The sequence below is a fragment of the Hippopotamus amphibius genome, chromosome 9 (assembly GCF_030028045.1).
Source record: "Hippopotamus amphibius kiboko isolate mHipAmp2 chromosome 9, mHipAmp2.hap2, whole genome shotgun sequence".
Taxonomy (NCBI): Eukaryota; Metazoa; Chordata; class Mammalia; order Artiodactyla; family Hippopotamidae; genus Hippopotamus; species Hippopotamus amphibius.
In genome coordinates this window covers 123,267,635-123,389,530 of record NC_080194.1, presented here as the reverse complement: position 1 = coordinate 123,389,530, position 121,896 = coordinate 123,267,635, and the positions used below count along the sequence as shown (strand labels likewise).

The 121,896-nt window shown below is 52.8% G+C and overlaps 8 protein-coding genes and 1 long non-coding RNA gene across 30 annotated transcripts; 2 read left to right on the top strand and 7 right to left on the bottom strand.

Annotated features, from left to right (window-relative positions):
* Positions 1–785: 785 nt before the first annotated feature.
* On the top strand, positions 786–10,808 carry PKMYT1 (protein kinase, membrane associated tyrosine/threonine 1). 6 transcript variants are annotated; one of them, XM_057695222.1, is made up of 10 exons: positions 786–953; positions 1,286–1,462; positions 6,373–6,881; positions 7,798–8,291; positions 8,927–9,033; positions 9,182–9,354; positions 9,440–9,597; positions 9,815–9,924; positions 10,485–10,583; positions 10,668–10,808. In XM_057695222.1, the coding sequence occupies exons 3-10, from the start codon at positions 6,522–6,524 to the stop codon at positions 10,682–10,684; spliced, it is 1,518 nt and encodes a 505-aa protein (XP_057551205.1). In that variant the 5' UTR covers positions 786–953; positions 1,286–1,462; positions 6,373–6,521; the 3' UTR covers positions 10,685–10,808. The 6 variants fall into 6 exon arrangements, with proteins under 6 accessions (XP_057551205.1, XP_057551206.1, XP_057551204.1 ...); XM_057695223.1 differs by lacking the exon at positions 9,815–9,924 and having other exon boundaries at positions 10,668–10,779; XM_057695221.1 differs by lacking the exon at positions 10,668–10,808 and having other exon boundaries at positions 1,323–1,422; positions 10,485–10,639.
* Positions 10,809–10,858: 50 nt separating this feature from the next.
* PAQR4 (progestin and adipoQ receptor family member 4) lies at positions 10,859–14,839 on the bottom strand. The gene is made up of 3 exons (XM_057695224.1): positions 13,900–14,839; positions 12,351–12,572; positions 10,859–12,164 (listed from the first exon to the last, which is right to left on the bottom strand). The coding sequence occupies exons 1-3, from the start codon at positions 14,063–14,065 to the stop codon at positions 11,731–11,733; spliced, it is 822 nt and encodes a 273-aa protein (XP_057551207.1). The 5' UTR covers positions 14,066–14,839; the 3' UTR covers positions 10,859–11,730.
* A 409-nt stretch (positions 14,840–15,248) lies between these two features.
* On the bottom strand, positions 15,249–19,289 carry KREMEN2 (kringle containing transmembrane protein 2). 5 transcript variants are annotated; one of them, XM_057750348.1, is made up of 9 exons: positions 19,161–19,289; positions 18,747–18,921; positions 17,900–17,991; positions 17,677–17,801; positions 17,315–17,468; positions 16,532–16,864; positions 16,339–16,464; positions 16,177–16,255; positions 15,249–15,699 (listed from the first exon to the last, which is right to left on the bottom strand). In XM_057750348.1, the coding sequence occupies exons 1-9, from the start codon at positions 19,252–19,254 to the stop codon at positions 15,534–15,536; spliced, it is 1,344 nt and encodes a 447-aa protein (XP_057606331.1). In that variant the 5' UTR covers positions 19,255–19,289; the 3' UTR covers positions 15,249–15,533. The 5 variants fall into 5 exon arrangements, with proteins under 5 accessions (XP_057606331.1, XP_057606330.1, XP_057606332.1 ...); XM_057750347.1 differs by having other exon boundaries at positions 15,567–15,924; XM_057750349.1 differs by having other exon boundaries at positions 15,567–15,924; positions 17,315–17,351.
* A 6,899-nt stretch (positions 19,290–26,188) lies between these two features.
* On the bottom strand, positions 26,189–52,390 carry FLYWCH1 (FLYWCH-type zinc finger 1). Of its 3 annotated transcripts, none has more exons than XM_057750678.1 (10): positions 52,142–52,390; positions 50,246–50,360; positions 40,843–41,277; positions 40,112–40,573; positions 38,414–38,857; positions 38,002–38,265; positions 34,613–34,876; positions 33,428–33,700; positions 32,463–32,535; positions 26,189–27,337 (listed from the first exon to the last, which is right to left on the bottom strand). In XM_057750678.1, exons 3-10 carry the CDS (start codon positions 41,174–41,176, stop codon positions 27,298–27,300), a joined length of 2,154 nt encoding a protein of 717 aa, XP_057606661.1. In that variant the 5' UTR covers positions 41,177–41,277; positions 50,246–50,360; positions 52,142–52,390; the 3' UTR covers positions 26,189–27,297. The 3 variants fall into 3 exon arrangements, with proteins under 3 accessions (XP_057606661.1, XP_057606662.1, XP_057606663.1); XM_057750679.1 differs by having other exon boundaries at positions 32,467–32,535; XM_057750680.1 differs by having other exon boundaries at positions 40,307–40,573.
* An 8,133-nt stretch (positions 52,391–60,523) lies between these two features.
* On the bottom strand, positions 60,524–66,413 carry FLYWCH2 (FLYWCH family member 2). The gene is made up of 3 exons (XM_057750928.1): positions 66,249–66,413; positions 62,052–62,472; positions 60,524–60,836 (listed from the first exon to the last, which is right to left on the bottom strand). Exons 2-3 carry the CDS (start codon positions 62,380–62,382, stop codon positions 60,727–60,729), a joined length of 441 nt encoding a protein of 146 aa, XP_057606911.1. The 5' UTR covers positions 62,383–62,472; positions 66,249–66,413; the 3' UTR covers positions 60,524–60,726.
* A 7,583-nt stretch (positions 66,414–73,996) lies between these two features.
* Positions 73,997–79,731, bottom strand: LOC130861558 (uncharacterized). Its single transcript, XR_009055592.1, has 4 exons — positions 79,648–79,731; positions 78,382–78,440; positions 77,635–77,771; positions 73,997–74,269 (listed from the first exon to the last, which is right to left on the bottom strand). It is a non-coding gene; the product is annotated as an uncharacterized LOC130861558 (long non-coding RNA).
* Positions 79,732–86,289: 6,558 nt separating this feature from the next.
* Positions 86,290–104,726, top strand: SRRM2 (serine/arginine repetitive matrix 2). Of its 11 annotated transcripts, none has more exons than XM_057747425.1 (15): positions 86,319–86,508; positions 89,712–89,983; positions 90,872–90,979; positions 91,162–91,326; positions 91,503–91,580; positions 92,044–92,106; positions 92,198–92,230; positions 92,439–92,489; positions 92,653–92,745; positions 93,403–93,595; positions 94,900–101,579; positions 102,325–102,609; positions 103,690–103,803; positions 103,946–104,053; positions 104,146–104,726. In XM_057747425.1, the coding sequence occupies exons 2-15, from the start codon at positions 89,742–89,744 to the stop codon at positions 104,153–104,155; spliced, it is 8,223 nt and encodes a 2,740-aa protein (XP_057603408.1). In that variant the 5' UTR covers positions 86,319–86,508; positions 89,712–89,741; the 3' UTR covers positions 104,156–104,726. The 11 variants fall into 11 exon arrangements, 4 of the variants coding, with proteins under 4 accessions (XP_057603408.1, XP_057603407.1, XP_057603409.1 ...); XM_057747424.1 differs by having other exon boundaries at positions 103,943–104,053; XR_009055347.1 differs by lacking the exon at positions 104,146–104,726 and having other exon boundaries at positions 86,290–86,508; positions 102,933–103,803; positions 103,943–103,977.
* A 464-nt stretch (positions 104,727–105,190) lies between these two features.
* ELOB (elongin B) lies at positions 105,191–109,486 on the bottom strand. Its single transcript, XM_057747428.1, has 4 exons — positions 109,383–109,486; positions 109,133–109,267; positions 107,796–107,901; positions 105,191–105,352 (listed from the first exon to the last, which is right to left on the bottom strand). Exons 1-4 carry the CDS (start codon positions 109,383–109,385, stop codon positions 105,240–105,242), a joined length of 357 nt encoding a protein of 118 aa, XP_057603411.1. The 5' UTR covers positions 109,386–109,486; the 3' UTR covers positions 105,191–105,239.
* A 6,866-nt stretch (positions 109,487–116,352) lies between these two features.
* Positions 116,353–118,933, bottom strand: PRSS33 (serine protease 33). Its single transcript, XM_057749539.1, has 6 exons — positions 118,888–118,933; positions 118,500–118,526; positions 118,208–118,370; positions 117,079–117,350; positions 116,710–116,879; positions 116,353–116,511 (listed from the first exon to the last, which is right to left on the bottom strand). The coding sequence occupies exons 1-6, from the start codon at positions 118,931–118,933 to the stop codon at positions 116,353–116,355; spliced, it is 837 nt and encodes a 278-aa protein (XP_057605522.1).
* Between the last annotated feature and the right edge of the window lie 2,963 nt (positions 118,934–121,896).

The following is a 121,896-nucleotide window of genomic DNA, read 5'->3' as shown; positions in this document are numbered from 1 at the left end:
TAAATTCAGAAAGGCCCAGTGCGTTCCCAAGGTCGTTCATCTGGGAAGGGGCTGAAGAAGGTTTGAGCTGTGCTTAAGTCTCAAATACAAAGAATGGGAAGGACTGCCTCTGAGGCCTGGAGGCAGGGAGGCTTCCTGGAAGAGGCAGAATTTTCTGGTTCACGAAGCCGCGCGTTCTGTGGGTGGAGGGGGTGTGTGTGTGTGTGTGTGTGTGTGTGTGTGTGTGTGTGTGTGTGTGTGTGTCTGTGCGGCATCCCCACCGCATCCCCAGTGCGGTGCACGGCAGGCACGAGGAGGGAGCAGCGAGCCCAGGGCACTCCACCGCAGGGACTTCCTGTCCATCCTCAAGTGATCGCCTCTTGGGGCTACACCTCCAGAGCGAAACGCAGTGACCACTCCTTTTATAGATGCGAAAACTAAGTCAGACCAGCGAGGGCAGTGGGTGCCAGCACCGGGGTCTGGAGGTCCATCCGCATCCTGGGAACTAGGCGAGAGGGACCCAAGAGCAGGCTCAGACCCCGCGTGCCGTCTCAGCCTCTAAGCTGCATCGCATACCCACCCCCGCCCCCGCCCCCGGCCAGCGCAGGGAGAGCTTCACGCCTGCGCAGTGAGAACGCTCGGCCGCCGAGTCTGCGGGGCCGGGTCGGGGACGCGCACGCAGAGACGTTGGGGCGGAGCCCAGCAAGCTGGGCGCCTCTGGTAGGCTGCGTCGGGGAGGCGGCGGGGTAAGAGGCGTTCTTGGGCGGGGCCTCGAGGCCGGTTTGGAATTTTTGGCGCGAGCCAGGTCCGCGCGCGTTCACGGGCCGTTCCCCCTGCAGAGAGTCCTCCCGTCCGGGTGTGGGGAACGGTGGACCGAAGACCCCGGCCCGCCTAACCGCCCCGAGGGCTCCCGCGCCCTCCACCGACCCGGAATCTGGGACCTCGCTGAGCTGCACCCCGCTCTCCCGCCCCAGGTGAGCCCATACCTGGCCCTGACGGTTCTCAGGCGGACCGCCCTCTCCGCCCTTCTACCTCCCTCGCGATCAACTCCCTGCCCCCAACAGTCCTTCCCCGGAGCTGCCTCACCCCCAACCCGCTCCAGCCTCCTTCCTCACCCCTCCGACAGCCCCACCCCTCCCTGGGCCAGCCCTGCCCTTCTGCTAACCCCTCCCTGGACCAGCCCAGCTCTAAGGGGCTCGTGCCCTTAGACTGTCCTTGCCCTCCTCTTTCCCCGGCCTCCCTATCCCCCTTCTTCTGGGAGCCCCTTACCCCAGCGCTTGCTCCGCCTTTACTCGTCCCTCCCCAGGAAAAGCCCCACCGACCTTCCATCTACCCTTCCCCAGTGACAGCTGGTCTGCTCAACTCTGTTCGCCTGGGTTTCCCCACGCCCACGGAGGTGAATCGGCTGTGGCCCTGCCCAGGAGGAACTCACAGTCTAGTGCGGTAGGCCGTGGTCAGCAGATGTGTCCTGCCCAGTGAGCGGGTGAGGCCCCTGAAAGCTACAGAGCTCATCCCGGCCTGGCCTCTGCTCAGGGCCACCCTGGATTCACCAGGAACCCCTGCTTCTCCATACCTCCCCTGTCCCACCCCCAAAGCTGTTTGGCCATGCCAGTGGTGCCAGAACGTAAGTGACATTGGGATGGTCTGAAAATTGGTTTAAGATGCAGGTGCCCAGTGTCCCTGGATGTGCTATGGCTCTGGAGGCTGTACTTCTAACCAGCACCCTAGGGGGTCCTGACACCTTGGTCCCTCACTGTGAGAAACTCTGGGATGGGATTCCTGAGATGGATAGAGGCAGAGAGAGGGTCCCCACAGGCTGTAGGGTGAGTCTTCAATGCAGGCCCCTGTGGGGTCCCTCCCCTCACTCCTCACTCTCTCAGGCACTGGAGGGCACCCTTCGGATGACTGCTCCCTTTAGTTTCAGTTACTGATTCACCCCTTGCTGAGTATGGAACCTTTTGATACACTGTGGCTCCTCTCAAAATTGGACTCTTGTCCCTTTTTTTCCCTCTTGTTTTTCTTTCAATTATAACACTATAGCAACACAGTAGCCCTCGCTGCTCCAACACAGAAGTCACTTATACCCATGGGACCACTATATTTTGTGTGTTCTTTCAATTACTACTCAGAGCATTATTTATTATATATTATTTATTATCTAACAGTTACTGAGGGATCTGCATGCCAGATGCTAGACGAAGCTTTCTATGAAGTCAGCATTACAGGTCCACAGACCCCTGAGGACAGATATGTCTCGGAATTCAAAATGTCTCCAATTTTAGAAAGCTAATAGGGTGCATGTAACATTTATATGTAATACCACCCATTCATGGATCTGGGACTTCATCTCATAGTCAAACACATTAACATTTCTCTCAAGAAATATATGCATATTTTACACTTAAGAGGGAAGATTTTTTTTTTAGAAGTAGTGTAAGAGCTTTTATTTGTTTATTAATTTTTATAAATTTATTTATTTATTTTATTGGCTATGTTGGGTCTTCATTGCTGCACATGGGCTTTCTCTAGTTGCAGCGAGTGGGGGCTACTCTTCGTTGTAGTGCGTGGGTTCCTTATTGTGGTGGCCTCTCTTGTTGCAGAGCACGGGCTCTAGGCACGTGGGCTTCAGTATTTGTGGCACATGGGCCCAATAGTTGTGACTCATGGGCTCTAGAGCTCAGGCTCAGTAGTTGTGGTGCACGAGTTTAGTTGCTCCATGGCATGTGGTATCTTCCTGAGACAGGGATCGAACCTGTGTCCCCTGCATTGACAGGCGGATTCTTAACCACTGCACTACCAGGTAAGTCCTAGAGGGAAGTTTTTTCTGCTGAATTTTGCATGTAGATATGCAATTGTCCCAGCACCATTTGTTGAGAAGACTGTTTTTATCCTGCTGAATTGTTTTGGCACCCTTGTCAACATCAATTGACTATAAATGTAAGGGTTTATTTCTGAACTCTCAATTCTATTTCATTGATCTACATGTCTATCTTCGTGTGGTACTTATGGAGTACCACATTGTTTTGATTACTGTAACTTTGTAGTAAGTTTTGAAATAGGGAAGTGTGAGTCCTCCAACTTTCTTTTGATTGTTTTGACTCTTGGGTCCTGTGAATTTCCATATGATTTTTAGGATCAGCATGTCAAGTTCTGCAAAGAAGCTAGGTGGGATTCTGATAGGGATTGTGCTGAATCTGTAGATCAGTTTGGAGAGTATTGCCATTTTATTTATATTAAGTCTTTGGATCTATGAACATATAATGTTTTTCCATTTACTTAGGTCATCTTTAATTTCTTATGAAGCTAGGGGAAGAAAGAAAAGCAAGTGTATGTGTATAATGTTTGTTACATTGACCTTCCTATTTACCACTTCTGGTTCTCTTCATTTGTTCCTGTGGGTTTGAGTTACCATCTGGTGTTATTTTCTAGTCCAATATAGTTTTGTTCCCACACACTTTCTTTGTGCTGTTATTTGCAAGTATATTACATTTCTATATATTATATGCCCAACAATACAATTACATACATAGATTTTATACAGTTGCTTTTTAAATCAGTTAAAAAAAAAGAGAGGAGAAAAAAATACACATTCATACTGTCTTTTATATTACATAATTACCTTTACTTGTTATTTACCTTTGTTCTTTCTTTTTTCATGTAGATTTGAATTTTTGAATTACTGTTTGAGATCACATGCTTTCAGCCTGAAGAATTCCCTTTAGTTTCCCTTGTAAAGTGGGTCTGCTAGCAATGAATTCTTTCTATTTTTGTTTATCTGGGAATATCTCTTTCTTGCTTTTATTTTTGAAAGATAGTTTCATTGGATACAGGCTTCTAGGTTGACAAATTCTCCTGCTAGTGCTGGAATATGTCATCCCACTTCCTTCTGGCCTCCATTGCTTCTCTTGAGAAGTTAGCAGTTAATCTTATGGGGGGGTTGTTAGTGATGAGTCATTTTTCTCTTGCTGCTCTCAAGATTTTCCCCTTGTTTTTGGCTTTCAGCACTTTTGATATGGTGTGTCTGAGTGTGGATCTCTGCATTTATCCTATTTGAAGTTCATTGAGCTTCTTGGCTATGTTATTATTTTTAAAATCACATTTGGGAAGTTTTAATCCATATTTTTCCAGCTCCTTGTTTTCTCTCCTCTGGTGTACCCATCATGCATATGTTTGTTCACTTAATGGTGCCCCACATTTCTCTGAGGCTTGGTTCCCTTTTCTTCATCTCTTCTTCAGATTGCATAATCTCTATCAATCTATTTTCAAGTCCACAATTTCTTTTGCCAATTCAAATCTACTGTTGAACCCCTCCAGTGAATTTTTTCATTTCAGTTGCATTGCACTTTTCAACTCTGCATTTTGTTCTTTTACAATTTCTATCACATTATTGATATTATCTATTTAGTGAGATGTTGTCATCGTGTTTCCTTTACTTCATCAAGTGTGGTTTCCTTTAGCTCTTTGTACATATTTATAGTGGCTACTGTGAAGTCTGTCTGTTAAATCTGACATCTGGTCTCTCTTGCAGGCAGTTTCTGCTGTATGTTTTTTTCCTGTGTATGGGTCACACTCTCCTGTGTGTTTGCATATCTTTTAATTTTGTTGTTGTTGTTGAAAACTGGACATTACATAATATGTTGTGGCAACTGTGAATATTGGTTCCTCACTTTGCCCCTGGGAACTTGGGATTGTTGTTTTCTTGTTTGTTTAGTGACTGGCTGGACCACTGTAGTGATGTTTTTCTTCTCTGCAATGTGAAGCCTTTGACTTTCCTTCTCAGAGGACCCAGCCTTGGGCATGTGCACACCCTGGGACACTGGTGGTTTTAGGGGGGTTTTCTCTGTCTTTTCCCTGATCATACCCATCTGTCGGAACACACCAGTTGCTGGCTGATTGCTCTTTTTTTTTTTTTTTTTTTTTTTTGGCCTGAGTTGGGTTTTCGTTGCTGCCCATGGGCTTTCTCTAATTGTGGTAAGCGGGGGCTACCCTTCATTGTGGTGTGCAGGCTTCTCATTGAGGTGGCGTCTTCTCTTGTTGTGGAACACGGGCTCTAAGCTCACGGGCTTCAGTAGCTGCAGCACGTGGGCTCAGTAGTTTCGGCACATGGGCCCTAGAGCACGCAGGCTCAGTAGTTGTGGCGCACGGGCTTAGTTGATCCGCAGCATGTGGGATCCTCCCAGACCAGGGATTGAACCTGTGTTCCCTGCATGGGCAAGCAGACTCCAACCACTGCACCACCAGGGAAGTCCCTGCTCTGTTGTTTTTGACAATGGCTGGGAGCGTCAGTTCCTCCACAGACTGAGCCAATCAAATTTGGGCTTTAAAGGGGTAGCTTTTGAGTACAGTGTTTAAGGTTTGTTCTGACCTCAGGAAGCCTCTTCTTAGCTCTTCCTTTCCCCAGTTACCTCTGGTGACCTAGCTGGTCTGTGGTTCACTTGTAGTGCTAATGGAGGTACCAGCCTCCTCCTAATTGCTTACTATCAAAACTCTGCTGATTGTGAGCGTGCCTTTAGGCTTGAAGTTCTCACACTCTGCTTCTAATCAAGTCAGTTTTTTGCAGGGAGAGCTTTGGAGCACTCTGTTTTCATGTCCTGCCTCTCCCCTGGGCAGAATCTTGGAGTCACAGCTCTGGAGCTGGAGGCAGGGGCAGTGGTGCCTGTCTGTCTGAGTGTCACTGCTGCCTAGCCCCTGGCCTTCTTGGCTGGCCTTTGCTAGTGTGGAATCTTCTCCCCAGGAATGAGCTTGGATTTGAGCAACTGTAGCTCAGTTAGAGCTTCTGCCCTATGGGTTGGGGCTGGTGAAAGGAGGGAGCTCCCAGCCTCTCTGCTACACTCAGCTGAAATTTAGCCTCCGCCACATGGAGCTGGAAGTGAAACCCTATCTGAGTTTTAACACCACAACTATGGAAAAGGAAGCAAGAAAGAAATTTGGAATTCAGACTTTCTTTTTTCCTTTGGAATTGGAGATAAGGGATAGCAGACCTCTGTTAATATTTCTACCTTACAGTCTTAGAAGAGGTTGGATTTTTTTTTTAAGTTTTAATTTTTATTTGTTTAGTTTTTAGGCCATGTTTTAATTAATTAATTAATTAATTAACTGGCTGCGCTGCCCTGCTTGCAGGATGTTAGTTCCCTGACCAGGGATTGAACCCTGGGCCACAGCAGTGAAACCCTAACCACAGGACCGCCAGGGAGTTCCCCAAGGTGGGATATTTTAGGGCCAAACAAGGCGGGGATGTGCATCCAGGTGGTCTGGCTCCAGAACCTGCCTTGGTTTAACCTCTGCTGAACTGTTGGAGCCTCCGGGACATGACCCTATGGTTTTCAATTTATATGTGTCTAACCTCCAAGGTGTGTGCAGGCGTGCACACGTTTGTATATCTTTTCCTGGCAGGTGCTTGTTGTGCCCATGGCCTCCATACCTAAAGCGGAGTGTGTGTGTGTGGTGTAGACGCGGCTCTCTTCTGCAGTTTCTTTGGGGCCACAGGACCAGGCGCCGTTTGAGTGACACACTGTTCTGAACTCTGCCCCTTGGGGGCTCCTATGCTGGACATGCCTTTGCCCGCAGAGGGCACCCCGCCACCCCTGAGTGGCACCCCCATCCCAGTCCCAGCCTACTTCCGCCACGCAGAACCTGGCTTCTCCCTTAAGAGGCCTGGAAGGCTCAGTCGGAGCCTCCCACCCCGGCCCCCTGCCAAGGGCAGCATCCCCATTAGCCGCCTCTTCCCTCCTCGGACCCCAGGCTGGCACCAGCCCCAGCCCCGGCGGGTGTCGTTCCGAGGCCGAGCCTCCGAGCCCCTACAGAGCCCTGGGTACGACCCGAGCCGGCCAGAGTCCTTCTTCCAGCAGAGTTTCCACAGGCTCGGCCGCCTGGGCCACGGCTCTTATGGAGAGGTCTTCAAGGTGAGTCAGCGACAGCTCCCCAGGCCTGTCTGGGCCCCTCCCACCCCCCACCCTGCCACCCCCAACCCCTAGCCAGGATGGGACAGTGTCCTGGGCAGCCTGTGCCCCTCCTCTCCCCTGATGGCCCACTTCTCAGGCTGGCAGACTCCCCTCAGTGCTGGACTTGGCCGCCTTCTCATAACCCCCCACACAGGCCCCTCTGAGGCCCCCTCAGTATACACTCTCCCCTTGTCCAGAGTCTGGCACGCCTTGCGGTGGCTCCTGCCTGCCACCTCCTCCTGCCTGGTGCCAGCCATGTGGGGGTCTTGGCGAGCTCCGTCCAGCCCCAGAGCCAGGCCTCCCCCACCCCTACCACGGATCGCAGTGCCCACCCGCCTCCCTCCAGCTTCAAGCACTCAGGTGCCACCTCCATGCCACCTTTTGTTTCTTAAAATATATTTTCCAATCATGAGTATTTCCTTTAAAGTGTAGTTTTCCTTATACAAGTACTACACAAAGACAATTTTGTTAAAAAGTACGGAGGCCCCTAGGTCAGCTCTCCTTCCTGAAGGAAACCATGGTGATTCTCAGGTGGGCATTCTTCCTTCCAGACTTTTCTCTGTATATCTCTGGAGTTGACCAGACAGAGACAAACCCACCTCACATGCTGCACGGCAGACCATACTGCCTGTGCTGTTCTGTGGGCTGCTTTTTTACTTAACGCATCCTCCTGGGCCAGTACATAGAGGTCTGCTCTGTCTCTTCTGTCGCTGGGTCTCCAGCAAACCAGCACCTGGGGTGGAGGTTTGTCCAGCTTTGCTCTTGCACACGTGGGGGTCCCTCAAGATAGCTGCTGTGCTGTACCTTCCCCACACGTGAAATCTTAACAGAATCTGCCAGGTTGTCCTCCTGAGTGGTCGTGCCCCCTCGCTTCCAGGTGCGCTCCAAGGAAGACGGCCGGCTCTATGCCGTGAAGCGCTCCATGTCACCTTTCCGGGGCCCCAAGGACCGGGCCCGAAAGCTGGCCGAGGTCGGCGGCCACGAGAAGGTGGGGCAGCACCCACGCTGTGTGCGGCTGGAGCAAGCCTGGGAGGAGGGCGGCATCCTGTACCTGCAGACGGAGCTGTGCGGGCCCAGCCTGCAGCAGCACTGTGAGGCCTGGGGTGCCAGTCTGCCCGAGGCCCAGGTCTGGGGCTACCTGCGGGACACCCTGCTGGCCTTGGCCCACCTGCATGGCCAAGGCCTGGTCCACCTTGACGTCAAGCCCGCCAACATCTTCCTGGGGCCCCGGGGCCGCTGCAAGCTGGGTGACTTTGGGCTGCTGGTGGAGCTGGGTGCATCCGGAGCTGGTGAAGCCCAGGAGGGAGACCCCCGATACATGGCCCCCGAGCTGCTTCAAGGCGCTTACGGGACAGCAGCAGATGTGTTCAGGTGAGGGCTGGGACATGAGAGGCTCTTCCTGGTGGGTGGGGGGGTGGTCAGCAGAGGGAAACCATCCCAGCCCATAGTCAGGAAGACTTGGTCTCAGGCCGGGAGATGCTGCCCCAAGGGGATGGAGGTCCTGCCCTCTAGTCCAGGGGGCTCTGGAGAGTTAACCTGTCTAATCAGAGAACCCTCTGGAGCCACTTTACATGATTCACTCATCTCCTCACCACACCTCCACGGGAGGGACTATTATTACTCCATTTAAAGGGGAATCGGGCACAGCAGGTTAAGGGACTTTCCCCAAGTCCGCAGTGAGCAGGTGGTGAAGCTGGGCCTGGACCAGGTGCTGAGTTCCAAGGCCCATGCCAGTTACCACTGCACTGCCTCTGGTGGTAGCGTCCAGTCACATCAACAGCGACCAGAGTGTCACTCCGGTAGGTGCTGTGTGGGCTGTGCGGGGCCTGGGATCCGTCCTTCACGACGTGGTCCCTGTCATTAGCCCTGCCGAGGCCTTTTCAGGGCCCCCAGCCCCTCCTTCCCCACCTCCCTGGCTCCTACCCCTCTTCTTGGGGGTAGCCTGGGGCTCTTGGTTCTGTGTCTCGAGGCCAGCCATGCCCCTCTTCTGTCTCTGTCCCTCCCAGTCTGGGTCTCACCATCCTGGAGGTGGCGTGCAACATGGAGCTGCCCCATGGTGGGGAGGGCTGGCAGCAGCTGCGCCAGGGCTACCTGCCCCCTGAGTTCACTGCTGGTGAGTGTGTGTGGGGGGGGGTGGGGATCGGAGGGGATGCACTGCCCCAGGGAGGGCAGGCTCTGATGCGGGGGGGGGGGGGGGGGGTAGCCACTGGGGGCGGACTGCAGGGCTCAAGGCCCCTGATGCGGCCCTGCCCTGGGGACAGGCCTGTCTTCTGAGCTGCGTTCTGTCCTCACCGTGATGCTGGAACCTGACCCGAAGCTGCGGGCCACAGCTGAGGCCCTGCTGGCCCTGCCCATGCTCAGGCAGCTGCGGCCCTGGAGCGTCCTGTGGTACATGGCTGCCGAGGCCCTCAGTCGAGGGTGGGCCCTGTGGCAGGTAAGCCGGAGAAGGTGACGGGCTGCCTCGTTCTGATTCCTGGCCCACGGTCCACCCAGCTTCCCTCGGTGTCCTGTCCCCACAGGCCCTGCTTTCCTTGCTGTGCTGGCTCTGGCATGGGCTGGCTCGCCCCGCCAGCTGGCTGCAGCCCCCGGGTCCACCGGCCACCCCGCCTGGCTCGCCACCCTGCAGCCTCCTCCTGGATAGCAGCCTCTCCAGCAACTGGGATGATGACAGCATAGGGTGGGTGAGGGCTCCGGGAGGGCGGCTGGGGCTGTAGGGGAGGCGGGCTGTCAGCATGGCCAAATCCCACGTCTGAGGCCCAGGCCCCAGCCCCATGGGGGTTAGTGGTGAACCGGGACGCCTCCCACAAACTTGGCCCCCATCAAACCCCGGGAAGGAAACCGAGGCTGGTGGGGGTGCAGCCTGGCCTAGTTTGAATGCAGTTGTTTCTTCTAAGCTTGGCGCATGGAGCCTGGGCATACAGAGTGGAGCAGAACTGGCAGCCGTGCACTGAGGGCGCTGCCATGCTGGGGAGCAGTGCAGGGGCCATGGCACCTGCTGGGAAAGGTGGGCGGCGCCGCCCCCACCCCTCAGGGGCTGCCAGCACCCAAGGACAAGGCATCATCCTTCCTCTCGGGGGACAAAACTCCCAGAGCCTGGCGAGCCCCGCCCTGGGAGGAATTTCTTAATCCCAGGTGCCTGGTGGCCAAGTAAGAGGTTGTAATTAAGAAACTACTGCAAAGGAAACCACATGCTTGGGGCAGACAGTTCTCAGGAGGAATCACGCTATTAACTCCTTCCTCATGAAAATGTCATCCCATCGCCACGGGGATGCTTTATAGCAGAGAGTGCCAGATGAGCTTCAGTTACCACAGGGTCGGCTCAGGCAGAGTCCATGTTTTCTGAAAAGGGAGAGAGGTGGCCTTTGAATGCAGTCAGGTGGACTTTAGAAATTGTCAAAGCGCTTCTTTCAACGTCCACCACTGCCCATTGCATGAGCTTGGCCCTGCCTGCCTTAGGCGGGAGCCGGGAGCCCGCACAGGGACAGGGGTGGTGCCGCTGCTGCGGCCCAGCTGTGGCCTCCTCCCCCGCCCCGACACCCTGCCTGTCTTGTCCACCCTGCACAGGCCCTCGCTCTCTCCAGAGGCCCTCCTGGCCAGGGCTGCTGGGAGCACCTCCACCCCCCACCGTGGCTCCCCTGCCCCCCGAAGCAGGTACACGCGGAGGTGAGCAGGCCCAGGGTCCCGGCGGGGGTGGGGTGGGAGGAGCTTTCAGATCCTGAGAGTCATTTTTCTCTTCCCTCCACCTAGGGATTCTCTGGACCTAAGTGACATTGACGCAGAGCCCCCACGGGGCACCTTCCCCTCCTTTGAGCCTCGGAACCTCCTCAGCCTGTTTGAGGACTCACTGGGCCCAGCCTGAGCCCACGGGCCCAGGCTTGGCACTTTTAACCTTTTAGCCCCTCCCCTCCATCCTCCTGAAGGCTGGGGTCCCTCTGGGAACTCCAGTGGTCCCTTCTGCCCGGCTGTATCTAATAAAAGGTATTTGAATCTTGGGAGCACCCAAGCGCCCTTGCGTGGCAACACAGTACTTCTGCCCCTTTTGTTGACGCCGCCTAGGGTCTGAGGCCCCCAGGACGGGCCAAGGTTGAGCTTTGCTGCAAGGCCCCAAGCCCCAGGCCCGCAGACTGGAGCTGGGAGCCACCTGCTGTGTGGAGCAGAGATTTCCTGAGCAGGCACGTCCCTGCTGGGCAGGTCGAGCTGCCAGAGCACTCAAGGTGGAGGGTGGCCCAGTGGGGCCTGGGTCCAAGACCATTCATCTCTTTATGTATCTGTGCCAGTTGCCTAGAAAAAGCAGCAGCCGCTGCCCTCCTACCCCTAGGTCCTGGGATAAGCAGGCTAGTCCTGTTGTCCAGACCTCTCATACCAATCTCTGGGCAGTAGGGAGAACGGGATGCCCGGAGGGCCAGCATGCAGGGTGGACAGACGGCAGGAGGCTGGGCTAGGCAACTGTGAGGTGCCTTATGGGCAGGTCCGAGGAGGGGCAGGGTGGGGGATGGCTCTGGGCTGGCAGGATCCCAACCGTCCCTTTGGCCCACCCCTCACAGGTCACTGAGGGTAAACTGAGGCCCAGAGAAGGGAAGGTTTCCTTCCAACCTACGTAGTAAGATAGTAAGTCCCCTGGAAGAAGGCAGGAAGGGGCAGTAGAGCTCCAAGGTGTGAGTAAAAGAGGCTAGTTCCCAGCGAAAAATGGATGAACAGATGCAGGCTCCCTGCTGGGAAGTCCCATTTGTCAGAAGCATCCAGGGAGCCAGCATGGTGCTGTTCGCCCCAGAAGACTGTGGGCAGGCTGGCATGGTGGGTGGGAGGTGGCTCAGTCCGGGAGGCAGGTGTGCCGGGCGGCCCAGAGCAGGTCAGGCACGACGCCAGCATGCAGCTGGAGGATGGAGCCCACGCTGAGCAGGTGCATGATCTGGTGAGAGTTACCCCAGTAGTCGAAGCGGCCCGGTCCCCAGCGCTCCGGCAGGCGGGCCACGTTCACCAGCCCCCCAAGCAGCGCCAGTGCATCCATGCGCAGGTAGCAGCGCAGGGAGCCTGGAGCCCCAGAGCCCAGCCCCACTCCCCGGGCCCCAAACACCAGGAGGCGGGCGCCAGCCTGCCAGCCAAAGGCGCGGAGCCGGGCACTGGTGGAGGGGGCGGTGAGGGCCCGCCAGCCAGCCACACCCGACAACACGGTGTAGCCCACCAGGGCAGCTGGGCGCAGCCAGGGCCTGCAGGCCAGGGTGCAGTGGATGATGGGCAGGGCCCCTGCACAGAGGAGAGAGGCAGGAGAGGGCACATCAGTCCAGGGGTCCACCTGCCCTTTTTTTTTTTTTTTTTTTTTTTTCAGTTTTCCTGATACCTGCCCTTTGTATCTAGGGCTACTGTGAGTGTACCCAACCCCCAGCTCCCATCCTGCAAGCCCTCCACCCACCACCCCATCCCGTGGCTCACCGAGAGTGTTGACGAGGCAGACCCCACACATATCCAAGGCAAGGAGCCGGGTGTACACAGGGCTGCCCCCTTTGTGGCACATGAAGAGGTGATAGAGCACAGAGCCAGCAGGGGGTGCCAGGCAGGCCACACAGTGTGTGCCCCACAGCCAGCCATCCTTGCCCAGCTGACCCCAGGGCATGGTCATGGGCAGCAGCACCAGGAAGCCCAGCAGGGCCAGCCCTGGGGGAGGGAGACAGTTTTCCATCAGACAGTTTCAGCATCGAGGACAAGTCATGTCCTCAATGAGGCCACAGGCTAGAGGGATGAAAGCAAGACAGGTCCTGACAAGGCTGTTGGCCAACTCTTGGCCGGCCCTGGACAGAGGCAGGCCCTGGGCTTTCAGTAACTTTATTTAGCAGCGCTCACAGTAGTTATGGGAAGGAGAGACCATTATCCCCACTTTACAGGTGAGGAAACTGAGTAACCTGCCCCAGGTGACCCCAGCAAGTAAGCAATGAAGCAGCACAGAGCCCAGGCAGTCCGACTCCCAAGCTGCTCTCACCCTTGCAGTCACCACACCACTTCCTGGGGCACCCACACCCCAACTTGGCCTGGGTGTATCAGTAGAAGCCAGAAGGAAGCGTGACCTAAAGCTGAGTTCTGAATCGGACATGTGGGCAATGACAACAGATCCCAGGGCCACTTAGCTTGCTCCTCCCAACCCCTATGTCCTCTCCTCTCCAGAAGGGACCAGACAGATGGAGGTCATGGGCCTTTTTGTCACCCAGAGCAGGTGAGGCCAGGCAGGGGAGGGAGCTGAAAGAACCCTGTTCCATCTCCTACCCAGGCACCTTTTCAGGGAGCTCCATTCCTGCCTTCAGGGCCATTCCTACCACTTCCTGCAGGTACTTAGGCATTGCCCTCATAGGGGTCAAAAGTCGGCACTGGTAGGCTTGGAGCCGCTCACTGTCCCACTCTTGGCAGGGTCTGGCCAGGCCACAGCCCCCGAGGGGGCAGGTACCAAGGCTGGGCCCAGCGCACTCCGGGCCCCTCTCTCCGCAGGGCAGACCAAGGACGGGCAGGGCTGTGTCAGCACAACTTGGCGGGCAGCGGAGGAGGGGCCCTGCGCCTGCAGGGGGAGGAAAGAGCCACCACCAGGCGGAGCCCCGCGGCTGGGCTGCTCCTGGCGGGGGCGGCAGGGCGACTGGGGCCTAGCTTCTTCTCCTGGGCCCCTGCTTGCCAAAGTCAACACCCACCTCCCGGACGCGTGCTGCCGGCAGAGGATGCCAGGGCTCAGGGATTAAAAGCGGCCGGACACCAAGCTCCTTCTTCCCAGGGCTCAGAGGGATTAAGCCAACTCGGTCCCCTCGCCTGCCCTGGGGGCCCCACAGGGAGAGCAGAAGCAGGCAGCGACATTCGGGACAATAGCAGCTTTGTCACAGGGGCCCTTGCCGTGCCAGGGCCGGGACAGCCCAGCACCTGGGCGCTGGGACTCTCCTCGGCCTTCGGGCCCCCGGCCCGGCGCGGGCAAGGCTGCCGCAGATGGGGGATGCGGGGCGCGGCTCACCGTGCGTGTAGATGTTTCCCAGCTCGTTGTGCATGTAGAAGAGGCTACGCAGGCAGCCCGAGCCGCTGCTGGCCGGCCGGTAGCCGGTGAGCACGAACTTGTTGAACTGCAGGTGCGGCGGCGAGCTGGCCCAGTCCAGCAGGCGCGGCCCGGTCAGGAACGCCATGGCCCGGCCCGGCAAAGTCGGTCCGCGCTCCTCTTGTCGCCGGGTCTCCTCAGCTGGCCCACAGCACCGGGAAGCTCATCCCTGTGCCCGCCCACCTCCCGGTGCTCGGTCCGCGCACGCGCTGGCCCGGGGGTCCCTGCTCGCGCCCCTCCCGCGCTGCGCACGCGCGGGCTCCGCGACCCCACGGCGGGGCGGAGGCCGGGGACGCGCCAGGCGCCGGAGCGCAGTGCGGCCAGCAGGCGCTCTGCAGGGACAGCTGGCGGCGGCGGCAGCGGCCAGTCTTCTCTCGCCGGCTCGGAGGACGGGCGCGGCCGGACGCGGGAGGGGACGTCAGGCTCCGCCCCAGCTGCTCGCCCCCGCCATCCCGCCAGCGTTTCGCGCTCTGGGCTCCTGACGTAGCAGCTGCGAAGGCCAATTGGCGCGGCCGGCGGGGAGGTTCCTCCCGGCAGCTGCCCAGGCCATCACCGTCTTAGCATAATATTTGCGGTCCCAGTTTCATTGCATGGGGTACCTGTTGGATTGGGACCCGACGTTCTGGCTCCCGGTGGCTCCGCCAGAGTGACCGCGGCGCCTCGCGTTCCCTTGCAGTTCGCGCCCGGGCTTTCCGCGAGACCCCCAGGTCGACTCGTCCTTGGGCATTCACCCTCCCGGGCACAGCCCCTGCCCTGCCACACACAGCAGCCCGGGCTCTGTCCAAGGTGCTGCCGACCCGGTACTTTCGGACGGGTCAGGTCTACAGCCGGCGCACCCCTACTCCACGGGTGATCTCTCCACTCGCCCGACTTCCCCGGAGCGCAGCAAGGCGCGCCGAGCTGCCCGGGCCTCTAGGGGTGTGCCTGACGTGCCCAGAGCCCTCCAGTGAGGCCCTGCCCTTCGGGCCAGGATTCTTCGAGCTTGGGCTGGGCCAAACTCGCTCACTGTTACAGCCAAGGCGCATCTTCGGCCCCGCCCAGGACAGGCAGGAACTGGAGAGGGAGAGAGAGCAGGAGGCCAGGGAAGAAAGTTTAGTCTCCACCAGGATTCATCCTAAACCAGGTCCACGAAGGCATCCCTTCTGCTTAACCCTGCTGACAATCGGCCTCCAACCTCCTCCCCTTCTCCAGGACCCCGCCCACTCATCCTTCCACCTCCACGGTTCCTCAGTCCTCTGCATTCCAGGCGGCTACACGAAGCTCTTTGCGTGGAAAGCCTTTAATTTGCATGTACACAACCAACCTTGGCACAGTACCCTTATTGATATAGCTCCTCCCACACGTAAGAATTTCCGGAGCCCTGTACCAAAATAGGTCCTTTATTCAAAGTCTATGAGTTTTGGTCTTTTGACCACTTTTGTTGACCTCTCACATTTCACTTAGGGCAGCAGTCCAGAACCACCCCAGGAGGGCTTAAAGACCCGGGTATCGAGGTCTATGAGGAGGGGAACCGAATTCCTCTTGCCCTTTGGCCTCGACCATCTGGACTCCGAGGGTCAGGTCAAGTTCCCAATATTAGCACCATATGCTTCCCGTTCGACGTCTGGCCTCCTCGAGATGACTAGAGGCCGAGCTTCCCTCAATGGGGCAGAAGGCCATGGTAGACAGAGTGTGACGTAGGGTCTCAGGAGTCCATCTGGCTGCAGGAGGGTCCACTGGACCCTAGGGGTCCAGAGTCAGAGAGCAGAGATGAGTGAGCGCAGGGAACTCTGGCTGGAGGCGCTCAAGGGCCGGTAACTTGCAGTTAGACCCTCAACCTGGGGGTCCCCGGGAGGACAGGGTAGGGCCACCCCTCGAGGCCGGCGGTACCAAATGGCCCAGCTTCTCGCAGGGTTCCGAGAAGGCCCCAACGCTGGGGGCCCTTTACCTGGAGCCAGCAGGCAGCTCCTAGAGAGGGAGCAGACGTCAGCCGAAACCCCCAACCAATCTCACCTCCAGCACCCTACTTCGCCTGTGATCCCACGCGCGACTCCCTGTGTGGACCCAAGGCCTCGTTCCTCGAACCCAGGCGTTGCTTCCAGCCCCGTCCCCGGAGTGGGCCCTAGCTCCCCACCAGGGCCCCCCACGCCCGGGGGCACCGGGGCAGGGAGTCAGGCTCCCCGCAGGGTCCGCCCTCAGGCCCCGCCCCAGAGCGCGCACCGTCCGCGCAGCAGGCGCAGCAGCGACAGCAGCAGCAGCAGCAGCACTGAGACGGCCGTCACCGTGGAGAAGACCTGGGCTGCGGGCACACGAGTGTGGTGAGGACAGGGCTTGGAAGGGGCTGTTCGGCAAACTCTCTCCCGCCTCCCAAGTCTGTCTCACCCCCCATCGCGGCCTCTGGAGACCCAGGCCGGGGGCTGCAGCTCACGTTGGTCCCGTCGGGGGGCGCTGCGGGGGTCTGGGCCGAGCCTTTGGAGGGAGCTGGGTCGTCGTCGGCGTCCTGCAGCCCTGCGGAGAGGGGTGTGAGGCAAGCTGGCTGGGGAGCCGGCCGACGGGCGACGGGGCGGGGTCTCACCGCGGTAGGTGAGCGCGAAGCCCTGCGCGTGGCCGCGTGCATCGCTGAGGAAGGTGAGCAGCAGCGCGGCTGCTCGCAGGCGCAACGGCCCGGGCGGCGGCGGGCGGGCGCCGTCGAAGGCGCGGAGCAGGCTGCCCGAGGCGGCGTCGCGCAGCTCCAGCCGGTCGCGTGGGTCGGCCAGCTCGAAGAGGCGGAAGGTGAGCTCCAGCGCGGCGCCCGGAGGGCCCAGCGCCCAGCTACAGTTCCGGTCCGGCCCGTACTCGTCCGGGAAGTCCGGGGAGTAGATGACTCCCTGAGGTGCGGTCCAGTTCCCCTGGCAGGAGCCCACGGACACTGTGGGAGGGGCCGGCGGTCAGAAACCGGGGACCTGAGGGTTCCTTCTTCTACATAGAGCCCCGCCCCCTTCTCAGCTAGGCCCCGCCCCAGCCAGGCCAGCCGCATCTTCGGACCCCGCCCCACCCCAGGTTCGGCCAACTCCCTTCTCCGACCCCGTCCAACCCTGTCCAACCCTTTCCATAGGCCCCGCTGTAAAACCATTAATCCCCTCCTTAAGTCTTGCCCTCAAACAATTCCTTTCTCAGGTCCCGTCCTCAGTCCCAGACCCCTGACCCTCAGGTTCAGCCCTGTCCCCTCTTCAGGCCCCATCCTCAATCTAATCTCTTAATTAGGCCCCACCCCCAACCTATCTCTTTCCTCCCCCCCAGATCCGCCCCGGCATCGCACTCTGAGTCTCACTCAGACTCTTTCGGTCACCTTGGTCCCTTGTGCCCGTCCACTCCTCACCTTCGTAGATGCCCAGGCGCCCATCGCCGCCGCACAGCTGGCCCGGGTGGCCGAAGCAGATCTGGTCACAGTCGGTGGCCGAAGCCGGACGCCCCCTGGCCAGGTCGCTTTCAGAGCCACAGAAACAGGCATAGCCAGCCTCCACGCCCGCCAACTGGGAGCACAGACTGGGTGACCCCCAAGACAGGGGCTGGGGGTGGGATGGGGTGGGGTGGGGTGGTGGGAGCCAGGGATCGGGATCGGAAGTGGGAATTGGGCTGGAGATTCAGAAGTCAATGTCAAGGATTGGCCTCAGAGTTGGAAGTTGATTTGGGCCCTGAGGTCAAGGTCAGAGGTCACTGGTCTGGGCAGGTGGGCAGTACCTGGTAGCCCTTCATGCGGCAGAAGCGAAGGCACACCTGGACCGTGAGCTTTGTTGAGGTGCCGCTGGGGCCACTGAGGGCCGGGGGTGCCCCTGAGTCCATGAAGCAGCCCAGATACCCCGGCACTGAGAGGGCAGCAGAGTCAGGCTCAGTGCAGCATCTCCAAAAGCAAACTCCACCCAGGCAGCACGGCCTCCACCCTTGTCCAGCCTGGCCCACTCACTATGACACGTGGGGATATCGCAGTAGCGCCAGTAGATGCCTTCCTCCGTCTCGGCCACGTAGCACCATGGCTGCACATCACCGTCTGGGTTACTGCGGGTAAGGGAGAAATAGTTGGGATCCTACTTTCCCAAGCACCGCAAATTCCGACCCTGATCCACGGCTTATTCTCAAAATGGCCACAGTGTGTGTTAGAACAAATTCTGGTTTGCCCACCAGAATGGATGTAATCTGAGTGGACGGTGGGAAGTCATCAAAGAGGCCCTGGGGGCTGATTTTAGGTCTTCAGCTGTTGTGAGGACGTGACCTCATATATGAGGACTTCGAGGCCATTTGTAGTGTTCACCCTTCACCCAGCCATGTGCCTCAGCCAAGTCCCTTGTCTTGGAATCCTGCTTTAAAGCAGACATGAGCCCTAAGCTTTGCGGTTCAGCAGGGAAGTGTCCTCCCGCTCAGCTCGGTCCCTGCCGCTTCAGGCCACAACTGTGGCTCTGAACCCCTAATTCCTCCATCACCGCTAGTAGATGTCTCTCAAAGAAGGTGTATGCCAGGGGCCCGGCTGCTCACTCCAGGGCTTGCCCTCTGAGTCGGCCCCGCACTCATAGGTGCCTTGAGCGCCCAGGCCCGACCTAACTTCCGACAGGCTCTGCAGAAGTTAGGCAGCTAAGGCGGGACCCAGGTCAGAAAAGGTTCTACCTCTCGCTTAGGCTCCAGCCCCTAGGCCCGCGAGGTGGCCTCCAGTGCCTACCTAGCGGAGACGTCCGCTCCGCCCACGCCGAGGCACAGCCCCAAGCCGACGCCAGCAATAGTGCACCCAGCCCCGCCCCAGCGAAGGCCCCGCCCCTCACCGGCAGAAGTTGTGCGCGCCCAGCCCCCAGCGGCCCTGGGGGTCGCTGGCGCTGCTGTAGCTGTGCTGCTGCGTCTGGTCCCAGTAGAGGCACGGGCGGCCGGCCCCGCGCGGGCCCGTGCGGTTCTGATGGCCGCGGTAGTCGGCGCCATTCACCTGGAAGCACTCGGACAGGCCTACAGGGCGACGGTGGGCCTGGGGAGGTCCTGACCCTTGCCAGGCATCCTCACCCCACCCTCTGACGCCAACTCCCGCCCGGCTCCAGCCAGCGACCCCGGCGCCCACGGGGCCGTCGGGCTGCTCAGCTGCTGCCACCACCTGCTCTGCCCCCTCGCCAGCCGTGAGACTCGGGTTCTAGTCGCAGAGGCCGAGGAGGGAGCGGTGACCTCGGCTCAGTCGCCAGGCCGGGACTCACCTGGGTTATGCAGGCTCCCCGCTGAGGCCCCGCGTGGCGGCAGCAGCCGGAGCAAGAGAAGGAGGAGGAGGCCCTGAGGGGCCCGTGTCCCCATCGCCCCTAATCAAGGAGAGGTCGCTCCGGCTCGCACAAGGCCCTAGTCGCCCCGGGGATCTCTCTGGGGTCTCCCAGGCGGCCTGGGGGGCGTTGTCCTCTGACAGTCTGTCCTCGTCCCGCTCTGAACAGCTCTCTGCTTCTGGAGCGGGTTGTGGGGGGGCAGAATATCTCCCAGGGGTATTTGCCTCCTAGGGTTTCTGGCCCTGAAGGCGTCTCTCTGACCCGGCCCTACTGGCAGTCTACTCGGGGGGCGGTCTCTGGCCAGGGACGTACTCCGTCTCTGCCTCTCTGGGCCCGGGGTCCTACCTCAGCTTCCGCACCCGCCCCCTCCCGCTGAGCCTCGCTCTCTGAGTCTCCCTCGCCCAGGTCTCCAACGCGCTGGCTCCTGCCCCCCTCGCGTCCCTCCCCCCTGGATCCCTCCCTCCCCCCCCCACCCCCCGAGGCAGGGAAGCCCCGCCCGAGACTGAAGCGGAGGCAGCAGGTCCAGACGCCTCCCACGCCCGCCCCCCATCTCCCCGACCCTCCGTGTCCGGGCGCGCGGCTCCCCGCCCCTCCCCCTCTCAGGGTAGTTGAAGGTTCTGGCGGGAGCGTGTGGAGGAGAACCGGCCAGGCTGGTGGATAGAAGGACCCTAATTGGGGAGATGCACGACCCTCTCCCGAGGCCATACGTCCCCGGGACACTCCGGAGTCCCCAGCTCACAGACACCCTTGAATGAAGTGTACGCACACTCTTCCACTCAGTCACCCATTCATTCCAAGACGCTCACACGCACACCCCCTTTTGGATCTTCACGCCTCTCCCTTCCTAGGTCCCGACGCCTCTGGCCTGAGGAAGCGCAACTCCCTGCCCCCGCACCCGCCCTACAGGCTGGAATGGTGGCCGCTCAGTCTGGGACAGGCAGGGGCAGCTGGTGTCTGGGGAAGAAGGCAGCTGCGCCCCTGGTCCCAGCCTGTCCCTTCTTCGCCGCCTCCTTCTCTCCCAAGGACCCCCAGCCCAAGCTCGCCGGAGCCATGGCAGCGCGGTGGAATTCCCCCAGCGGTGCCCCCCCCCCCCCCCAGCCTGGCGGGGGAGGGGGAGGGGAGCAGGCCCAGGCAGGCGTGGGGGGAAATTCCCCGCCCCCTCCCCCTGGGCCCGACTTCTCTGAGTCCTCTGATCTCCCAGCAGCGCCCGCCGGCTGCCCCGAGGGCTTGGGGGGAGGCCAGCGCAGGTGCGTGGGAGGGCGGGGGCGGGGGCCGGGGCAGGAAGGAGATGGGTGGTGGCCGGGGGCCTAGAGCGCCCCGTCTGGCCCAGATGTTTTGCGTCTTAGACCAGTCTCCCCACCCCTCACCAGGCCCCCACCAGGCTGTTCACCCTGGAAGGACCTGTCTCTGCCCTGTCAGTACCCACACTCCCTGACCCCTGCCCCAGATTGGGGGGTCGCAGAGATTCTAGAAAAGCTAAAGTGCTAGTAGTGGTGGTGGTGATGGGACCCGGAAAAACCTGGCTTTGAAGTTAGTGCCTCATACACAGGCTGGGGAGGTGGGGCGTGCATTATTCTAAGGAGTTGGCTGGCTGAGACTGGAGGCTAGTGCCCAGGTTGCCTTCTAGGGGAGCCCTCTCAGCTGCCAGGCTGGCCCTGGGTTACCTCCCAGTTTCCTGGTCCTGCTGAGCACTGGACTGGGAGTCTCACTTGCACAGGCTAGACCAGCTTGGGAAATCCCCTAAGGAAGGAGCAGTGAGACCCATCGACCTGGCCCCCTTCTCCCTTCTGCTTGTGAGCTTGGGGGCTGCCGTGGCTCCATGGAGTCGTCCTAGGCTCTGGCCCAGGGAGAGCATCCTTGGGAAGCAGACCTGGGCCATGGCCCGGGCAGTGGGGGTGCATGGGGAGCCTCACTTCCAGGGGTCACCTGAGAAAAGGGCAGGGTGGAGGACAAAGACCACCAGGACCCCTCACGCAGAAAGAGGGTCAGTGGGGGAATGGAAGAAGTGACCCCTTCCCTGACAGGAGGGTGGACCAAAAAGGGCTGTACATCTGGTCCACTGTACTTTGGGCCCCCACCGCCAGGCTGATCTGCAAAAGGGGTATCGGATGAGAGAAAGGGGGTGCTCAGTTCTAGGACTCAGGCACCAAGATGAGAGGCAGTATCCCTACTGCAAGCTCCAGTCCCAGGTGGCTCACTGAACCTTGAACTAAGGTAGGCTCGGGCTCATAACCCCACTGCTTCTGGGGAGTTCAGAAAGGCCGCCTACCGAGGCACCCATGGTCCCAGTCAGGACCTCCTCCTGGCCTTTGCACAGCAATGGTACCACTGTCTCAGGAGGGCTGGGTCCCTACTACCTGGCCTCTGCCTGCCCCCTGCCTGTTTACTGACCCCAGCGCCTTCAGCTCCTGCACAAACAGGTGAACTTCATTTCCCTGCTTCCCTTGCATGTAGTGTAGCCACAGAAGCAAGTTCTGGCCATGGGGCATGGGCAGGAGTGATGCCTCTCACTTCTCAATACTTAAAGCAAGGGCCTGGATCAACAGCATTGACATCACGGTGAGCTTGTTAGAAATGCAGATTCTCATGCCCCACCCCATGCCTCATTCCTCAGAACCTGCATTAACAAGATCCCAAGGTGTTAAAGTTTGGAAAGCACTTATGTAGGCCCCTGCTGGGTCTGGCCTACAACAGCCTCAGTTTCTGTCTCCTTCATTCACCAACTGGATGGAGGGGATACCTAGGGCCTAGGGGAGGGTGGAAGGTGCCAGATCCCCAAGTGACCTTGTAGAAGGAGCCCGCCAACCAGAAGTATCAGCATGGGACTCTGCATGAGTGGGGAGATAAAGATCTATGTGTTAAGGCACTGCTTGTTACAGCAGCTGGCACAAACTACCTCGACTAATACATCCTCCCACCCTCATCCAGTTCTTGTCTCCAAGGCTGGTTCCTTCTAAAAGCTGGGAGGGAAAATGTTCCATGCCTCTCATTTAGCTTCTAGTGCCTTGTTGGCCATCACTGGCACTCCTTGGCTCGTAGAAGCCACAATCACTCCAATCTCTGCCTTTATCTTCACGTGGCGTCTCCCTGTGTGTCTGTGTCCAAATTTCCCCTTTTTATAAGGATACCAATCATGTTGGCTTAGGGGCCCAACCTACGGCAGTAGGACCTTGTCTAAACTAATCACTCTGCAATGGTCTGTTTCCAAATAAGGTCACATTCGGAGGCATTAGGGGTGAGGACTTCAATACCTGAATTTGGGGGGAACACAGTTCAATTCATAACATCTCTTATTTCTTGTCCCTTTTCCATCCTTGCTGCCACTCCCCTAGTCCGAGCCACCACCATCTCCTACTTGGACTAATAGCTCTCTTAACTGAGGTCCAACTCCCACAATGAACCACCCATCCAGGAACAAGAGTCTTTTTTTTTTTAATGGGAGAAGGCTGAGGGATCATTCTAGTGCCCTTGGAGCCCTCAGGGAGGGGACAGTAGGGTGAGCAGCCAGCAGAGGCTGGGCTCTGCAGCGCTATGGTGAGGATGCAGCCTGAGGCTGGCAGCTGTCCCGCCCTCCATCTCCAGAGACTCCCTTGGGTACCTCTGGCTTCTGGTCATTGAACCAAGTAGTCATGCCTGCTATGGACACCAGGTAGAGAACACCTGGGGCAGGTGTTGTGTGATGGGATTGCATTTTAGAAAAGCCCTTGGCTATCATGGGGACAGGTTGCCGAGAGGGGACAATGGAGGCTTTGGTGGTCACAAAGGTGAGGGGTTGGGGCTCTAGGTGACTAAGGGGCCTAGGGATGGGGATGTTTATTAATACAAGGATTGACTAAAGTTCTTCTTTACTATACGTGTGACTTAGTGCTATGGACTGAATGTTTGTGTCCCCCCAAATTCACACATTGAAACCCTAACCCCAATACGGTAGCATGAAGAGCTGGAGCCTTTGGAAGGTGTTCTGGTCAGGGTAGAACCCTCACGATGTATTAGTGCCTTATACGAAGAAGCCAGAAAGTTAGCTAGGCCTACCCCACTTCTGCTCCCCACGTGAGGACACAGAAAGAAGGCGGCCGACTGTAAACCAGGAAGAAAGCTCTCACCAGAACTCGACCATGCTTGCACTCTGATCTCAGACTTCCAGTCTCCAGAATTGTGAGAAATAAATGTCTGTTGTTTAAGATCCTCCCTTCCCCTGAACCCCGGGGCCTGTGGTATATTATGGCAACCTGAGTGAACTAAGACACTTGGATCCCCAACATTCTCCCAGCACCAGAGGACAGAACGCCATCAGCCTTAACACATAGGGAAAGAAACCACAGAGGCAGTGACTCCTAATGAGGTTTCTTTTCAGGGTGATGAACTGTTCTGGAATTAGAGGTGACAGAGGCACTACTATGTGAATGTACTAACAGCCATTGACTCATACACTTGAGCGTGTGAACTGTATGGTATGTGGATTGTATCTCAATAAAGCTGTTATTAAAGAAAGAACTAGGCAGGGTGGCACTGGTGACACTGACAGCTGATGGGAGCTAGAGACAAGCAAGGAGGTGTCAAGGACAGCTCTGGGTTTCTGCTTATGTGGTGGAGCCATCAGAGGAGGGGACGACAGGAGGACATTCCCCTTCTCCACCTGCGTTGCTGGTGACCACGGGATACCCAGGGCCAAGGTCCTGGAGGCAGGTGGACACACAAGTTTGGTTGCAGAAGGGAGGGCGGGGCTGGGACTGCAGAGTGACAAACCATGAACCCTGAAAGTGGCTGGGCAGAAAAGGGGTGAGGACCAGTTCCCAGAACACCAACCACCTTGCTTATTGGTTGTGTGGGGGGCCAAGGAAGTGGGTGGAGAACGTGAGAGCCACCTTCAGGTAAGGTCTGCAGGGATCAAAGAGGGGAGGTCGGTGCAGGAGGTGAGCTCTGAGATGCATCCACTGACTTTAGTGACAAGGAGGTCTTTGGTGCCACCCTCCAAGAGCCATCTCAGTGGAGGACATGGGGGACAAGAAGCTGGATGGGCAGGGGGAGCTGGGCCAGGAGAAGCATTTCAGTGATGCTTACCTCACAACCCTGGGGACAGGACTGGAGGCTGGAGCCCGTAGCGCCAGCTGCTGCTTCCGTATTTATTATTTATTTATTTATAGATTTATTTTATTATTTATTTATTTATTTTTGGCTGTGTTGGGTCTTCCTTTCTCTAGTTGCTGTGAGCAGGGGCTACTCTTCGTTGTGGTGTGCAGACTCTAGGTGCGTTCAGGCTTCAGTAGTTGTGGCATACCAGCTCAATAGTTGTGGCTCACGGGCTCTAGAGCACAGGCTCAGTAGCTGTGGTGCACAGGCTTAGTTGCTCCGTGACATGTGGGATCTTCCCGGACCAGGGGTTGAAACTGTGTCCCCTGCATTGGCAGGCGGATTCTTAACCATTGCACCACCAGGGAAGTCCCGTTATGGACTTTTTATTTCAAATTTCGTAATTGAGATGTTGCGCCATCACCCAAAGGGGCACAGAGATACACTAGTGGCTCTGCGTGGTGCAGACATAACGAAGAAAGGTTTATGGGGGAACTAGCGGCACAGTGGAAATAAGGAAGGAGGAGGGCAGGACCACGCCTAGATGTTGCCATCCACCAGGGGCCAGCTTCCGAGAGGGACCCATCCCTGTGTGCTTTGCTCTGTGACAGGGACAGGGCAGGGGACATCTCTCTGGCTCTGGAACTGTGGAGGAAGGGGCCGTATGAGGGGGAGCCTCTGGGGCTCAGTGGTGAGTGGCCATGGGGCCACCCAAAGTGGCAGCAGCATCCAAATTCAGGTCCACCAGGGAGTCCTTGGTCCAAGCAACAAGGACCATCCACCTGTGCTCTAAGGTCAAAGCAGGTGCAGAGACAAGGATAAGAGGCTGGACCCTCGTCAATATGAGCATCGGGGTGGGGGAAACAAGCCTGAGTCCTTCCTCTGACCCTGGGTGCCTGGAGCCAGCCGAGGTGATGGGCATGGGACTCAGGATTAGGAGTCACCCGCCTTGCTCCCCCTGGAGGCCCGACTGTGGAGGCTGGAAAACTGGTGACCCTGCAGGCGTTCGGGTGACACTGGCTGCTGGGACTCGGTTCTTCTCGCTGGGCACCTCGGGCCTGTGTGAGGTTCCCCTTCGTGTGGGACTGAGTGGAGACCCAGCTGGTGGTGGCACAGACTTGACTGCCCTTTTAAGTCCAGGTGCCTTTCTGGACGTGTGGCTGCCTCCCGTGGGCATGCACAGCAGTGGTTCTGGGATTGGGGTGCATCTGTTCCCACAGGGCTGTCTTTGGCTTTGGCCACGGGCAGCTCACTGTCTCGGGGCAACGTGCTTCATAGCCAAGAGCACTGCCTGAAACGTAGGCCCTGTGTCCCATGTCCACTGCGGGGGCCCAGCAGCTCAGTGAGTCTCCTGGCAGGTGCCTGCCTCCTACCTGGGACGTGGGCTGTCACATTGCTGGGCCATCCTCATGACTGCTGGCCAGGCCAGTGGGCGAGGGCCCCATGGAGCTGGCAGTTGGGTCAAGAGATGGGCCAGTTACCTGCCTGGGAAGATAGCTAGGGTCTCAGGGGTCAAGGTTACCCTGGCTAAGGGGTTCCAGTTCCACTTCAAGCTCACCCCAGCTTATGAAAACAAGTCAGGGAGGACTTGGGATGAGTCAGCAGAAGATCAAGGCCTCTCAGCTCTATGAGGGCTGGGGAATGGTCGGCAGAAGCTGCACGGTCCCCCGTGGGCTGGGAGTAGACCCCTCAGCAACCTTTTCGAGGACTCACACCCAATCCTAGTCCAGTGGACACCTGGGCCAGGTGACCAGACGCTGCCCCATGTGTGGAGGCCTCCCTCCCAGGCAAACTCCGTCACTTTCCACCAGGTGGCACTGAGACATATGGAGTGTGTGGCTTCCTGGTGGCCATCTGTTGCTGCAAAGGACATGTGGACACACAGCAGCTCTACACGGTGAGATATAAAATCAGGTTTATTGCGGGAAATGTAGAGGCAGAGAGACAGTGGGGGGTGTCCAGGCTGTAACTGTCCCATGGTTGGACGGCAGACTGCATGGCCAGCTTGGCGGGAGAGGGGGAGCTTGCGCCGTGTGCTTCCCCTGCAATTACAGGGTGAGGGCAAGGACCCCACTGGGGAGCCCTGTTAGCAAGCAGCAACCTCTGGATTTCGTGGGGGATGTGGGCCCGCTGCTCCTGGCCCCGCAGGCCAGCTCCCTGCTGTGCCACCAGACAGGAGAAGGGGATGCACCTGCTGCCATCTGGGTCTGCCTCTCCTCCTGCATCAGGCGAACGTGGGCTGCCCGGGTGGAGCCTGCCCAGTGCTGGCTTCCTGCAGCCATGGGGCTGGCTGCCACAGCCAGAACAACACCTGCCCTGGAGATCGTGGACACTGGGTTTAATTTAAGTTGGAAAACAGCAAAGGGAAAGCCAACAGAGGGTGTAGCAAGGCCTCTGGTTTCGGCCTGCTCTGTTAACAGGACAGCCACACCCCAGCAGCAGATGGCCAAGCTCAAAGGCCCCCCTGGCACCTTCCTGGCAAACACCTGGGGTGGCTGGAACCACAGGGGCGGCTCAGCCTGAAGACTCAGGAACTTCCCCAAACGTGCCCCGCCTTCTTGAAGTGGCTGCGCGATGACTTTCCACTTTATGGAGCCTAAGCGGGACCACACCTAACAGGAAAGTCCTTGGCAAAGCCGTGGGCTCTGAGAACGGGTGGGTGTTTGTGGCTGGGAGCGCCAGGGCAGAGGGAGGTGTCTCTGTGAATGATGCTTTCTTCCTCAGAGTTTTCAGAGGCTGCGGCCTTCCCCACGTCACTCCACATCACACAGAGCTGTGGGCCCCAACTCCCGGGGCTCTTCTTTGCCAGTAGGGAGACACCATCAAAGCGTTCCTCCTGGAAGGCCTCTTGAGGAAACGTGAAGGCCGTGGATGCTTTGGAAGAGTGAAAGAGGTTTTGTCGAGCAAAATCTAATCGGGTGGGAAGTGCTGGGGTCCCGTGTGGATCTGGAGCATCCTTGACGCTGGCGACACGTGAGGTTCCTCTGCTGAGTCAGGGAGGAGGCTGGCCTCACTGGGACTCGCTGTTGAGTTGTGTATCTTCCACCTTCCTGATGACAAAGAAACGCACATTCATCATACAAATCCAAACATGGCGGAAAGAGATAATCAAGAAAGTGAAGGATTCCTGTAATCCGTTTCCCCTAGAGATCACCATCAACCAGATCATTTTTTTAAATGAATTTATTTATTTATTGGCTGCATTGGGTCTTTGTTGCTGCACACGGGCTTTCTCTAGTTGCGGCGAGTGGGGGCTACTTTTCGTTGTGGTACACAGGCTTCTCATTGCAGTGGCTTCTCTTGTTGTGGAGCATGGGCTCTAGATATGCGGGCTTCAGTAGTTGCAGCACGTGGCTCGCAGGCCCTAGAGCACAGGCTCAGTAGTTGTGGAGCATGGGCTTAGTTGCTCCGTGGAATATGGGATCTTTCCAGACCAGGGCTCGAACCTGTGTCCCCTGCATTGGCAGGAGGATTCTCAACCACCGTACTACCAGGGAAGCCCCAACCAGATCATTTTTATACACAAACATATACATGCCTCACAGCAGTTCCTTTAAAGCATGAGATTGGGAATTCCCTGGCGGTCCAGTGGTTAGGACTTGGCACTTCCACTGTGGCACCTGGCTTCAATCCCTGGTCAGGGAACTAAGATCCCATAAGCAGGGCAGCTCAGCCAATATATAAACAAACAAACAAACAAACAAATAAATGAATAAAATGTGAGATTGCCCCATAACATATCATTTGGGAATTCCTGGCTTTCTACACTGGCAGGTCCTGGCAAGAAACACCCAACACACTGAGAAGGCCCATCTCCTGCCCTGAAGTCACCAGGATTCCCACCCTGGCCTTTTCAACATTCTTTGTTAAGAAATGCAAAATTCAGACTTTCCTGGCGGCTCAGTGGTTAAGAATCTGCCTGCCAACGCAGGGGACATGGGTTCCAGCCCTGGTCTGGGAAGATCCCATGTGCCACAGAGCAGCTAAGCCCGTGCACCGCAGCTACTAAGCCTCCGCTCTAGGGCGCACGAGCCACAACTACTGAGTGCGCGTGCTGCAACTACTGAAACCCACACGTCTAGAGCCCGTGCTCCACAACAAGAGAAGCCACCACAATGAGAAGCCCATGCACTGCAACAAAGAGTAGCCCCTGCTTGCTGCAATTAGAGAAAGCCCGCATGCAGCAATGAAGACCCAATGCAGCCAAAAATAAACAAATTAATAAATTAATTTAAAAAAAATGCAAAGTTCTCCTTTATCACTGTGATGGATTTAGAAGATGTTAGCAAATTCTTTGGTATTCCTCACTTCAAGTGGAGGAGTCTAATTCTTCTCCTCTCGAGTGTAGGCTGGAGACTACACTGGAGTGTAGTGTGGTGACTGGCTTCCACCGGACAGAGTGAAGGCAGATGTGCTGCGGTGTGACACTGGCCATGAAGGGCACTGTGGTTTTCTTCCCCTCCTTTTTTTTCCAAACAGCTTTATTGAGCTATAATTCACACACTAGATAGTTCACCCATGTAAAGTGTAGAATTCGATGGTTTGTGATATACTCGCAGATCTGTGCACCCATCACCACAATCACTTTTACAACATTTTCATCACCCCTAAAAGAAACTCCAGGGAATCCCCTGGTTGTCCAGTGGTTAGGACACTGAGCTTTTGCTGCTGAGGGTTCGGGTTCAATCCCTGGTTGGAGAACTAAGATCGCACAAGCTGTGCAGTGTGGCCAAAAAAAAGTTTTAAAACTCCATATCCTTTAGCTACACCCCCCAACATTCCTCATCCTAGGCAGTCTCTAATCTGCTTTCTATCTCCATAGATTTGCCTGTTCTGGATATTTCGTAGAGATGGAATCATACAAGGTGTAGTCTTTTGTGTCTGGCTTCTTTCACTTATCACCATGTTTTGAGGTTCATCCGTGTTATAGCCTGTGTCAGTGCTTCATTCATTTTTATGGCCAAATAATATTTCATTGTATGAATGAACCATGTTTTATTTATTCATTCAACCATTGATGGACATCTTGGGTTTTCACTTTTTTGGCTATTATGAAAAATGTTGACATGAACGCTGGTATACAGTTTTTTTATGGACGTGTTTTCAATTATCGTGGGTGTACACCTAGGAGTGGAATTACTGGGTGAACAAACACTTTATGTTTAACATTTTAAGGAACTTCCAGACTGTTGTCCAAAGTGCCTGTGTCATTTTACATTCCCACCAAGAGAGTATGAAGGTTCCAGTTTCTCCACATCCTTGCCAACCTTTGTTTTTGCCTGTCTTTTTGATTTAGCCATCCTAGTGAGTGTGCAGTTTTGATTTGTATTTCCTAAGGCTAATGATGTTGAACATCTTTAGTTATGTTTATTGGCCATTTGTATATCTTGAACTTCATAAAAGAAATTAAATCTTTGAAATAAAAACTGTCTATTCACATCCTTTGCCCACTTATTAATTGGGTATTTGTCTTTTTTAAAAAATTTATTTATTTATTATTTTTGGCTGTGTCAGGTCTTAGTTGCGGCATGCAGGATTTTTTGTTGTTGTTGAAGCATGCAGGCTCTATGTTGCGGCACATGGGCTTCTCTCTAATTGCGGTGTGCGGGTTTTTTCTCTCTAGTTGTGGCAGGGGCTTAGTTGCCCCGAGGCATGTGGGATCTTAGTTCCCTGATCAGGGATTGAACCCACATCCCCTGCAATGCAAGGTGGATTCTTCACCACTGGACTGCCAAGGAAGTCGCTATTTGTCATTTTATTGTTTCGGCCAGCGGGATCTTACTTCCCCAACCAGAGATTGAACCCGGGCCCTGTTAGTGAAAGCTCTGAATCCTAACTGCTGGACCCCCAGGGAATTCCCTAAGAATTCTTTATATATTCTGGATACAAGTCCTCTATCAGATATATCATTTGCAAATATTTTCTCTCATTCTTTGGATTGTCTTTTCATTTTTTGATGGTATTGTTTGAAGCACTAAAGTTTTTTAACTTCAATGAAATCCAATATATCTATTCTTTGGTTGTTGTGACAAGTGTGAAGTGTTGTCGACCAGGGAAGCATGCCTGACACTAGGGATTCAGGGTTTTTATTGGGGGTTGATCACATAGGCAGAGGGTACCTTGGTGACTAGCTGCAGTCACTGAAATTCCAGAATCTCAGAAGAAAAGCAAATGTTTAGCAAAAAAATTGCATTCTTTGTATAAACATGTAAGAGTGAACAACTGTTATCACTTAGGGACAGTATTAGTCAAGTCCTGGAAGCATCCTTGACTTTGACCCTGGAAGCTAAGGGCTGGCCTTGCAAGCAGGCTACAGCAGATGCAGGCCTGCTTGTTAAGTCTGTTCTGTACACAAGCTGCATGATATTGAGTAACAGATGGGGAAGCAATCTTGCATTCCTGGCAAAAATCTCACTTGGTCATGGTGTATGATCCTTTTTTATGTTGCTGGACTCAGTTTACTGGCATTTTGTTGAGAATTTTTGCATCAATGTTCCTAAGAGATTTCTATAATTTCTTCTTCTTTTTTAAATTAATTAATTAATTAATGGTGGTTGTGCTGAGTCATAGTTGCAGCATGTGTGTGGGATCCGGGCCCTCTGCACTGGGAGCACAGTCTTACCCACTGCACCACGAGAGAAGTCTCTAGTTTTCTTTTCTTGTGATGTCTTTGCTTGGTTTTGGTAACAGGGTACTACTGGCCTTATAGGATGAGCTGGGAAGTGTTCCCTCCTCTTCTATGTTTGGGAAGATTATCTGAAGGATCTTCTTTAAACATATGGTAGACCTTGGGACTTCCCTGGTGGTCCAGTGGTTAAGAATTTACCTTCCAATACAGGCGGCCTGGGTTCAATCCCTAGTCAGGGAACTAGGATCCCACATGCTGCATGGCCAAAAAAGAAAAAAAATATGTGTGTGTGTGTGTATAGTAGAATTCATCAATTAAGTCATCTAGGACTAAACTTTTCTTTGTGGGGATTTTTTTTTTTCTTTTGGCTGTGCCACGTGGCATGCAGGAATCTTAGTTCCCTGACTAGGGACTGAAACTGTACCCACGGTAGTGAAAGCTTGGAGCCTTAACCACTGGACTGCCAGGGAAGTCCTGAGATCTTTCTTTTTTAAAGTAAGTATTTATGTTTCCCTCTAAGCACTGTGTCGCTGCATCCCATAAATTTTGGTATGCTGTATCTCCATTTTGTTCATTTCAAAGTATTTTTTTTTAATATTTATTTGGCTGTGCTGGGTCTTTGTTGCGGCCTATGGGATCTAGTTCCCTGACCAGGGATTGAACCCAGACCCCTGTATTGGGAGCTCAGAGTTTTAACCACTGGATCACCAGGGGAGCCCCTCAAAGTATTTTCTAATTTCCCCTGTAATTTCTTGGAGTCACTGGTAATATTTACAAGTATGCTGTTTAACTTTCGCGTATTTGTGAGTTTCCCGAATTTCTTTGTTATTGACTTCTAATTTCATTCCACTGTGGTCAGACAGCATATTTTGTATGATTTCAATCCTTTTAAATTTGTGGGCTCTAGGGACTTCCCTGGGGGTCCAGTGGTTAAGACTCTGTGCTCCCAATGCAGGGGGGCCAGTTTCCATCCCTGGTCAGGGAACTAGATCCCTCATGCCACAACGAAGATCCCCTGTGCCTCAACTAAAGACCTGGCGCAGCCAAATAAATAAATACTAAAAATAAAATAAATAAATTTGTGGGGTCTGGTTTCATGGCCTAGATGTAGTCAGTCCTGGGGAATGTCCCACGTGTGCTTGAGAAGGACATGAATTCTGCTGCAGGTGGTGGCCTCCTTCTTGCTCTGCACTCTCCCTTGGATCACTCGTTTTGCAGGGAGATAGCTGTCATGTATGAGGACACTCGAGCAGCCCTCAGGAAGGGTCTACATGGTGAGGAATTGAGGCCTCCAGCCCATAGCCATGTGAGCAAATGGGTCATTTGGAAGCACTTCCTCCAACCCCCCTCAAGCTTTCAGATGGCTGTACCCCCACCGACACCTTTCCTTCAACCACACGAAGAGACCCTGAGCCAGAACCACCCTGCCCAACCACTCCTGAAATCTCAACCCACAGACACTGTGAGAGACAGTAAATGTTTGTTGTTCTCGGTCATGAAGTTTTAGGGTAGTTTGTGATGCAGCATTAGATAACTAATACAGTTACCCACAGCTCTGTTGGCTTTCAGGAGCACAAGTCTTAAAGCACAGTTGAACTTCAGGCAGAAGTTTCATCTTTTCTGAGGAAAAAACATTGAAAACAAGGATTAATAATTCTTTTCTTGTTGAAGCTGCCAGAGGCAAAGGCACACCCCTTGGAACGATGACCTCAAGGCCTTGAGGATGGAGAAAACAAGGTGGAATGACTCTGATTGGGGGAGTCATTGGGGGAAATCTGATTTTCTGATGCCCCAAACTACCTATGCCTGTTGAAATAAGCTACTGGAGCTCCTGAGTCAGTCTTCACCTTGTCACCAAAAAGATTGGGAAGCAAGGATCTCAAAGATGCCATGCCCTCCACCCCAACAGAGGTAAGCTGCAGCCTCCTCCTCGGTTAAGCCAAATAGTGGCTTTCTCATGCATAAAAATTTTTTTTAAAACAGACATCAAGTTTCTTTTGGTTATTTGATACAACTTGGATTCATTCCTGTATTTTATAAGATATAGCCCTTAATATTTCCATGAATTAATATGAGACAGATAACACTTTCTAAAGACTGGTTTTACATTCTGTTTATCTGAAGGAAACCCATTTTCAGGCCGATACAGTTATTTGCAAAACTATGTGTGTGTGTGCGCGCACACTAGTACATTCTTCTAGGGCGGTCTATATTTTTTCATCAGATTTTCAAAAGATACTACCATCCATAAAAAGTTAAGACCTCTTAGTATAAAAGAGAGGAGAAAAATGGCAGTTAGAAGTGGAGTTTGTTTTAAGGATGGGACACATTTAGGTGTGTTTCTAGGTCCAGGAGAAGGAGCCAGTAGAGAGGAGGGGTAGAAGATTCTGGAAAGGCAGGAAAGCCAGGGAACAAAGCTCCCCAGGTGGTGCCTGTCCCTTGAGGTGTCTGAACCTCGGGCTGCCAGAGACGAAGATACCTGCAGCTCCCCCGTCCTCACCCCTGTCTGTACCTGGGTCCTCCTGCTGGGCCGGGCTGGGGAGCTGCTCCCGCTGCCGCAGGGCCTCCAGGCCCCCCAGGTCGGGCAGGTGGCAGTGGCTGCGCATGACGGTCACGCGCTGGCCCTGGGTGATGGCCCGGCTGCGGCAGCCCATGCGGGCCTGGTCCCGGCACATCCAGTACACCTTCTCCCCGGCCGCCTTCTCCTTCCTGTAGAGGAAGGACTCGTACACCAGGAACCTGCCCCCGAGGGAAGTCCTCAGGAACTCCAGGGGCTGGAGGGTTTCTGGAAGGAAGGTGACATGTGAGTGGGGTGCCTGGGCCAGGCCTTGGAAGCAGGGGACAGAGCTTGGGTGTCAGGGACAGAGACTGCTTCCTTTGTCCTACCAGCCAGCTCCAGCCAGGAAACTGCAAACACCCCCAACCCCTGCAGGTCCCACTCTGGTCCCTGCCCTCCACCCCAGCCTGTGCTGCAGGGCCCTGGGGACTGAAACGCAGGCCACCATGGCCCTGACACCCTGGAGTGCAGACTGGCTGTCTGTCTGGGGGCTCTGGTGCTACCGGGGAGGCTGGCCCTGTAGCCTCCCAAAGCCTGAGCTTTCCCACAGGCCTCCTCTGACCCTGCTCCGCCCCCATGCTGGCTGGCAAGTGCCCAGGGCAGGGGCTGGGCTGGAACACTCCGGGACGCCCATGGTTGGTCTGGACGGAGCCGTAGGGGCCTCCCGGCTCCCTGTCCACCCTCTCCGCAGCCAGCTGGCAACCAATCAAATTCTCCCTTTGAAGACTTTTAAGAATCGGAACTGAAAGCCCCTGACATGTTGGGGTTGAAATGGCCCAGAGGCACCGGCGGGGGTTGCGGAGGGAGAGGGGAGACAGAGGGTCCCCCAGGTCAGCAGTGCTGCCCACAGATGGGCGCCGAGCACTTCCTACAGCTGACAGTAACGCTGCTGCGGCCCCGGGCCCCTTTCCTCCAGCGCTCTGAGTGGGTTTCTCCGGCTGACCGCCCATCCCAGACGAGGGCCAGCGCCATGAGCAGGAAGCCCAGGTGTGCCCCTGCCCTCAGGGAGCTCACGGCCCAGGGCCACAGGAGGCATGTTCCAGCAGGTGGCCTCCAGCCTGCGTTCAGGCCATCCCCAGGGGCTGCTGGGCCAGCAGGGAGCCCAGGGCCCGGCCCCTGCCCACCCCCTCTCACCCGCACCTGAGCCTTCCCTCTGGGCCGGGCTGGGGAGCTGCTCCCGCTGCCGCAGGGCCTCCAGGCCCCCCAGGTCGGGCGGGTGGCAGTGCCTGCGCATCACCATGACCCGTGGGCCCTGGGTGATGGCCCGGCTGCGGCAGCCCATGCGGGCCTGGTCCCGGCACGTCCAGTACACCTTCTCCCCGGCCGCCTTCTCCCGCCTGTACAGGAAGGACTCGTACACCAGGAAGCTGCCCCCAAGAGGGGTCCTCAGGAACTCAGGGCCTCCTGGGGAGACATGGGACAGGGGGTCAAGGTAGGGAGAGCCTGGAGCCAGGCCTGGAGCAGAGGAGCGAGGGGGCCGGGGCCTCATTCTCAGAACCAAGAGCAGCGCAGCATGGCTCCCAGCGTGAGGCCCACGGACCCCACCCCACGCTGCATCCACCTCTGCGCAGCCCAGGACGTGGGCCCCCCGTCCCCCAGATCCAGCCTAGCCCGAGCTCCCAGGGCTCCTGTGCTGAGCCTGGGAGAGAGGGGAGGCGGGAGACGGGTGAGGTGGAGGCCGCTGAAGGCAGGGTCTGCCTCCCCTACCTCGTGGTGCCAGCAGGAAGGCGGCATCTTATCTGAGGTGCCAGCAATGGGATGGCACAAGGGCCTCTTGTCCCTGCTAAGTTGGAGGAATGAGTGGACAGGCTCCTTTGGAGGATAAGGAAACAGAAGCGAAACGGGAGTTGTGTGCAGCCCCTTGTGCGTGGTGGGCGGTGGGGAGGTAGAAGGGTTCACTCCCCCAGAGGGCCAGGCTGGGTGGGCTTTGACCTGAGGGTGGGAGGGGAGGCAGGGAGCAGCCTGGGCCACTGTCCTGATGCATTGAGATGGGGGACCTGGGAGGTGGCTGTGCCCTCCTGCTCCAAGGACACCCTTCCCACCGTCCAGGCTCCAGGACCACACAGGGGAAATGGAGGGGGACTGGGGGTGGTGGTGTCCGTCAGCACAGCAGTGGGGCAGCAGCCGTGGGGATGGCGAGAATGCCCTGGAGAAGTGGGGGCCGGTGGGCAAGTGGCCAGAGGGGAGGTATGTGATGTGGGGCATGTTTTTGCTGCCCCTGCACCCCATGAAAACATCCACCGTGGAACAAAAAAGGCACAGGGCATGAGGCCAGAGATTTAGAGAGGAGAGGAGAGGGCAGAGATGCGGACCCAGGTTAGAGGCCGGGCAGAGGGGGACACCTGGCCACAGACCTGGCTACGCGAGAGCTCACCCAAGGAGCTCTTGGGGGTGAGGGGACACTCTCAGAACAAGCAGAGTCCAGTGGCTGAGCCCAGGGAGGCCAAGGTCCCTCCGCAGGAGGGGTCCAGAGCAGGCCCCAAACAGGGGGACTGGCGAAGGCTGTCTGCGTGAAGGGCAAAGAGACAGGTGCCCGCCTTGGGGAGGAAGAGTTTGGGGGTTGGGGCAGGAGGAGGAAGTCGGCATCAGACATGACACGTCCCTCCCTGTTTCCCCACCCTGGAGCCAGCAGCCAGGCTGAGACCCCTGCAGGAGGTTCGTCCTGGGGCACTGAGGCCTGGGGTCTCGAGGGTCGCCGGGTCGGTGCCCACATACAAAGCATGTTGGTCTCCCCTTCAACCTGGCAGACGGCCAAGGACCACGGGACACGTGCGTCAAAGATTCTTACACCATCTTACATGATCAAAAAGTCAAGATTCTTAACAACGTATCTCAAATGAGACCATGCAAAGCATTTAAAGTATACACAACAATCATTTCCCCTTTAGTTTTGCTGCTGTACACAGCTGTGTGATTGACAGAAAATTGAATTGAATGGCATGTAACTGCTTGGAAAATTTCACCTGTCGACAAAAAAAATAAAAATAGAGAAGCTTCACCTTGAAAGGCAGAGACCAAACAAACCCACAGAGAAAAGGCATTTGGAGAAAACAAGGCCACTGCCAGAGACTGGACAGCAGGGTCGCTGCGCTCCCGGGACAATGGAACGCAAAGGAGTTCAAATACAAGAGTGAAAGTTAAAAATTAAATAGAAGGACCGGAAAGCAAAATCAAGGAAATGTCAGAAAAACGGGGACTGGAAAATCATTGAACATGAGGAAACTTCCATGAGTGAAGGACATGAGTTTCCAGCCTGAAAAGGCCCCGAGCGCCCCCAGCACAGCCACGTACCCCAGGGATGGAGACACAACCCTACACCTTTAAGCAAAGACTCCCCGCGTGCACCTTGGGAAGCTGTGGTCATTTGAGCACAGAGACCAAACCACCACGGAAAAGGAGCCACAAACAGCCACGCCTCCACTGCAGTGTATTTCTGCTTGGCTGCAGACAGATTTAGAGAACAAAAGTGCAACAGCTGCGCTGAGAGGAGGGGGCGGTGAGTAACTGCTGCAACGAGGAGATAAGAAACCAGTTGACAGAGGGGAAAGGAAGCAGGCTTTAGGGAAGAGGGCGGCAGATGCCCTAAGGAACAACGGAAAGGGGACGTCCCTGGAGGTCCAGTGGTTAAGACTCCACGCTTCCACTGCAGGGGGCATGGGTTTGATCCCTGGTCAGGGAACTAAGGCCCTATGCTGTGCTGTGCGGCCAAAAAATTTAAAAAGGAAGGAAAGAAGGGAGGAAGAAAACAAAAAAAGAAACAATGGAAGGAGCTGAGTGGTTATCGGGGTGGGAGTTGGCGGTGAGGACGAGGCGGGGCCAGATCATCCCCAGGTACACAGAAGTTACAAGGAAATGGGATAAAAAGAGAGTCAGAAGGGAAAAGAAAGCAGAGATCTGGAGTTTGAGAGAATTTTAGGGCCAAAAAGGCTCTAAAGGACACTCAGAAAAGTATGGGAATGGGAACCCCTGAGGGAGAGGCAGGTGTGCGGAGGAGAGGGCTGGGCTGAGGCTGCTGTTAGCAAGATGAGCAGGAACATGCCCGTTACTGTGGCCGCGGGACTCACACACAGGCCCTGTGGGGCGGAGGAGAGCAGAAGCCTATCACAGGAACGTGTCACCTTCAGCCCTTAGAAATGTCTGTAGGACGTGCTTGTTTCTGGGAACAGTGTCCGCCACTCACACAGGAAAAATGAGAACCTGGCTTGTGCAATTAGCTTCCTCTATAAATCCTATACATTCTTAAGGAAAATGAAAGGACAAGGAGGAGAGGAAGCCTGGGTTGACCAAGTGCTGCGGAGATTCCAGGCTGGTCTGGGCAGGAGGGTGAGGACATCACCCCATCGACTTGGGGATGAGGTGAGGTGGGCCAGGAGCGGGGTGGGGGGAGGGAGAGGAGAGAGGAGGGAGCTGTAACCTTCCAGAGGGTCCCCAGTGAGGACGGGGATGACACTTGCTGGAGGTGAAGAGGGAAGGGCGGGCCGTCCGGGTCTCCTGCCTGTCCCCCAAGGCTGCTCCCTGGTCTGACCCACCTGGGCTCCCTCGCTGGGCTGTGCCAGGGTGTTTCTCCCGCTGCCGCAGGGCCTCCAGGCCCCCCAGGTCGGGCGGGTGGCAGTGGCCTCGCATCACAGTCACCCGCTGGCCCTGGGTGATGGCCCGGCTGCGGCAGCCCATGCGGGCCTGGTCCCGGCACGTCCAGTACACCTTCTCCCCGGCCGCCTTCTCCCGCCTGTACAGGAAGGACTCGTACACCAGGAAGCTGCCCCCAAGAGGGGTCCTCAGGAACTCAGGGCCTCCTGGGGAGACATGGGAACGTGGGTGGGGGGAGGGCGGGAGGAACCTGGGGCCTGGGTGGAAGCAGGGCCTGGGGCTGGGTCGGGCCTGGAGCCTGGGGGAGCAAGGCTGGAGGAGGGCAGAGCTCTGGGAAAGCGGGTGTGGACTCACCCAGGTCTCCATCCTGGTCCTCCTCGCCTTGGGGCTGGGCCAGGAGGTCCTGATCTTTGACCTTTGAGCGCCTTCTGGGCTGGGGCCTGGTAAGAGTCAGGGGGCCGGGCCCCCTGCGGTAGAACAGGCTGTCCACGCCTTGGAGCAGCTTGTCCGCTTGGCCCCCAGGGCCGCCTGGCCTGGCCCGCAGCGACTCCATAGCCTTTTCCTGCTGCCGCCGGGCCTCCAGGCCCTCCACGTCGGGTCGGTGGCAGTGGCCGCGCATGACAGTCACCCGCTGGCCCTGGGTGATGGCCCGGCTGCGGCAGCCGTGCAGCGCGTGGTCCCGGCACGTCCAGTACACCTTGTCCCCCACGGCCTTCTCCCGCTTGTAGAGGAAGGACTCATGTACCAGGAAGCTGCCCCCGTAGCAGGTCCTCAGGAACTCCAGGGCTGGGGGTCCTCCTGGAGGAGGAAGTGGGGAGGGGGCTGGGCAGGTGAGGGCTGGTGGAGTTCACCGTGTGGGCCTGGGTGCATCCCCACTGACTGCCCGCCCAGCGAGCCAAGGAGGTCTTACAGCTCCTCTCCTGATGGCCGGTGAGGAGCCCACGGCTCCGGGTGGTCAAGCACCACGTCCGAGGTCACACACTGGGGAGGACCAAGCCGGCTCTGACGCCACAGCCTGAATGCTCAGTCACTCCCGATCATACTTTTTCTTAGGGTTTGTTTGAAAATTATATCTAATTAAAAAAAAAATGTTTATTTGGCCATGCTGGGATTTAGTCACAGCGTGTGGGATCTACTTCCCTGACCAGGGATTGAACCCGGGCCCCCTGCATTGGGAGCGTGAAGTCTTAACCACTGGACCACCAGAGAAGTCCCTTGTATCTAATTTTTGAATAACACATGCACACACCATAAAATGAAATGGGACCAAAAGATACACAGTGAAAGACAAGTCTCCCACTTCCTCACCCCACCCCTGGCACCCAGCACGGCAGCCGCCTTCAATCCCTAAACCCTTCAATGCTTCCCAGGTCAGGAGGAAGCCAGCATTTGGGACCAAGCCCACCTCCCAGTTACTGGTAATAAAAACCGCCACAAAAACCAAACCAAACCAAACCAAACCAAACCAAACCAAACCAAACCAAACCAAACCAAACCAAACCAAACCAAACCAAACCAAACCAAACCAAACCAAACCCAACCCAACCCAACAAAGAATAAAAACCTCTGCAAAGACTCCACCTACCAGTTACTCAGCAACAACACATGCTGGACCAGGGCTGACACTTCCCACACATCAGCACCAGATCCCCTAACCGGGCGAGGCTATCACCTCTCTTAGGAACCATCTCCTGAATCTGCAGAGCTTCAGCAAGGCTGCCCAGCTATATCAGACGGGGCTGGACCTTGAACCTCTGGTACAAAGCTCAAGTCTCCCACCAGGCCAAACATCCCAAACTTCAAAGTTTACCAGAATCACGTGGGGACCCATAAACCTCAGGTTTTTGCATCAGGAAGCTCCAGAAGGACCTGGTTCACGAACACTAGTGCTACCCCATGGGCTTAATGATTACTGGGATGTGTTTATGTTTTCAAAATCGTTTTGACTTTGAGCACATTAATAAGACAATGGGACCCACACTCGTCTTTGGGCAGAGGAAAGGGCTGTGGTTCCTGCCTGCCCGAGAGTAGAGCTGGGTGGGGGGCACTCACCAGTCCCCAGTGTCGGGCGTTTCTTGGGAGGCAAGCTCAGCAGTGACAGGGCTCGGAGCCCCTCATCCTCCTCGGAGGCAGGCTTGCTCAGTACAGGCCCTGGGGCTGGCTCCGGCTCCTCGGGGCAGAGCCACGGGCCCACCCCCTCCAGGGGCTCCTCCACTCGGTCACCAGGGCACTGGGGACCCCCCAAACCTTCCAGCAGGGCCGGGCTGGGCAGCTTCTGTCTCTGGCGCCGGGCCTCCAGGCCCTCCTCGTCGGGTGGGTGGCAGTGGCCCCGCATCACTGTGGCCCTCGGGCCTCGGGTGATGGCCCGGCCCCGGCAGCCCAGCTCAGTGTGCTCTCGGCACTTCCAGTACACCTTGTCCCCCACGGCCTTCTCCTGCTTGTACAGGAAGGACTCCAGCACCAGCAGGCGGCCCCCGAACGGGGTCCTCAGGAACTCCAGGGGCTGGGGGGCTGCTGAAGGCAAGTGGAGGGGCAGGTCAGCTGACACGGAGCAAGGCTTGAGCCAGGGGCACAGATGGGAACATAGGGATTGGGGTGCCCAGGGATGACATCCTGCAATCGTTACAGCAGCCTGGGTCAGGGTCAAGGTCAAGGAGGCCCTCCTCAGAGGAGGGAAGGGATGGCCAAGGTCACCTTGCTGGAAAGGGAGGTGTGCAAGGCCCAACTCCAAGCACCCAGGGCCACAAAAGTGGCCAGACAAGGGCAGCTGGCCCAGAACTCACCTGTGTCTGGCTTGCTGTGTTTGAGCTCCTGGGCCTGGGGGTTTGGCTTGACTGCCCCCCCCTGTTCCTCTACTGGCAGGATCTGGGGGGTCCCAGCCAGGGTGTCAGGGCCAGACATCTCCAGGGACAGGACACAGTGCACCATCTTGGGCTGGGAGTCCACTCCATCCCCATTCTCAGTGGAGGCTGCCAGTAGGACCAGTTCGGAGAACTCTGTGGGCTTCGTGGGGGCTGCAGGGACGACATCTGTGCCCGGCTCAGGGGACTCGGGGGAGGGCTCCTGGCCGGCCTTCACACTCTCGCCCTCCTGCTCGCTGGGCTCGGGCAGGGGCATTCCGGGACCAATGGCCTGGCCCCCAGGCCACACTCAGGCCCCAGCAGATGGGTTTCTCCTCCACCTGCCTGGAAGGAACCTGGCAGTCCAGGGACTCCGTCCTAAGGGAGGAGGCAAAATCCCATCAGTGGAGGTGCCCTTGGGCCTGGGTTCAGGAAGAAGAATCTGGGCTGGAGGTGGGGGCAGATGGGGCTGCCTTGGTGCCCCCGGGGAAGGACCTGAATGGAACCAGAGAACCCTGGGCCGGCGTGCCTGCTCTCTTGGCAGCCTTGGGCCCGTCACCTCCCCCAGACAAACCTCAGTGTCCCTGTCTGTAAAATGTGCCAAATACAGGGCTCTCAAAGGGCTGTTGGGGTGACCAGGGTACTGACAGCGGTGAGTTACTAGGAGTCCAGGCCCACAGGTGCTGAGCACAGGGTGAAGTGCTTCCACAGGTTTTTCCATTTAACCTTCAGCCCATGTTATGAAAGTTGATCTTTCTCACTGACCCAGGATACGGATGAGGACCCTGAGGCATGAGCCATGAATGCAGAGCTGGGCATCCAGTCGAGGTGGGTCCAGAGCCCGCCCCACACAGCACCTGGGGTACCTTGTCCAGGATAACAGAAACGGGTCTTCCTGAGCACCAGGCTTCAGGAAAAAGCACTCTGGGGACATGAGCTCAGGTCACCGACCCTCCCAGAATGCCCAATGCCCTTCACCCTAGGGGCTCTGCTGGCACTCTGCAGACCCCAGAGGAGAAGCCTGGACCTGGGAACCAGGACTCTCCAGATTCACAACTAAATCCAGCCCCCATCCCAGGCTAGAGGCCCCTGGGGGAACCAAGTGCTATGGGATGCCAGAGCCCCATGACGGCAGTGACCTTGTGTCTGAGCTGGTGCTGGCTCTGCCTCAGCTGAGTGGGGACAGAGCTGTGGAGGTGTCCAGAGAATCCGTGGTCACTGAGGGCTCTCCGGCTTCTGGTCTGGAGAAGCAGAAGGGATGGATGACAGGGGCCGGGCTGGCCTGAAGACTGGGGCCCCGGGGCATCAGTGTGGGGGCATAAGTGGCTGTTTTGTCTTCTTGGGGGACTAGGTGGGGGGGCATGTCAGGGTCTTCCCCACCTCTCAGTAATAGCCCAGAAACAGACTGCGGGCTCCCAGCAGGTTTCAGCTTCCCCACATGTGAGCTGTCACCCCCATCCCAAGTTCTATGGTTCCAGTACCAGGGTCCCCCATTCCTGCTCCCATGTTTCCTGGACTGGGGCCCACATTCATCTCCCCAAGGCCTGTCAGCCAAAGTGCGTGGCTCCTGGGTCCCCGTGGAGACAGAACCAAGGCCTAAGGCTCGGGGCGGGGGGAGGGGGGGTGCAGTGTCCCCTACCACCACTCCAAACTCCTTGCACTGCACGCCCTCCTGCCCAGCCCCGGGCAGCAGCACAGCCCTGTCCTGAGGGGCAAGACTCAAGGAAATCCAGGTAACAGGGAGTCCCAGGCCAGGTCTGTCCTCCAGTATCATCTTCCTCCGGCCTCAGGACAAGCTAACCTCTGCTGCTCCTGTGCGGTCCTTCCCGGCCCTGCCCATCCCGCTCCGCAGGGTGACGTGGCGGTACTGGGGACTTAGGGGCACATGGCGACGTGCCGCAGCAAGACAGCGCCGCCACCTCGCGGGCAGAGCCGCTCGAGCGGGAAAGGGTTACGAGGGAAGCCCCGCCCTGGGGCGCCCCGCCCCGCCCCCCCCCCGCGCTGATTGGCCCTGGCGTACGTCCCTCCGCCTGCAGCAGCCTCCCTGGCTTGCGCGCTTGGGTTTGCTGCGCGAAAGAACTCGGTTTCTACTCCGCGTCCTCCCCACGACGGGGCAAAAGGGCCCAGAGAAGCTGGCCCTCCCTTCCGCAGGCCTGTCAGACAACTCAGGCCACAAAAAGGTTGCGGTCATCGTCCACCCAGCATGCATGTTCCTACAGGACCGGGCGGTCGGTCCCCGCCGTGCAGCGGGACAGGGGTGGAGGCTGCAAGGTCCCTAACACACCAATGGCTTCAGTCTCAGGCGATCAGACGCCGAAGCCCGGCCTCCTCTAGGCCAGCGGGGGTTGGCATGACCGACCAAGACCCGCGGGGGTTGGCATGACAAAGAACCCCACATTCCCGTGGAACTGTACCAAGTCATGGGTACCGCGAGTCAGTGTAATTCTCTCAACTAAAGTTTCTGTACTTCAAACGATATGGACCGAGTTCCAGTGCAACAAAAGACCTTGAACTGCGGCTGACTACAGACTGTGGAAAGGCTTGGGTCCTTGCTGTGGGCTTGAATTTAGATTCAATTGATGGTTCCTATTCTCAACCATTATAGGGCCTTAAAGTGTAGATTGTTTTAACACAAACCCTCCCATAAAGTATGCAGGCCCCTTTGCAATGTGGTCTTTAATCTGGACTGGTCTCCAGCCCAGACTGGTCACTTGCTGTAGCCAATAGAGTGTGGCAGAAATGCACTGTGGGGATTTCGATGCCCTAATCCTCATGGACAGGGGCCCTGAGACTGCCAGGGAAGGAAGCTGTATGAAGGGCCACACACAGGGGATGGAGGCACTGCCAGGTGTGGAGGGAGGCCATTTCCACTGTTCAGTCCAGTTAGGCCCTCTAGCTGTCTGTAGCCACAAGAAGGAGCCTCAGGAAACCAGCCCAGGCACCCCATGGAACCCTGATCAATAATAAACTACTGTTGTTTTAAGCCAGTAAAATCAGGGCTCATTTGTTACGCAGCAGTAACTGATCTTCTTGGCAAGTGACTGAACTTAGTTGGTTTTGGCTTTTTGACAGATGGAATAATACTAATGGTTTTGAAATATCCGATATCAAAGTACTTTTGAACTCCAGGAGCCATGCTGCACCAATCTTAAATCCCTCAGATGATCACATTTAAAGGGCTGGTAACCCAGTGAAAGAAACCAAAATATTAAGTATAAAGGGTAGAAAGGAGAATTACATATTAAAAAAGCCTGTAACATGAAATAAGCCAGACACAAAAGGACAAATGCTGTATGATTCCAGGTATAAGATGTAGCTAGAGCAGTCAAATTCACATAAACAGAAAGTCAAATGGTAGTTGCCTGGGGCTGGGGGGAGGGGGAATGGGGAGTTAGTGTTTAACTGGGAGCGTTTCAGTTTGGGAAGATGAAAAAGTTCTGGAGATGGATGGTGGTGATGGTTGCACAACAATGTGAATGTACTTAATGCCACTGAACTTACACTTAAAAATGATTAAAGTAGTAAATTTTTGTTATGTATATTTTACCACACATGCAAAAAAAATGAAACACAAAAAAACTGTAACAAACTGCACATAGTAATACTCCATCTACCATATTGGTGAATGAGGTTCTCCACACAGCGAAGATTTCTGATTAACTAAAGTTATCCCTCTATGATTCTGAATTTTACAGTCTCTCTCTTTCACAATTTATCCATTGAGGATGGATGCTTCCTAAGCTCTATGTGGTCTATCCATGCAGTGGAATTTATTCAGCCATAAAAAGGAATGAAGTTCTGATACATGTTACCATGTGGATGAACCTTGAAGACAGTATGCTCAGTGAAGGATGCCAGACACTAAAGTCAGCATGTGGTATGATTCCATTTTTGTGAGATGTCCAGTAGAGGGAAATCAATAGAGACAGAAAGCAGATTAGTGGTTGTCAGGGGCCAGAGGGGAGTAACACTAAGATTAGGGAGTGATGCTAAGGAATGTGGGGTTTCTTCTTGGGATAATGAAAATGTTATAAAATTGGCTGTAAATACACTAAAAACATTGAATTACACACTTTAGGTGGGGCAATTGTATGCTATATGAATCACATCTCAATAAAGTTGTTTAAAAAAATCCTTATAAGGAATTCTCTGGTGGTCCAGTGGTTAGGATTCAGTGCTTTCACTGCCTGGGCCAGGGTTCAATCCCTGGTGAGAGAACTGAGATCCCTCAAGCCACACAGTATGGCCAAAAAACCACAAAAAACAGACAAACAAAAATCCTCATAGGTATGACTCATGTCGCCAGAGTCATCTGGATAAAAAACAATTTTCCCTACCATAAACAGGCTTCTCACTCCTGGGCTTGGTTTCCTCACCAAAGGAGAGGGGTGGCATGGACGATATATTGAGATATTTTGAAGTTGCTAAGATCATATTGTAAAAACTATATAGAAAACATTTTAAAATGTTGAGAATGTAACACGTAAATCACCCACAAGCCTGCCACTCAAATGCACAGCTGTTTCCACTCTTGTATTAGTGCCTTTAATATACACTTAATTTTCTGTTGCACACACATGTGTTCAACATGCGTGCTATCTTCTTCCTCTTTAGAGTGGGAAGCCCCCACCTGCAGACCAGAAGGAGCCCTTCTAAAGGGCCAAAGCCTTAAGTAATGCACGCCCCTAATGCGAACACAAATCTAAATCCCCAGCAGCAATACCAAAAGAAGGCCACAAGATGGTGATGTTGCTCATTGAATGCACATACAGCATCCTTGGTAGAATTACATGTACCACCATGTTTCCAAAACTAGAATTTGGGAGTTCTTCCATGTAAGAAAATTATTCAGAAAGACTCCCAAAAATGCTTGCATTTACAAAATATATTAGGTAGAAAGCAAAATCCAATTAACAAATTCGGCAAAGACTATTATTTTCCAAGCTAAGGGTTTAAAAACAAAAATCAAAAAACCCCAAATATTCCTTGGATGCTGCCACTGCCTCTAGATCTCAATCCACTTCATTTCTTCTGTCTCATCTCAAGTCTGATCACATTTGTTTTTTATTGACTAATTTTATTTTACATATTTGTGACTTAAAAAAACCTTAAATAACCAGGAGAAAATATCTCAAAATGTTAAAATTAGTAAGAAAAGTGATATATTTTTTCCCTTACATTTCTTTTGTTTCCTCCAAGTTGTTTACAATGTGCATGAACTCTTTACAGTGGGAAAATATTAAACACTTTAAAGATAAGCTGCATCTCCTTGCTTGGTAATTTTTTTCTTTAACTCCATAACTCTCAGGAAAAGCAGGGATTCCATTCCTATGGAAGATGTGTCATACAAGAAAATAAAAGTAATATAGACAGGGGACTTCCCTGGTGGTCCAGTGGTTAAGACTCTGCACTTCCAATGCAGGGAGCATGGGTTTCATCCCTGGTTAAGGAACTAAGATCCCACATGCTGCATGGTGCAGCCAAAATATAAAATAATAAAATCCTAAGAAATTTTAAAAAAGAGTAATATAGACAATGGGACAGAGAAAGTGAAAATCAAGTACCTTGCAGTCTGTGTTGTGGGCCTTGCATAGCCGCAAAGACATTTCCCCCAAGATATTTATTAACCACAAAGGGAAAGATAATGACTTGACAGTGGAGAAATCCCACAGACACAGCCTTAAGTGCTCAAGGTCAACTTCACCAGTAATAAGACACATCAACACCATGACCTCCTTAATAAGATGCACCGAGGAGGACACAGCATCGCCTCTGTGATATTACTGCCCAGAACGCACACCCCCAGACAAGCCACATGGAGGGACAGTCTACAAAACAACTGATCAGGACACTTCAAAAGTGTCAAGGTCATCTTGGACAAGGAAAGGCTGAGGACCTGTCACAGACTGGAGGAGACACAAGGACAAAATGCAACATGGGATTTTGGAACGGAAAAGGGACATTGGGGGAAAAGTTGGCGACATTTGCATAAGGTCAATCGTTTAAGTTAATGGTCTTGTACCAATGTGGATTTCCCAGATTTGATCACTGCACAACATTAGGTAAGATGCTGACATTACGGGAGGCTGGGTGATGAGAATAGGGGAATTCCTTGTACTTTTTTTGTAATTTTTTTAAAAAAGTCTAAAATTAACTCAAAATAAAAGGATTTTGAAAACTCAGGTTTCAAACTTATAGACACAATGCAAGTTGACAGAGAAAATAAGTGACCCATAGGCCTCCAGGGTGGAAGAGGGGGGAGAAAAGGGGACACCGAGGGGACACCAACGGGACACTTTCCAACCCACAGCCACGTGGTTGGTCCTCGAGCTGGGACCTGAGCCAGGAACAAAAACCCTATGGCACCAGCCCATACCTCAAGTACGGGGACCCAATAATCTCCCTTCAGCATCATCCCGCTCTGCTTCTGGGAAAACTGAGGCTCAGGCCTGAAGTGAGTGGCCCAGGACCACATGGGTGGTGAGAGTCAGGCCTTCAGAGCTACATTGATCAGCCCTACACAGCAGCTATGTTAAGGTTTAGCTCAGTGGCTTCCAGCTGATCTGGCCAATGGGGAGGCACCGTGGGAGACTAGAGGGTGGTGTCCCCAGAGCGACCTGACTGGCAAGGCTGCTCCAGCTCTGCTGGGTCCCACCTGCCATCCTGGCTGCTCTGCCGGGCCTGGCTGTCGGGGCAGCGACCCGCCACTGCTAATCCCTGGGCTGCTCACCATTTCCGGTGTGGCTTCTCAGCTCTTCCACCACCAGGGAGAGCAATGTGATTCCCTGTGGAAAGTTATGGTAGTTTCTGTTTTCCCAGATGGATTCCGACCACACATGCTTCCAAAGGACTGTGATTACGATGCTTCATATTCACCAAATACCACTAGGCAAGGACTTTGCATGCATTATTCCATTTTATCTCCCAAATATCCTCATCCATTAGGCCTGCTGTTGTTTCATTCACAGAGGAGGAAACAAAGGCTCACTCTTAGGTTCCTGTGATCAAGAGCCAGGCCACTAAAGGACAGAGTCGGCATTTAAACTTCCTGTGTCTGTTTTCATGGCCTAAACTCTTAAAATAAGTTAAAATGGTTCTTTTCAATTTGAGGATTCCAACCCATAGGTATCAACAGGTATCAATGTATGTAGTAGGTTAAAACTGGTGGGTCTTAGTCAGGGTGATCTGCCCCCCCAGGTGACATTTGGCAAGGTCAGGAGATAGTTCTGGTTGTCAAAACTAGGGGGCAGGGCAGGCTACTGGCATCTGGGGGGTTGGGGCCAAGGAGCTGCTCAACATCCCAGAGTGCCCAGGGCAACCCCCACCGCCCCCAAGAGGAAGGATCTGATCTAAAACAGCAGCAGAGTCAAGGTTGAGAAACCCTGCTTAAGAGCAGCGTTTGAAAAATAGAACAGGACGAGTGCACCCACATAGTGAGATTAAGTACAGTTCTCACGAAACTTTTATTTCAATTATTTGTATATGTAATTTTGGTCTCCAAAAGAATTACTTGTGGCACTTGATAAAAATATACATGCTTAGAGCACAAGGTTCCTGGAGCTCCGCCCTGTTACCTCCCCACCAACCAATCAGAAGAAAGTCACCCATCCTGCAGCCCTCACCCCAAATTTGCCTATAAAAACTTTTCTCCAAAAATCATTGGCAGTTTGGGTTTTTTTTGCTCATGAGCCACCCATTCTCCTTGCTTGGGCCTGCAATAAACCTTTCTCTGATTAAAAAAAAAAAAAATTCAGATGCCTGGATATCCCATCCAAAATTCTAATGGTGAGTCTGAAGCAAAATTCAAGAATCTGGATTTTTAACAAGCGCCCCTTGAGGCTCTGGTTCTGGTGGATCATGGACTCAGCTCTGAGATACACTGGAATAGATGCCCTTGAGGTTAGGTGGCCCAAAGCTAACTGATCAATCTAAGAAGGATTTGAGGTTTTCTTTGTACAAGGCACCACACGAAGTGTTTCACATACATTATCTCATTTAATCTGTCACATCATACAGGTTCCCTCATTAATGTGTTCAACAAAATCACTAACATTTATTTTACATCTGTGGGAGAGTCATGATTGCATCTTTTTAAAATGATCCTTTAATAACAACTTAACAAGTTTCAGATACCTTAAGGTATTTGGGGGAACCTCAAGAAGAGTGGAATTTGCCCAAATTTTTAAGTAGTGCAGGTGAAATCTGGGGAAGACAGCTTGTTGGGCACGGCTTTAGTACCTCAGGATAACAAATATCAGACTTTTAAAAATCCAGTCAGAGGTTTCTCACAGAGACTTCCAGCAAAGCAAACTCAAGAAGGCCTACAAGGTGCCTTCTGCACCTGTGTAAATAAGCAGACTTATTTCATGCAAAAAATACCTTTCATTGAGATTATGAAGCTGTAGGGAAAATTTGTGCTTCAGTGGAAAGCTGGGCATTGTCTAGAACACAGCCTTTCAGGTTATACCATTCTAGTCTGTTGTTGCTTTTGAGCTATTCTACCTATCTGCACAGATAACAAAAGGCAAAATAATTCTAGTCTGTAGACACATTTTCTCCTTCTTGCCATGTAAATAAATATAGATAAGTAAGTAATTTCTCTGGTTTTGCCTCTATTTGCACATTCATGTCAATACTCCTGATCTACAGTTTTCTAGAATCTTCTTTGGATTCTCTTGCAAACTGGTTGTAAGATCTTACTGGTTCCTTGATTGATGACTTAAGTAAAAGCTTGCACACGTGTTCATTTAATATCTGTATGGAAGAGTTTCATTTCCTTTGTTTTGGTCTAATCCTCTGCTTTTCACATCTCCCTGATCATTGGTCTTATAATCCTTTGGGTTCCAGGCAGCAATTTTTAAAATTACATAGAAAATAATCAATTTGCAGCGCATGTAAAAAAAATGAGCCTTATTTTTATGAAGCTTCTATTTGATATACATTTGTGTATTTGTTTTAGGTGGATTTAAATGTATTTTTTAATTTTGGATGATCATTGTTTGGAGGTAAATACTTGGGCCCTAATGTGTTTGTTTTATAATATTCAATTTTTACTCAGTAAAGAGTGGCTAGAGTATTTTTATGTTAGGCAGATGTAAATGGAAAGTACGAGAGCCTCACAGTTTAAGATTGGTCAGTCTCTTATGCTCTTTCCCCTCCCTCCAAAATTGAGATATAGAACATCTGTACAGATACAGAGAAACTGCCTGTTCTGATAAACCCAACACCGAAGAGACATACAATACTACAAACTGTTAGGTGCCTGTCAGACACCAGTGCGTCCAAGCCCTAAGATCCTGAAGGGCAGAGCCTTGCTCAGCAGCTGATGGCGGATCAACAGAATTACCTTCATACACAAGAGTGAGAACCACCATCACCGTCCACTAACACTCGTCATTAGTGCTGGCTTTCTCGGTGGGAGACCTGGGGCAAATCCCATCACTTCTCTGGGCTGATTTCACCTGTGAAACAGGAAGAGTGGCAAATGAGACACTGTATGTGAAATTCTTCCATAAACTGTGAATCATCACACAAGAACAAGGAGTACATTGCCCAGGCCCAACAGGGGTTATAAATAGTGAAAGGGGGAGGAGCGAAGGTCCTGATGTTTGAAAAAGCTCCTGGATGATTCCAAAAGCTGCCTCCCCAACCCCAGCAGGCTATGAAGTTTAGAGGTATACACTAATTGGCTCATGGACCCTCCTGTGATTATGTGCATAGTCTCCGAATGTGCATACAGGCATTAGTCCTGGGAGAGGTGAAGGCACAGTGATCCCCCCAAAGATTAAGAATTCTACTCCAAAGCAGGGCTTCTCAACATCAGCTCTGCTGACATTTTGCACCAGATAATTCTTTGTTGTGGGGGGGTTGTCCTGTGAAATGAAGGATGTTTAGCAGCATCCCTGGGCTCTGCCTGCGAGATGCCAGTAGCACCCACCAAATTCTGACAACCAACACTGTGGAATGTCCCCTGAGAACCACTGCTCCAAAGCAATTTAGAGGCAGAGGGCACAGAAAGGGAGATTCCAGCTAATCGTACTTCCAGCCCCAAATCCCCCAACCCCCCTAGAGCACAGCCGTGGCTATTTCCACGCCTCCCACATCAGGCCTAATTCATCCTCACTTCCATGCCTTCTCACTCCACATCACCTCAGGGCTTCAATCCCCACCACCTCCTTAATGGCCTTTCTGCCCAGCCTCCAGCGGTTGGGATTCTCCCTATGCAGTGCTGACTTCCTAAAGCTCAACTTGAAACATTTCCTTCATCAGTAAAAGTGGTGTCTGTCTCTCTTATAAACACTCCACAATCTAGCCTCCACATACCAACTCTTCCGACTAGGAGCTTTTGGAAGAGGAACAAGGTAAACCTGCCTGAATCGAATCAAGTCCTGGAGATGATTTTGCCCCGAAAAGCATTAACTTCAAAATAATAAAAATATACCCTTTCTTTGGAATTGAAGTTTACATGTTATTATCTGTCATTGGAGCTCAGCATCCTCCAAAGGCAAGGGGTAACGGAAGCGAAAAGACTGGTGGTTAAAGCAAGGGCTTCAAACTGCGGTCAGACTCATTAGGTCCTGAAATCAGTTTAAGGGGCTAACAATAGTCTTTTGGAATGGAAAGAATAGAATAGACTAGAACAGTACAGGACATGTTAGGATAGGATAGAATGAGAACCCACGTAGAGTAGATCTGACTGCGTCATGTGAGGTTAGGGTAAGAATCTCCCTTCAAACTTCTCTCTCAGTAATCTGCATCTACAGGCGTGTAAAATATATTTCTCACTGTAGGTTGAGTCAAAAAAGTTTGAAAGCCCCAGAAGCAATCTACATATTCAGCCATGGAAGCAGGTGTAACAACAGCAAAAAGTGCAAGGTCACTGAGACCTCCAGAGCCGCAAAGACGGGCTGGGGCTGGGGCGGACGCCAGGGCGGGGGCAGTACTGGGTGGGGCGGACACGGTTAAAAAGAAGCAAACCCATGTGGGGCTCTCTGACTTGGGGTCTCACTCCCGGGGATGGGTGGGTGGAGGCGGGGGTGGGCGGGAAGAGGAACGAGGAGAAAGGAGGCTGCGAAGCACAGATGAAGGACAAGGAGGCGGCCTGAGCGCCGGGACGGAGAGTCCGGGGACACGCCCCTTCTCAGCATCAGCAGCCCTGGGGACCCCCGGGAGAGCCCGGCTGGGGGCGCGGCCACGCCCAGGGACCCAAGACCCTCCCTGACCCGCTGGGACCCGTCCTCACCGGGCACCAGCGGCGATGGCAGCGGGGCCCTCCCTCTCCGGAGACCGAGCCGCGGCGGATCCTCTGGCCTCGGGCTGCTGCAGCCAGAGGCGTCAATCTCACGGCCCAGGCCCCTCCGGCCACCGCAACCCGGGTGCCCACTCCCTACCCCCACCTGCCCTCTCGGGAGCGAGCCCGGTGCCACGCGCGCCGCCCCTCTGGCCGTAGGGAGCGCGCGCCACCCCGCTGGGGAGCCGGCCTCTAGGAGCGCCCTAGAGGGTTCCTCGCGAGCATGCGCAGCGGGGCCGGAGGGTACCCATTCTTTGGGCAAACTCCACTTCTCCGGGTCTTCCGTGCGCTGTGCCTAGCTGGCGGCCGGTCCAATCGGCGCGGGGAGGCGGGGCCGGAGCTCGCGAAAGAGGCGGGGCAAGCCCAGGATTGGGCGGCGGCGGCCGGGGACTGAGCTTTACTCGGACCTGAGGCTTGGATTGGGGAACCTGGGCGGTGCGTGCTCAGAGAAGAGAGTTGGAGGGCTTGAGATCCCCAGGCCTGCCCCAGGATTTGACTCTGCGCCCACTGAGTGGAAGCGGTCATTTAAATGCATCCTTAGGCCCGTCACTTTCCTGAGCCAGCGGAAGCAAAATTCTTATGCATTTCATTGAAACTTTAAAATGACCTACCCCAAAGCTGGGCCAATTTGATTCAAACCAAATAATGATGATAACAGATTATAACTTTGAGTAAAATAAGAATCCATGATCGATAGTGATGTAAATAAGTAAGTGGGAGATAGAAAAGCTCATACAGTAGAATGCCAACTAATAAATGCAGAAGGAAGGATGCAGAGAATCACCATATGGCAACCATCGTAAGTAATAATTGATTCGGGCAAAAATCATCAATGACCGCTAAGACCGAAGGGTGAAAGTTTAACAAGGAAATAGTATTTACCTATTCCCAAAGTACATATTTCCCCACAATATACTTATTAATTTCAAGAGGAAAAATACAAATTTTACAGTAGAGAAATGGTCCTCAAAGTGTAGTCTGGGGTTCCTGGAAGTCCCTGTGGGATATTCCACAGGTTACATGACGTGTAACAGGTTGAATGCCGAAGCACATGAGAACCTGTAGTCCTCCGCTAAGCCTACATTAAAGAGATCTGCAAAAAGAATCTAAAACAATGCCATTCTTATTTCTTTGTTTTGGAAAATATAGTTTCATAAAAATATGTTACGCTAACACATAAAGGGCTTATTATTGTATCTTTTTTGGTAACAGATTTATTGGATATAATTCACCTACCATACAATTCACCCATTTAAAGTGTATGATTGAATGGTTCTTAGTATATTCACATAGATGCTGACATCACCACAATGTTTTAGAACAATTTCATCACTCCAAAAGAAACCTTTAGTGATCATCCCCAAGTCCCCCATCCTCCCACCCTAAGCAACTATTAATCTACTTTCTATCTCTATAGATTTGCATATTCTGGACATTTCATTTAAATGGAATCATACAATATGTGGTCTTTTGTGTCTGGCTTCTTTCACTTAGCACAGTGTTTTCAAAGTCCATCCATGTTGTAGCATGCCAGCAGTACTTCATTCTTTTTACCATCAAATAATATTGCACTGTATGGATATACCCCAATTTGTTTATCCATTCATCTGTTGACTGACATTTGGGTTGTTTCCACTTTTTGGCTGCTATGAATAATGCCTCTGTGAACATTCATGTGCAAATTTGTGTGGACAGGTGTTTTCAATTCTTTTGGGTATACACCTAGGAGTGGATTTACTGGGTCAATGTTTAACTGTTTGAGAAATTGCTAGATTGTTTTCCACAGGGTCTGCTCCATTTTACATTCCCACAGCAGTGTGTGAGGGTTCCAGTTTCTCTACATCCTTGTCACCACTTGTTATTATCTGTCTTTCTGATTGTAGCCATGCTAATGGATATGAGTGGTATTTCATTGTGGTTTTGATTTGCGTTTCCCTGATGGCTAGTGATGTTAATCCTCCTCTCAAGTACTAATTTGCCATTTGTACATCTTCTTTGGAGAAATGTCTATTCAGATCCTTTACCATTTTAAAATTGAGTTGTCATTTTATTATTAAGCCTAAAAATTCTTTATATATTCTAGATATATGTCCATTGTCAGATATAAGATTTGCAAAACATTTCCCCCATTCTGTGGGTTGTCTTTTCACTTTATTGCCCCCCAGTTAAGATGGTGTCCTTTGAAGCAAAAAGTTATTTATTTTGATGATGTCCAATTTATCCATTTTTTCTTTTGTTGCTTGTGCTTTTAATGTCACATCTAAGAAATTACTGCCTAATCCAAGTTCACAAAGATTTACCCCTATGTATTCTAAAGAGTTTTATAGTTTAGTTTTTACATTGAGACTTAGACTCATTTTGAGTTATTTTTTGTATATGGGAAAGTAGGGCTCTGATTTCATTCTTTTGCATATGGATATCCTAGTTGTACCATTTGTTGAAAAGACTGTTCTTTCCGCCCTGTAATTATTTTGGCTCCCCTGTTGAAAAACAATTAACCAGGGCTTCCTAGGTGGCGCAGTGCTTAAGAATCCATCCCCCAATGCAGGGGACACAGGTTCGATCCCTGCTCCAGGAAGATCCCACATGCCCCGGAGCAACTAAGCCCGTGAACCACAACTATTGAGCCCATGTGCTGCAGCTACTGAAGCCCATGTGCCGCAGCTACTGAAGCCCACACGCCTAGGGCCCGTGCTCCACAACAAGAGAAGCCACGGCAATGAGGAGCCTGCGCACCACAATGAAGAGTAGCCCCTGCTCCCTGCAACTAGAGAAAGCCCGTGTGCAGCAGCAAAGACCCAACACAGCCGATAAATATATGAATAAATAAATTAATTAAAAAAGAAAAAGAAAAACAATTAACCATAAATGTGAGGGCTTATTTCTGGACTCAATTCTATCCATGGGTCTGTGTGTATCTTGTGCCAGCACCACACTGACCCAATTACTGGTGCCTTGCAGTAGGTTTTGAAATCGGAGAGTGTAATCCTCCAACTTTGTTCTTTCCCTTTCGATTTGGGTCCCTTGAGTTTCCACTTGTCATCTTTCTTGTCAATCTTTTTGAAAATGAATCTCTATTTTAAAGCTTACATCATTGCAAATACCCTCCATGGCAATGATTTTCAAGTATTTCTGCTTTTTCCACCTAACTGTATATTGTAACCCCCCCCCCAATATTATAAGCCTATTTACATGAGATTGGCTACCTAATTTATTTTCCTATTAGACACTCATTTCTAAATTTCAGTATTGCGGCTGTAGCTGGCTTCATTCCTAACTTTTGGGGAACCTGGGTGAAAAGTATACGAGGAATGCTTTGTACACTTCTTGCAATTTTTCTGTAGGTGTGAAATTATGTCAAAATAAAACGTCAGACAAAAAAGAAATCTGCCCCTTTGAGAGGATTCCGTGAAGGGAAAGCATCTTTTTCTGCACTGGTCCAGCCCTTGCCCATCTATCCAGCCCTCGTCCATCGGTCCAGTCCCCACTCACAGCGCACAGTCACTGCACACTTGTCATTCTCTGTCCACCCTGTGCGGTGGGGACCGGGATTGCTCCGGCGCCGGGAGCTGCGGGGCCTGTGAGCTGCTTTCCTGGACACTTGGCGGGCGGCGACCGGAGCGGCCCAGCATCCTCCGAGGTGACACCCGCCCTGCCTCTCACCCGCCCCAGGCGCGACGACGCCAACTCCCCTCCCGTACGGCGCCCCGCGCCCTCCGCTCACCGCGACCCTCCCCAGCCCCGTGGGCTCCTCCCTCTGTCCGCTCCCCTTCGCCGGGCCAGAGCCGCGGGTCTCCTGGCTGCGCATCCTCACGTCGGCAGGGTGAAGATGCTGCTCCTCTAGAAAACCCCACTCGCCTGAAACCCCTCCCCTCAGCCTCCCTCCTCTCTCTCTAAAGCTGCTGCTGGAAGTCCTCCCCCGCCCCCGGCCCCGGCCCCTGGGCTCGGGGCAGGTGCCGGTGCAGGTCCCTTGCGGCCTGCCTGCCCTGGTCCCCCGCCCGCTCCGCATTTCCACATTCTCCTCATCCTCCGTCGAATCCCCTCCTTCCCGAGTTCTCCCGCCCCTTTTCCCATCCTTGTTTTCAGTCCTCCGCCTCCCACCGCCACATCCTCTGCGCCTTCCTCTCTCACCTACGCTCCGCCCAACCTCCGGCTCCGCGCTCCGGGTCCCCGCATCTCTGTCGCCTGCCTGGGCTCCGCGTCCCGTGCCCCCTCCTCACCCCGCGCCTCTCCGCCCGCTCCCCTCCCAGGTCTCCACCCTGGGCACCTTAGGGCCCGAAACGACAAAGACCCTTGTCCCGGTGTCCTTGAGCTTACATTATGGGGGGTTGGGAGGGGAGAAGCAATAGACAATAATAAACAATGAGTCACAAGGTCTCTTAGAAGAGGTATGTACTGTGTGGAAATCAGACAGGGAGGAGGGGGGGGTTGCGACTTGTTTTGGAGTGTCTGTTGGAGGATGATGAGGAGTACGGATCTCACCCACCTTCTTCGGATAGCCGGCCATCTGCGGGGTCGTCACTGAGGAATCCTCCCTGGCCCAGTGGCCACCCTGCCTCCCACCCCTGCAGAAGGCACATTAGAGCCGGTAGGCGTCCGGGGTCAGCTGGGCCAGCCGGCATCCGCGCGCGCCCCCTCCCGGCCGCCAGGAGCATCAGCCGCAGAGTGTCCGCGGAAGGAAGCCTGGCGCGGGGGAGGGGAGCGTCCCTGGATCAGCGCTCCACGCTAACCAAGGAAAATGCAACCCCAGGAGAAAACACGCAGAGGTTGTGCACACAAGATGAAGCGGGGGGCTTTATCGATATTTTCTTTTTAATGATATTACCGTGTGGTGGCAAGGATACCTGAGAGTCGGGTGTTCACGGGCCACGGGTGGAATGATAGGGGCGGTGACCTCCCTCTGAGCAGAAATCTCGTATAAGGCTTTTGAAAGGATCGTTACCAACCTGCAAACAGCTAGGATACATCCAGCAATCCGCACTGGTTGGATAACTGATTACCCACCCCTGTAGTGGTGGGTTGTGACAAGTTGTAAAATGGACGCTAGAAAGACATTTGCAATATATTAAGAAAAAAATAGGGAATTCCCTGGCTGTCTAGTGGTTAAGACTGGGTGCTTTCACTGCTGGGGCTGGGTTCGATCCCTGATCAGGGATTTAGATCCCACATGCCCACAACTAAGCCCTGGCACAGCCAAATAAATAAATAAATAAACAAATATTTTTAAAAAAGTATCATAGACATCTCTAGATGGTGGAATTACTGGAGACTTTGTAATATGTTTTCTTTTTTTTAATAAACTATTATTTATTGGATTTTTTTATTGGCTGTGTTGGGTCTTCATTGCTGCACATGGTCTTTCTCTAGTTGCTGCAAGCAGGGGCTACTCTTCATTGTGGTGCATGGGCTCCTCATCGTGGTGGCTTCTCTTGTTGTGGAGCACAGGCTCTAGGTGCGTGGGCTTCAGTAGTTGTGCCACATGGGCTCAATAGTTGTGGCACACAGGCTTAGTTGCTCTGCGGCATGTGGTATCTTCCTGGGGCAGGGCTCGAACCCATGTTCCCTGCATTGGCAGGCAGATTCTTAACCACTGCGCCACCTAGGAAGTCCCCATAATATGTTTTCATAATTTTCTATTTATTTTCATGACTAGGAATTACTTCTTTTTTTTAGCTTGGAGGAAAGACCAATGCAAGTTATGTTTTAAAAAGGAAGTGTATAGTCATCCTATTTATTTTTTATCCCCATTATAATTAGTGACCCCCACCCACTGGCTCACAGAGTGCAGAGACCCAGAGCTGGCATCAATCTGCCACTTTGGAGGGTTTTTTGTTCCGTTGACACTGGTGGGAACCACTCTTGACTGACAGGCACACACACACCCATCCACTGGGAGGCTAACTGTATGAAGTGGAAGGACCACTTGCCCCCAGCCCCCATCTCCCCTTGGATTCTCCTCCTGGTGGGTGGCACTGCCATTCCTGGCTGGGCAGGCCAGTCCTCCCTCAAACCCTGTCCCCTGAAAGAGATGACCCATCACTGAACCCCTTCCAGCATCTGCCATCTCTCCTCCGTTTTCTCTCCCCCAGGCTGCGGTAGCCTCTTCACTGGCCTTGCAGCTCCCACTTCGCACCCACTTCGGTCCGTTCTCCTCAGGGTACCGGGGGAAGTTTTGTAAAATGACACTGACCACGTTCCTCCTCTGCATAAATACTTCCCCACCTCCCACTACCAGTGATGGACCTGAAAACCACCTGTGGCCCCCAGGCCCTGGGCCACTAGCCTCTGCCCACCATTCCTGCCTTGTGGCCTTCCAGTCCTTTTCTCTCTGGGCCCAGGCTCGCTCCTCCCAAGCCCGGCCTCTTAACCCTTCAGCTCCTTCCAAGGGGCTTCCCTGTCATGTGCTGAGGAGCTCCTGGCCCTCTGCTGGGCAGCCCTTAGCCCCAGGAAGTTCCATGTTTCCTGTCTAGCTCTGGGAGGCTGGGGCTGTGACCTGTTTACCAACTAGGTCCTGTGTACCCGGCTCTGGGCAGACATTAAGGTTCTCAAGAAGTAAAGGGGAGCTTCCTACGTGGCGCAGTGGTTAAGAATCCGCCTACCAATGTAGAGGTCACGGGTTCGATCCCAGCTCCAGGAAGATCCCACATGCCGCGGAGCAACTAAGCCTGTGTGCCAAAAAAAAAAAAAAAGAAGGGGCAAGAAAGCAGCAAGACAAGGAGGGGAAGGGAGGGTGAATCTAGGTGAGGGCTATGTGGTGCTCCCTGCATAGTCTTTCAACTTTTATGGGAGTTTGAAATGTTTCAAAATTTAAAAAATGATAAAACCTTAACACTTCCGGATCCAGGGTGTGGGCTTCCTGGCCTGGCTCAGCAGGGGCCACCCCCCCCCACCCCCGCTGCAGCCCTGACCACCCTCCAGGCAGATAATGGACACCACGGGCCGCTCGGGCCCCGGGAGGGTGGTGCACCCATGCCCCCACGCAGCCTCCGGGGGCCACCGAGTCCACCAGGCCCCCTCACTGGGGACCCAAGTGCTGGTCCCCGCCCCAGGCTCCCCTGGCAGCTGCGGAAGGGTTTGATGGTGCCATGGCAAAATGCAGGCGAGCGGACACGCGCGCATGCGCGCAGTGACCCTGCCCCGGCCAGGACTGCCTGGAGACCAGGCTGAGTGACAGGGGTCAAGGCTGACTGGCCCCTCCCCCCACGTCCTCTTCTCCACGCCTGCTCCACCAGCAGAGGTTAAACCCAGCAAGCCCTCAGGTGGTCTCCTCATCTGACACAACCAGCCCACCAGCATGACTCAGAGCCTCAGGAAAGGAGAAACATGGTGGGGGGTGGGAGCCTGTTTAAATATAGAATTTAGACAAAAGACCTTTTCAAGCTATGGTTACAGCATATAAATGTTACAGACAACCATGCTGTAAAAATAACAGCAAAATGGAGAGTTGGCTGAGGAAGATGTGCTGCGTGACTCACTTTTCCTAAGAGGTAGTCAACAGATACTGATTAAATTTGGAAAACGTTGTTTGAAAACATAAGTCCTCTAAGCTCTACTTAAAAAAAAAAAAATCCATTTCCTTTTGCCCAAAGGCAGTTTTCAAATGAAGACCATGTGGGCTGAAGCAAATTGAGGCTGTCGCCTTTTCTCAGGGGACTCCGACTTCTGGATGAAGGAGGGGAACAGTGTTTCTTCATCTTTTCCTCCAGCAGGGCAGCACCCAGGGGACCCAAGGAGGGGCTCAAGCTCCAGGAAGCTCCCTCAGTTCCCAAACCACCCAGAAGGAACATAATAGGGGCACCATGCACTTCTGTCGTGGTGCTCCCTCAGACCGCAGGCCCTCCTCCTTCTCAGCAGAACCTTGGGCTGCCATGAACATCAGGGCCTGTGCATGGGGGCTGTCAGTCCTGTGTGGCTCCCTGGAGGAGGCAGCCTTTCTGAGGGTCCAGCAGGAAGGAGCAGGCTGAGGCCTCCCGGGAACTGGCCCTGGAGGAAGAGCCACAGAGGGGCGGGATCGGCTTCCCATGGGTTTAGGGCTGGAGACCAAAGGCAGCAGAAAGTGGAAACCTCAGAGACTCCACCTAGTCTCTGAGTCAGTGGCTGGTTTTCCAGGCTGAAGAGGTCCAGGGGTGTGAGGCCCTGGAGGATGGAGGCCGCTGGAAAGCCTTCCTGGGTCTGAGAGGTGGCCCAAGCCAGGAAGCCCTGGAGAAGGGCCAGGTAAGGGCTGGTCCGGGGGGGGAGGCCTAGGAGCAGGGTGGGGGTGGGGGGTTGGAGCTGGAACTTCAAAGGACCCAGAATCATGGAATTTTAAAAACCTATCCATGACAGGATCTAGTGTACAGCTTCTTTTATTCTCTTTTTAATGTTTTTCTTCTGCTTACAAAAGTAAATTATGCTTGATCGGAAAAAAATTACAATGTTGAAAAAATTACAAGTGAAAATCAGTCAGCAGCTGGGCCCCAGGCAGGAGCCCAGTGGAACCTGTAGAAGTTGTCGTCAAGTTCACTGACCCAACCAGGACGCACCCTCGGTTGTCAGGGCTACGGGGCCTCTCCAGACACAGACACGGCGGGGGCCATGGTGGACTTCTCCCCTTCCACCGAGAGACTAGGGGCAGGCTGCCCTGCCAACCTTCCGTCTTCTTTTCCGTCTGGAAGAGAAGGGGGTGGGTCACGCTGTTGTCAAAGGAAAAGGGGGGAGGGTGGGGGGAAAACCTAGGGGTCCCAGCTGCCAGGGGAGGGGCAGGGATTACTGACTCCAGATACATGCTCCCAAAGGCCACTGGCCCAGGGACACAGAGGCTGTTTCCAAGAGACTTTGGGCCAAATCTGGGCTGAGCACCAGGAAGCCGCTGCCACTCCTGCGGCCTGGCCCGGGATGGGGCAGGAGGCAGGGAGGGCTGTGGACTGGTCTGGAGATAAAGGCGGAGGGGCAGGTTGAGGGGTGTTGACTGCCCGTGAGCGCCAGCCCTGGGGAGCCCACGCGGCCGAGCCGCAGCCCTTGTTCTGCTCTCCATCAGAGGGAGGGTGGTTTTGTCCTCATTCTCACAAAGGTGCCAAAGGGGTGGGGCCCACGCGGCCCCAGAGCCCAGGCTGATCTGAGAAGTGAGCAGAAGTCTCAGTTGGAGTGGAAGGGACCTTGGAGATGACCTGTCCCACCCAGCTCAGCAGGAGGAACGGGCTCTGAGCCAGAGGGGCCCCCCCATGCTTTGCAGTGACCTAGTTGGTGGCCTCAGGGTGGTGACTTGGACCCTCTGAGCCCTGCCTCCCCACAGGTTGAGGACAGAGCCCTCTCCCCGCTGGCCAGAGGCAGGTGCACATGAGGAGGCACTTGGAGTGGGACAGGCGGGTGGAAGGGCTCGAGGGTGAGCTAGGCCCACTGCAGAGGGGCCTCCAGGCTCTGAAGTCCCTGACTTCCTGAGGATGGCTCCATCCAGCAGGCGATGGAGCCTGAGGGGGTCCCTTGGGTCCCCGGAGAACTCTAGGCTTGTGCATGGGGAAGCCCCCATCTCATGAAAAAGGCGCATAAATGTGTAAACACATAAGAGTAGACAGGGAGAGAAACAGGCCCCGGAACACAGACACACAAGGACCCACACACACAGACTCTCCCAGACAAATACACACAAAGAGTCACAGAACCTTAGAGAAACACACACACACACAGGCGCGCATGTGCACACACGGAGGCCTATAGACACAGATTCACACTGAGACATAATGTAGACACACACACACAACGTTTACAGCACACACATACTCTCTAGAGCCAGCTGAGCCTGACTGTCCCCCTGGCTGCCTAGGTGACGGGACTTCAGCCCCAGGAAGGTCTTGCTCCCGCCCTGCTTGATGGGCGGGGGTCTTACCTGTGTCCAGCTTGCTGCGTTTCTGCTCAGGCTTCTGGGGGGCAGCCTCAATGGCCCGCTGAGCCTCGGGATGGATCTTGAGGAGGGCTTTGGCAAGGGTGGTGGGGCCGGGCACCCCCAGGGACATGATGCAGTGCACTCCCTTGCGCTTGGCCCCGGTCACTTTGGCACTGTCCTTGGAGGCTGTCAGCAGAACCAGCTTGGAGAACTTCCTGGGCTTCCTGGGGGCTGCAGGGACAACATCTGTGCCCGGCTCAGGGGACTCAGGGGAGGGCTCCTGACCGGCCTTCACACTCTCGCCCTCCTGCTCGCTGGGCTCGGGCAGGGGCATTCCGGGACCGATGGCCTGGCCCCCAGGCCCCAGCAGATGGATTTCTCCTCCACCTCCCTGGAAGGAACCTGGCCGTCCAGGGGCTCCGTCCTAAGGGAGGAGGCAAAATCCCATCAGTGGAGGTGCCCTTGGGCCTGGGTTCAGGAAGAAGAATCTGGGCTGGAGGTGGGGGCAGATGGGGCTGCCTTGGTGCCCCCGGGGAAGGACCTGAATGGAACCAGAGAACCCTGGGCCGGCGTGCCTGCTCTCTTGGCAGCCTTGGGCCTGTCACCTCCCCCAGACAAACCTCAGTGTCCCTGTCTGTAAAATGTGCCAAATACAGGGCTCCCAAGGGGCTGTTGGGGTGACCAGGGTACTGACAGCTGTGAGTTACTAGGAGTCCAGGCCCACAGTGCTGAGCACACGGTGAAGTGCTTCCACAGGTTTTTCCATTTAACCTTCAGCCCATGTTATGAAAGTTGATCTTTCTCACTGACCCAGGATACGGATGAGGACCCTGAGGCATGAGCCATGAATGCAGAGCTGGGCATCCAGTCGAGGTGGGTCCAGAGCCCGCCCCACACAGCACCTGGGGTACCTTGTCCAGGATAACAGAAACGGGTCTTCCTGAGCACCAGGCTTCAGGAAAAAGCACTCTGGGGACATGAGCTCAGGTCACCGACCCTCCCAGAATGCCCAATGCCCTTCACCCTAGGGGCTCTGCTGGCACTCGGCAGACCCCAGAGGAGGAGCCTGGCCCTGGGAGCTGGGACTCCCTGGATTCACAACTAGATCCAGCCCCCATCCCAAGCCAGATGCCCCAGGGCCCCATGATGGCAGCAAGCTCGTGTCTGAGTTGGTGCTGGCTCTGCCTCAGCAGAGTGGGGACAGGGCTGTGGAGGTGTCCACAGAATCTGTGGTCACTGAGGGCTCTCTGGCTTCCGGTCTGGAGAGCAGAAAGGATGGATGACAGGGAATTCCCTGGCAGTCGAGTACTTTCACTCGACTCTGCTTTCACTGTGGTAGCCCAGGTTCAATCCCTGGTTGGGGAACTAAGATCCCACAAGCCACTTGGCATGCCCCAAAAAAAAAAAAAAAAAAAAGGAAAAAGAAAAAAAGAGAAGAAAAAAATGGATGACAGGGGCAGAGCTGGCCTGGAGACAGGGGCTCTGGGGCATCAGTGTAGTGTGACAGTTTTGTCTGTTGCGGGTGATTGGGTGGTGGGCAGATGGCGGGCTCTTTCTGTTTACAGTTTAGCCCAGAAACAAGACTGCTACCTTGCCAGACATCTTACCCACCCTGTCCAGGACCCAGGCAGCAGCAAGGCCCATAGACTCTTACTTTCCTGTCCCCCCAGACCTGTTTCTCCAACCCAGCCTTCAGTTCTGTTTCTTTGGACTCCTCCAACACATATGGCTTGAGGTGTCCATGCCCCACAACCGACAGTCTTCCAGGATGCCTTCATCAATGAGAGGAGCCTGAGGTGCAAGGCCAATGAGTGGTTGGGGTGTCTTGTCCCCTGTGAGCTCCCTTCCTCAGTCCCCTGACAATTAGACATGAAAGTACAGACCTCCCAGGTGTGACAGAGGAGAACCCCCACCTCCAGGGGGTGTGCCCTCAGGTAAATGCTGCCTGGTAACAAGTCACCCGACCACAGGCACCCCTGAGACTGATGTCTCATTATTCCTCCTGTCCCTGGTCCAGCCCCTGGATGAGCCAACCCCTACTCCTCCCATGTGGTCCTTCCCGGTTTTGCCTGTCCTGCCCTGGATCAATCTCTTTTCTGGATCCATCCCTAATCTTCTAGCAATTTATTTTTGAGATGTGAATGGAAAAGTTGAGAGGCAGCTATTTTAAGCCTAAAACATCTATTTTGAAAATTAAAGTTTTACTCAAGAAAATTTCATTGAATTAACAGAATTTTTAGAAGTGAAGCAGAAATGAATTAAAAAGATCAAAAGGCTTCATAGTTTACCTTACTTCACTCAATTTACACCCTCCACCTGCATCCCCAGCCTGATGGTTTGAAGTTGCTGTGGGTCTCCAGTCACCCATTCATCCTAACCAGCTGTCATGATATTGGTCTACACAAAGGAGACCCAGGAGTTTAACATGGCTCAGTGTAAACCCCAAATCACACAATGGTAAGAACTGGCAGGAGCCCCTTAGACACCTTGGGAGGCAGAATAATGACCCCCTGCCCCCACAAGCTGTCTAGGTCCTTATCCCTGGAACCTATAAATATGTTACCTTACATGGCAAAGGCGGAATTAAGGTTGCAGATGGCATGAAGGTTACTAAACTAGGAGATTATCTTGGATTATCCAGGTGGTTCCATCACAATCACAAGCATCCCAAAAGGCAGGAAACGGAGGCAGGAAGAGCCAGAAAAAGCAGTGTAATAATGGGATCAGTGTCAGAGAGAGGAGAGATTCGATGTTGCCGGTATTGAAGGTGGAGGGAGGGGGTATGAGCCAAGGAATGCTGGAAGCTTCCAGAAAAGACAAAGAAACAGACTGTCTCTCCTAGAGTCCGCTGGAAGGGTTACAGCCCTGCCCACACCTTGATTTTAACTCAGTGAGGCCCATGTCAGAACTCTTGACCTCCAGCACTGCATGATTTTTACAAAGCTGTGTGGTTTTAATCCACTAAATTTGTGGTAATTTATTATGGCAGCAATAGGTAACTAATGCGAGGTCCAGTCCCTTGATGGTGAGGTTCTGAAAGCCAGGATCATGGGAATTCCCTGGCAATCCAGTGGTTAGTGCTCCAAGCTCTCACTGTCAAGGGCGCGGGTTCAACCCCTGCTTCGGGAGCTAAGATCCTACAAATGGTGCAGCCAAAGGAAAAAAAAAAAAAAAGGGAAGAAAGCCAGGATCATTGCCTGGCAGCTGATGATGACTTAACAGGATTACCTTCAAATGTATGAGACCGAAATACCATCAGTGTTCACCAACACCTGCATCCTCAGCTAAGAGGCCAACCCCTTACCCTCTCTGGGCTTGTTTCACCTGTGTAATGGGAGTAGTGGTGAACTTAGCAGGGCTTCTTAAGAGAAGGCAGGCAGGGCTTCTTAAGAGCAGGCAGGCAAGGGTGAAGTCTTCATTTTCAAGTTACCAGTGATATTGACAGCTGCCCCTTCCATAATCGCTGTCCCATGTGGTTCTTGGAGGGCTGTGACCTGGCTGCTCTGAGCTGCTCAGGGGATGATGGGCCCGCTTAGGTATGCAGGTACACATCCTTACAGGGAGATTTTCAAAGCAGCAGTAAGTCCCAAAGTGGGTCAAGAATTGCTGCTCTATAGTGTGCAGGAAACAGCTTCCCCAAAGTGGGAATTTCATGTACTGGGTTGGAATCTTAGTCACTTTTACTTCTCCTTACCGACTGTAATTTGTCCTTAGACCTGTCTATGCTGCGCGCAAATGGCCCCCACTCCCCGCCTCTCTCCTCTCCCATCATTACAGCCCACTCCTGACCAAGCCTCCGGAGTGCCTCCCCACCCCAGCATCTCAGATCTCCAACTGCCATCCCTGCAAGCATCTCTAGAGCCACAAGGATGGGACCTAGAACCACAAGGATGGGACAGAACTGGGGATGGGTGCAGGGCGGGGGCAGTACTGGGCGGGGCGGACATGGTCTAGAAAAGGCAAACGAATGTGGGGCTCCCTGATCTGGGGTGTAAGGGCTCAGTCCTGGGGTCGGGTGGGTTGGGGGGAAGGAGGAGCGAGGAGAAAGGAGCTGAATCGCGGGTGAAGGACAAGGAGGCGGCCTGAGCGCCGGGATGCAGAGCTGGGGGGCACCCCCCAGCATAAGCAGCCCTTGGGGACCCCCAGAGGAGCCCGGCAGGGACCCGAGACCCTCCCCGATCCGCTGGGGCCCGTCCTCACCGGGCACCGGTCGGGCGGCGACGGCAGCGGGGCCCTCCCTCTCCGGAGACCGAGCCGTGGCAGGTCCCTCAGCCTCCGTGCCTGGGGCCCCCGCCTGGGTTCGGGCAGTCACCTCAAGCTGGGGTCACCGAGCGAGCATGCGCAGCAGGGCTTGTGAGGTGCCCATTCCCCGGGCTAATTTAGTTTCTCCGGGTCTTCCCCGCGCTGGGTAGAACTGGCGGCCTGACCAATCGGCGCGCGGGGGCGGGGCCATGGCTCTCGACGGGGCGGGACCATGCCGGTATTGGGCTGTGGCGCCCGCGGGGCGGAGCGTCAGCCTTGCAGCTGCTGGGCGTCGAGTCTTGGGCGGGGCTTTCCCAGGACACCCGGGTTGGTTTAACCAGACCACCCGACTTCCCGCAGTGTTTGGCCTAGGCTCGCCGCAGAGGAAGCGAGAGCAATTGTTTGAAGGCCTCGATCGTTCCCTTCGTTCTCCTGAGCTAACAGAGGAAAGAGCTTCCTGTACGCTCATCAAAGCCACTGATTCCGCTCCGCCCAGCATCCCTGAGGGCGCAGCTTCTTTGCCATCGGTCCCTTCCTCGCTATTGGTCCCCCCGCCACCCCTCACACACACACGCCCACAGATCCAGCCCTTGTCCATCGGTCCGGCCGCCGCCCATCGGTCCAGGCCCCACTCACAGAGCACAGTCATTGCACACTTGTCATTCTCTGACCACCCTGTGCGGTGGGGACCGGAATTGCTCCGGCGCCGGGAGCTGCGGGGCCTGGCAGCTGCTTTCCTGGACACTTGGCGGGTGGCGACCGGAGTGGCCCAGCACCCTCTGACATCCGCCCTGCCTCTCACCCGCACGGTGCCCCGGGCCATCCGCTCAGCCCGACCCTCCCTAGCCCTCCGCCCTCCCCGCCTTTGCCCGGCTAAAGCCTCCAGTCTTCTGGCTGCGCGTCCTCACGTTGGCAGAGTGAAGACGCTGCCCCTCTCTAGTAGAGAACTCCACTCCCTTGACACCCCTCTTCTTCGCCTCCCTCCTCTTGCTCAAAGCTGCTCCCGGGCTCCCTGCACGTGCAGGTGCAGGTCCCATAAGGCTCGCTTGCCCTGGACTTCAGGCATTTCCCAAGTTCTCCGCATCTTCTACATCTGCTGTGTCCTCTAGTTCTCCCACATTCTTCGGTATCCTCCTCCTCAAGTCCAAATATCAGCAGAACCTGCATCTGGCTCCACAAAGGCTCGCAGCACACCCCTCTGCCGCCCCCTCCCCGGCTCTGGCAGATCCCTCATACCCACCCTCAGTTCAGCAGCCCTCACCTCCACCGTCCTCCAATTCTTTCTCCAGGGGCCGGGTCATTTCCTGGGTATTCTTCAGGGTCATTCAAAGGCCTTCATGAATTTATTTGCCATTATTTATTAATAATCCACTGACTACTGGTTGTTTCTAATTTTATTATAAGTATCTTTGTATTCAAATTTCTGACATCTCTGAGTATCCCTTTTCTTGAAATTTCAAAAAATAGTCAAAGAAGGCAAATATCTTTAAGGGCTTTTTAAACATGTTGCCCGATTGTCCCTAAGGAAGTGCACAAGCTTGGAGTCAGATGCCTGGGTTCAAATCCCAGTTCTGGCGTTAGCTAGCTATGTGACAGGCAATTGCTTCCCCTGTCTGTGCCTCATTTTTCTCATCTGATAAATGGGTATAATGATATCACCCACCTCATGCAGTCATGAGAATTCACAAAGTATTATCCTGTGGGTCGTGGGTTCTAACATGTATATTCCTTAGTCCAACAGTTCTCAGACTTTTTGGTCTCAGAACCCCTTTAAAGTGTGATTACACTCTGTAAATTATTGAGCAGCTCAAAGAAATTTTGGTTATGTAGGTTACATCTATCAATATTTACAATATCAGAAATTTAACCTGAGAATTTTAAATAGCAATAATAAATTCACTGCATAACTATATCTTCAAACAAAAATGAGTGAGAAGAGTGACAGTGTCTACATTTAAAAAAAAATCTATTTGGGGACTTCCCTGGTGACCCAGTGGTTAAGACTCTGCACTTCCCCTGCAGAGGGCTCAGGTTCAATCCCTGTTCAGAGAACTAAGATCCTAAATGCCACGTGGTGCAGCAAAAAAAAAAAAAATCTATTTACTATCACATTGGAAAAAGACAGCTGGATTCTCATATCTGTGTCTGCCTTCACTCTGTTGGGATATGCTGATTTGGTTGAAGTACATGAAGAAAATTTAGCCTCACACAGATAGAAAGCTGGAAAAGAAAGGAGTTTTAGTAGCCTTTTCAGATAATTGTGGTTATTCTTCTTTGATACTACACCAACGCTCAAAACGTGGTAGTTTTTTTTGAAGGTTAGCTGAAACATAGAGTCTGAGATGATATCAGTGCACTTTTTGTGTTCTATCACATTAAAATGCATTGATCTATCTTGCACTTTGAAAGGGTCTTTTACCGACCTGTGGTTTTGTAAATCATGTGTTGGTCTTTTCAAAAATATTGGTTCATTGACTTATACAGATCTTGCAAATGTTGACATCTTATTCTACAATATGAAAAAATGTATAACATTCATAATTACTGCCACCAGTTTCAACACAGATATCTGGCAATATTGGGGAGCTGTGAAGCTAAAGGTGGCAGATACAAGTTTTCCAAAATTGTATGTTTTGCCTGAAGGCTTAGAATTTTATCAACGGCAACAAATTCTGTCAGTTTGGTGTCACTGCCTTGATTCACAGTAAGAGCCACTTTTTTTTTTTTTGCATCATTGGTGCAATGTCATCACAGTGAAAAAGGCAAATATTGTCTCAGTATTACTATGAAAACAATCATGGACCTCCTGAAAGGGCTTTGGGATCCCCCAGGGGCCACCAGAATACACTTGGAGAACTGCTGCACTATTCATTTTTCCATTAGCTTGTTCGTCTTTGTCTCACTGATTTAAGAAACCTTTTTATTGAACTCAGATTAACCCTAGCATTCTGCATGTGATGGAAATATTATCATTTGTATTTGGTGGGGGAGGAGGTTGGGAAAAGAGGTGTATGTGTTTATACAGCTGAATCTTTTTCATTTTATTTATTTTTATTTATTTATTTTTGGCCATGCCTCGCAGCTTGTGGGATCTTAGTTCCCCAACCAGGGATTGAACCCGGGCCCTGGACAGTGAAAGTAGGGTCCTACCCACTGGACCACCAAGGAATTCCCTATACAGATGCATTTAATGGTCTTTTCCGATTTGAGTTTCTTTGTTTTTTAAAATTAACCTAAGCAAGTTTTTCCCATACTGACTTGAATAAATAGTGGATAATTTCTGTATTAGTTTGTCAGAGATGCTGAACAAAGTATCACAAACTGAGTGAGTGGCTTAAACAACCAAACTTAGTATCTAGTAGTTCTGGAAACCAGAAGTTTGAGGTCAAGATGTGAACAGGATGGTTCCTTCTGAGGGCTGGGAAGGAGAATCTGTGGCAGGCTCTCTCCTTGGCTTCTAGATGCATTACCCTGATCTCTGCTTTTATCTTCACACTGTGTTCTCCCCATGTGCATTTCTGTTCCCAAATTTCCCCTTTTTATCCAAAAGGACACCTGTCATTTGGATTGGGTCCAGTGTAATGACTTCACCTAACTCAATCATCTGCAAAGACCCTGTTTCTAAAGAAGGTAAGATTCACAGGCACTGGGGATTAGGACTTGAACTTCTATGAGGGGCAGGGACACAATTCAACTCACAGCATTTGCTTTTACTTTTTTCTAGTGGTTTGATAAATTCCCACTTTGCACTTGATTCTCTCACATTTGGGAACGTATTTATTTTTTAAATATATTGCTAAATTGTTTCAAAATACTGATACTGCTTAAGAACCTGTCTATAATTTTAACTGATAGAAAATTAAGTTTCTCATTGCCCCCTGACCAGGGCTCAAACCCTGCAGTGGAAGATGGAAGCGTGGAGTCTTAACCACTGGACCACCAGGGAAGTCCCGGAATTTATTTATTTAACAAATGTGTGTCCAATAGCTACTATTTACTCTGCGCTGTGAACTTGGGAACCTCAGTGAACAAAATAAAGATCCTGCCCTCTAGGAGCCCATATTGTGGGGTGATGGAGGAGACATTAAAAAGTAGATATAAGTGGGACTTCCTAGGTGGCGCAGTGGGTAAGAATCTGCCTGCCAACGCAGGGGACACGGGTTCAAGCCCTGCTCCAGGAAGATACCGCATGCCGTGGAGCAACTAAGCCCGTGTGCCACAACTATTGAGGCTGCGCTCTAGAGCCCGTGAGCCACAACTATTGAGCCCATGTGATTGAGCCCATGTGCCGCAACTACTGAAACCCACGTGCGTAGAGCTCGTGCTCTGCAATAAGAGAGGCCACCGCAATGAGAAGCCCACGCACCACAACGAAGAGTAGCCCTTGCTCACCACAACTAGAGAAAGCCCCTGTGCAGCAACAAAGAGCCAACACAGCCAATAAAATAAATAAATAAATTTATTTAAAAAAATGTAGATATAAGTGATCAAGTTATATAGTTTGTTTAAAGTTCTGTAACTTGCTGTATAGCAATAATCTGTGATATCTGAGGGAATGTTTTGGATGATGGAATGTTCCATTTCTTGATTGCAGGGGTTGTTATATTTGTCTATGGCAATTGCACATTTCAAAAGGGAAAATTTTATTCTATGTCAACTGTACTTCAAGAAAATTGATTTTGTAAAAAGTGTTGTGAAAAAAAAAGGTGAAAGAAAGAAAGAGAAGGAGGGAGGGAGGGAGGAAGGAAGAGAGAAAGGGGAGGGATCGAACGGGGCCCTGCAATTAGTATTGAGATTTATATTGGAATGGGATGGAGTAAGGATGTCACCCGCATTCTTCGGATAGCCGGCCATCTGTCAGGTCATCAGTGAGGAATCCTCCCTTCCCAGTCGCCACCTCCGCCTCGCCACTGCTACCCCTGCAGAAGGCACTTTAGAGCTGATGTCCAAGTTTCAAAGGGCCTGGGTGGGCGTCCGGGGTCCGCGGGGTCAGACGGCGTCCGCGCGCGCTCCCTCCCGGCCACCAGGAGCATCAGCCGCAGAGTGTCCGCGGGCGGGAAACGTGGATACGGACCATGATCTGCTCTCCACGTTGACCCAGGGCAAGCACAGAGGTTGTGTGCACAAGGGTGAAGGGGTGTTTTGTTTGTCTGGCCTCCTCTCCCCCACACCCCGTTACCGAATAACTAGAAGACCCCCGGTTTATCCTTCTGATATAGTTGTTTCATCGCAATTTCACTCCTTGGCCTATCCTGACGCGACACGGATTTAGCTTTTTGAGTTATTTATAACAGTGAAACAAATATGACGTGACTCAGATGTCCATCTAATGATAAATGGATAAATAAATGCGGAGTATCCCTGCAAGGCAATGTTATTCAGCCATAATAAGGGAGAAAATACAGATCCCTGCTACACTGCGGAGGAACCCAGGAGACATTACTGCTGGGTGAAAGAAGCCAGACACGAAAGGACAAACCCTGCATAATTCCATTTCTGTGAAATGCCCAAGGCAAATCCATAGAGACAGAAAGTAGATTAGTGACGGTGTGTGTGTGGGGGTGCGGTTGGGGGAGATGGGGAGTGACTGCTAAAAGGGGACTGGGTTCCTTTTGCGGCAAGACAACATTCTGTGATTAGATAATGGTGATGGTTACACAGAGTTTTAAATATACTAAAAGCCACAAAATTGTACGCTCTAAAATGGTGAATATGGGGAGTTCCCTGGTGGTCTAGTGATTAGGATTCCGGGCTTTCACTGCAGTGGTGGTGGTTCAATCCCTGGTTGGGGAATTGAGACCCACAAGCCCCCAGAAAAAAAGCCAAAATATAAATAAAATGAAATAAAGTAAAGTAAAATTGTTTAAAGAAAAAATGGTGAATATTATGGCATGAGAATTAAATCAGTTAAAAAAGAAAAAATTGTGGGAGTTTGGAATTAGCAGATGCTAGCTGTTATATACAGAATGGATAAACAAGGTCCTACTGTATAGCACAGGGAATATCCTGAATATATTGAATATCCTGTAGTAAGCCATAATGGAAAAGAATATGAAAAAAATGTGTATATATATTTGTATATATATAAAACTGAATCACTTTGCTGTACAGCAGAAATTAACACAGCATTGTAAATCAACTATACTTCAATAAAATAAATTTTTAAAAAACGAAATGGAATTCCAGTGGTTAGAATTTTGCAATTTCACTGCTGAGGGCCCTGGGTTCAGTCCCTGGTTGGGGAATTAAGATTCTACAAACTGTGAGGCTAAAACAAACATAAAAAATGAAGGATCAAGAAGTAGCAGAGGGACTTCCCTGGTGGTGCAGTAGTTAAGAATCTGCCTGCCAATGCAGGGGACACAGGTTCAATCCCTGGTCCGGGAAGATCCCACATGCCTCAGAGAAATTAAGCCCCTGTGCCACAACTACTGAGACTGTGAGCCACAACTATTGAGCCCATGTGCCACAACTACTGAAGCCTGCACGCCTAGAGCCCGTGCTCCACAACAAGAGAAACCACCACAATGAGAAGCTTGCACACAACAAAGAGTAGCCCCCACTTGCCACAACTAGAGAAAGCCCCTGCACAGCAACGAAGACCCAACGCAGCCAATAAACAAATAAATATTTTTAGAAAAAGAAGTGGCAGATATATTAAAACTGCTCTCTCAAGAATGGTTTGTATATCCATAATTTCATTTACTTTATATAATTTCATTTTAAATACGAAAAAGTAAAACTAAAATATCTTTTGTTCTTTGGTTCTAGACACGCATTTTCTGCCTATTTTCATAACCTCTTTCACATTAAAATTTTTGTTTAAACAATGCTTGCAAAGATACTGATATATTTTGTACTGATCCTGCCCTCCTTGGCGTTAGTGGATACTGGCTTTGCTGTGTGTACATTTTTCAATCAGATGGCATAAGTGTTGAAGTGGCTTTAACATAGGTGAGGAAGGGGTGTGTACTGCAGCGGGTGTGCTGTCAGAATCAGATTACAAATGTGCCTTATGCTTAGGTGCGTGTATCCACAAGAGATGCTGGTTCTCATTTCTAAAGTATTCAATTAAAAAAAAAAAAGGTATTCAGTTTCAGTTTCAATCCTGGGATAAATACAGCTTGAAACTTTTTTTTTAGTAGCTTGAAAATTTGTTTAAAACTTTTAAACCATTTTTTAAATTAAAGTAGTTAATTTACAATGTTGTGTTAGTTTCAGGTATACAGCAAAGTGATTCAGTCATACATATATATGTGTATATATATATACATATATATATTCTTTTTCAGATTCTTTTCCATTATAGGTTATTAGAAGATATTTAATATAGTTCCCTGTGCTATACAGTAGGTTGTTTTTAGTAGCTTGAAACTTAGCCAAGCTATTGTATTTTTTGTAGGACTGAGCCCTTAACCTGTGGGGTCTGTGCTAAGTACCACCAGTGTCAGAATTGAGTTAAATCATAGAAATTTCAGTTGGTACCCACAGGAAATTGGAAAATTGGTGGGCGTGGAAAATCCCACACATTCGGTGTGAGAAGTGTTGGTATGTGACTGTGAGTGGAGAAGAGGAAAAGCAGGGTGTTTTTCCCTTCTCAGGACTTCAGGGCACAGAGGCCCCAAAGAGACCCTTGGAGCTGAGAGGTGGCCCAAGCCAGACAGCTCTGGCAAGGGCCAGGTGGGTGCTGGTTGGAGGCTGGGAGGGCCCAGGGCTGCTAGGGTTTGAGCTGGGCCACAAAGGGCCCAGAATCCTGGGATTCAGAGCCCAGTTCTGGAAAAGAGTCAAGCACACAGTAGGCACTCAATACAGGTGTATTCAATGACATTTTTTTTGCCTATAAGTTGATTTTGTTCATACCCCAAAGGTAAAATGTTTCCTCACAGCATTCCCATCCCCAGGAAGCTGGGCTCTCCCAACTGTAGGGGGCTTGGAGAGGATGCTTGCCAATACTTCTTAGGGTTTGTGTTCATTCTGACCTGGAAAAGAAGAGGGCGGGGAGATAGGATCAAGATGGCGGAGTAGGAGGACGTGCACTCACTCCCTCTTGCAAGAGCACCAGAATTACAACTAACTGCTGAACAATCATCAACAGAAAGACACTGGAACTCACCAAAAAAGACACCCCACATCCAGAGACAAAGGAGAAGCTGCAGTGAGACGGTAGGAGGGGTGCAATTGTGTTAAAATCAAATCCCATAAATGCTGGGTAGGTGACTCACAAACTGGAGAACAATTATACTGCAGAAGTCCACCCACTAAAGTGAGGGTTACGAGCCCCACGTCAGGCTTCCCAACCTGGGAGTCCAGCAACAGGAGGAGGAATCCCCAGAGAATCAGACTTTGAAAGCCAGCAGGATTTGATTGCAGGACCTCCACAGGACTGGGGGAAACAGAGACTCCACTCTTGGAGGGCACACAAAAAAGTGTGCTCACCAGGATCCTGGGGGAAGGAGCGGTGACCCCATAGGAGACTGAACCAGACCTACCTGCTGGTGTTGGAGGGTTGCCTGCAGAGGTGGTGGGCAGCTGTGGCTCGCTGAGGAGACGGGGGCACTGGTGGCAGGGGTTCTGGGGAGTGCTCATTGGCATGAGCCCTCCCAGAGTCCGCCATTAGCCCCACCAAAGAGGCTGTGGCTCCAGCACTAGGTGGCCTCAGGCCAAACAACCAACAGGGTGGGAACACAGCCCCACCCACTGGCAGACAAGCAGATTAAAGTTTTACTGAGCTCTGCCCACCCAGCCCTACCCACCATCAGTTCCTCCCATCAGGAAGCATGCAGGAGCCTCCTAGATAGCTTCTCCCACAAGAGGGCAGACAGCAGTATCAAGCAGTATCAGCAGTATTTCGTCTTGCAGAACTGAAAACCACAGCCACAGAAAGATACAGAAAATGAAAAAGCAGAGGACTTTGTACTAGATGAAGGGACAGGATAAAACACCAGAAAAACAACTAAATGAAGAGGAGATAGGCACCCTTCCAGAAAAAGAATTCAGAATAATGATGGTGAAGATGATCCAGGACTTTGAAAAAAGACTGGATGCAAAGACTGAAAAGTTTACCAAAGACCTAGAAGAATTAAAGAGCAAACAAACAGAGATATGCAACACAATAACTGAAATGAAAAATACACTAGAAGGAACCAACAGCAGATTAACGGAGGCAGAAGGGCGAATAAGTGACCTGGAGGACAGAATGGTGATAATCACTGATGTGGAAAAGAATAAAGAAAAAAGAATGAAAAGAACTGAAGACAGCCTAAGAGACCTCTGGGACAATGTTAAATGCACCAACATTCACATTATAGGGGTCCCAGAAGGAGAAGAGAGAGAAAGGACCCAAGAAAATATTGGAAGAGATTATAGTCAAAAAATTCCCTAACATGGGAAAGGAAACAGCTACCCAAACCCAGAAAGCACAGAGAGTTCCAGGCAGGATAAACCCAAGGAGAAACACACCAAGACATATAGTAGTCAAATTCACAAAAATGAAAGACAGAGAAAAGTTATTAAAAGCAACAAGGGACAAATAATATACAAGGGAACACCCATAAGGTTAACAGCTGATTTCTCAGCAGAAACTCTGCAAGCCAGAAAGGAGTGGCACAATATATTTAAAGTGATGAAGGCGAAGAACCTACAACCAAGAATACTCTACCCAGCAAGGATCTCATTCAGATTTGATGGAGAAATCAAAAGCTTTACAGACAAGCAACAGCTAAGAGCATTCAGCACCACCAAACCAGTCCTACAACAAATGTTAAAGGAACTTCTCTAAGCGGGAAACATAAGAGAAGAAAAGGACCTACAAATACAAAGCAAAACAATTAAGAAAATGGTAATAGGAACATACATATCAATAATTACCTTGAATGTAAATGGATTAAATGCACCAACCAAAAGACACAGACTGGCTGAATGGATACAAAAACAAGACCTATATATATGCTATCTACAAGGGACCCACTTCAGACCTAGGGACACATGCAGACGGAAAGTGAGGGGATGGAAAAAGATATTCCGTGCAAATGGAAATCAAAAGAAGCTGGAGTAGCAATACTCATATCAGATAAAATAGACTTTAAAGTAAAAAATGTTACAAGAGACAAGAAAGGACATTACATAAAGATCAAGGGATCCATCCAAGAAGAGGAGATAATAATTATAAATATATGTGCACCCAATATAGGAGCACCTCAATACATAAGGCAAATGCTAATAACTATGAAAGAGGAAATCGACAGTAACACAATAATAGTGGGGGACTTTACCACCCCACTTACACCAAAGGACAGATCATCCAGACAGAAAATTAATAAGGAAACACAAGCTTTAAATTACACAATAAATCAGCTTGATTTAATAGATATCTATAGGACATTACATCCAAAAACAGCAGCTTACACATTCTTCTCAAGTGCACATGGAACATTCTCCAGGATAGATCACATTTTGGGTCATAAATCAAGCTTTGGTAAATTCAAGAAAATTGAAATTGTATCAAGCATCTTTTCCGATCACAGCGCTATGAGATTAGAAATCAATTACTGGAAAAAAACTGTAAAAAACACAAACACATGGAGCCTAAACAATACGCTACTAAATAACCAAGAGATCACTGAAGAAATCAAAGAGGAAATCAAAAAATACCTAGAGACAAATGACAATGAAAACACAACGATCCAAAACCTATGGGATGCAGCAAAGGCAGTTCTAAGAGGGTAGTTGATAGCAATACGATCCTACCTCAAGAAACAAGAAAAATCCCAAATAAACAATCTAACCTTACACCTAAAGAAACTAGAGAAAGAAGAGAAAACAAAACCCAAAGTTAGTAGACAAACTGGGACATTTGTAGAGACATGGATGGACCTAGAGACTGTAATACAGAGTAAAATGAGTCAGAAAGAGAAAAATATCGTATATTAACACACATATGTGTACTATGGAAAAATGGTACAAATCAACTGGTTTGCAAGGCAGAAATAGAGACACAGATGTAGAGAACAAACATATGGACACCAAGTGGGGAAAGCGGGGAGGGTTGGAGGGGGAATGAATTGGGAGATTGGGATACCAGATTGTACAGTCTAAATATATGCTGTTTATTGTCTGCTAACTGTATCTCAATAAAAGTTCTTAAAAAGAGAGAGAGAGAGAAGAGGGTGGGGTCAGCTGGGGCACAGAACTGACCATGGGAAGAGGACAAGGGCAGCCAGTTGGGTGGGGCCACCAGGCCTCCAGCCCAAGGGAGGGAATCCCACTACCGTCTCCCAACCTCACCTGTGCCTCCCCCAAACCATGCCCAGGCCTCCTTCTTACTCAGGCATTCCCTGACCCCTACCTCCATTCATTGCGGGAACTTGGGCTTGCTCTGCTCCTCCTCCAGGTGTAAAAGGCCATCCCAGCAAGCACTATTATCGCAGCTGGCCACACCGCAGACCCCGAAGCCATTAATCTCAGAGACAGAGGAAGCACACGCTATATGGGGGAAAATAGGGTAGGGTGACCTGAGTGACCCCAGGGTGACCCCACAGGATGGAGACAGTGAGGGGACTGTGGGGCTCCGGGTCCCAGGCTGACAGGGGGCAGGAACCAGGAAAAACACAGGGACACTCGAGATGCCCCCCACCCCCAGCTGAGCAGAAAGAATGGGCTCCAAGGCAGATGCCAGCCTTGCCCCACCCTCTGCAGTGACACTCTGGTGGCCTCAGGGCAGTGACTTGGCAGCTCATGGAGTTGGTACCCTCCGCCCCCTGGGCTGGTGGGAGGAAGCAAGTGGACATGCCGCGGCACCTGGGACAGGGCTGGCTGGGGGGGCCGCTGCTGGGTGAGCCAGGTACGCACTCCAGAGTCTGGAGGGAGGGGGTCCCTCTGGCTCTTCAAGCACGGTTCCAGCCAGGCCTGGACTCCTGGCAGGGGGTGGAGGCTGAGGGGTTCCTCAGGTCAGGGGAAGCAGTCCCACCCCCCAACTCAGGTCCCTGGAGCCTTTATTTGTCCTGGAAAGAACCAGGGTCCTGCTCTTGTCCTGGTAGCTGGTGGCTGGGCCTGGTCAGGCCTGGCTGGTTGCAAGGGGGGACTCGTTTCTCACCATGCTGATGCTCATTGCAGTGGGTACCTCTCCTGGCATTTTCTCAAGGTTTATCACCCCTGTGGTGGAAAGGGGGACACCCCTAGTCATCTTCCTTCCCACACACTCTGATTCCCCCAAGACCCCCAGGACCCCCTCACCAGAGTCCAAGGCCAGGTCCCAACCTCATAGGGACCCCTTCTGGAGGGGGTCAGCCGGGCAAGAAACCCAAATGCCTCTTGCCCTGGAGTCTACGGGGCTGCTCCAGGCACCTTCTCCCTGGGGGTCTGGGGAGGTCCTAGAGCTCCGCTGGGTCTTGGGCTCAGGAGTCCTTCTGCAGGCCTGGGGATGCTCACATCCCCCTCAGGACTCTGGGCTGGGGGTCCATTGCCTCCTGGGCTCCCCTCAGCCCTGCCGAGCTACCTTCCCCAGCAGCACGGGGACCACACCCCAGGGGTTCCCTCCACCCACCCCACATCCTTGCTCTGCCAGGGGCCCCGGGTCTCTGTGGTTCTGGTTTCTGATTTTGACAGGGGAGGCAGCAGCAGAAGGCTGGAGCTGAGAGGAGGAGGTCATGTGTCCTGCCTTGCCCTCCTCTGCCAGTGGCTGTTCTGCTCCTGGCCTCACCCCTTCCAGGCTACAGCTCTGGCTGGACTCCTCCCAGGGCCCCTTCAGGCCTATGGTTGGTGACTGCTTCCCCTGGGGTCAGCCCTCATGGCTACCTGTAACCTGACCCACCTCAGGAAACTGCCCGTCTCCTGGAGGAGCTCCTGCAGCCACTGGTCTGGCTCCCTCCCCTCTGACCGTCCTCCTCAGCCTCCTCCAGCTGCCCCCTCCACCTTGTAGCCCAGGCTTGGCCACTGGGTCCCTCTCCTCTGCTTCCCGCATCGTCTGGGAACACCCACCAGCAGCCCTCTGACCCCCCCACCTCCGCTTTCCTGGACACCAGGCAATTTCCTTCCACCCGCTCAGGATCCTAGCACCCCCTCCCCCATCTCACTGCTCCCAGCAGGATCCTCTGGTCCTGAGAACCTGCCGCGGGCCCGTGGGACAAGCCTGGAGCTGACCTGAGGGGGATGGTCCGCTGGCAGGTGACAGTGGGGTGGGGGCTGGGTCACCCTAGGGATTGCTGGGTGGGGAGAAAGGAGCAGCTTGGCGCCCTCCTCCCCTCCCCCACCCACACTCCCTACCCAACTCCCCCCACCCCCTAGCCAGTCCAAAGTTACCCCCACAACTTGGTGGAGCAGCTCTCCTGTCTGGGTCCCCTGCCTGGCACCGTGTCCTCACCTTTTGAAGGGAGCCAAGTTGTCTCCTCTCCAGCTCTCAGCCTCTAGCTAGGTCAGGACAGGAAAGGGACTTGGGTGTGCTATTTAATGGCTCCTCCTTCCTGTGCCGTCATGATGGCTTCTTAGAAAAGCAGTGGCTTCACTGAAACCATGTGACATTTTTCTGAGGTATACGTTTCATTTTTCCTTTTGCCTGCTTTGCAATAAAAGCATTTAATATGCAACTAGGACTTCCCTGGTGGCACGGTAGTTAAGAATCCGCCTGCCAATGCAGTGACACGGGTTCGAGCCCTGCTCTGGGAAGATTCCACACGCCACAGAGCAACTAAGCCCGTGAGCCACAACTATTGAGCCCGTGTGCTGCAACTATTGAAGCCCACGCACCTAGAGCCCGTGCTCTGCAACAAGAGAAGCCACTACAATGAGGAGACCATGCACCACAATGAAGAGTAGCCCCGGCTCGCAGCAACTAGAGAAAGCCTGTGTGCAGCGACAAAGACCCAGTGCAGTCAATAAATTAAATACATACATACATACATAAATTTAATAAAATAAAATAAAATAAAATGTACCTAGTTGTGAGACAACTAAGGGCTCCATGGGTGCTGGTGATGGGGAGAGGGAGTGCCCAGCGCCTGGGCAGGCTTCCCACTTGGCTGATAGAGGGGGAATGTAGAGGCGCTGGGCCACTGGCTACAGGAAGCGGGAGCAAAGACTCCACAATTTTGAGCCCTTCAGAGAGGAGGCTGAGCTTCTTGCGTAAGCACAGCTTCAAGTCCAGCCCCTATGTCCAATCCCTGCCCACTCAGTCTGCAGCCACCAGCTCGCACTTATTAGAATCCCTGGAGCCAACATTTTTGGCAGGAGATGCTTACCCTGGGAGCTCACAGCTGGGAGCCTTCAGTCCTGGGAGACTTCCTGGAGGAGGCGACACTTGGGCTTTGGAGGGCAGTGACAAAGGGGTATCCTGGGGAGGGCTAGCAGGAGGGAGCCTGAGGCTTCCTGGGGACAGGTCCTGCAGGGGGAGGCCCGGGGTCCCAAACACATACAAAATGCCACTCATCTTACCATCTGCCGTCCACCATCCATCACCCCTTTATTTCTGCATCTACCTACCTACCTTTGTGGATAATGCAGCCTGCCTGATACGTGTCCCTTGAGAATCAGGAGAATAGAGTCCCTCTTTCAATGTGAGGTTGTTTCACAGTTACTTTAATATACTATAGGTTGGGGCATTTAGATTTTTCCCATTTTTTTTTCGAATTATAAATTTGTGCCAACACTATGCACGCACAGATGTCGCCTTCTGACCTTCAGCTGGCACGGCGCTCTGTGGCCTCTCCAGGGAGCAGCTCCCACCAAGGCTCTGGGGGTTCTGCAGTGTGGGATACCAGTTGGGGGAGCATCACTGTATATTTTTATAAAATATGTTTATATTTTATAATTTTTAAGTGATGGGATTTTGGTTGGTTGATATTTTACTTTTCAGTGTTTGGGGTTTTTTCCTCAGTATTTTTAAAAATAAAAAAGTGCAGGGGAATTCCCTGGCAGTCCAGTGGTTGAGACTCCACGTTTCCAATGTAGGGGACTCGGGTTTGATCCCTGGTAGGGGCACTAAGATTCTGCATGCCATGCAGCACGGCCAAAAATTTAAAAAAAAAGAAAGCGCCAAGTTTGGCAGTCATAATTCATCTGAATTTTCATAAAGCCTCAACTGCTAACCTCTCCAAAGAGACTAAATATGCAATCTGAAGAAAATAAAGTTAGTGCTTTAAAAGCTCTAGAAACCCCGAAATTACAGAGAGCATCCACCTCAAGAAGGAAGGGGTGGGGAGCACAGTGCCAACCTGGGCCAGCATGTGTTGTGCAGTGGCTGCTGTCTACAGGGAAGGAGGTGGTGCTGGTGAAGTCTTGGGACCAGAACCATCCTTATTGCCCATGGAAGGCCTTCCCTTATCAGGGTCCTGTCTGGGGCAGAAGATCAGAGGTATCTTCCAGGGGCTCTGATCCGAGGCTTTTTAAGGGGCCAAGTGCTGCTGGGAGGCTGCTTGGGCAGATGCTCTGCGTGGTGTGTGCCCCACCCCCCACCTGAGCTGAGGGCACCTGGTCCCAGCCAGGCCATCGAGCCCACATAGGGCCTGGAAGCTACCAGGCCTGGCTGGGACCGTGCCCACAGACCTGTAGGAGGGGGTGGGCTGGGACTGGGGCCTCCAGATCAAAAGACCCATGTTGGAAACCCTCACAGGTGGCCCAGCACACCTCAACATCAGCCCTGGGAGCTGCCCTCCTGCTGTGGCCTGATCTCCCTCTTGGTAGGTAGGGAGAGATCCTTTTCTAGACCTCCTGCCCTCGCACCCCACTTACACCCTCCTTAGCCCTATTGCCTATTATTTATTTGTTTACCGTCTGTATTGCCTTGTGGGCCAGCAGCTCTAGGATCCCCCCTATCTGGAAATCAAGAGGTGGAGGTGGGGAGAGGCTCCACTCACCCCTGCCCCAGGGGTCACCAGCACTTCAGGCTCTGTTGGCCCAGTGGCCTAAGTTCCAGAAGGAGGAGTGCTTCCACTGGGGCCTTGTGAGGGGGCCTGGGAACCAGAGGTCGAAGGCACTGGCAAGACCTGTCTGCCTTGGGGAACAAGCAGACGCAGGTGTGCACGTTGATTCTTCACGTAGAAGGAAAAGAGGCTACAGAAAGGCCCAGTTCTGAGAGGCCCTATTAAGGAGTTTTAGAGTTTATCCTGAAGGCATTTGGGAGAGCTTTAAGCATTTCAGAAGGTTGCATTTTAGAAATCTTAATCTGATGAGATAGATGCTAAAATATTAACTGCGGTTGTTTCTAGGGGCAGGGAATTGCCTCTGTGCAGTTTGACTTTCCACTTATCTGTATTTCTCCTTTTCTACATTGACTACAGCTTACCAATATGGATGAGTTTCCTGGGGCTGCCATAACAAATTGCCACAAATGGTGTGGCTCAAAACTACAGGAATTTGTCTCCCACAGTCTGGAGATCAGAAGTCCTAAATTGAGGTGTCACAGAGCCTCCCACTCTCCAGAGGCTCTGGGGGAGGAGCCTTCCAGCCTCTTCCAGCTTCTGGTGGTGGCTGGCATCCTTGGTTTGTGGCTGCACCACTCTAATCTCTGCCTCCATCTTCCCATGGCCTTCTCTCCTGTGTGTCTCTGTGTCTCCTCCTCCTATAAGGACACCCGTCACTGGATTGAAGACCCACTGTAAACTCATGGTAATTTCTTCTGGACAACCTTAACTGGCTGCCTCTGCAAAGCCCCTTATTCCAAATAAGGTCACATTCTGAGGTTCTGATGGACATGAAGTTTGGGGGGGGGGGGCACTATTCAACCCACTACACTGTAGGATACAAATAAAGTTTCAAAGGAAAATTATACAATCTTTTTGGAGGTCCCATGAAGATTGGAAGGGAAGCGCAGAGGCTGGAAGCCTGCAGAGGAGGTTGTCTCTGGAGTCCAGAAATGAAAACATTTGTCCACACAGAAATTTGCATACTAATGTTCATAGCAGCACTATTCATAATAGCCAAAATGTGGAAACAACTCAAATGTCCATCAATGAATGCATGGGTAAAGAAAATGTGGTATATAGTGGTATATATACATTCAATGGGATATTATTCAGCAATAAAAAAGAATGAAATTCTGATAAATGCTACAATATAAACCTTAAAAACATTATGCTAAGTACAATAAGCCAGATACAAAAGGACAGATATTTTATGATTCTACCCTATGAGTGCTGGGCTGTACACAGCAGGCCTACAAGGCCTGCACTTGCCCAGATTTAAGAACAAAGAAACAGCCTGGAGTAATGAACAGAGATATGGTTTAATAGATGTGGGGATCTTACATGTCTGAAGCAAGGTTCTGGAGCAACTCCCCACCCTGTGCAGCTGATGGTGGGCAGGACATAGTGGCAGTCTTTGCTGGCTGGGGAGGTGGATCCAGTTAGAGGGGCACACCCCTCACCACCCCTTTGATAAGAATAATCACTAGCTGGGTCCTGGGGCAAGTATGTAGGAAGGTCAGTCATGTGTTAAGATATAGGTAAAGCAGGCACTGGTTGGGCAGGGGAATGTACAGAGAGCAAGAGAACAGCCCCCTTGAGTGGCCTGACCATACAATGAGGTACTAGAATAGGCAAATTCATAGAGACAGAAAACAGAATAGAGGTTACTAGGGTCTGGGGACACGGGGGAGTGAGGAGTTATTGTTTAATGAGTCCAGAGTTTCAGTTTTGGGGGGGTGAAAAAGTTTTAGAAATGGATAGTGGTGATGGTTGCACAATATTGTGAATGTATTTAAATTAAAAAAATTATTTATTTATTTATTTATTTAGGCTGTGCCAGATCTTCACTGCAGCATGCAGGATCTCTAGCTGTGGCATGTAGACTCTTAGTTGTGGCATGCAGACTTCTTAGTAGCAGCAGGCCAACTCTTAGCTGCAGCCTGCATGCGGGGTCCAGGCCCCCTGCATTGGGAGGCTCAGAGTCTTAGCCACTGGACCACCAGGGAAGTCCCTGTGAATGTATTTAATGCCACTGAATTGTGCACTCAGAAATAGTTTAAATGGTAAATTTTATGTTTGTGCATTTTACCACACACAGAACTACTACACTGGAATATCATTTCTCACTTATCAGGTTAGAAAAATGGAAAAGCATAGCAATGTACTCTGTTGGTGAGACAGTGGGAAAGGAGGCCCTCTCATATTCTGCCACTGGGAATGCAAACTGGTATAACCCTTACTGAGAGGAATCTGTCCTTACTAACAAAACTATATTTGTCTTTACCTTTTGCCCTAGCAATCCCACTTCTAGGAATTTACCTTGAAGATATACCCCGCCAGCAATATGAAAATACATATGCACCTGGTTACTCACTGCAGCATGGTTTGTAATTACAAAACATTGGAAACAATTTAGAAACTATATATGAAAGAGTGGTTGAATAAAAGTCCATCCACACATCTCTGTGAACTGATGTGCAATGATTTCCAGGATATATTGCTAAGTGAAAAAAGTAAAGTGCAAAAGTGTACCTATAGTATGTTAAATGAGTCTAAGAATGCAACATGCATGATTTTGAATTTTCTTTTGCTATTAAGGACATTATCAGAACAACTGATAACACCTCTATCTAAGGTTTGTAGATTACAGTATTATTTCAGTGTTACTTTTCTTATTTTGAAAACTGTACTGTGGATATGTAAAGGAATTCATAGTTTTCCCCATAGGAAAAGGAGATTGTCATTGTCACAAGCATTAAATGCAGTGATTCACATACAGACTTTAGCACAAAATATTCAGTAAATATAGGGAAGAATACCATTGAGAACTTGGTATAGGAAAGGGTCTCACTGAAGGTGGTGGCTTTTAAGAAACCACCACCCTTATCCCTCAACCTCAGAAATACCAACGTATGCCCAGAAAAGACACAGGCTTTGTCACTTTGCCATAAATTACTCCAAGGGTATCCAGCTCACGGAAGCACTTGCCCAAGTTCAAGGAAGCAAGATTACAACATCCCGGGCACTGTAAGCCGAAGTTACAGCTCCTACACCAAGTGGTGGGTAGCCCAGTTCCAGCATCTGAGATGTTTATCCTTCCGCGGTTACCAAAAAAACCGAGTAACATCAAGTACAATCAAACTCAAATGGACCGCTCCTTAAGTGGCTGCCACATGCTGGGTCCTGTTGAGTGCGCAAGACCCCTGAGAAAACCAGGTCGGCTGAATGAGAACCCAAGTTCAGGTTGACATGTTGGCCTGCATGGAAGCCCAGCTTCTTCCACCTCTGCTCTGAGGGAGACTAAACTGGTTTTCAGGCCCAAAGAAAACGGACTTAAAAACATTAAGCTAAGAACATTCTGCAGAAGAGGTTAAAAACTTAAGTGTTTGTAATGTTCTTGTATATAATATGTCCCAGGTTTTGTAAGAGAAAATCGCATCCCTGCCTGACCACCTAACTCGGAGGTCAAAAAAAAAAAATCATTCCCCAGGGGCAGCCTGCGCGTGGAAGCTGCGAACACCACAGCCTGCTGGATCAGGCCCTTGGCCTGCTGCTGGGCTTTGGGGTAGTGGGGGTGTCTGCTGGCCGCGGTCTGGGCGGACGGGTAATGCTGGGTGCGGAAAGACGGGTGCGGCGCGACGCCAGGCTCGCCCTGGGAGGCCTGTGATCACTTAGAAGCAGCAATATCACTGGGCTCAGGCCCATCGCCTCCCAACATGGGGAGACAAAATGGCGGCCGTGTAGGGGGCAGGGAGGGCGAAGCTACATACGGGTTCCACGCCACGCTAGAACTACAACTCCCAGGACCCTCTGGGTCGAAGGCGAGAGGCCGAGGAGAACGCTAGCGTCGCTAGGCCCTGTGTCCTCCCGCCCCGCAGCGGAAACTCTCTGGGATGGGCTGCTTGCTCCGTTCCGCTCCCCAGACATTCCTCGCAACTGGCCGGCGGGAATCGTAGTTCTTCGACAACACAGTGGAACCTCCTTCGGGCCTTAAGAAACTACACTTCCCGGTGCGGCTTCGGCGCCTGCGCACAAAGCCGCGGGGCGTACTACGGTTCCCGGCAGGCCCTGCGACGCGCGCGGCTGCGTGCTGACGCGCTTAGTTGGTCGTGCTGACGTGCAGCGCGGCCCAGGCGGGGCGCGAGTGGCGCAGTCGGAGCCCGCTGCGGCCCCTGAGGAAGAGAGGAGGCGGCGGTGTCGGCTGAGGCGGGCGGACCGGCGAGGCAAGGCGGCGGCTCCGGGCCCCGAGGGACTCAGGAGCTCGAGAAGCGGCAGCGGCAGCACCTCTCCCCCTCGGAGGCGGCGGGCGGAGGCGGCGGCGGCGGGTGAGAGGGTGAGGGAGCGCGCGAGCCGGGTGGGGGAGGGGCGGCGGCCGCGGCGCCAGGCCGAAGCGCGCGGAGAACGGCCCAGGCCGCCGCGCGCACGCGCGCTTGCCGGCCCTAGCTCGCGCGCGGACGTTCTCTCTCGTCTGCCTCCCCTCCCCCCTTTCTGCGGTTCCAGTAGCGCGCGGGCTTTTATTCCCTCCCCTCCCCCATGGCAACGGCGCGCGCCGCCGACTGCACTCGGGCTCGCGCGCGCTCTCGGCGAGGAGGGGGGAGCGCGCGACTCGGCTTCTCGCCGACTCGGCTTCTCGCGTCCCCGGCGCTTGCGGCTAGGAGGCCCTCCTGCAGCTGTCCTTGCCGACGTTTTCGCGGCGGGGAGGGGGCCGCGGCGGCGGGGGCCCGCTGCCGGCTCCTTTTCCCCGCGCCTCTCTGGCGTCGGTCTACCTGTCGCTCCCGGGCGCCTGGGGTCGGGCCCTGAGCCTCCCAGACTGCGGGGCGCCGCGCAGCCCCCTCCCCCATTCCTCAAGGCCGAAAATAGGCCTTGGCCGCTCAGCCAGTGCAGAGAAGGCCTTGAACTAGATGCCCCGGAGATTTAGGCAGTTTGGATTCGTTACTGTCTGCCGTGAAGTGTTAGAAAGAGAAGGGTCCTGAACGTTTTTTTAAAAAATTAACGTATTCATTTTCGGTATGTAAGGGCAGCCCTCGTGCTCCTTTCTTTCTTACACTTTCTATAATCTCCCCCAAAGTTGTGTTAAAGCTGGAAAGGAGGCTGCCAGCCCTTCCTTGAGGAAACGCTGGATTTTGTCATTATTTGTCACACAACTCTTCTAGGCCTTGGTTTTGACTCAAACGCTTTTCAAAGCTATCTTCTGGGTCAAAAGTTGAAAAAGTGTTGTCTTTCCTCTCGATTGTGAGAGTCTAGGTCTCTTCTTGAGCTAGTATTTTAGCTTCTTTGATTTCTTAGTGTCTCCTTAGCTACTACAGTGCCTCAGTGCTGAGCTTGCTGTGCTTACTTATTACTTAGGTCCATTTTCCTGCACACTCCCCTCCTTTTTTGGTGTGTTTCTTTTATTGAATATCGTAATACTGAATTTCAAAACCCCTTTCTGCCTCCTTAGTTTGGCATCGTGATAATTTTCCAACAGGAAAAAACTCCTTTTTATCTTTTGCAGCTTATTTTTACTATCTGCCTTTAGCATGGGTGACTTTTGCATACCCACAGTCGGTGGACCCCAGTTTAAGTAGTCCTGTTTAGGTCTTGGTGATTTGTGTTTGTGTTGTTGTTACTTTTCTTTGTCCACCCCGTTGTTTAGTGTTTTGAGCACTGTCTTGGGTGCTGTGTATTTCTGTTTGGGGTTTTTTTTTTTCTTGCTTTGTTTTCCTTTTTTTTTTTAGCTTATTCCATAAAAGTTCTTCAGTCTGTTGTATTTAATGCCCTTTGCTTAGCAGCTGCTGGTTATCCTTCTCCAGGGAGTGGGAGGATTATTGTGTGAGGTGGTATGGAAGTGTGGGTGAATGGTTAAGCTGAAGAATTAATTGCAGGTCGGAAGCATTCTGCAAAGGAAGCAGAAACTAGGTAGGGTATGGAGAACCAAAGAAGGCCTAGCTTTAGAGTAGGGAGGAGAAAATTTGAGAAAATGAAAGTGAGGGTTGGAAGATTTATTGTGCTATAAAATTTTTCATTTTTTTGCACAATTCCACTTGCCTTTCCTAGATTTAGCGTCATCTATCACTCATTTTCCCCAGTATGGTTATTTTGTTTTGTTTTGTTTTCAGATCTCTAGAGTTTGCAACTGGGCAGGGATCCAGCCTTAGAGTTGGGGGGTAAGGGGCTCCAAACTGTTCTAGAGTTGGGCTATTTCTGATTCATTTAATATCTCCTGGTTGGGGGCGGGGGGGGGGAGCTTTAGTACATTCTTTTAGGTATTTGTGTGTTGTTTATTCCAGGAGTTTTTAAATGAATCCTTTATTTTTATCTAGTTCTATGTTTTTTCCCTCTACTTTCACTAATCTCTCCACTTTGTTCCTTGGGTTCTTTCCTGGGGTCATTTTTCCTCATACATTTCCCCTGTGAAAATAGCTTGGACAGGATGAGTTGGAGAAAAAAATAGAGTACATATAGTGGGAGAAAGGAATAGAGTCTGTGTAGCAAAGAAATCTAATTTAAAAAAACTAGGGTTTGAGGCTTCTTCAGAGTCATGCTGGGGTTGGGACAGGTTGAGAGAATAGAACCTATAGGAGACACGTGATAACACACGAGAGGGGTAAGGAAGGGCTGGAAGAGAAAAACTAGAAAGTGAGATAACAGGAGACTGTTAGGGAAAGCCAACAGTTTGACATTAATGAAAGTGAGGTATAAAGAGTGGGGGTTTTGTGAATAAGTGTAGGGGAGGGAATGTAGAGAAGTTATGGGGACAGTTGGAACAGGGGAACCTGATTTGGTGTATTAATATTTTGTAGGAGCTAGCGAGACTTGGGTGAGCCACAAACCACATGAGAAATCCTGTTGGGAAGGAAATTGAAGGAATAGGTATCAGTCAGGATAGTTGATTGGAAAATGGCCCCTTACCTGAGAGGTGAAGTATAAGAGGATTACATATCTAAGGTTCATGAGTTTCTGATGTGCATGCTGGCCTTTAGCCTGGGCCACCTTTTGGATAGCTAGGGGCTATTCAGTTTGTATTCATAACTTCAGGCTATCCTCAGGGTAGCCTGAAATGCTTAGGTCAGTTCTTAAAGAGAATTGAACTGTGGGCCTTTGGGTGCCACAGATTTTTGTTTGGTGTTTGTTGTGCCCTGTTTGGAGGCCTCAGTCATTTGCCAGGGGTTAGGAATTAGAGTAGTTGAAGATACCACTTGTGCCTGTTGGGACCAAAGGAGAATAAAGGGATAGTGTGGAGAAATTTGGAAGAAATGAGATCTTTGTTTGGGGTGGAAAAAGAAAAGCTAGGTGCAAGCAGAAGTGACTCTTGCACACTGAGGGAAAAGGCTGTAAGAGCCGGGCTGTGATTTGGTGGAAAGAAAGCAGTGTGGAAAGGATGAAGAAAGGGAGGTTTTTTAGGAGACCAGGAGGATTATACAGCTGAAGGAGGTTTAGTATGGTGAGACATGTTGAAGTAGGGTGGAAGAAGAGCAGGGGTTTGGGTGCTGGTAAGTGGCTAGTTTGGGGCCAGGGGCCTGACCCGTGTCTCCCCGCTCCCCTTCAGGAGCGGTGGTGCCCCCCCGGGCACGGGGCCATGTACAACGGGATCGGGCTGCCGACGCCCCGGGGCAGCGGCACCAACGGCTACGTCCAGCGCAACCTGTCCCTGGTGCGGGGCCGCCGGGGTGAGCGGCCTGACTACAAGGGAGAGGAGGAACTGCGGCGCCTGGAGGCTGCCCTGGTGAAGCGGCCTAATCCTGACATCCTGGACCACGAGCGCAAGCGGCGCGTGGAGCTGCGATGCCTCGAGCTGGAGGAGATGATGGAAGAGCAGGGGTGAGGGAGGGCTGGGGGAGAGCCAAGCACTGAGTGCAGAGCTGGGGGAGTTAAGTGGGTTGTAGGGAGCTTAGGGCTGCTTAAAAGAGGCCTGGAGAGGAGTTGTAGGATGGGAGGAGGTCAGGGAGCTAGCAAATTGAAAGGAGTTAAGGGACAGTTCAAAGTGGGAGATGAGGAACCTGTGTCTGGGACATGAAACGGAGCCTGAGGGAGTCTGAATTATTTAGATGGAGGCATGTGGGGAAAGAGGGAGGCCATTGAGAAACAAATATGTGCTTTAAGGGAGAGGTGGGGAAGCAGACCAGGCAAGAGACAAGAGCTAGGTAAGCTGATATGTGTTGTCAGTTGATAAAAGGAAGATAAATGGATTTAAGGATTGAGGCCTTAGAGAGTAACAAAGGCAGGAAAATAGGAATTGGAATAATACCTGGATAAAAGGGGTCATGGGTTGGGTAGGGAAGTGAGATTTTGGAAAAGGAGCACGTTCAGGCAGAAAACCTTTTAGAGCAGTGGTTTTCAAACTTAAGCAGTGGTGCCCCTTTTATATAATGCATGTTACTTTGGAATCCCAGGAAACGAAAGACCTGTTCTTGTTGATTGAAGTTGGGGAGGAACACCTGGAACTCTGCCTGCTTAACTTTCCTCTCTTGGCCCCTGGAGTGTAGCATGTTTAAAATCCACTGTTCTAGAGGGTATAGTCAGTGGAGGGAAGAAAGATGACAGGAAAAAAGCAGGATTAAATAGAAGGGCCCTTTGGGTGACAGGGAGTGAAAAATTCTATGTGTGCATGGAAAGGGAAGGGATCCTGCTGGGAACGAGGAAACTGTAAACCTGGGACTGGGGAGAGTGTCTAGTCAAGCTCTAACCCTGAAAGCTTTTGTTCTTCAGGTACGAGGAACAGCAAATTCAGGAAAAAGTGGCGACTTTTCGACTCATGTTGCTGGAGAAGGATGTGAACCCTGGGGGCAAGGAGGAGACCCCAGGGCAGAGGCCAGCGTGAGTGTTTCCCTCTCTCGATTTTCTCTGGGCTCTATTCTGCTCTTGCTGTTTTCCTTACTTTGGACTTTCTTCCTGCTCTTGTCTTCCTTTTCCCATGGCTGGTTCCTGCCTACGATTGTGTGAATGTGACTGCATTTTGTTCTCTATCTCCTTTAGACCTGTGACCTTTTCTCCTGTAGGGTAACTGAGACTCACCAGTTGGCAGAATTGAATGAGAAGAAGAACGAGCGACTCCGAGCTGCCTTTGGCATCAGTGATTCCTATGTGGATGGCAGCTCTTTTGATCCTCAGCGTCGTGCTCGAGAAACTAAACAACCAGCTCCTGAGCCTCCCAAACCTTACAGGTACACAGACCAAGAAACCAGTGTCAATTTCTCTTCCTAGTTCTAAGGACTCTGCTCCATGTTTTGTGTGTGGACTATGTCTTCTCAAATTCTTCAGACTTTTGTTCTTCTGAAGTTAGAATGTCTAAGAAAATTTGTCTTAGCACCCATCTCTGCCACTTTTCATCTTTCCTCAGCCTTGTCCGGGAGTCTAGCAGTTCTCGCTCACCAACCCCAAAGCAAAAGAAGAAGAAAAAGAAGAAAGATAGAGGACGGTTAGTTGGAAAGTTATTGTAGTAGCCAGAGAACCAAACCTGTCATGCTTTTTCTCTCTCTCTGGAAATAGAGAATTCTTGTTTCTAGGAAACAGGAGAGAGTTGTCAGAAAAGTCAGGGAAGAGGGAGTTACCATTCAGGTCTCAGCTGGGGGAAGAAGTATGTGTGCTGCTTCAGTGGGAAAGGGTTGATTCTGCACCTCTGCAGAACTGATGAGCATTTTGGAATTAGGTTGTGTGTGTGGTTTTTTTTTTTTTTTTTTTTTCCCATTTTGAGGTTTGTTGCTATATAATGGGAGAAGGTACCTATGCTTCTTGGAGAGTAAATAAGTCCTGGGCTTAGATCTGGCACATTAGTGCTGTTGGAGTTCTGTGCTTTAGAAGCCTTTTGGGGGATGGATTATAAGTGGGTGGACCAGGGAAGGAGGCAAGCTGAATGACCTTGTGTCTGAACCCATGTTTAGCAGGTCAGAGAGCAGCTCTCCTCGCCGAGAGAGGAAGAAGAGCTCCAAGAAGAAGAAGCACAGGTATGAGGTGGGAGTATATGGAGTGATTGGAGAGGCTTGGTGAGTCCAGGGATAGATAAGGGTTTATGTTTTATTTCTTTTTTACCAACAGGTCAGAATCTGAATCCAAGAAAAGGAAGCATAGGTAAGAGCTCTTTGTGGCATAAGGAACATAGTGGCACATGGAGTGGTGAGCCATTGCTTGATGGCCTTGCTTGCTCTTTGGGGTTTTTTCTTGGAGTAAAGCTCAGTTCCTTGATATGGTGTCAATAACGTAGTTCTTTCCATTTCACTTTTGGTTGTATTTTTTTCTTTTAATATGAGTTTTTAAATAATCTTGCTTTATTTCCCAGGTCTCCTACTCCAAAGAGCAAACGTAAATCTAAGGACAAGAAGCGGAAGCGGTGAGTGAATTAGAGGGGAATTTGCTTAGCGAGTAAACGAGTGCTACCTGGCAATAGGGTGGAATCAGTCACATGCCTTACTGATAGAAGGTTGAGGGATGGATAAGGGGAACCTAGGACAGGTGTGACAGCGCCTTGAGCTGTGGTGGTCGTCTTCCTTCAGGTCTCGAAGTACAACACCAGCTCCCAAGAGCAGACGGGCCCACCGTTCAACTTCTGCTGACTCTGCTTCCTCTTCAGATACTTCCCGCAGTCGGTAAGGGGTGGTCCAGGAGGAAGGGAGGGAAAGGGACTTGTGGGTTAATCAATTTAATATTTATTGAGCGCCCACGGTGTGCTAGGCGCTGCACAGACCATTCGGAAGACACGGTCCCTGCCCTCTAGGAGCTGACAGGCTAAAGCAACAGGATGGACAGACATATACATTTCCCCTTCTCTTTTTTTTTTTTTTTGTTTTTTGTTTTTTGTTTATTTTCTTTATTTTATTATTTTTTGTTTTGTTCTGATATATATGGACTGCCAGAATAGGGGGGGTGGTGGTTTGTTCGTGGTGTCTGGGGGAGGAAGGAATCCTTACCCTGGCTTCCTTAATCGGGGAAGGCTTCCTGAAGGAGGTGGGCTCAGAGGTGAGTTGTGAATGAAGTGGGTAGGGAATGGACTGGGTGGTGGGAGGTTTGGGGGAGGTAAATATAAAGGGGTAGAGGGAGAACATTTTGGGGGATATTGAAAAGAGAAGGAGCAAAGTGAACTGGACTTGAATTTCAATAGAGTGATTTGAATCTTGTGAGTAAGAGAAGGCTTTTCGGAAGAGGGTTATAGTGAGAAAAGGTGGATGGGAGCTGGGGAGGGGGTTTTCTGTTCTCCCCTGAACTGATTTTCTTCCTTTCTTCCCATCCTCAATTACCTCCTTCAGGTCTCGAAGTGCTGCAGCTAAAACCCATACAACTACCTTGACTGGGCGAAGTCCTTCCCCAGCTTTGGGGCGTCGAGGGGAGGGAGACGCACCTTCCAGGGAACCAGGTACCACCAACATAGGGCAGCCTAGTAGCCCGGAGCCTTCTGCAAAGCAGCCTAGCAGCCCTTACGAAGACAAAGACAAGAAGGAGGTATGCTCCTGATAATTGATGTTCTTTGGGTTGTAAGGCTGTGGATTCAGGATAGGTGTTTGAAGTTAAGTACAAGTAAGGTCCAGGTTTGTTTTCTGCATTCCTCTCTCAGTTATTCATAAAGTTTTCTCTTTTGATTCTACAAATCCTATAGAATTGTGGCTTTCAAACTTCAGTGGGTATTAATAGGTTTTACATCACTGTCCTGTTTATACATCTAAGTAGATGGAACTTGAACAAAAAAATTTCTTTAAACTACATTTAGGCTTACTACTTATGGTGTCTCTAGTATCTATTTCATTAACTCCTGGTTGTGGCTCATTAAAACTTTTAAACCCACTGGGTTGCTGCTTGCAATCGGAAAACACTACTTTGGAAAGATCTTTTCAGTACCTGTAATTTTATATTTGCTATTCTAATTCAAGCTCTGATCATGTTTTCTTACTTCAACCATCACAGTGTATTTTTAATTGCTCTTTGCTAAATTTGTGGCTCTCCTGTCTGTTTTCCTTGTCATCCAGGGTTGTGTTTCCAAACTGCAAGCTGAATCACCTCAGAAACTTCACTTACTTCCTATTGCTCTTGACTTACATTTAAGACTTTCATAACTTGGTCTGTTTTTCTGTATTTTCTTACACTTCATCCTAGTCTTTCTTATTCACGTGTTCTCAAACCTTTTTTTTTCTTTTAACATAGTTTTGTTTTGTTTTTGTTTTGTTTTGGCTGAGTTGGGTCTTTGTTGCGGTGCACAGGCTCTCTAGTTGTGGCGCACAAGCTCTAGAGCACGGGCTTAGTAGTTGCAGCATGCAGGCTTAGTTGCAGTATGTGGAATCTTAGTTCTCCAACCGGGGATCGAACCTGGGCCCTCTGCATTGGGAGTGCAGTGTCTTAACCACTGGACTACCAGGGAAGTCCCGAACAGTAATTTTTTAAGGGTGAAGTCAGTCACTTTAGGAAACTGTTTTATCTTTCCATTTAAAACTACTGTTTCTTCTGCACTCAGTTTTTTTGTAATGGTTATCTGTCGTGAAACATAGTGCATTAGTTTGCATTCTCTTTTTTTCCCCTAGATTAGAAGACTCAAGATTATAGATTGTATTTTTCATATGTTTCTCATTGTGTTTTATATTATGTGATTTCTTGTTATTGAATGAATGTAACTGCCTGTGGTGAGGAAAAGGACCAGTTGGTGTAATGGGGTATGGAAAGGAAAAGGTTCCTTGGAGACGGTGTTGGGATCTTACAGGTGATAGGAAGTTTTGGTGCTTACATATCCCTATCCCTACTCTCTTTTCCACTCTTAGAAATCTGCAGTTCGACCTAGCCCCTCTCCGGAAAGGAGCACCACCGGGCCAGAACCACCTGCTCCCACTCCGCTCCTTGCTGAGCAACGTGGCGGCTCCCCGCAACCCCTTGCAACAACCCCCTTAAGTCAGGAGCCAGTGAACCCCCCTTCTGAGGCTTCTCCAGCCCGGGGCCATTCACCACCTAAGTCTCCTGAGAAACCTCCCCAGTCTTCTTCAGAGAGCTGTCCACCATCCCCTCAACCTACCAAAGTTTCTCGGCATGCCAGCTCTTCCCCTGAAAGTCCTAAACCTGCACCAGCTCCTGGGTCCCGCCGAGAAATTTCTTCTTCTCCTGCATCCAAGAGTCACTCACATGGCCGAGCAAAACGGGAAAAGTCACATTCTCATACCCCTTCTCGCAGAGTAGGGAGGTCCCGCAGTCCTACCACCACTAAGAGGGGGCGGTCTCGGTCTCGAACCCCTACCAAGAGAGGTCATTCTCGGTCCCGGTCACCTCAGTGGCGTAGGTCCCGGTCTGCACAGAGGTGGGGACGATCTAGAAGCCCCCAGCGTCGTGGCCGCTCTAGGTCTCCTCAGCGACCAGGGTGGTCCAGGAGCAGAAATACACAGAGAAGAGGCAGGTCTAGATCAGCAAGACGAGGCAGGTCACACACGAGATCCCCTGCAACTAGGGGCCGATCTCGGTCTAGAACACCAGCCCGGAGGGGCAGGTCTCGGTCTAGAACACCCACCAGGCGGAGGTCACGGTCTAGAACACCCACCAGGCGCAGGTCTTGGTCTAGAACACCAGCCCGGAGGGGCAGGTCTCGGTCTAGAACACCTGCTAGGCGCAGATCTAGGACCCGATCACCAGTACGACGAAGGTCCCATAGTAGATCGCCGGCTAGGAGAAGTGGCAGGTCGCGCTCCAGAACCCCAGCAAGGCGTGGGCGGTCGCGCTCCAGAACCCCAGCGAGGCGTGGGCGGTCGCGCTCTAGAACCCCAGCTAGACGAAGTGGCCGGTCACGCTCTAGAACACCAACCAGAAGAGGGAGATCTCGGTCTAGGACACCAGCAAGACGAGGAAGATCCCGTAGTAGAAGTGTAGTTAGACGGGGAAGATCTCACTCTAGAACACCACAAAGAAGGGGCAGGTCTGGCTCCTCATCAGATCGGAAGAACAAATCCAGAACATCACAGAGAAGGAGCAGGTCTAACTCAAGCCCAGAAGTGAAGAAATCTCGAGTTTCTTCAAGGCGGAGCAGGTCTCTCTCTTCACCAAGGTCCAAAGCAAAATCCCGCTTGTCTTTGAGGCGAAGCCTTTCAGGGTCCTCTCCATGCCCTGAACAAAAGTCTCAGACACCACCAAGGCGCAGTCGCTCTGGATCATCCCAACCTAAAGCTAAATCTAGAACACCAAGGCGAAGTCGCTCTGGTTCTTCTCCACCTCCTAATGAGAAATCTAAAACGCCATCAAGACAAAGTCATTCCAGTTCGTCTCCTCAACCTAAAGTGAAATCCGGAACACCACCAAGGCAAGGGTCTGTAACAAGTCCCCAGGTAAATGAACAGTCTGCAACACCACAAAGACGGAGCTGTTCTGAATCATCACCTGACCCTGAGGTGAAGTCTAGGACCCCTTCGAGACATAGCTGTTCTGGGTCTTCTCCTCCTGGAGTGAAATCTAGCACATCTCCGAGAGGTAGCCGATCTGGGTCGTCATCTCCACAACCCAAAGTGAAGGCAGTAACATCACCAGTCCGAAGCCATTCTGGCTTCTCTTCTCCAAGTCCTGGTAGAGTGACATCTAAAACACCTCCAAGGCAAAGCAGATCAGAGTCTCCATGCTCCAAGACAGAATCTAGATTGTTGCAAAGACACAGCCATTCTAGATCCTCCTCTCCCGATACCAAAGTGAAACCTGGAACACCACTAAGACAAAGTCACTCAGGGTCTACTTCACCGTGCCCCAAACCAAAGCCCCAAACTCCACCAGGGCATAATCTTCCTGGATCAAAGTCACCATGTTCCCAAGAGAAGTCTAAAGATTCATCAGCACAGAGTTGTTCTGAATCCTTCTCCCTCTGCCCAAGAGTAAAGTCTAGCACACCACCCTCATCTTTGCAACAGAAAGGACAATCTCCAACTTCACCAGACTCCAGATCTGGTACTTCAAGTCCAGAAACAAGACAGAGTCATTGTGAATCTCCATATCTACAGAGCAAATCTCAAACATCTCCTAAGGGTGGCCGGTCCAGGTCCTCATCTCCAATCACTGAGCTGGCACCCAGATCTCCAGCAAGACAAGATAGAAGCGAGTTGTCAGCAAGTCCTAGGCTGAAATCTGGAATGTCTCCTGAGCAGAGAAGGTCCCAGTCTGACTCTTCCCTGTATCCTGCAGTAGACTTTAAATCTCTTCTGGGGCAGAGTAGATTGGAGCCTTCTGAATCAAAAGAAAAAACTGGCTTGCCCCTTCAGGAGGGTGTTCCTGCATCATCTCCAAGATCAAGAGACAAATTGAGTCCTCCTTCGGTTCAGGATAGGCCTGAGCCCTCACCAGTACTCAGAGATACTCCTAGAACTCTGTCAAGGGAAAGAGGTGGTGTTGAGTCATCTCCAGATACAAAAGATCAACGTAGTGCACTAGCTAAGCCAAGCCAAGATGAGGAATTAATGGAGGTGGTAGGGAAATCTGAAGAATCCACAAACCAGGTCCTGCCCCATTTGTCTCCAGAACTTAAGGAAATGGCTGGAAGTAACTTTGAATCATCTCCTGAAATAGAAGAAAGGCCTGCTGTGTCTTTGACTCTTGACCACAGCCAGTCGCAGGCTTCTTTGGAAGAAGTCCCTGCAGTACCCTCAACTTGGAGTGGGCCACACTTTTCTCCAGAACATAAAGAACTGTCTGACTCCCCTCCCAGGGAGAATAGCTTTGAATCACCTTTAGAATTTAGAAACTCAGGCCCTGTTGCAGAAATGAATACTGGATTTTCTCCTGAGGTTAAAGATTTGAATGGACCTTTTCCTAATCAGCTGGAGACAGATCCATCTCTAGATGTGAAAGAACAATCAACAAGGTCCTCCAGACACAGCAGTTCTGAGTTATCCCCAGATGCAGTGGAAAAAGCAGGAATGTCTTCAAATCAGAGTGTCTCTTCACTGGTACTTGATGCTATACCCAGAACACCCTCAAGGGAAAGAAGTAGTTCTGCATCTTCTCCTGAACTGAAAGATGGTTTACCCAGAACCCCGTCAAGGAGAAGCAGGTCTGGGTCTTCTCCAGGACTTAGAGATGGGTCTGGGACTCCCTCAAGGCACAGCCTATCTGGGTCATCTCCTGGGATGAAAGACATACCTAGAACACCATCCAGGGGGAGAAGTGAATGTGATTCCTCTCCAGAACCAAAAGCTTTGCCTCAGACTCCTAGACCAAGGAGTCGTTCTCCATCATCCCCAGAGCTCAACAATAAATGTCTTACCCCTCAGAGAGAAAGAAGTGGGTCAGAGTCATCAGATGAACAGAAGACTGTGGCTCGGACTCCTCTTGGGCAGCGACGTCGGTCTGGATCTTCTCAAGAACTTGATGGGAAACCCAGTGCATCTCCTCAGGAGGGAAGCGAGTCAGACTCTTCTCCAGATTCTAAAGCTAAGGCACGAATGCCACTTAGACAAAGGAGCCACTCTGGATCATCTCCAGAGGTTGACAGCAAATCCCGGCCTTCTCCTCGGCGTAGTAGGTCTGGCTCATCCCCTGAAATTAAAGATAAGCAAAGGGCAGCGCCCAGGGCACAGAGTGGTTCTGATTCCTCTCCTGAACCCAAGGTACCTGTCCCGCGGGTCCTTCCAAGACGAAGCAGATCAGGTTCATCAAGCAAGGGCAGAGGCCCTTCTCCTGAGGGAAGCAGCAGTTCCGAGTCCTCTCCAGAACACCCACCCAAATCCAGAACTACTAGAAGAAGCTCTAGGTCATCACCAGAGCCCAAGACTCGTACTCCACCTCGCCGTCGTAGCTCTCGATCATCTCCTGAGCTGACTAGGAAGGCCAGGCTCTCCCGTAGAAGCCGTTCAGCATCATCTTCACCAGAGACCCGCTCTCGAACTCCCCCAAGACGCCGTAGAAGTCCTTCAGTGTCTTCCCCAGAGCCAGTCGAAAAGTCAAGATCCTCACGCCGGCGGCGTTCAGCTTCATCTCCACGCACTAAGACAACTTCAAGGAGAGGTCGTTCTCCTTCACCAAAGCCTCGTGGGCTTCAGAGGTCCCGTTCCCGCTCAAGGAGGGAGAAAACCAGAACAACCCGACGTCGAGATAGGTCTGGCTCTTCTCAGTCAACCTCTAGGAGAAGACAGCGGAGCCGGTCAAGGTCTCGGGTTACTCGGCGGCGGAGGGGAGGCTCTGGTTACCATTCAAGGTCTCCTGTCCGGCAGGAGAGTTCCAGAACCTCCTCTAGACGCCGAAGAGGCCGCTCTCGGACACCTCCAACCAGTCGGAAGCGTTCCCGCTCACGCACATCACCAGCCCCGTGGAAACGCTCCAGGTCTCGGGCCTCTCCAGCCACTCACCGACGGTCCAGGTCGAGAACACCCCTGGTTAGCCGACGGAGGTCCAGGTCTCGAACTTCACCAGTCAGTCGGAGACGATCAAGGTCCAGGACATCAGTGACTAGACGAAGATCTCGATCAAGAGCTTCCCCAGTGAGTCGAAGGCGATCCAGGTCCAGAACACCACCAGTAACCCGCCGTCGCTCAAGGTCTAGAACACCGACTCGCCGGCGCTCCCGTTCTAGAACTCCACCAGTGACTCGGAGAAGGTCTAGATCTAGGACTCCACCAGTAACCAGAAGGCGGTCTCGAAGCAGAACCTCCCCTATCACTCGCAGAAGATCGAGATCTAGAACATCCCCGGTCACCCGAAGGAGATCAAGATCTCGCACGTCTCCAGTAACTCGAAGGAGGTCCCGCTCTCGAACCTCTCCAGTGACACGCCGCAGATCTAGGTCCCGAACTCCTCCAGCTATTCGGCGCCGCTCTAGGTCTCGAACACCACTGTTGCCACGTAAGCGTTCTCGAAGTCGCTCTCCCCTTGCTATTCGCCGCCGTTCTAGGTCCCGTACTCCGCGAACAACTCGGGGCAAACGGTCCTTAACAAGATCTCCTCCAGCTATCCGCAGGCGTTCTGCATCTGGAAGCAGTTCTGATCGTTCACGTTCTGCTACTCCTCCAGCAACAAGAAATCATTCTGGTTCTCGGACACCTCCAGTAGCGCTCAACAGCTCCAGAATGAGCTGCTTCAGTCGTCCTAGCATGTCACCAACTCCTCTTGACCGCTGTAGATCACCTGGAATGCTTGAGCCGCTTGGCAGCTCGAGAACACCCATGTCCGTCCTGCAGCAAGCTAGTGGTTCCATGTTGGATGGTCCAGGTCCCCGAATTCCTGATCACCCAAGAACGTCTGTACCAGAAAACCATGCTCAATCTAGAATTGCACTCGCCCTGACGGCCATCAGTCTTGGCACCGCTCGGCCTCCTCCGTCCATGTCTGCAGCTGGCCTTGCTGCAAGAATGTCCCAGGTTCCAGCTCCAGTGCCTCTCATGAGTCTCAGAACGGCCCCAGCTGCCAGCCTTGCCAGCAGGATTCCTGCAGCCTCTGCAGCAGCCATGAACCTGGCCAGTGCCAGGACACCTGCCATCCCAACAGCAGTGAACCTGGCTGACTCAAGAACGCCAGCTGCAGCAGCAGCCATGAACTTGGCTAGCCCCAGAACAGCAGTGGCACCTTCAGCCGTGAACCTTGCTGACCCTCGTACTCCCACAGCGCCAGCTGTGAACCTGGCAGGAGCCAGAACCCCAGCTGCTTTGGCAGCTTTGAGTCTCACGGGTTCTGGCACACCCCCAACTGCTGCAAACTATCCGTCCAGCTCCAGAACACCCCAGGCTCCAGCCTCTGCAAACCTGGTGGGCCCTAGATCTGCACATGCCACAGCTCCTGTGAATATTGCCAGCTCAAGAACCCCTCCAGCCTTGGCCCCTGCAAATCTCACTAGTGCTAGAATGGCTCCAGCGTTGTCTGGTGCAAACCTCACCAGCCCCAGGGTGCCCCTCTCTGCCTATGAGCGCGTTAGTGGCAGAACTTCACCACCTCTCCTTGACCGAGCTAGGTCCAGAACCCCACCGGGAGGCCCAGGCTCCAGAACCCCACCGTCTGCCCCAAGCCAGTCTAGAATGACATCTGAGCGGGCCCCCTCTCCTGCCTCTAGAATGGTTCAGGCTCCCTCACAGTCAGTTCTTCCTCCAGCTCAGGATCGGCCTAGGTCCCCTTTGCCATCTGCTTTTTCTGACCAATCCCGATCTTTGCTTGCGCAGACCACCCCTGTAGCAGGGTCTCAGTCCCTTTCCTCTGGGACAGTGGCAAAGACCACATCCTCTGCTGGTGACCACAATGGCATGCTCTCTGGCCCTATCCCTGGGGTGTCCCACCCAGAAGGTGGGGAACCACCTGCCTCTGCAGAGGCCCAGCAGTCTTCTGCATTGGCTGCTCTGCAGCCAGCCAAGGAGCGGCGGAGTTCGTCCTCCTCGTCCTCCTCTAGCTCCTCCTCTTCATCATCATCCTCCTCGTCGTCGTCCTCCTCCTCCTCTGGCTCCAGTTCTAGCGACTCGGAGGGCTCTAGCCTTCCCACTCAACCTGAGGTAGCATTGAAGAGGTGAGGGGACTTTTAGAACTCTTCTGTGGGGCAGATTTGGGGGATGGTTGGTGGGGGTGGGGAGGGAGAAGCCCTATCCAGAGGTTCTTTGCTCTCTGAGGCGGTATGGGGACCATGATCCTTAGGTGGGGGTAGAAGAGAATGCTGGGGTGGGGGGTTATGGGGGGGAGGAATGGGACAGATGAAAGTCTCCAAAGGTTAATTCTCTAGAGGATAATGATAAGTTTTCCGTCTCTACAGAGGACAGAACTAGAGGAAATGGACTTAATTTTACAGCAGGAGGGATGGCAGTTAGACCTCAAGAGGAACTCCCTGGGCTGGAAGGATCTTCAGAGGTCATCCTATCCCTCTCCCTGCCTCCAGGCAGGACGGCCCCTCCCTCAGCCAACCCGCACACACAGGCCTCCCCAAGCTGCGGCTCTCCTCTCCGGGGGACGGAGAGGACGGAGACCACCCAGCTTGGCTTCCTCACCTGAGCCCAGGGGCCTTATTCCTCCATCAGGGACATTCTTGAGGTTTAACCTTGATCCCTTTTGCTGCGGGCCCCAGCCTGTTGCTTGTGTTAGCAGAGGTTGGGTGAGCTGGGGCCACTGCTCTCCAGAGAATGCGCTCACTGGCTCTCGGCTTGGAGAGCTCCCAGGGCCTTCCTCAGGCACCCCTCCCCCACTGCCATTCCTCCAGGCCAAGGAAGGTAGGGTTGGGGCTGGGGCAGCTTGTCTCCTCGTGACACCCTCTTCTCCCACAGGGTCCCCAGCCCCGCCCCAGCCCCAAAGGAGGTTGTTCGAGAGGGCCGTCCTCAGGAGCCGACCCCAGCCAAGCGGAAGAGGCGTTCTAGCAGCTCCAGCTCCAGCAGCTCCTCCTCCTCTTCATCATCCTCTTCTTCCTCTTCCTCTTCCTCCTCCTCCTCTTCTTCCTCTTCTTCATCTTCCTCTTCTTCTTCTACTTCTTCCTCCCCCTCCCCTGCTAAGCCTGGTCCTCAGGCCTTGCCCAAACCTGCAAGCCCCAAGAAGCCACCCCCTGGCGAGCGGAGGTGAGTGCTGCCTTGCTTAAGATCGAAGGGGTGGGGTGTGACCCTGGGGTGTGAGATCCCTGCTGGACTGTGGTGTCTGCTTGTACAGGAGGAGTTGGGTTCTCCTCTCCCTGCTTACTCTGTTGTGCCCTGTTCTGGCAGAGGGCTGCGTCATCCAAGTGGGTGTCCGAGCCAGAATTGGGGAGTCCTAGGTTCCTTCCTCTCCCTGTCCCTGACATGCAGCCTGGTCCCAGGTTCCAGGGATTCTAGCTTTTAAGTCTCCCTGTTGCTACTGCCAGGGCTCTGGTCTGGCCACCGTCATCTTCTCCCGACTCTATCCACAGCCTCTTCCCTGTCTCCTTGCCTCCACGCCATTCTCTTCCACACGTAGCCAGAGGGATCTTTCTAAAACGCACATCTGGTTACTCCCTTCACTCCACAAATCCTTCCGGGACGCCCTGTGGCCTGCAGGATAAAGCCCCATCTCTGCGGGAATGGCGTGTGAGGCTCTTCACCAACTGGCCTTGCCTGCCCTGTGTTCTCCTCTCCTGCCCGCCCCCACACATGCCCTGTGCTCCAGCCACACTCAGCAGCGCCTTGCAGTCTAAGGAGAACCCCATGCCTTTGGACATGCTGTTCCTCCTGCCTGGAATTCCCTTGTCCGCCTGGTGAACTCCTCGTTCTGCAAGACTCCACTCAAACAGCACCTTCGAGAAGACTACCCTGCCCCTTCCCTGCCCTGCCCCATGTGTCCCTTCCCTGGGTCCCCAGACCCTATGTACATCCGTCCTGCGGGGCTGCTTCCCACACATGGGCCAAGCAAGCCTCCCTTGGCCTTCCTTCACCATCAGACTGAGCCCCTCCAAGGGCAGGGACTGTTTTTATCTTTGCCTCCGCCGCTGCACCCCGTGCCCTGCCTGTTGGGGTGCTCGGTGGATGGTGTGCGGGCGGATGGGTGAGTGAGCGGATGAAGGTGGGTCTGAGGTTGGCCCTGTGTGGTATGAGGTTTGGTGGTCAGGACCTGGGGTGGGGTGGGGGTGGTCCTGAGTGCTGGTGGGTTTGGAAGAGTGTGGCACTATGGGGACTTAATCTGATCCCCAGGTCCCGTAGCCCCCGGAAGCCGATAGATTCTCTCCGGGACTCCCGGTCCCTCAGCTACTCGCCTGCAGAGCGCCGCCGCCCCTCACCCCAGCCCTCGCCACGGGACCAGCAGAGGTAGGGTCGCCAGTACGTGCCCTCATGTTGGTAGCCCAGTCTGACCACCACTGATTTCTTCAAAATAAGTTTTAAGGCTCCAAGGTACCAAGGGTTGGTGTTGTCCTGTGTGTGGTCTCATGTCTGTTCCTCATTGCAGCAGCAGCGAGCGGGGTTCCCGGAGAAGCCAGCGTGGGGACAGCCGCTCCCCGGGCCACAAGCGCAGGAGGGAGACACCCAGCCCCCACTCTGTGCGGCACCGCTCCTCCAGGTGTGTCTTGGTCACACACTAGGGCTGGGCTCACTTCTGAGAGCTCCAGGGCTGGCTGGGGCCTCTGCATTGATTACTCTCCTCCATTCCAGGTCTCCGTGAAGCTTTTTGGGGGAATCCCAGCATATCCCCAAGTTCTGGAGCCACAGGATGTGCCCCCTTTCTCCCCAACAGAGCCGTGGGAGGGGGTCCTTTTCTGCCCTCCCCGCCCCCAAACCCTGGCAGCATCCTCAGGGGAGGGCTCCCTTTTTTTCCCTCCCTCTTCCTTTTTTTTTCCTTTGTTCTGTGAAATGTTTAATCTCTGTGAGTTTTCCCTGGTTCACATGTTTTGGGGGGTTTGGGGTGGGTGGGAATGAGAATGGGAGTTGCGGGAGGGGAGGATACAGTTTGGGACTCCCAGGTCTTGAGGTAGAAAGAATTTGGGAGGCACTGCTCCCCTGTTAGTCCCAAGTTTTTGGGTGGGGGATGATAGTTTGGTACTTGCAGACCTGTGTGAGGTATACCCTGAAGGAAGGGGCAGGAGTTGAAGTTAGTTGACTCCTCCTGGCCTCCCAGTGAGGTTGTGGCCCCCTCCCCCCAACTTTTCTTCACGTTTCTTAAGGCATTTTGGTTTTTTAAAATCTGTACAGCAAGAGCAACTTTTTCTGTCAAATAAAAATGAGAAATGCAGGAATTGGGTCTGTAGGTTGTTTATTGGGGTGGGGGGGTAGAGAGGAGCTGCTCTTATTCTCTGGCTGCATCCCCCCTGCAAGGGGTATGCCTTGGAGCCTTGTGGGGTGGCTCTAGGCTGTGGATCTCCCACAGAACCTGCTCTCAAACCAACACACTGGTTCCGGCCGGCAGCATGCTCGTGCTAGGAGGGAACTGGCCACTCTGAAGAAACAGAGCTTCAAACCCTTTGTCCCCAGGCTGAGCAGAAGGCTGGCCTGGGGGCTCTGGGTTCCCCTCTACCCATTAAGGCCTTTGAGGGGTAGGCTGGGCTGGGGGTGGGTAGCTGGACTCACTGAGCTTGGGGTGCAGCAGGCTGGCCTGGAAGAGGCTGAGGGTGGGGTGGGGCACACCAGTGAGGTGATGACTGAGTCAGGAGAGGGTGGGCAGAAAGAGGCAGCAACCAGGTGGACACACATCTCTTTTATTACCCAAATCTCTTTTATTGGGGGGGTGGGGCAGTTGGGGGAGAGGCCTCTCACTGCACAGCTTGTTCATTGGCACTGCTTCCTGAGTCCTGCGGCTTCATCACATCCGGCAGCTCAGGTGGGCTGGAGAAGGGTTCGATGCGCAGGGCTTCAAATGCTTCATCTGATGGAGAGGGGAGTGGGGAGAGCTGGAGTGGGGTGGCCACTGCAGAGTCTCCCACCCTTACAGGACCAATCTGACCCTGATCCCCTCCCCCCACCTGGCTACGCTGGGGCACCTTCATCACCCTCTGCATCCCTCAGTGACCCTCTGGGCTGACCTGCATCCACCTCTCATCTCCCCCATCTTGTTCCCTTCACACCTCTTCTCTGTCATGCTTTTAATAAAATCTCATCATGCCATTATGTCTCTCCATAATGTCTCCTTGTGCTCCCCATGTTCCAACATCAAGCTTGTTCTTGCCTCTGGGCCTCTGCATGCGCCCCTCCCCAGCTTGACACTCAGAATGGCTGGCTGCTTCTAGGCATCTAAGGACACCCAAATATCACCTCTTCAGAGAAGCATTCCTCACCACCTGATAGATACAATCACTCTGCATTCCTAATGTCTAGTGCATTGCCCCGGGGACACTTAACCGCCAACTGGGAATGCCCTGTTTCTCCTGATCATCTGCTTTCCTCCTACAACGGCTGTGTTCTGTCACCTCAGCACAGAGCAAATGAACTCCACAGCTTTTTCTTCTGGGAAACTTCTCTCCACCTGCCTCAGGGATCTCAAGCGATTAGGCTCCCCAGGGAAAGTCAGTCATGTCTGACAAGTTTAAACTTTGGGGGCTGAGGGGCTGCAAGTGGCCTCTAGTGGGGAGATGGCTCCATTCCTAGGAGCCAAAGATGCTAAACATCCTGCAATGCACAAGACAACCTCATCCAGACTCATCCAGCCCCAATGTCAGCAGTGCTGAAATGAAAACACCTGGCCCAGCTTAATAACAGATTCATCTTCCAAGCCACAAATCCCTTCATCACCTCTCCCTATTCTCTGGAAATAAAGTCTGGAAGATGCTATTTATCATCATATCTCTTTAAGCAGCCCCTTTGTGGGGTGGGGAGAGAGACCCATCTTTGACAAGGAAACAACTACCAACCCAGAAGTGCGTTTATGCAAGTGCAAGCAGCCCATCTACAGTCCAAACCACAGCCCCTATCAAAAGAGCAATGACAACTGAGGTGATGCCACCCAGGGTCCAGAGTCACCACCACGAACTATGCTGTAACTGGGGGTCATGGGGAAAAATAAATCACCTTACTCGACTGTGATTTTTTTTTCACCTGCAAGATGATTTGAGTAGCTGCAAGTGTCTAGGGTGCCTTTGTTCAAATTAGAGGAAGAGATGCTTTCTCTGGAAGAATGCTGCCTGGCCTTGGCTTAGAAAGGAGATGTGCTTTTAGCCCTCCCCTACCTGCCTCAGACAACACCCTGTACGAAGTCTGCACCAGCCCTGCACCTGCCTCACGGTCACTGCAACAGTTGAGGGAACCCACATAAAGGCCCCTAAGATTGCCTTTTCCCAAGCACTTGTAGGGCCTGGGGTGCACAGGGGCTCACACTGCCACCCTCGCGGTGAGGCTGGTCCCAGTGTCACACTCCTTTATGGAGATGGAACGCCAGTCTGGAAGGGGCAGGGCATGAAGTAGATGCCGGAGGGGACAGCTGCTGAGGCCTCACACACTTTATGAAACTGAGAAGTGTACCTAAGGCTATATGCTCCCTCCTGAGCCATCGCTATGTTTTCTTACAAGAAGCTAGAAAAACAACTTCCTGTAACTTCATCCAAACTTACCCAGCCATTCACACAGCCCCTGGGTCTGTCTGCAACTGTGAAAAGATCTATAACCCTTGTTTAAATTTCCAGAGACAAAGGATAAAATTTAAATCTCTCTCTTTCTTGGGAAAAGGAGGTACACTGGGGCAACACAAACTACCCCTTCCCCTCAGGTTTCTAAACTTTGGTCAAGGCAGCATGCAGTTGAGGAGAGTACGGGCTCTGGGGAAGAAAGGACTGAACCTGATCTAACCCCCCAGGCTCAGTTTACTCATCCTTAAAATGATCATAATACAAGTCTGGCCTGTACAGAGATGGTGGGGGAGTGAGCGATGCACCACAGAGACAGCGGCTGGCAATGGTGTCCAGCCCAGACAAGGTCCCGGCAGCCTGCATCTGAACCGTGGCCCCCACATGACTGCCAGCAAGCCTTCACGTCCAGGTCTCCCAAATGGGGATGGCAGTGCTTACCCCTCAGGGCTATCAAGAGGATTAGATAGGACAATGGACATCAAATGCAGAGTGCAGGGCCAGACACTCAGTAAGTCCTCTGTAAATGTAAGCTGATACCATGACTAAGGATCTTTGAATCCTCCATGAAATTGGCTTCAATTTTTACAGGCATCTCATGTGCTTCTCATTGTTTTTAATGGAGAAGCAAACACTATTACAGGATACTGCCTGCATTTGGTGGACTGGGAGACACCAAATGGTGGTCCAGGCTGCAGGCTCCCTGAGCACCTCTTTCTTTGGCCATTTCCACCCTGTCACTGCCCCTCTCACCTGCCCTGAAGGCTAGCCCCACAGTGGCTGGGGCCTGAGGCCGTGCTGTCTGGCTGGTGAAGCCACACTCGCCCAATGTCTTGGTGTCGTCCAGAAGCTGGTCGTCCTGGGGAGAGAGGCAGGCAGAGTCTCAGGAGACGCCCCAGGAGGGGTGAGTCCCAAAAACTTCTCTGTTCAGCAACTAAACTAAAAGTCGGAAGAGGAAAGAGAAACAGCCCCAAGTAGGGCCCAGAAGCACCGCAGAGTACATCAAACAGTTTGCAGGGCTACACCCAAGACTTTCCAAATCATAACCTCCCAGGGTAGGGCTCTGGAATCTAACCCCAGCCCTCCACCCCAACTCCAGGTGAATCTAATTTCAAGTGTCAGTGACCCAATCTGGCCACAGGCAAACCTGGCTGAATCCCAGCTCTACCACTTGGACAAAGTGGTTTCTCTTTTTGATGTGAAGTTTCCTTATCTGTAAAATGGGAGTTACTGGAATTCCCAACTCATAGGCCTACCAGCGGCTTCAATGAGCAAAGGACACACAGAAAGCACAGAGCACAGCATGTGGAACGAGCTCAGGCAGCAGGAAGGGTCCTTATCACAGAAGCCCCAGTAGGCAACAACAAGAAAAGGCCTTTAGAGACAAAGGGAGTGAAGGCTCAGTTTCCAACCAGAATCACTTAGGTGAGGGACCTTATGCTGCTAGAGAATTGAATGAGGGACTGACACACCGGATTCCCCAACCAAAACCCCAAACCCCAAGCCATCCTTGCTAAATAATTGCAATTGGTTTGTAAGGGGGAAAGGGGAGGGGGCTTTTAAAACAGCAGTAAGTTGGGGAATAATAAACAGTTGTTGGGTGAAGAACTCGTGAGACCTGACTCATCTCAACACCCTCCATTTCTCTGTATTAAGGAGTGTCTGGGGCGGGGGGCGTGTGATAGGCATCCGGGTTCAAATCCTGACTCTGCCAACAACGTTGGCCTCGTTAAGTGGCTACTTGCGAGCCTCAGTTTCCCTAACCGCAGAGCAGAGAAGTGAAGGGCCCAGCACGTCGCGGGTGGGACCGCTGTAGGGATAAGATGCGACGCTGGCCCTCGGCGCTCAACATAGGACCTAGCGCGCGACTTACAGGCCATCCTAGTCGAGACCCCCGGTGTAGCGAGCGCTATCGGGGCTTCATCTCCCCGAGTTCGAGCAACGGCCCCCACGCGGGGGAGTTTCGGCCCGCGGCGGCCGGTCGCCGATGTTTACATCAACGACGTGGCCGCCGTGCGCCCACGGCCAGGCTCGGGTGGCGGTTCCGAGCAGCACGTGCCCCCAGCCCCCAGGAATCGACGGGACCGCACCTTGTACAGCCGCTGCTCGTCCGGCGGCCGCTTGAGGATGCCCTCGACGATGCGCTTCAGCTCGAACACTGTGCTCGACTCCTTGGCGTCCGTGAAGATGGTAGTCTTGTGGCGCCGGATCATGAGGAACACGTCCTGGGGGCGGCAGGCCGGCGTGAGCGAGGAGCCTGGGCCCCCCCGCGCGGCCCACCACCCCCGCCGCCCCCGGCCCCGGCCCCGGCCCAGCGCCCCTCCCCCCGCGCCCGCTCACCATCGCGGCGGCTGCCTCTCCCCCTCGACGCGCCGGCGCGGCCGCGCTCCGCCCCGTTCCCGGCAACCCGCGCGCCGGCCCCAGCGTGCCTCGCGCCCCGTGGCCCCGCCCCGCGACCCCGCCCCGTGGCCGCCATTTTAAGTAATCCGGAGAGGGGGCACTCCGGCCGAACGTCCAGCCGCCATCTCGGCGCCGTGGCGCGGGGCGGGGCCGGTTGGCAGAGTGGTGGAGGTGGTGGGCGTCCCGCAGGGACCGATGGCGCCATCTTGGGTGTGGAAAAAGCGAGATCCCCATGTTGATGGAGTCAAGGGGACGCCCGTCCTTCTTGTGGGGAATATCAGGGACTAACTTCGCAAGCATAGGGTGCCTCAAATCCCAATGAGAGTGAATGAATGAAGTGTCTTGGTCATCGGGGCAGCAAGACATTCACATCTCAGTGAATCCTGGACTGCCGTGTTTGGGAGTCTGGCTCATGATTATGGGGCTTCCTGGTGGCCGTTTTGAGGTGTTAAATTCTGGATCTTTCGGCCGCCGTATCAGAAAGCAGCCCCAATTCCCCACCCTAGCCTTGGTTGTGAAGATTATTGAAACCAGCTCAGCCAGGTTTTAGGGCTTGTAAGGACGCTTGGAAGCTGCTGCTGGGGTTAGCGAGTGTGTAAGCAGATATTTGCAGGAAATTGCCCTCAGCAGGAACCCCTTTTCTTGTCACTTTAGTAAAGTTGTAACTTTTTTTTTTTGGCTACACAGGTGGCACCTGGAAACTTATTTCCCCGAGCAGGGATGGAACCCAAGCCCCCTGCGGTGGAAAGGAGGAGTTCTAACAACTGGACCACCAGGGAAGTCCCAGTTGTAACTAACTTTTAAACCAGGCAACCCCTCCCCCCCCCAGTCTGTGGCCCAAGCACACCTTTCAAATCTTTCAATCACACTATACCTTGCCAAAGTAGTCAGTTCTTTTTGTAAATCAAAGAATGAGAAATGAAGAGTAATTAACAGATGACCCGATCTCTTCCCTAGTTTTCCTTTCAGTAACCTGAATAAACTGTGATCAAACTGCGTGACAAGATTACATCTAGAGGAAGATCAGAAGAAGTTGATGAGCCTGCAAGCAGTGGGGGGATGACAACAGCTCTGACCCCCTAGCTCAACAATTAACAGATTATGTCCCTTCTTCCTTTTAAAAGTTTCATGGCCTAGCAGACTCTGCGGAGGTGGTTTTGGGGGGCACTGAGTCCACCATCTCTCCACATTGCTGGGATTCTGATTGAAAGCACTTTTCCTTTGCCACCAACATTTGTGAGTATGTAATTGATTTTGTGAGTGGGACTGCGATTCGATAACAAATGGGCCTGGTGAACATCCTTGGAAGAAGCAGCACACAGGGCCAAAGTTGGTATTCACACTTCCTGGGAGGAGGGTACTCTGGGCACCCGCCTACTTTCCTGCCCAGGTTCACTCAGGCTCTGGAAGGGCCTGTGGACTTGTTTTCCCTCTCTGGCTGCCCTTCATCCCTGCTGACAGCCTAGGCGTCCCTCCTCAGTAGTTAGACACTCTCCTATGTTGCCCCAAATTGCAGTTACACTAGAGCAAGAAAAGGAGACTCTTCTCTCACCCTCTCCCAGGGAGAGGTAGAACCTCAGCTGGATCTTTGCTGGTGTGCTGCCAGAGAAGGTATGCTGTGGCAGCTGATGAGAAATGAGCCAGTGGTGGGACTTCCCAGGTTGCGCAGTGGTTAAGAATCTGCCTGCTAATGCAGGGGAAACAGGTTCCATCCCTGGTCTGGGAAGATCCCACATGCTGCAGAGCAACTAAGCCCTCGCGCCATAACTACTGAGCCTGTGCTCTAGAGCCCATGAGTCACAGCTACTGAAGCTCATGTGCCTAGAGCCCATGCTCTTCAACAAGAGAAGCCACTGCAATGAGAAGTCCATGCACCTCAATGAAGAGTAGCCTTTGCTCACCACAACTAGAGAAAGCCTGCATGCAGCAATGAAGACCCAATGCAGCCAATAAATAAAATTATTAAAAAAAAAAAGAAAGAAATGAGCCAGTGGTGATCCTGGACACTGAACAGCTCAGCAGTTGTTGGGGCTGCGATTTGAGGATACTTTAGAGTGGGCGGAATCTGAAGATGCTGCTGCGTTGGCCCTAAATCAAGCTATGCAGGCTTGGGGCTCACACCTGCTGGTGTTGCGGGTTTTACAGAGTGAAGCAAGACACCGAGGCCATTTGCAGGAAGCAGCATTTATTTATGCCAGCACTGGCTCAGTGGATTAGTATCCAAAGGCTGAGCCCTGAATAAAGCGGGGCAATTTCTTTTATATTTTTTGTTAACTTTCTATACATTAGGCTTTCTTTGTCCCCCAAATAAGGTAACAAGGAAGAGTGCAATTTGATTGGGTACTCTTCTTTTCATGGCATCTGGGCCGCTTTAGAGTTAAAGGGCTGCGTAGTAACAGAGATATGCAGGAAGCATGCAGAGAAGAGTTGGGGAGTAAGCAGGCACATATAGATAACAACTGAGCCCAGCTACATTTCTCTCCAGCCGAGCCATGGCCTCTGGGTCCTAAAGCTCCCAGAGTTCCCACCACACTGGGACTCAAATCCTTGGTCTGGCACTGCGTGTGCAGCCTTGGGCAGTTAGCCTCACCAAGGCCCAGTTTCCCCCTCTCTGAGATGGGAGAATAACTGCTTGTAAAGTTTGTGGAGGCTTACTGTAAGCCAATAGGGTAGAGAGTCCCTGGAGAAAGAGAACCTGGCATGGGTTCTCTTTTGACAAAGAGAGAAGCCATTTTTGGCCTAAGCCATTTTATGATCTAAGCCTAGCCTCATTGCAAGCCCCTTCGTGAATGTGTGTACCCTTAGCTTAAAGCTCCCCCAGTTTTGCTGTTCAGTGAAACCCTGCTTTGGGAAAGATCCCTGGTGTTCTCCTCACTTGCTGCAAATAATAATAAATCCTTCCTTCTCCTGATCTTTGCTTGGTTGTGTCTTTTTGCTTGACACCCACCAAGAGGCAAACCCAGTTTTGGGGTAACATCACCAAGAGTTAGCACTCAATAGATGTTTCCTAAACTATAGCTATAGTTACTATTTTTGACTTTTGGCCTCCAAAGTCCCTTTCCTTCCTGAGACTCCTTCCTCCCTGTGCCTCAAGGCAGCCCTTCCTCTCAGAGGGGATCTCTGTGCACCCCATGGTGCTGTGGTGGGTGGGTCAGTTGCAGAAATTAACTGGAGTCCTTGTGTCAATGAGTACAATGACACCTCCTGCAGTGGGAATGCGGTCAGGAGAGGTTTGATGACGGAGCAGGGGCTGAGCCCCCAGCCCCTAGTTCTGTGGTCTATTTGGGTGCAGGCCCTCCTTCCTGAGGGCCATGGCAGATAAAATGGGAGTCTCAAGATGGTGGGTGAGCCAACTGGCCAGCTGCTCTATTTATCTATCATCTATCTATCTATTTATCTATCTATTATCTATCTATCTATCTATCAATCATCTATCTATCTGTTGGCTGTGTTGGGTCTTCGTTGCTGCACAGGGGCTTTCTCTAGCTGCAGGGAGCAGGGGCTACTCTTCGTTGCAGTGCAAAGATTTCTCATTGCAGTGGCTTCTCTTGTTGTGGAGCACGGGCTCTAGGAGCACAGGCTTCAGTAGTTGCAGCATGCAGCCTCAGTAGTTGTGGCTCATGGGCTCTAGAGTGCAGTATTGTGGTGCACGGGCTTAGTTGCTCCATGGCATGTGGGATCTTCCTGGCCTAGGGCTCCAACCCGTGTCCCCTGCATTAACCACTGCACCACCAGGGACGTCCTGGGCAGCTGCTCATGCTTCTCTGCACAGGAAGTCCTCCTGGGCCCTTTCTGCCCTGTTGCCTCAACCACCCAGCGCTCATGATAGAGACCATTCCTGGCCTCCAAACTAAGCCTGTATGGTCTTGGCCTGGTGGGCCTTCTCCTTTGGTCGACTTAAACTTTTTAAAGCATTGGTTAATAAACAGTAGTTGTCAATCACCACTAGTTACTAGTGTGCCTCTAGTTGTGCCATACAACTGTTTCCATTCCTATAAGGGAAGTGACATAACTCTGTGTCGAATTTGAGTCGGTCTCCCAGATTCAAATCTGGTTTCACCTTTTGCCTGCTGTGGGTATTAGGCATATTACCTGGCCTCTCTGAGCCTGTTTCCCCATTCATGAAATGAGAACACCTCACGGGTGTTCAGAGATCCGCTGAAAGCCCACTGGTGCCTGGCACAGCCTGCATGCTCACTGGGCAGCACTGAGTCATTTTGATTCTCTCAACAGCCATGATAGGGTAGGCGTTACCAGTTCAGATTACATATGGGGAAACTGAGGTTGTGTCAGTACTCCTGGGAGAGGCTGGGCCATCTGGTGGCAGTGCTACCAACTGGAGCAGGTAAGCAGCTAGAAAATGCCCACTCGGACAGGAGCCCAGTGTCCTGTCCCCGGTGGGTTCTCAGGACTGCCCTTGTGCCCCAAGGGCTCCCTCCGGGCACGTCAGACAGCCGTCCTAAGGCCAGGGGCAGAATGCTACTGACGCAGGGTCAGGTCCCTACCCCACCCCCCTGCCTCTGGGCCCACTGACCTTGCTGATAGGCAGGATGCAGCAGCACAGATACTGTGTCCCTAGCCTGCTGTGCAGAGAAGAGCTGCAGTTTGTCCAGTTCCATAAGGCTGCCCCACGAGGAGCGAACAGAGACGAGGCGGGCCTGGAGGCTGCACTGCTGGAGTGCGAGGAAGTGGAGAGAACCAAGGCAGTAATTCCCTCTTTACCATCCCCAGCTGCCTGCGGAATCAGACCACCTGCATTCAAATCACAGTCTACCATCTACAAGCTGTGTGCCTTTGGGCCTGTTTTCTCCTCTGACAAATGGGGGAAAACCCACCTCACAGAGTGTCAGGTGAGAATCCCATGAGATGGTGCAGCACCTCTGCAAGGTGCTGGTGAGGATTTGATGAGGAGAAGCTGATTTCTGCTCACTCCCTTCCCTCCACTTCCAGGATGCCCCTGCTTAGCTTCCAGGTTATGCTTCAAAAACACTGGGATCAGGAATTTCCCTGGTGGTCCAGTAGTTAAGACTCCGTGTTCCCAATGCAGGGGGCCTCAGGTTCGATCCCTGGTCAGGGAACTAGATCCCACATGCCACAACTAAGACCCAGCACAGAGAAAGAAAGAAGGAAAGGAAAGAAAGAAAAAGAAAAGAAAGAAGGAAAGAAAGAGAGAAAGAAACGAAACAAAATGAAATACTGGGCTCTGAATGGGGACTCATTACTCTAATCATGCCAGGTCCAAGACTGAGGCATCCTGGTTCTCAGTCCCTTGCTTGTTCTGGTCTCAGTGCCTTGGGAGGCATCTTGAGGAAGTTCTCTTGGCTGCCCCAGGCTGAGGGCGGGATGGGAGGATGGCCAGGGCCCCACTGCAGATGTGCCCACAGCCTTTTGCCTGGGCACCGACAGCCACACCCTGTTCCGGTCCCCGATGCCCCATGGGGGGCAGCCAAGCTCTGCCCCAGATGGACAGCCCTCAGCCTAGGGGAGACAGCAGCCTGGAGCTCCCCGGCTGCCTCGGTCCACAGACCCACCCTCCCAGCCTGGCCTGGCCCAGCAGCGACCACCTGGTGCGGCCATGTTTCCCCCTGGGAGAAAAAAGGGAGGGAGACGAGGCTCAGGCCTGTGTGGTGGCAGCCTGCCCAGCCAGGCTGCCCCTTCAGTGAGAGCCTCCCTGTCCCGCCTTTCCCCACTGCCCCGTCAGTTCCAAAGTTGGGCTTGGAGTTTCCAGGTTTTGTTCAGGTTCTTGTACCTTGTGCTGTTCTAGAAACTGAGCTGTCTATGGGGATGGATGATCCTTGGCCTGGGGATGAGGGGATGGCAGAGAGGGGATAGGACACCAGGTCCCAGCACATGAGGGTGGTCAGGGAGCTGAAAGGGCCTAGGCTGGTCTCCAGATGCAGCCGGGGGAAGGAAGGGGGTCCTGGACCTGGGGGCCTGGCCGAGGCTAGGACACCACCCCAGACTCACCCAGGGCATGGATGCGGGTAGTGGCAGAAAAAACAAGGAGAGCAGAAGCTATGGCCAGGCCTACCTGGGGGCTCCTGGCTCCTCTTGGCAGAGGGCATGATGCCAGGTGCCCCAGACTCCTAAGACTCTTACAATGCATGGGAAGGCCAGGCCTGGTGGCCAGCCAGCTGCCTCCTGGGGCACTTTCACAACAGTGGGGCAAAATCTACATGAGTTTTCTATCGCTGTGTAGCAGATGACTACAGACATAGCAACTTAAACACTAATTTATTAAATCGCAGCTCTGTGGGTGGGCTCATCTGGCTTCTTTGCTTAGGTTTCACCAGGCTGAAATCGAGGGCTCGGGCTGTCAGGGCTCTCATCTGGAGGCTGGGGCAAGAGTTGGTTTCCAAGCTTGTTCAGATTATTGGCCGAATTGGTTCTTGCAGCCGGAGTGCTGAGGTGTCCCTTCCCCTGCTGGCTGTTAGCCAGGGGCTTCCTTCAGCTCCTTGCCACGTGGCCCCTCCATCTTCAAAGCTGGCAATGGACAATCATCTCCTTGGTGTTGAATCCCTCTCACACTTCAGTCTCTCTGGTTTCGTCCATAAAAGAGGGGCACACAGGCCAGACCTAGCACCGACTCACTTTGGGTGCTCTGGCTGGAGCTGAGGGGGCGGAAATATGAGCCCAAAGGGAAGGGAGGGAGTGTGAGACCCCCGGACACACGGGAGGCTCCTGGAGGAGGGTTGGTAGCTCGGGTTTGGTGAGCCCAAAGGAGGAGGCAGGGGAGAGACAGATGAATGGATGGCTGGATGGTCCCTGAGCTTTATCAGACCTCTGAGCCTTAAGTCAGAGGGGGTGGCGGGGGGGCGGGGGGGGCGGGCATGCAGGGAGGACGTGTAAATCCCCAGACAGACCAGGCAGCTGAGGGACCCGAGTCTGGCTTCAGGTCAGTGCCACTGCATCAGAGGCTGAGGCGAGACTGAATCCAGGGGATGTAAGTGGCCACATTGGTATAGACCCCTGGACGATTGGGCAGGGCACAGCCCTTGCCCCAGCTCACCACACCCACCAGGACCCAGCGCCCAGACTTCATGCAGGTCAAGGGTCCTCCAGAGTCACCCTGCAGGAGAAAGGAGGGCTTAGGTCCCAGCACTCCAGGGACTTTGGGCCCCAGGGCTGCAGTCCCCAGGTGGTGTCTCTGGGTCGGGGTCCAGGAGACTGAGCCTGGAGGTGGGTCCTCCTGGGTCCTGGGTTCTAAGGAGGTAGGGTGCTGGCCATAGGACCATGGACTTCAGAGATTTCAGGCAGCTTCTCGCACCTGGCAGGCATCCTTCTGGCCCTCGACGTAGCCGGCACACAAGTTCCCTGGCAGCACTATGTGCTCCGCACGGGGCACATTGGTGCCCACGTGGTAGAGGTGGTCACAGGTGCGAGCATCCAGCAGTGGCACCCTTACTCCCTGCAGAGGTCGCCACTCTGGGAGCGGCACTGGAGAAGAAGGGGGAATTCTAAGAGCTGGGAGATGGTGAGGTGGAAAAACTGGGAGGATATTTGGGTCCCTGGAGGTCATGCTGGGTCTGGATTGGAGGGTGGGTGAGGGGTGAGCTGGGATTCCTGGTCAGAGAGAGGAGGAGAGAGATCACCTGTGCCTCACCCAATGCCCCCGGTGCCCCGTCCTCTGCCTCACCTCCTGGGTGGAGGCTGCCCCAGCCAGTGACCCAGCACGGTGTGCCAGGTGGCGGGCGAGCCCCGGGCTCGGGCAGGCAGACGGGCTGGACTCGGACACTCAAGGGCACTGGGCAGCGCAGCTGTAGCAGCGCCAGGTCTCCGCGGGCCCCGTCCTCTGAAAAGTCTGGAGGCAGCAGCACCCTCCGCACAGGCGCCAAAAGAGCGCGGGGTGAGGCGGGACCCAGGTGCAGTGCCCCGAGACGCACGCGGTATTCGGACAGCAGCGCCCTCCTGCACGACAGGGGCGAGTCTAGTTAAAGCAGCTCCTCCTCAAAAAAGAAACGCTCTTACATTGCTGGTGGGAATGTAAATTGATACAGCCATTATGGAAAACAGTATGGAGGTTCCTTGCAAAACTAAAAATAGAACTACCATACGACCCAGCAATCCCACTCCTGGGCATATACCCAGAAAACACCATAAGTCAAAAAGACACATGCACTCCAATGTTCATTGCAGCACTATTTACAATAGCCAGGACATGGAAGCAAACTAAATGCCCATCAACAGATGAATGGATAAAGAAGATGTGATACATACATAAAATGGAATATTACCCAGCTGTAAAAAGCAATGAAACCGGGATATTTTTAGAGACATGGATGGACCTAGAGACTGTCATACAGAGTGAAGTGAGTCAGAAAGAGAAAAACAAATATTGTATATTAACACATATATGTGGACTACAGAAAAATGGTACAAATCAACCGGTTTGCAAGGCAGAAATAGAGACACAGATGTAGAGAACAAACATACGGACACCAAGTGGGGAAAGCGGGGAGGGTTGGGGGGGGAATGAATTGGGAGATTGGGATACCAAATTGTACACTCTAAATATATGCAGTTTATTGTAAAAAGTAAAAAAATCAAAAGTTACAAAAAAAAAAAAAAAAAAAAAAAAGCAGCTCCTCCTCTACCCGCAGTAGGTCCCCTTCCCCGCCACCCTCTCACTCAGCACCTGGGGACCATGCCTCCGCCAAGTGGCGCCCCCCTTCCCTGGGTCTTGCTCCACATGCCCCGTCCCCGCGAAACTCTACGTTGAGGCCTCAGAGTAGCGGATGCCCCTGGTCCGAGCCCGTGCAGCTAACCTCGGGAAGCAGTGCGCCGCTGTCAGCACCCACTGTGGGGCGATGAGCGAGCCCCCACACACGTGTGTCCCGCGGTGCTGGATGCTCGCCTGCCATGGCCACTCTCCGTCCCGGGCGTCCCGGCCCCCCACGATGCGACTTGACACGTGAGGCTGCCCGCAGGCTGTGAGAGGACAAGGGGGATGAGAGGGTGGGCAGAGGCGTGGGCGCCTGGGAGGCAGGTGTGGACAGGGAGACACAGAGCTAAGCTTGGGGATGGGTTTGGCACCAGGGGACTCTGAGGCTTCCTCACCTTCAGACTTCGATGTCCCAGCAGCTCCTGGAGGAGGAAGAAGGGAAGGGACAGGATTATGGATTTGGTGTCAGATAACGGGATGAGGGGGAGGGAGGTCAGAGATTAGGAAGGAGGGTGGAACATATATATGTCTCACTGACCTGATGCCAGGCTTTTGTGCAATCGGCTTCTGGATTAAACCGTACCCAGAGCACTGTGAAGTGGGGACTTACACCCATTACACAGGTGAGCACATCCAGATCTGGAGAGCCCAAGGTCCGTGACAGAGAGAACTTGGAGCCAAGAGTAGGATGCCTTAGAGTGCTCCAGGGGAACCAGGAAAGATGGGACAGATGGGAGCCAAAGTTCCTGTGGTCAGCACCCCTAGCTCCTGCCCCCGACTCACCCAGCAGCAGTAGGAGCAGGACCTGGAGGCAGGAAGCCCCCATCATTCTGTCTTGAGGGCTGGGCCAGGTAAGGGTGGTACTGCCCGGGGCTGGCCCTCTGGTTGGAGCCTACAGAGAGAGAAGAGGAGGGTCTACCCCTTCCCCACTACCCCCAAGGCCCTTTTGTCTTCCTTTAGACCCTGGTTTGTCCAAGACCTGGCCCTGTGGCCCAGGCTCTATGCCACATGCCTGGGCCCGGAGACCACCCCTGCCCCCAGCCGCTGTGAGATTTGGGCACCTTAGGTCTCCACACAAGCCCTGGAGCCAGCCTCTCCCCATCGTGTATTTCCATTGCCTGACAGCTGCCCCTGCCCCCCCCCACCCCCTCCCGCAGCCCCTGGCCTCTGTTCTCACCCTTGCAGTTGGTGTCCTCTCTGCTAACTGGGCTGGGGGAGGACCTGGGGGCTTAAAGAGCCAGAAGGGGGTGGGGGGCCTGGCCAAGAGGTAATTAAGGAGGTCAGGGCGGGGCTGCGGCTTCATCATTCCAGCCTTGAACAAAGATGCTTTGAACAGTGCTTTTGAGGTGGCAGGAACGGGACACCTGGGTTTCTCAAAGGAAGTCTGGCTTGGGCCAAGGTGCACAGAACTGGGGGCGGGAGCCTGTGCCCAGCCAGGCAAGGGCGGGGTGGGTCCGGGGGGAATGGGGCTGGGTTGCTGTGGTCAGGCCAGGAAGCTATGAGGATCCTTGGCAGCTCACCTCTGAACCCGATCTGGCTCTCGGCTCCTTGCAGTACTCAGTCGCTGGGGCTTCTGAGCGGCATTGTTCTGTCTAGGAATCCTGGCCAGGACGGCCCCACACAGGGCCCAGGCTCCAGGCCTTGCATAACCCCTCCCAGCCCCAGCTCTGCACAGTTTTTTTTGGGGGGGGGGCAGGGGGGGATGAATGTCTTATGAATTTCTTGTTCAAAGCCGCCAGTTCTCCTCGTTTAACCAGAGGCAGGAGCAGACTTGACCTTGGAAATCAGTCTTCTCTTCAGTTTGGGGCAGCCAAGACAGCAAAGCTGCCTGTCTCAGGTGAGGCTGGGAGATGCTGGGGACAGGGCTCAGCAGCGGGCTGGACCTGGACTGTGTCCACCTCCCGGAAGGCTCTGGAACCTCCTCCCACCACTTCATCCAATGACCCTCCACTTGGTTCCTTCTCCGGGGGGGGTCTTCCTGCCCAGCACACGTCCTCCTCGGCCATGTCACAGTGGGAGTTGATGTGTGATGCAGGAGGTTTGATTTGTACCTGTTTGTCTCCCCTCCATGAGGCAGCGTCTGGGCCTCTGTTCCTGTCTCAGCTCAGGCTGCCAGAGCAGAGCACCACAGACTGCGGGACTTAAACACAGCTTACTTCTCTCCGTTCTGGAGGCTGGACGTCCAAGAATGAGGAACTGGCAAGATGGGTTTCCCTCTGAGGCCTCTTCTCTTGGCTTGTAGGTGGCTGGCACCTCACTGTGTGATCACACGGCCTCCTCTTTGTGTCTGCTGGGCATGAGGGGTGGGGGGTGATGCTGATTCTTTTTAGAAGGACATTAATCCTGTCGGATCAGAGCCCACACTTGTGACTTCATTTAACCTTAATTACGCCCACAAAGAGTCACTTTGGGGGTTACGTCTTCAACATATAAATTTTGGAGAGGACACAGACATTCAGTTCATACCAGTCCCCCGTGGCCTGAACAGTGCCCAGCACAGAGTGGGCACTGAGTATTCAGGAGTGAGTGAAAGGGGCCAGCAGGGCATCATGCGGGGGTCAGGGCGAAAGATACGTACAACGGGACCTAGAGGCGAACCAGCCCCCGCCCTGGCCCTTCCATGCAAAGTAAGGGAGGGCAGCCTCAGGCCAGACCCTGCTGTCCACGCTCTAGGACCAGGCTCAAGCCCACGCTCGAGGTCTCCGGAGTCTGCTTGTGGAATGCCCTCCCTCCAGCCCTGAGACTTTGGGAGAGTTTCCTCTTCTGTAAAACCCACCTTCCCAGGTGGTTGTGAAGATTAACTGGGTGAGCCCACGCAGAGCTTGGATGAGTGCCTGGCTGATGTAAATGCTGTAGAAGTGCTACAAGAATAAAAGAAGCACCCTCCCCAAGGCTCCTGATCTTTCGTTACCCCAGATTCAGCTGCCATTAGAGGGCTTGGCAGGAGTGGAGCCAGGTGGGCACTGTTCCCCTTGGTGCAGAATTGGGGCAGCTGGAGAGGTGGGAGGGAGCGAGACTGACCAGGGACCCTGGAAACACACAGCCATCTCTGGGGACATGGGCCAGACTTTGAGAGGGGAGTTCACTGGAAGGTGGGAGGCCCTGCTCACCAGGGTAGCTGGATATCTGCCTGTTGCAGTTCAGGTGAGGCAGGAGGGCTGGAGGACGCCTGGGCACACGGACCAGCAAGCAAATTCCCACTGAGAAACTGGCTTATGGTGGGAGGATCTGGAACTGGTTGGATAATGGACAAACCTGAGGGGAGCAGGAAGAGAACCCCTTTCCAGGGGTTCACCCCAACCCAGCCTCTGTCTCAGAATGAGAAACTGAGGCATGACCCCTCCTGGGCCCACATGCCCTCAGTCTCACCCTGGAGTCACACTGCAGAAATGGCCCCTGGGCAAGTGTCATCTACTTGCCCTTCCCACAACCATCCTTCTCAGGGTCACAGCTGAGTCAACCCCACCTTTTGCTGGTGCCAGCCCTGTCCCTACTCCCAGGATTGGGCAAATGACCCAAACAGGGGCCATCATCCCACCATGTCCCCCAGGTCACAGTGATTGGTCAAGAGGCGACATATGACCCCAGACCAGTCAATCAGAATCCTTCCCTGGGATTTTTACCCTGGGGGAGGGCGAGAGGACCGCTTGGGGCCCAGGCAGGGGGCAGCCACAGGCACAGACTCTCAGCTGGCCCGAAATCCTGCAATTTTCCTGGCTGAGAAAGCGTGTCCTGTGGCGTCACATCTCCTCATTCCAGCCATCCTTGCCTTGGGCGGGCTGCCCTTTATCC

Excerpts from the sequence above, each read along its gene's own strand:
- ELOB (XM_057747428.1), bottom strand. Across the intron at positions 107,902-109,132 it reads ACGAGCAGCGGCTGTACAAG|GACGACCAGCTTCTGGACGA; the intron begins GTGCGGTCCCGT and ends CTCTCTCCCCAG. Across the intron at positions 105,353-107,795 it reads GGGGCTAGCCTTCAGGGCAG|ATGAAGCATTTGAAGCCCTG; the intron begins GTGAGAGGGGCA and ends CCTCTCCATCAG.
- KREMEN2 (XM_057750347.1), bottom strand. The coding sequence starts at position 19,254 with ATGGGGACACGGGCCCCTCAGGGCCTCCTCCTCCTTCTCTTGCTCCGG. Across the intron at positions 17,802-17,899 it reads CGATATCCCCACGTGTCATA|TGCCGGGGTATCTGGGCTGC; the intron begins GTGAGTGGGCCA and ends CTGCCCTCTCAG. Across the intron at positions 15,925-16,176 it reads CTGCGCCTGCTGCGCGGACG|GAGCTGCCTGCTGGCTCCAG; the intron begins GTGCGCGCTCTG and ends CTCCCTCTCTAG.
- PKMYT1 (XM_057695221.1), top strand. The coding sequence starts at position 6,522 with ATGCTGGACATGCCTTTGCCCGCAGAGGGCACCCCGCCACCCCTGAGT. Across the intron at positions 9,034-9,181 it reads GCCCCCTGAGTTCACTGCTG|GCCTGTCTTCTGAGCTGCGT; the intron begins GTGAGTGTGTGT and ends CCCTGGGGACAG. Across the intron at positions 9,355-9,439 it reads GAGGGTGGGCCCTGTGGCAG|GCCCTGCTTTCCTTGCTGTG; the intron begins GTAAGCCGGAGA and ends CTGTCCCCACAG.
- SRRM2 (XM_057747424.1), top strand. The coding sequence starts at position 89,742 with ATGTACAACGGGATCGGGCTGCCGACGCCCCGGGGCAGCGGCACCAAC. Across the intron at positions 90,980-91,161 it reads ACCCCAGGGCAGAGGCCAGC|GGTAACTGAGACTCACCAGT; the intron begins GTGAGTGTTTCC and ends TTTCTCCTGTAG. Across the intron at positions 91,327-91,502 it reads GAGCCTCCCAAACCTTACAG|CCTTGTCCGGGAGTCTAGCA; the intron begins GTACACAGACCA and ends ATCTTTCCTCAG.
- PAQR4 (XM_057695224.1), bottom strand. The coding sequence starts at position 14,065 with ATGGCGTTCCTGACCGGGCCGCGCCTGCTGGACTGGGCCAGCTCGCCG. Across the intron at positions 12,573-13,899 it reads GGGAAACATCTACACGCACG|GGCTGGCCCTGCTGGGCTTC; the intron begins GTGAGCCGCGCC and ends TCCCTCCCCCAG. Across the intron at positions 12,165-12,350 it reads CTGCCTCGTCAACACTCTCG|GGGCCCTGCCCATCATCCAC; the intron begins GTGAGCCACGGG and ends TCCTCTGTGCAG.
- FLYWCH1 (XM_057750678.1), bottom strand. The coding sequence starts at position 41,176 with ATGCCCCTGCCCGAGCCCAGCGAGCAGGAGGGCGAGAGTGTGAAGGCC. Across the intron at positions 34,877-38,001 it reads AGCCCAGCGAGGGAGCCCAG|GAGGCCCTGAGTTCCTGAGG; the intron begins GTGGGTCAGACC and ends ATGTCTCCCCAG. Across the intron at positions 27,338-32,462 it reads GAAAGCCAACAGAGCTGTGG|GAAGGTGGAAGATACACAAC; the intron begins GTAACTGTATTA and ends CTTTGTCATCAG.
- PRSS33 (XM_057749539.1), bottom strand. The coding sequence starts at position 118,933 with ATGATGGGGGCTTCCTGCCTCCAGGTCCTGCTCCTACTGCTGCTGG. Across the intron at positions 118,527-118,887 it reads CCTGCTCCTACTGCTGCTGG|GAGCTGCTGGGACATCGAAG; the intron begins GTGAGTCGGGGG and ends TTCCTCCTCCAG. Across the intron at positions 116,512-116,709 it reads GCCAGAAGGATGCCTGCCAG|GGTGACTCTGGAGGACCCTT; the intron begins GTGCGAGAAGCT and ends TTTCTCCTGCAG.
- FLYWCH2 (XM_057750928.1), bottom strand. The coding sequence starts at position 62,382 with ATGCCCCTGCCCGAGCCCAGCGAGCAGGAGGGCGAGAGTGTGAAGGCC. Across the intron at positions 60,837-62,051 it reads ACGCAGCAAGCTGGACACAG|ACGGAAAAGAAGACGGAAGG; the intron begins GTAAGACCCCCG and ends CTTCTCTTCCAG.